Source organism: Synchiropus splendidus, chromosome 12 (genome assembly GCF_027744825.2).
Source record: "Synchiropus splendidus isolate RoL2022-P1 chromosome 12, RoL_Sspl_1.0, whole genome shotgun sequence".
Lineage (NCBI taxonomy): Eukaryota > Metazoa > Chordata > Actinopteri > Syngnathiformes > Callionymidae > Synchiropus > Synchiropus splendidus.
In genome coordinates this window covers 13,329,823-13,461,865 of record NC_071345.1, presented here as the reverse complement: position 1 = coordinate 13,461,865, position 132,043 = coordinate 13,329,823, and the positions used below count along the sequence as shown (strand labels likewise).

The 132,043-nt window shown below is 42.1% G+C and overlaps 2 protein-coding genes and 1 long non-coding RNA gene across 6 annotated transcripts; 1 reads left to right on the top strand and 2 right to left on the bottom strand.

Annotated features, from left to right (window-relative positions):
• Window positions 1-17,618: 17,618 nt before the first annotated feature.
• Window positions 17,619-68,589, bottom strand: LOC128768312 (uncharacterized). The gene is made up of 4 exons (XR_008416234.1): window positions 67,991-68,589; window positions 66,306-66,370; window positions 64,838-64,918; window positions 17,619-17,732 (listed from the first exon to the last, which is right to left on the bottom strand). It is a non-coding gene; the product is annotated as an uncharacterized LOC128768312 (long non-coding RNA).
• Window positions 55,159-60,330, top strand: cited4b (Cbp/p300-interacting transactivator, with Glu/Asp-rich carboxy-terminal domain, 4b). 2 transcript variants are annotated; one of them, XM_053881117.1, is made up of 2 exons: window positions 55,159-55,388; window positions 56,015-60,330. In XM_053881117.1, exon 2 carries the CDS (start codon window positions 56,020-56,022, stop codon window positions 56,737-56,739), a length of 720 nt encoding a protein of 239 aa, XP_053737092.1. In that variant the 5' UTR covers window positions 55,159-55,388; window positions 56,015-56,019; the 3' UTR covers window positions 56,740-60,330. The 2 variants fall into 2 exon arrangements, with proteins under 2 accessions (XP_053737092.1, XP_053737091.1); XM_053881116.1 differs by having other exon boundaries at window positions 55,160-55,388; window positions 56,011-60,294.
• Window positions 68,590-71,659: 3,070 nt separating the features above from the next.
• On the bottom strand, window positions 71,660-83,548 carry LOC128768614 (polycomb protein SCMH1-like). 3 transcript variants are annotated; one of them, XM_053881594.1, is made up of 16 exons: window positions 83,441-83,548; window positions 82,859-82,987; window positions 81,944-82,009; window positions 81,672-81,749; window positions 81,508-81,578; window positions 81,159-81,393; window positions 80,701-80,789; window positions 80,361-80,604; window positions 77,404-77,642; window positions 76,559-76,747; window positions 76,291-76,417; window positions 76,019-76,219; window positions 75,670-75,840; window positions 74,571-74,663; window positions 73,672-73,805; window positions 71,660-73,585 (listed from the first exon to the last, which is right to left on the bottom strand). In XM_053881594.1, the coding sequence occupies exons 3-16, from the start codon at window positions 81,966-81,968 to the stop codon at window positions 73,466-73,468; spliced, it is 2,016 nt and encodes a 671-aa protein (XP_053737569.1). In that variant the 5' UTR covers window positions 81,969-82,009; window positions 82,859-82,987; window positions 83,441-83,548; the 3' UTR covers window positions 71,660-73,465. The 3 variants fall into 3 exon arrangements, with proteins under 3 accessions (XP_053737569.1, XP_053737568.1, XP_053737570.1); XM_053881593.1 differs by having other exon boundaries at window positions 71,661-73,585; window positions 80,361-80,607; XM_053881595.1 differs by having other exon boundaries at window positions 71,661-73,585; window positions 80,361-80,607; window positions 81,672-81,746.
• Between the last annotated feature and the right edge of the window lie 48,495 nt (window positions 83,549-132,043).

The window sequence follows — 132,043 nt, the reverse complement described above, 5'->3', positions numbered from 1 at the left end:
TGCACGAGGGGAAAAATGCGGTCACATGTTCTTTTACGGTGGTATAGTATATTAGAAAGTGGCTCACTGTTTTGCCAATAGATGGATTATAAATCTCATTTTATTTAGGAGATTAAAAGCAATATTTGCTTCACATAAGTCTTGAACATAACTATTATATTCCAACTGTCGTTTATATATATATATATATATATATATATATGAAAGCGTGAAGTATCTTTATGAAAATGCTTTAAATACCAACCATATATATATATAAATATCCTTTCCTTCAGCTAGGTGAACGTGATGAACCCGTCGGACAGCGAAACAGGTTTTTATCGTCAAATGATGCTTTTTAATGTTCCAGATTTAGCTATGTCAATAATGGGCTGATATGCACAAGTTGTGTGTTTGAACAGCAACTGACAACACAAAACAAATATTTGAAATTATTTATCAACATTTAGAAAATGCCTATCAATTCATATAAAAGCCTGTGTGACAGCAATGACCACACAAATACAGCAGTCAGTCATGCTACATAAGGTTCGAACCAATAGGAATAGTGGGTTGGATTGATAAAGCTCACCTGGTGCCCATCAAAGTTTTGTGTTCTGAATTATTTCACCGCAAAAAATGTTTAACTAAAACCCTTTAACACATTTTTATGATATATTTTTACAGAACAATTGTTGCTGAAGCCATTCAAGTATTATATGTGTTGTATTACTAAATAAATAATATATTGTGAACTAGTAGCGTCACAACACGCAGGTCTTCACATTTATGTCACTAAGAATAAAGATGAGCTCCATAAATCTCAATTGTTGAATCAATGATTAGTTTGATGCAACTATTGATGTCCTTTTCCATCACCGTTTATACATTAAGACAGTTGTGTTTACCAAGTATTCGCTCATTGCTATTTTTATAACTAAACATTTGTCTGTGAATTTGAAATTAGGTCAAACAAACAAGCCCTTCCACGAAGGGTGACACCATTCCTCTTAATTGTGCAACTCTTTTCCATGATTCATTTATCATTTTTCAGATAGAAACAAAGCATGGAACATCAGGTGAGCCCGCCTGTCATTGATTTTTAAACAGCCCTCTGTGAGCAGCATCTGTCACATGGAACGCCACTCTATTTGTGTCTGCCTCCGACACAAAGTGGCTTAGGGATTTGTCACCTCCCACTCTGCATTGTGTAGTGGAATGACAGGATACTGGCACCAACTTGTAGGTCACACCCAGCGTGTATTTTTCTTGGATTCATGCTCAATATCCAAATGGAAGCGTGCGCCTCCAAATCCCTTCCCCCCACTTCTCACCTCATGCACCTGATCTCCAAGAGGAGAATAAGAGCAAACACAGGCCGGAATGTGCAGGACGGTAATGACAGGGAGGCGATAACTGCCGGATCAGACCCAGATGGTGAGGTACGGCCAGCTTGCGTCGATGCAAGAGGCAGATTACATAAGTGGATTTAAACCAGCGCAAAAAAGAGGGACGTGTTTCATTAACGTCATTGGTGCCAGCTCTATATTTGGCGCTTGAGCCCACTGAAACCCACATGCAGGAGTGGAAATAGCTTGTAATAGCCCAGTTTGGGAGCTTTATTACATTCCACCCTCCTGCCATAAGGGTAGTGACAGACGAAGCGCGCTCCGCAGAGAGCCGCTCATCCAATCGGCGGTCTCTCTTGGGCAGAAGAGGAAGGAGGAGTGTGGGAAAAAAGCAAAGAGGGTGGGGGCGGGGGGCGGACGAGAAGAAGGACAAGATGTGGCAACAAGAATGAGCTCGGAGCTGTGTTGTTTGAAAGGCCATTTGTCGGCCCTGCAAGCGAGATTATTGAATTACCCCCAAGTAGGAAACACAAATGTTATTCTCGCATGACATTTCTGCACCACAACATGATTAGAGCTAATGATGCAACTCATTTCCGTGAGAGGAAAATCTGCCTCATAAATAGGAACTGATGGAGGACGACATTCCGCTCATGCCGAGATGCAGGAATTCTCCTGTCCACAAGTGGTCTCCGACAGAGGGACAGACGACAAAAGACGCTAACTCAACGGCAGGGGCTGCAGGGACCTGGAGTGGGGTGGGTGGTGGTAACCCAATCTCCTCGCGATGGGTGCACATTACCTCCAGAGAGAAAGCAAGAAACAAGAGGCCCAGCTGTCCTTAACAATGGACCTGCCCCTCACCAGTCAGCTCTCAAAAGGACTCTTTCTGGCTCCTAGAGGGCTGCTTCCAGGCAGACTAGCCAGAACTTGTTCTCAGACGTGCCTGTCTCTGTTGTGGGCAAGTCTGAGTGCACGTCTGTCTGGATGCTAACATGCCTCGGTGTGCACGCTCAGGTATTATTGGAGATGAAAACCATTAAGCGTCTGGAGGTTGGAAGGGACGCAACGACGAGAAGCCGGCGAAGATCGCAAACCGCAACAACAAATCAAAGCTGCCTCGTGATAAACAAAGAAAACATCTCCGCACTCAGCTACACAATTGTTGGTACATTATGAAATAGAAAAATGTCAGAACGGAGTGGAGACTGAGGTCTATTAATGGTTCCGTATTTTTTGGACTGAAAGTTGCAAAATCACATAAGAAAAAAAACATTTTTTGTGAGTTTTTTTTTCCACAATATCCAAGACCAAGAATGAACGTTTTATGTCGAAACTAACAATATAATAAAGAACCACCGGCTGAATAGGTATGTAACCTGTAAATGGTTATTTAGGACTTAAATGGGATACCAAGTGAAAACCATGCCTTCAGAATTCAAATTACTTTTTCTTCAGCATGAAATGTAACATGAAATGTCACAACATGAACATCAAAACAAGCAGAAAACACAGCAACTATCCTGGTGGTCGACATGCTTATGATGGTTCACAGCATGGATTTTAGCATGTGTTTTTAACAGAAAAATCCTGAAAGAAACATAACTACATGACGTGGAACTTAAGTGTGGCTGCAGACTCAAATGAGATTTACTTCTCAGGACATTAAAAGCTTCTGTTTTTGTCGTTTATCAAATCCATACATGTCAACCTTCAGTAGGTCCTTAGTTAGATCACCTTCCGGACGTGGTCCTTAAGCCTCGTACACCACAGTAACATGAATACAGAAGTTGAGATCGCATAAAGAACATAACAGGGAGGGGGAATAGAAGGAAAGTCGTGAGTACAAAAAGGAAAAGAAAGCGCCCAACGACTGGAAAGGGCTTGTGGTAGAACATGAAGTTAAGGTATAGGAGATCAATGACATAGCCACTATAAGCTTAAGTCACAAGAATTCTCACATGGATTCTAGATGAGACCGGGAACCATGGCATCTGCTGTAACACAACACACGACTTATGTGGCTGTATTCACCGAGGCGTTCTGCTTCTGTCTTGAGGCTGAACCCAAAGCTAGCTTACGCAACAATGCTAAGAGTTAGATTTGTCCTCCAGTGTCTTCTGCAACTGTCATGGAGCATAACTGACTCCAGGTAATGCTGTTAACCCCACAGATCAACCTCTTTAACGGTTCCCTTCAGGCTCTGAGATACCCGGAGCAAAACCCCCTTGATAAAAACAGTTCTCCCCCTTTGCTGACGCTTTCAAAAGCCCATTGTCGTTCACTCTTTCCCTTCATTTTAAATGATCACAACTATTTTAATTCAAGGGTTCAAACCAACTATGTGCTTTCCTCTGCGAGCGGAAGACGATGCCGTCCCTGAAGTGTTTAACTTAGCAATAAAACATGCCCCAATTGAGATGAATGGCTCCTCAGCCTGTTGCTGCAGCGGCTCCCCTTCATTGTCTTCATGAAATTAACTAAACGCATTTGCTCGACAATAACAACAAAGGAGCTTAAGGTTGTCAAGCTTGACCATTTACATTCATGTCGCTGAGTCACACATCACATTTACGAGTTGTTTTGCTTAACAAAGTTTCTTCAAATGGAGCTTACACATTTTCCCATTGCGACAAAATGTGAGTGGCAACATGGCTGCCCACATTAGCTCGCCAAATACATCCATCACTGAATATATACCTCAAAAAGTGAAACATATTAAAGCTGATCTGACCACAAATACAGTACTTTGTTGAGTCATGGTACCTAAAAAGCTTAAAATAAAAATGTGCCATTCATGAACATCCATCATTCCAAAACTGGACAGGAACTTGGTCATAATGGTAGAAACTACCAAGATACGTGCAGCAATGTGTGTCATGGCTGATAAAAATGTTGGGGGATGACGTCAAATTCTCAGGGTGAGAAGTGATTTTGATACCACAGTGTAAATCTTTCACCAAGGAAGTCAAAATAGTGGGAGAGATGCTGTGTTCTTTTGCGCTCCCAAGGAGATAACACTCATCACGTCATTTGATAGTGCGGAGTTGGATCTACGCTCGCTTTTAGACTCCAACACAGACCTTTGACAAACAGAAAGTTGAGAATAAACCTTTCTTGAAAACATCGACTGAACCAAAAAAAACTGCGTAAAGGGTTGCTCAATGAGTCTTGCAAGTGTGTACGTGTCTCCGATCTCAGATATCAGCCATAAAACAATATTATTGCAAGGTGATTTCCCGTCGTGATTTCTGGAACTAAACCTTCCTTCCTTTTGGAGGTTACTCTTTAGCCCGGCATTAGTCTCAACTCTGTTTATTTGGATGGTTGGTCAGAATATAAGAAAAAAAAACCCAGCTAATTTAACATATTAATCTGTGTTGAGTGTCAAAATGGGTCGAAAAAGACACAGCTCATCAAACACCCGTCACCTCAGTTTGAAGCTTTTTTTGGATTTTCAAATGGATTTCCAAGAATTTGTCATTGGAACTATCCAAGTGACCAGGACCCTTGTAGATACACCTGTCAAAATAGCTTGTCTTCGCGGTATTGAAATGCGGTTTGGTAGTCGACTGACCTCCAAATAGTTTTAGTCTAATTCAGATGAATTATTCTGCATTTAATTTTGTTCAATTCACAGTTGTTGGATCTCAGATATTTTTTGTTTGTGTGTTATTTAATTTGATTTCTCTTTTGTTGCCACTACTTGCAATGAGTTTCTGTTCCATGTCTTTTGTTTTTATTCAACTTCAAATGGATACTTGTCAACATCGCGAGACTCAAACATCTTTGTGTGTTTGACACACACTAGTATTGAACAGCACCCTAGGCTGCAAAAAAAAAAATCACTTTGCAGGTCAGATTTGGCCCCCAGGCCATGAGTTTGGCACTGGTCATGCATATGCTCTCCTGTCGCCTGGCTCTGCTCCACCATACTTCATCTTCCTGACTAACAGTGCAAGCCACTTGTAGTGGGGTGAAGGCTCCACTCTGCTGAGCCTCTCCTGGATGACCTTGCTCCTAACCCTAATCCACAACGCAGACCCTGTTCAGGAAGCGCGCCGACCATCTTGTTCCTCTGGCCTCCGCCCAAAGCTCGCGAGCGTGAATGAGGGTATAAAAACCAAAGCTCTGTCTTGCGGCTCATCTCCTCCATCACCACGACAGATTGATAGCAGCACCCTCATTACTAAAGATGCTGCACCGATCCGTCTGTCGATTTCACGCTCCATCATTCTCTCGCTTGTGAACAAGTCGTTCCCATGGAAAATCATTATTTTACAATCATTTTACTTAATTCAGTTACCTTTCGCTCACAGTTGTTTTCCTAGCGCAACACAAAGGCTAACGTCAGTGAAGTTGAGGAAGACGTAACATAAGGGAGGCGGCCATCTTGAACACTTTTTGTCTGGGAAAAGAAGGTCTGTACTCTTGAGGAAACTCGCCACCACCAGAAAGCAAGGTCCTTTCAGCCAGTTTGAAAACACAAACTCGAATATTTGGATGCCATTTGCTTTCTTGAGTTAGCCTCCGTCTCAAAATAGGCCACTGAGGATTTTCAGATTTAAACAGAAAGTGCTTATTTGGTTGAATGTTTGTGACCAACGAGTGTGTTTTTCTCATCCAGCTAAGAGCCAAATATATGTGTAACCTGCAGCAGAGCAGTTTGAAAATATTTACTCACAAGTCCATAATAGGAGCCTAACAGCCCCTGTGCTGTCAGTGGCGGCGGGAAGTGCTCGTATGTGATTATCAGCTCATCTCTCTCTCTGCGTTTTAAATAGCACTCACACTCACTGCAGGTCCTTTTGAGAAATCCAAACTGTCCAAGTTCGGCAGTTGGTCCCACCCAACCCAACCCAGGTCTGATCGAGGCCATATGTCAGGATATTTTCTTCCCAAAAGTCACATATGCGTCTGTTTTGATGATAATGCGGAGACATAAGAGGGGGTTGAAAGAGGACGACTCGGGGCAACTTTCCGCTCTTTATTATTCTCTCGTGTGGCGGAGATCGTGCTCAAATGTGACAGTGATAAGTTTGCGGCGTGGAGTTTGATGGATGAACGAGACAAAGCGCGGACAACCTTGTGTGTGACGGTGTTTTGTGTAGGTGACGCTCCCCTGGGTTTTCCCCACGAGCGAGGCCTTTATTCCACGCGGCACAAACACAAGCTGAGCTCCACGGGGGAAAGCACCAGCCAGTCAGTTCTATAGGGCTTATAGTGACGCCGTCCCCTCCCCCCTTCACAACAATGATCCTCTCTCTCTCTCTCTCTGCCTTTCTCTCGCTCTCAGACAGGGACATGCATGCAAGCGCCACATATGCTTGAAGGCATATGAGAATGCTTCCACACACACACACAGACACAGACATGCATAGGACCAGCCCTTTTCTCCTTCACACACCCAATTGTCCTCCGTGCCCTCCCTCTGTTTATTCATGGCGACCCCGGAGCTGATACTATCTCATTCTATCTCAATTACATCAGCCAACTCCCTATCCTCCTCACCAAGAACTGTTTTTCTTCCTCCTTTACACTGGCGCTCGCACCTTCTGCCTGCTCTCCGATGTTTTCTCCTCAGTCACCATCTCACCTTTTTCTCAACATGGGCTCAAGTATAAAAAAAAAAAAATGTTTTCCACATCAGGTTTATTGACGTGGTGGGTTGTTATTGCTAAATCACCAGCCTCCACTTGACGCTAAACTTAAGCTGTTGAGACATTAAACTGAGCAGCAAACCGTGATGAGCTCAGAAGGGCGTCGCTCACTGGATAGCGACGCAGTATGTGGCGCAAAACTTTGTGGCGTTGACACTTGTGTAAGCTATGTCCACCCTTACGCAAGGTCCTGTGCTCATGGTACGTTTGAAAGCAGCTTGAAACCACTTGAAAATAGAACATTTCAATCCATGGGCTATTACTATCATCAAACTAAAATTAAGATTAACATGATGTAGACTTCTTCCTGCTTTATTTTGGTGTTTCCTGTCTCTCTTTGTCTTATTTTACAACAGCCTCCAGGGTCTTTTGACACGGGTGATCACAAGCCTGGTCGTCTGGCTTCCATTTTGGTGCTTTTCTTCTTATTTTATTTCCAACTTGACCTTGCTTCTTAGCCTTTTCCTGACCCGTAAGAGATAAAACAATATTTTTTCGTGGCCGGACCAGCACTTCCTGTTCTTATTTCTTTCAAATGGCTGGTGATTAGCTCGGTGTCTGTCATGGCCAGTCCTCCATCTCTTGGATCATTTTGGACCAATTTGATTTGGCTCCTTGGTTCTGAATTTCTCATGACAAAGTGGGGCTGTTAGATCAGACCGAAGTGAAGAGATCGTCTTGGTCTCATTTTAAAAATTGCAGATCTCACTCACCGAGGAAACTTTGTGCACACTGTGCACCGGTCATATGCTCACTCACTGTCGGAGGATAAACATAACTTGAAACGGTTTTAAAACCTATTGCTCCTCTAAGTTGATCACACACCTCCAAGGCAGAATGATGGAGTCTTTCTTGTCTGAAGACAAAGCACAGCTAACTGCTAGCATGACATTGCATTTCAAACCTTAATTTACACTTGAGAGATACCAAGGTTTACCTCTTTGAAAGAGTAGTTGGCTTCAAACTAAATACATGAATCAATAAATGTGCTCTAAAATGTAAACACACAAAGAATGACCACTGCGACGGAACAAGCTGACATCATGAATGTTAAGGATTTTTCTGGGAACATCAACATCGGAACTATTGAAAGTATAAATTCTGTTTTACACTCATAAATGGTTTCATTGCACCAAAAACACATGTAAGGTTGTGCTGAAATTATATGCTATTATAGTAAAAATAATGTTACAGTATCTTGCCATTTAAAGTAAATAGTTTTCTCATATTAAAGTCACTCAGTTTAGTTTGCGATGCAAAATCCCCATTCATTTTATGCCTCCTCCACATCTGTTCCCTTTAAATGGTGCACCACAGGGTTCGCCTCTTGGACCATTTGACATTCAAAAATAAGAGATATTAGCGTTTTGATATTTTCTCTACAAAACTCCACTCATTCATCAGCACAGATACTTCATTTTTCAGAGATAATGAAAATATTTTAACCTGAATAGCTGTTCTTTGTTTTCCAGGGAAGCTGCAGCTCGACTCAGGGTCTCCTGCTGATGCCTTCACCTTTTCTGTCCATGCAAGAGGGTCATGTTCATGCAGAGGACTCATGTAGAGGAAACACAAACCAAAGCCATTCAAAATAATGAAAGAAAAATAAAATCATACAGTTTGGCATCTTCACCGTCGCAACGCTATTCACAGTGGAAACTGATTAAGAGCCATTTCTTTGGATTGCATCACCAATTTTCGTCACGACAAGCAATAAGAAGCAGTTGTCACGTCTCATTAACTAAAAAAATTGACTGAACCAGACGCCGTTTGATTCATTGCTTCACGCTCAACAAGGCGGAATTCACACGTTAAAAACGCAGAAAACATCCGAAATATTCCCCGCCTGCTGAGATCACTCTTTTTTCGGCGGCGCAGTCGTAAAACCAAGAATTTAGGCACTTGCTGTGTCATATATCAGCGTGACAGATTAGATTCCCGCAGTCCTCTCTGCAGCAAAGGTTTCGCCATCAAAAAAGTATTTTATTAAGTCACATTTATGATTCACAGGTGTCTTGCGGCTTAGGCAGCAGCGGCACATCATCCCATCTCTTCTATTACCGACCCTTCTGTGTAGCGTTTCATCATTATTCCGGAGAGAGAGAAAAATGGATCCAGATTGCTGTATTCTCTCTGCAGCCTCTTATCATGATTCCCTAGTCAGTCTTTCGTTCTTTTCAGCCAAGTGCCTCAATTGTACGTCCAATATTTATTTATTTTTTGTTTTTTCCTACTTGACTCAATCGTCTTTTATTCAAGGTAACATCGGAGGTTTACTGCTCTGTGCTTTTTCTCTCTCTCTCTCGCTGAACATGACTGTGTTTACATTCATACAGATCACATTGTGTTTGTTTGCCCTTTGTTCTTTGATCACTCTCTCTCTGTCGGTTACCTAAACGTGTTGTAAGCCGCACACAGCTGTTGCAAAATGTGAGCACGTAGACACACATTCACTGGGTGAGAGTGTCCAAGTGGCATTGAGTTTCTACAGAAAAATAACAGGAAGTGATGAACAGGATACCAGAAACAGATACTGAGGTCAGACCCACATTTACATGGTGAGCTTTCCACTTGTCTTTGCACTGCAGTCAGTCATAATTGTTTATCGAGCATGAACACTTGTTCATCATGTTCATCGTATTTGTCCAACATGGGAGTCTAAACAATAAAACACATGGAGAGAAATCCCCACCATTTTAATTCAGTACCAGATGAATTTAATAATAAAGGTGACTGCACAAACTGACCGGTATTTTAATAAACTATCCTGTGTATTGCTTTACCAGTTTAGTGGCACATAAATAATGGGATATTTTTATGCGGAAGTGTGTAACACCAGTGCTACTGATGCTTGTTTCATGTCAAGCTGGAGCCTTCTCTTGGCAGACAAGTCTTCACGAGGCAGTTTTCACCATCTGTCCCCCAAGACCCTCTAGACCAGGGGTGGGAAACTGAATTCACAGTGCGGCCATGTTATCAATGGGACGGTCAAGAGAGGTATTTCTGTATTTGGGGAAAAAATAGGAAAAAAAATTATTTTAGTGCACAATTATTTGATGTAATTATGGAAATTAAGAAAATTGTAGACAAAAAAAGCTCAATAAAATGTTGAATTTCAATATTGTTTACTGTTTATTGTTAATATAAACCAACAAAAAAAGAAATATGAGACACACACACAAAAAAACCCCAAATAATAATACTAATACTCAAAAAGCTCTACATGGAACACACTTTTTTTTTTTGCAATATTAGATGTACTGTTTTATTAAATGTATATATAAGATTATTAAATGTTTTTATCAAAATTTGAGGATGGACAAAGTGGTCACACATATATTTTTGAAACATAAGTTAAATTAAAATAAAATTGTAGAAAGGTACATATTTTAATGGAAAATATAAAAAGGGAAAAAAAACGAATTTGTGAAATTATTTTAATATCACAAAAAAATATGGTCTCAGGTCGTTGCTTCCCAACATAAAAATGATGAGTAGCTAGAGGCTCAGAATATGAGTGCAACATCTAGAGTTTGAAAAAGGTTCATGACAGGAGGCTTCACATCCTCTCAGAAGATGAAGCGTGAGCTAGAAACCGGTCTGGTGAAGGTTTCAGAGTGTTGTAGCCTCTGGCAGGGTCAGCTTGGATATGATGCTCTGGAGTTTGTGCCCCAGCACTTTTCATCAATAAAGAGCATTTATTAAGAGGGAAAAACATGCTTCATTTCAATTCAGTTTGAGTGGCTGTGTGGCTAAATGAAATGGCTAGACACCCAGTTCCATTTGGAGATGATCCTCGAGCCCCTGACCTGCTGTAACGCCGATCACAGGGCCACGTCTGAAACCTCATGGGAGCTGGAGGAGGTGTGGCGTGGCTTCTCCGGCTGCGTCCGCCTTGATCCTGCTTGCGAGTTATTGTGGATACATGTGCTATGACAACACAAACCTGACAAAGTACATTCAGGATATTTACATAAAAAGTGACTCAGAGCAGAAAAGGAGAACAAACAGCAATTATATCGACGGGAGAAGCTCCAGAGTCATTTTAATGTTAAACCAGAACAACAGCTATTTGCAGAGCATTTAAACCTTCTGCAGGCTTCAGTTTGTGCTGTAATAGATGTTTGATTGAAGGACTAGCTTGATCGCTTGCATGGGATTTTGGGGAGAACTGGGCGAGTCGGGACAGAACTGGATTGAATTGGCAGTTTTCTATCCTCCATACAGCCACATCAGAGTGTCCAAAGGTCATGTTGTGTTGGACAAGGCGCATGACTTGTTTGGTCTGTCAGAGTTGATCCCAGAATCATTGAGGAAATCAACAGACAGGTGCGATGCAAAAAGATAAAGGTACAGTTGTGCCCTTTTTTATATGAAATATGTGAATTATTCAAACACAAATCAAATATTCTGTGACCCAAAAAAAACAGCAAACAGAAATTGTCCCCGAAAGCATGAATTAACATTATTTGAATGAATTCACAACAACCGTTGAACAGTAAATATTTAAATAATAAAAACTCCCAAGGTGTGCTGGAAATGAAAGTTTCTTGAACCTGGATTCATCTAAAAAGTGGTGTTATTTCTGTGGGAAACAGGAAGTAGTTGTTGGTTGGTTAGCTTCTTAGCTTAACCGAGCAGTTGAGGAGCCACAGATGTGAAGAGGTCACTTGCTGGCTGCTCTTTTCGGTTCAGACGTGAATCATTTGTACAGCGGAGCTGCGAGAAAGCGAAGCCAGCAAAGGGCAAAATCTGCTTCCATTAGGCTTCAAGAAATGAACAGACAAGCAAACCCAAAAAAAAAAGACCTGAGCGCAGCCGTCTGTGGAAATTGTTGCCTCCTGAGGACGGTTGTGCAGAATTAGTGGGTAATAACAATAATAATAATAATAGGAAGAAGAAGAATGTAAGTAGAATTTATAATTTCAGATGACATGCTGCACTGAATATACATATAATGGACACTGCAAAAAAAATTCAATAATTCAAGCTATTCCATATATATATATATATATATATATATATATATATATATATATATATATATATATAGCTTTAAGAAATGACATCTGTAAATAAGTCTTGTGACAAGTGTCACAAATTAAATATTCGATAAAGGGTGAAAACATAAAAAATGTTCTTAAATATGATCGTAAAACCTTGTCTATTGATAACTTATATAAAGTTGGTAGTCACATGACGATAAGGGAGGAGGCATGAATGAATGCAGAATGACTTGAAAGTTCCATTGAATGTGGATTGTAACAGCGGCACATGAACACACCTTCAGCCTGCTGTCAATATTTTGACTCACTCCTCTATGAAAAACGTCTTTCTAGACACGTTTCTCTGCCGATGAATTCTATATGCTTTTACGTGAAATGCAGTGTATTAAAGGCCAGTCTGTGATCCTCCGACGTCAGCATTCGTATGTGCAGCCACAGGAGGAATCTACCTTTTCTCCCTCCCGTTCTGTAATTAATGTTCTTTGGGGATGTGTAAATATAGTTGCTCAGTCTTTTAGCCAATTACACAGAACAAAGACGGCGGATGTCAGCAGATTCCTCAGCGCTCGGGGAGCTCCCAGCTCAACCAGCACTGACCTTCAGGCTTTCACTCCGGTGCTGTTCCTTATCAACACACACTACTTTGTTTTTGTCATCCGGGCTTCTGCCTGGCCTTCCAAGGACGGGGCGGCCATGAATCATTCTAGTGGAAAATAACAGTTTGGCTTTAATGAAGTTTTCCCAGAATTAATTACCCTGATAAAGAGAGTGTGCTAACAGCATACTTGACTCGGCTTTATTGCCAATATGTCGGGACTTGGAGGAAATCTGTACAAAGTGGTGGCTTCAGAAAAGAGGCGACTGAAGTGAACGCGAAGGCTGCTTTCTCTTCATGCAAGTCACATACTTCCTGTGGACCTGGAGTTTCAGTCTGAAAGCTTTTAAACTGCCACTTCCTGTTGCTTTGATCGATGCTGACGAATTCAATACTAAACTGAAAGTTTTATTTGACATTCCTGAAACACCAGACGATCACAGACTGTCACTGCTGGTCACATTCAAGAGTAGCTGTGGGACATTTCCTACAAAGGCGGCTTGTGAAGCTAGAAGCTAATATATATATATATATATATATATATATATATATATATATATATATATATATATATATATATTATGGGGAAATTTTAATATTGTTGTTCAGAATAATTTGATATAATTATGGAAATAAAGACAAAAAAATTTAATATTGAATTTAAATATTGACTTATTGTTTACAGTTTATTGTCAAAATAAACCAATAAATATGAAAGAAAATAAAACAAACAGACACACACAAAAAAGAATACTCTGCTCTACATGGAATGCACTTTTTTTTTTTTCAAAATTGTTTTTTTTTATTAAATATATATATCAAATTATGAAAACATTCTTACAATATTTTATCTAAATGTTAGGGATGGATAAAAACATCACACATATATATTTAAAATGAATTAAATTAAATAAAACTGTAGAAAGGTATATCTTTTAATGGAAAATACAAAACTGAAAATATATCAAATATATGTGGTATGTGTATATATATATATATATATATAGATAGATATATATATATCTATCTATATATATCCACGCTCAGATGAAAAGACCAAAGCCTTGTGTTATTATTTTAGCATTTTACTTCAGCAGTGCACAAAGACATTTGTTGAAGAACAAAGCAGATACTGAAGCTGGGCGGAGATTCGGCGTCTGTGATAAGAAACAGCGCTTTCCTTAGAAGAAAATTAAAGGTCACAAGCACATTTGAAAAGATCATGGCAAAATACAAAGAGATAATATGAGGACAAACTTCCAGTCGCCTCACAATGGTGAAATTTAAACCAAAGACATCATGGCATTTGGAAAGGGTTTTCTTTCCAAACCATCTGCTGCTGTGGAACTCCATTGTCGTAAGAGCTAGTTCCTTGTGGCCCAATGGTAGGTTGAAGATACAAGCAGTATCTTCAGTAACTACATACTTTAAAATTTGATCTATTAAAATGATGGTATGCCACTTCACGTTATCACAAGAGGCAGCAGCAACAACAGCAGTAGCTGGGAAAGCTGGATTCTAAAGCCAACACGTTGGTCTGGTCGACTGGTTCAAGGCAGCAAAAGGACAATGCGTAGAGTGTCTCAATCACAGAGACAAGGATGTAAAACCAGGAAGGCCGGCCAAACAAAGGTCTTATCTGTAACTCGGGCAGCTGCCGTCCACACACGTCCACTGGCTCCAGGGCAAGTGTGTCTCTCTCTATTCAGACAAGTCTGAACCTTCTGAAAGGAAGGTCCACAATAACAACCTTCTGATTCACATCGCTCAATGTCCCACTATTCTCCACTTGAAAATCTCCTGCAGGCAGAAAAGCTGTGGCACCAGTCCAAAATCTGATGGCCAAAACTGATCACAAATTAGCAGTGCTGCCAACAGCACTTTCTTGGGAGGTCCCTGGAGTCACCTGGGGGAGGGAGTCATCGTGTGTCAGCACATGGTGGAGGGGAACATCTGGACTGCTCCAAGCTGTTCGTCCTGCCAGAGACGGGGGCTCAACGTGGTCAGTAGCTTTCAATGTGGGGTTGGATGGCAAAAGGGAACAGATCAGAGAGACTCAATGGTCGTAACTTTCAATTGACATAATGTCAGAGTTCAGGTGGAGAAATATGTACAATTATAACTGTTAGCTTGACATTTCTTTGCCCTGAACAAAGGCAGCTACTAACAAAATGATGAGAATTTTTAGAAGAAAATAAAAGCCCTTTTTTTACCATATGTCTGTACTCTGTGATCATATTTACTGATTTATCAATTACAGGGATATTTTTTATCCAAAAATGGAAACATCTGATTTTTTTAAATCCATCGAGTGGGAGGAGAAAATGATATATTTAAAAAAAGCAGACAGTAGTAGAGATATTAAACAGCATTTTCCACCCTTTGTTTGTCGAGAGAAAAGTCTATCTACGATGGCTACCTTGCGACTGCCTGTGGCCCTTTGAAGCTCCATATGGGCCACATTGTATACCAGAAGTGACCTCAGGGGATTGGACCTTTTCAAAGAATAATAAACTTTTTTGTGTGTATTTGTAGAGAAGAAATGAGGAGTTCAAATGATTTGAAGGGATAAAAACGAATCTTATGTATTTTTGTTGCTAGTAGTGATCAGGAAAATAACCCTGAAACAATTGCCCTCAAATGAATGTGAAGAAAAATGTCAATAATATGAACGGAATTACATCATTCGTAACCAGTGGTGCCAGTAACGCATTACTCTTTTATTTCAACCTTTTTCAGTAATGAGTAACCTAACGCATTTCTATTTCAAACAAAGTAATCGAATTAAAGTTGCTTATCTAAGTCACCCCGCGTTACTATTGTTGCCATTGTCTGGAAGCAAAATATTAACATTTATTTTTGATAACTGTGTCTTTGGACAGGACGTCATGTGCGGGACACGCCAGTCATGGTTTCAACGGCCAGCTCACGTGTCAAGCTGCTGGCTACACGGCAGTAAATAACAAAGGTGGGAGGAGAGTGGTGCACGTTTCTAGCGGAAAATACAGCCACTACTTTGAATTACTGTCTGCTATAGATGACAGTATTAACCCTGCAGGGTCCACCAACATGCAGAAATCACAGGTTAAGTAGCCTTGCAAATGTGTTGAAAGTGCGGACTCAAAACTATGTACCAGTTTTTTTTATCCTCTTCATAGGCCCAGTTAAACATTTTTTTTTAGACTTTTATTGATTCTTTTTTCTTTGCATGCAGGAAGAAACGGTACTGATGTGATATACTGATGTTGCATTTTCTCTGTAGTGTGTAGAGTGTAGAGGTGAGTAACAGCAGTCACTTAAGTGCAACTACTGCCTCCGGGAGACGTGACACACTGAGACATAGCAAACGTTTAAAAAAGTACTAAAATAATAATAATGATAATAATAATGCAGCATAATGGATCATTCCCTTCATTTTATGATATAAATGGCAATATATCACTTTGTTTTGTTTTCATACTTGTTGATTTCTGTGTGTGGTTTTCGCTCCAATGGGTTGGAGTGTGTCTGTACATTCATATAACTGAAAAAAAATGACCCCAAACGTGGAAAGACACTGGACCCGAAGAACTCCAACACCCAAACTGACACAAAAGATATTGTTTAGGCAATGAGAGCTGTCGTCGGCAGCCAACTGTAACTTGACAAGTAACTTGTAATCTAACTTAGTTACTTTTAAATTCAAGTCATCAGTAAAGTAGCAATGTTACTTTTTGAGGGAGTAATAAGTAATAAGTCGTCCGATTTTCTTTTCAAAGTAGCCGTTGCAACACTGTTCGTAACACATGTATATATTGGGGGGGAACTGTGAGCAGAGACTAAAACTGACACAAAGGCACTGAAGAAGAATATTTAAAATATATACATATATTTAAATAAAGATGTAATAAAACATAAAAATACTGAATTTAAATGTTTTTCCATCACATTAAAAAGATGAAACAGAGCAAATGTGACTAGGAAATGTCACAAAAAAATATCTGTAAAATGATTTAAAACGCAAGACTGTGAAAGTGACCTGGAAAAGTCCCTCCATTTTTCAGAATCACATGCTAGTATCTCGGTAATTCCATCTTACCTGTGTGGTTAAGTGGACAAATAAAAGCAGCCTGTAAAGACATCAATCAAGCCACGCTCTTCTTGCTGAGACACAATAAGCTTATCACGAGCTTGAAAAAAAAAAAAAACCCACCCACACATCTCAGTCCGCTGCCTTCCCCGCTACCTCCGACGCCGTCCATTAAACGCGCAGCTTCAGCAGCATGTAATTTATTGAACCATCATTAAGTTGAATATAGCTTCCATACCATGTTTGTTTCTTTTTTTCCTGGCCACATCTTTTGTTGAGCAACTCCACGGAAGACTGTTCAGCAAGGGACGATGTGCTGCTGCTAACACCCACCAGCTTCATTTCGGAGATCAGAAGGCAGCAAAAAATCCTAATTAATATGCAGATCTAACCTTAAACTGGTATCAAGGAAATATAGAAACAACAATCCTCGCCCTCAGATACTAACTTCCAGAGCCGGATTCAGCTCCACACCGAGTCCATGCCGGAGGCTGGCGAAGTTTAGCGGCAATAAAAACATTATAAAAGGATGACGCATTATTTGACTGTGGTGATTTTAAATGAACAATTACGCTTTGGTCCCTCAGGCCTTATTTCCCTTTGGGGAGTGATCACACCTCTTTCACACTGCTCCACTTGTGATCTGGATGCAAGAAAAGCCAGGTCTAAAGAGCCTTTGTCAACAGGGCGGGACAAGAGGTCTCAACAGGAGCGAGACTTTATCTCTTTATCCCGAAGTACAAACGTGTGCTTGTTAATGTCGCTCACACCAGTAAACAAAACCACCATTTAAGAGGCTTTTCTTCTCCGAATGTGTGACTCCACTTATTCATGATGACGAGTCGGCGGCTTTTTTTTATCCAGTGTGTATTGTACTGTAGCAGAGGCAGTTGTACTTCAGTGGTAGGTTAGAGGAGAAGGGAGAATTGGCGACTGAAAATCTAACTTACCTCAAAAACCATAAGAATCCTGACGGTGACGACCGAACCATCACGTATCGGTTCGTCTTGACGCGAAGGAGGAAGAGTTGCTCCGAAGTGAAGACTCATCGGTGACCTTATTCTGCTCATTACCCTAGAATAGAAACCATAAACTGAAATAGAAATCATGAGTTTTATACCACAGAATTTTAAAAACTACGTGGTCAGCAAACGCATCATCAGCCCCTTTTTTAGGTCAAGACAGTGAAGGACAGCTTGTTCAATTCACAACATCCTTCCAAGCGAAAACCTTTTTGTTTCGTTGGAATTTCCACTGGACGTAAGAGCTCAAAAGTAACACTGAAACTTTGAATGCTGTTTTTTTAAGAGTGTTCAATAATGATTATGACTCGGCTCCAAAAACTCCACTTGACGCCTTTTGAGTGCGAAAGCACATGAAAGAATAACACAATATGGCTCCTGAAAACTAAATAAAGGCTGAAAACTTGAAATTATCTTTGACATATTTAGAGTAAAATAAAATCTATCCATCCATACAACCTAGAAAATCCTTTCTTTTCAGTTGCTCAGTTTTTTCTGTGAAATAATGACAACAAACTGCTTCTCTTCTGATCTTTTTCCAACAACAGAAGTGGCAAGTGCCAGTTTTCAACGGGCAATTAAAGTTATCATACACGGAGCGTCACTAGACAGCAACATTCAAATGCATTTGCCGTTCCTGTGCCATGCTGTCGCAGGTCATTTGCATTATTTACATGCCTTAATTGATTCCATTAGCATATGGAAGGGGCAGCCGCAGCGTCATTGTGCCTCTGTAGCGCAGAGGAGACTTCAAAAGACACGGCTTTATCCTTCATTCTATACCTGCGTGAGGAAAGAGCAACAACAAATCCAGCAGGAGATGAATGAAAGCATGTGAGGCAGAAAAAAAAAATAAAAGTGTGCGTTGACCCTTGTGCAGTTTTTCACAGCCATGACAATTAGTCAATGCAGTCCGCACGTGCTTCGCTCCTTAGACGTCAGATGAAGTGCTGTGACCTGTGAAGAGGCATCAGACAATGCAGCCGGAGGTGTGGCTCACTGCCTTCAGGATGTCTGAGAAATAGGTCACATATGTGGGAGGATTGATCCGCGTGTCTGACATACACAAGACAAAAGGATTCATACTTTCTAGACAGGGATGCGGCGTTCAGGAGGCAGGAAGCATCGCTGCCTGCTTCAAATTAGATTTCGCTTGTGGGGCAGGGGGGAGGTGGTGAGAGTCGATGTGCTGTGCAAACAAAGTGGACATTCATCAGCATTGCCAATCATACCGGACATGATTCGGTTACACAGCCCGTGGCCACGGCGGCACAGCTAGCGTTACGCCGCTCGCCAAGGCAAACACAAGCGCGCCACACTTGCAGGCTCAAAGGTCAGGAGGTGTTAAACTGGTTGCTTACATGAATTCCCAAAGAGGGCGCATTGACATCTGAGTTGAACATTCGGGGGAATTATCATTGGAGTGACAAGACCACATGAATGCCACGCCGAAGTGGAGCTCTTTGGCGGTTTATTTTAACTTCGCCGTCCGCCCGGAGAGCGCGTGCTTTTACTTGGCACTTGACCAAAAGCTGTGCGATATATAAAGCAGTTGGTCTGGCCTCTGGGATTCAGCCAGACCGACATCAAGACAGACTAAAATATTCATTAAAATATCGGCTATTTGATCCCCATACATGAAGTAATATGTAGTTATATATATATTTTAAAACTAATTCTTTTTGGCTAGGGAAAAGGATTGTTGCCACTTTTGGCCCACAAGCAGAAACACTGATACAGAGTAAACTTGTCAATGATAAATGCAAATACTTGTACTTATTTGCCGTCATTTAGTCATTAGAAAGTAGTCAGTCAAGTTTCCACTTCATCAGCCTCAACAGTCTCCAGTGACGCCCCAGGCTTCCACATCACTGCGAGAGGTGGAACCTTGGAATGGCCTTTATTACTGGGTGGAAGCTGGAGTCATAAGAACTGGAGGCAGAATAGTGAGCGATGCTGAAACCTTGTGTAAACCAGACTCAGGTCCTGATGTGGAAATGACAGGTCTGGCACCCAGTTATATATAGAGTGGTATCATTTATTAAGAGTAAAAGAGTCTCCCAACTGGTCCCATAATGCACTCCAACAGTTGAAACTCTTCCACCTATTAAAAAGTCAAGTGCTTATATCGAATGAGTTCCCCCAGTTTAACCAAGATGACGTTGTTTTTTATGGTCCAATTTTCTAAACACTGATGAAGTGGGATTTGTCAACTGTAGTTGGATACTTGTCTTTTAAAAGCCATTGTTCTTTTTTTTTTTTAGCTGGCTAGATCATTTCCATGAGTTCAACACTGGAGTGTCTCAAACCATTCTCCTGTGAGAGTTATTTATCTTAAATCTCCACTTTTTCAGCCACATTTGGACCTAATCTGCCGGCTTAGTTGAATTTAACAGCAATCAAACATCTCAATGGAACAGAAGCTGTGTTTTGAAGAGGTGACTTAACAGGATTTCTTAATGCTGACTACTTGTGGCGTCTGCCTTCAGGGATTTTCGAGGAGCCAAACCCAAACCAAATAGTCTGCTCTCCTTTTCTCCTTCAGTTGTCTCAAGAGTAAACAGGATGCACGTAGCGTAAGGGGGGGGAGGGACGCCAGGAGCTCAGATGTGAAGAAAGAAGGCAAACAAGGAAGAAACAGACAGACTGCAGGACAATAAACGGCCAGTTATTGTGACTTAAAGCTTTTATATTTTGACTATTTACAGGAAGGAAGAATTAATCCAGGGCCAGCCAACATTATGTGACTCAACATCTGATGCTTTAAAAATAGTACACCAAAGAGGAAGAGAAACTCCATCTGTTTTGCACAAGTCGAAGCCTCTTCCCACTTTATGTATTCAGCTTGGACTTCATTTTGGGCATCTATTAAGAGGACATAAACAATATATAACCAGTGAGGTAGCTAGCACAAATGAACATCGCAAAACAGTCAAACATCAAACAAATAAAAGAGAGGTTTTTCTGTTGACACAATACATAGAAGTGGACAGGATTATACTGTTTTTAGATGAAAAATCCTGAACACCACCACTGCTTGAGGAACTAAAATTTGCTCAAAAGCCAGTATTTTTACTGTCATCAGTGCAATAAATGTAAAAAAAAAAAAATTTCTTTACTTACTACTTTTTTCTATCCGAATCGTAGCTACGTTCCATTCCACAAGCGATGAATACAAATGACCTTACGGAGGGAAATTCGTGGGGTAATGGCTTCATGCAACAGATTTCGCACAATATATTTACCGTAAATTCTGGACTATAGAGCGCACCGAAAAATTAGCTGCACCCACAAATTTCATGAAGGAAAATAGAGCTTGTTCATACATGAGCCACAGTCTGCACTGTAGAAAGGTCGGTGACGCTTCAAATACATTAGGATCACTTCTAAACTAGTTTTGAAAACATGGTCCAGCATTGAGACTGACTCTTGAAACAAACTCAGCAATGTTCTGAACTTCTTTTATTTACATTAAAGTGCTCAAAATGTGCTGTTTTCCGACACCACAGCCAGTCTCAGCTGCTGCTTCTCATCTCCAGTCCTTCAGGAGATTGGCTGTGTTGGTGGAGCTGCGGACACGCGGGTGAAACCAGCGCATTTAGAGCGCTTTAAGGTAAATAAAGCGCCTGTGATGTCATCGGTTTGATGTGACTAGGCTCAATGTTTTGGCAGCATGACGCTCTTTAGCCTGTAAAAATCTATATCTCAGCTGTGTCGTTGTATAAGCCGCAGGGTTCAGGGACCACAAGAAAAAAGTGCCATATAGTCTGGAAATTACGGTACCCTGTAGTCCAGTGCAACTAATATGTTTTTGTCTTCTCTTTGATGCATTTCTTGACCGGAACGACTTATACTCCGGAATGATTAATAGTCACGGCAGCTAGATGTTGGGTTTAGGCGTCTCACGTAAGCATGGCTCTCAGGATATTAATATTGGAGGACTTTTTGCCGCGACTTGATGAAATACTTACGTCAGACATGATGGTTGGTTTCCACCCTATAATACTACACAGTTTGATACTGGATGATTTGAGTGAGTGGCAAACCCCGTCTGAAGAAACCAGCTTTAAACATCTCACAATAGCTAGAACAGAAAAAATACATTAAAAAACAGAGCAGCAGTTGATCTTTTACACTTTACTTTTAAGTTGAGAATTTCACTATTCCTTACGACACTTGTACTGCTGATTCCATCATCCAGTCACTCCACAACTTCAGGAAAACTGACAGTTGAATACGACACTTTAAAAGAGGAGCTGAGCAATTCTTAAAAGCAAAAGGAAGTAAAGAATGGTCTCCTTGCAGTGTTGGTCATGTGTTACGTCATGCGGCTTGTTGGCTAAGACTCGATCCATCAACAACACATGGCGCCCAAGGAACCCGCCTGCCAGCTTCTCATCACTTGGCTCACAGTCGCCATGTAAATTTCATGACCGCAGCATGTCACCGCTGCCAATTCCTTGCTTTGAGCGCGGCTCACTGGGGCGCCCACAAAAGCCGAGAACATTCATGTTTTATAATGCTGTTTTTGTCTCAGATTGACGGTCTACGCCGAAGATAAAGGGGAGATGGTTAATCCTGCGGGTCTCGTCAGGTAGACGGATATATTCCTCCTGCTGCTATTGTGGGGAGATGGAGGGAGGAAGGGTGCAGACTGACAAGCAGACAGACAACCGTGGCTGCTAATATAGCAGAGAGGGAGGTGCTGATGGCCTGTTGCCAAGGTGACACAGGCCAGCCGGTTCTGTCTCATTTGCAGATGCAAACGAGACCTCGCAGCTCCCGACGCTTGCTAAGCTTCCACTGGAGAAGCAAAACTCCAGCCCCCCCCCCACCCTCTTCCTCTCCAGAGAACAGCTCCTGCATACACCTGGGCTGTAGGGGAGAGGATGCGCAACTGTTTATTTGCTTTTCACGTTTCCCTGTGATCCGTGTCCTTTGTGCCCAGTCTGCCTCCTCTGGGAAGAAGGATTGCTTATGGGTTCTAAGTGTTCAACAACCCCCACATTGACATCTTCCCTCCTTGTCTCCGCTTCTCTCCCATTGATTCCCTGTCTTGAATTGGCTTTTTTCCGGAGAGGGGGGCCGATAGCACTGTTGAATAACAGCCCTCAGCCGACGCAGCACTCCACCCCAGCGACAACAAAAAGGCAGACTCCTTTGTTTGGCTGGAGGTAAACAGCTGGGAACAGATGATGCTGCCCAAGCTGATTTACGTGGCCGCAGCTACCGTGGTGACGGGGTTTTGTTGTGGTGGAGACCAACTGACGTGGGGAGAGGGAGGAAGACAGACAGTGTGAAGTCAAGTGAGACACAAAGATGAAGAACACAAATATTTTGCTTGATTACCAAGCGACCCATGAGACCGATTTCATTTGAGCAGAAGTGCATTAAATGTCTCTCTTAAGGAGGCACACTTTTTCTTCCACCTTGTCAGTCATTTTTCAGTCACCAGAGTCTCCAAAAAAGGCAGCCTTTTTAAGTGAATGAAGGGAGCTTGAAAATCCCCAAGCCAGAGTCGGGATGGCTTTTCTCAGTCTGTGACTTGAAAATCTTTGTCATGTCTCAGAGTCAGACCATAAGTCAGTGTTGGAGAGCTTTGGTGCCGAACAAGCGGTTTCCTAACAAGCTGAGATCATAAATGTCAACAATTAATCCATAAATGCCCATGAGAAGTGACAGCGAAGGAAGACCGTTTGCTGTCTCTGGTGTGGGAGTGCACTTTTCGCTTCGCCGCGCATCGCAAAGACAAGTATGAGAAATGTAGCCTTCAAGAAATCCCATGCTCATCCAAAATTCCAGGCTCATGTTGCGTTTCAAAATCTACTAGAACTTTGCCAGTCATCGACCGCTGCGTGAACATTAAGTCTGCTGACAACTAGGGCAGAAAACTAAATTTTCCACCTTAGTGCAGAGTCTGACCTTAGATGGATTGACCATCTCAGGTAAGAACAGATTTTATGAGTCAAGCTCATTGCAACCCTCTGAGCACATTTCTGATGTCATGATAAATTCATGGCAGATCGTGGTGTTACTGGCTCAGTTGAAGAACGTATTGCTGAAACAACAGCAGGACAATAAAAACCCTAACTAAACCCTGGCTTTTTTTTTTGTAGTTTCTCCCCTTGGAAATACACTCTACATGTTCAGTAGCGAGTGCATGAGCTCCAGTGACACACAGCTTCGAACATATCGCAAAATTCTTAAAACCAAACCATTTTCACATCACACCAGTTAATAAAAAATTATATGTTGTGATGGTTAAATTCCGTTTTTTTTTTAAAGTGCTTGTATTATTATTTATGTTTGTTTAGTTTTGGATTTTCAGTCTGTAACAACTGTAGAAAAACCATCCCGATTTAAAAATGAGAGCAAGACCCAACTGACAAGTAATTACAAAACAGAATATAAGCTCTCTGACATTTGCTGGCGACGGAATACACAAACAACAGCAATCGAACTGCCATGAACACACTCTTATGAGAAACGCCACATATGCCGCGCCGACCAAATCCTGAATGGTTAAATGGTCATGAATAATTAGGGCATTCTCTTACTGAGCAGATGTCTCTTTCTGCTGAATGCTGCTTCCTTGCAAGAGTGAGCGGCCAGATAAGCCTGGTGGAGAAGAAGAGTGCGGGGGGGGGCTCAATTGATAGGAATATGAAAAGAGAAATGACGCTGCCAGTGGGACAATGTAGCATGCGTGCGCACTCACAATTACCTTCATAATGCCAAGACTTGCAATGTGAATGGATCAATGCCTCCAGCCTCTTGACCTTCCACCAAAACACAGCAGCTCCGCGCAGCAGCATTATTTACAGGCAATATCACTTTAACCCCTTGAAATCTGAAGAGACTCATGTGGCACTCTGCTACATCATCATTGTGTCACTGGAGCCATAAATTTCTTACTTTGCCGCTCAATTATTGATAAGGCACTCGTGGACTCGGCGGCTCAGACAGGAGACCTCCTCCTGTAATAATATCTGAAAGGCTGCAGCTCGTCCTGCATGAATAGCTCTATTTATCTTCGACTGGTTTGCTTTATCTGTTTGCTCCGCTCCTTCTCCTTAGATGTGTGTCGGCCGAGGAAAGGTCGACCATTGGCCTAATGTCACTCTGGTATTGGATTTGCTTGTTTATGTGTCTCTAAATCAATCAATATGAGCCGGCTCAGCGCCATAAAGAGACAACCTGCAATTTTGACCCGCTAGCTTAACGCCTGGTTTCTGAAGACCTTAACACGTCACATGGTTTAAACATACGCAACATTTAAAGGCCAGGAGACGGTTGTTTGTGGGGGGAAGAGACAGTGAAGCCTATTCCAAGGCAAGTAGTTGGAAGTGGTAGAGATGAAGATACTTTGGAGGACAGGTGGAGACGTTTTCAAGACAAAGTTAGGAAGACCATATGGTTTGGACACGTGGAGTGGAGAGAAGTGTTGGACAAAGAATGTTAGAAATGGAGGTAGCACGTAAATGGAGAGGAGGAGGACACCCAATGAAGCTAATGGTAGTGATAAAGTACAACTTAACTGTGGCTACCTCTTATGGGAAAGTCAAAGAAGACCAGCGGTTTTACCCAAAGAATCACAATAAAGACAGCAAAGAAGCTGGCAGGTGTTGGAACATTACCAACCAAAGAAACAGGAAATTACCTGAAAAAAAGGAACCATAACACAAACTCCAAAAAATGATGACCATAACTGAACTGTAAATTGGCGTACTTCAATATGGACAATGAGAAAATGAAAGGGCATGTAGCTACGCAGGATTATCATGTTAAAGGACACAAAACACAACATATTTATGTTTTATCACTGACTGATAAACAAACATTAACTGGGGACGGGACGAAAGTATTTAACGTGAAGTTCAACAGCTGAAGTGAGGCATGCTTTAAGGAGAAATCACACTGAAACAGGCGCAGTCAGGTTATAATAGTTTCATTGTCAGGCGAAGCAGTTAATTACTTTGTGGTGCTGCTTCCACGCTGCACGATAATGCCACGCAATTAAACTAAAGTGCTGCTAGATTCAAATGCATCAGCTTTTTTGGGGGAAGAAGTTCCATCACCTTCAAGAGATGCATGGTCTTCTCTGTGTGAAGGTGGGGTTGAGACATTCTCTTAGCCAGCGCAGTAGTGAATTGATGAACCAGAGCAGTGGTTGTCAATAGTTTTGTTGGAGTCCAGAGACGTCCACGATGGAGACAAGACCAAGACTTTAAAGGGGGGAAAAGACCCAGCTGAATACATGAGTCTATTAGCCATTTTAAATCCCACGGAGCACCACAAAAATAAAAAGAAAAACATTCTAAATGAGTTCATCCCAACCAAACCTGAAAGCTTTGTCAAAATATGTTCGTATGTTTCAGTGATTCTGTTTACAAATGGAACAGCGGGAGACCCCTGATACATAACCTCTATGATTGGCAGGAGATATTATTGATTACATTAATATTACAATCGATTACAAGAGCAAGACCTTGAAAATGTGGTCTAGAGACCAAGATCGGTCTCAAGAGCTACAGCACACAATGCAACAGTACAGTATATATATATATATATATATATATATATAATACTTGATAAACACTGTTACCCAGACAAAACATAAACATGATATTTCCGTTCACAGTTTCCAATTTTGGGTCAGATGTCTCCATTTTGATCTTATCTCACATGCAACGCAGTTTAAATGGAACAACCAAGTGCAGTTGCACAGATGTTTTTCTCTGGTTACATGGCAGATTTAACAAATAGATTCACATCTTCTGCCAGGGCAGTGTGGAGATCCAACCCTCAATAGAAACTCGACAGACATTTGCAGATACATTAGAAAATGGCTCTCAAGCATTGTGAAATTTTAACTTGCCTATGACAAGAACAAAGCCCCCAGTTGTTCATACTATATGCACTTTAAAGTTTAGGATGATACTTTTATTTAAGCCAATATAAGTGCGTGGAAACAAAAGACGTTTCAAGTTCAACTGACAAACACTTCCCTATTTGAATTGCTAATCATCCTGGCGCTCGAGCTGGCTACCTTCTCGTTCCCTTACGAGAGCTGTAAGTTGCCATGGCGACGTAGATATTTGATAGGAGGGGTGATCATTGACAGGCTTGGGACCACACGATGAGTTACAGGGGCACTTATCTGGACGAAGCGCTTGTCTAGTCAGTGTCTGAGCACGCGGCTGAAGTCACACCTGCGACACTAGAAAGTAGGTTAAGTCCAAAAGAATGAGTCTTGCGTAGGAACTATTAAGCCACGTCGGCGTGGATGCAAGAGTCAACACGTTGATCCATGACTCACTTACGACAGGAGGCCAATAATGTGTTTGTTTTTTCCATTTTTAAAAAAAATTAATATCTCAGTCCCTGCTGTTCGCTGTAAAACATCACAGCTGACAAGTGTCGCCTATCCTCAAGCTATTTTTTATGTCACTCACCGCAGCATATCTGATGGTATTCTAGCCTACACACTGATTCACTAACTTCTAAACCTTTTTTTGTTGATTCTATTGAGGCGATTTTACATAACCCAACTATTGTCACTCATGTCCCTCCATCATTGGGGTGTAGGAGTCCAGGATTTGTCTTCTGCACCCTGTGCCTTGAAGTTTGAACAAATAAGTCCCTGACTCACCAGTGTCTGTCATTCTGTGATAGGTAATCTGTATAACCAGCCCCAAACACACGTGATACATGATTCTGTTTCAGTCCAAGCATGAAAGAAATGAAGACTATTTCACCAGGGAATTAGGAAATGGACCGATGAAGGGATGTGTTGTCAGTAGTGTGTGGTGGTTAGTTGCAGCATACAGGAAGTCGACTACTAAAATAACAAGAAGCAACCTCCGAAAATAAATCACAACTTAAAAAAAATACATTTTGGGGAAATTATTGCGCAAACATGGACAATAGGGAGATAGCAACATTGCCTAGGTTGTTTTTCAATATGTTGAGACCCCTCTCATGGATTCACGGTTCCCTTTGTAGTCGTAGACTCTATTTTACATTTTAATTAGAACCTCCCAACTGAACTGAGCTCCAGCTCTAAAATCTGTGCTGAATGTGTCTTCTCTTCCAGAAGTCACGGGCCAGTGAGTTTATCGCAGATAAATGCAATGAAAATCTCTAAAGGTCAAGTCTTGCCAGACTGATGGTGTATTCAGCAACACACACCAGTGATTTGAAGTGACGCTTGTAAATAATCCCTGTCAGCTTCCTGGAACCTGCCTTTGATAGTTAGCGATTGTGTTATGTCGCAGAAGAAATCACACGTTTATATATCCGACCTGGACCGTGAAAAGGTCGACGGAGGAAAACAAGGAAACGTCAATACATGGATTTCTTTCTTCGGCAAAAGAACAAAATATCGCACTTGGGGACATGAACTCTGGGATTTGAATCAGGGGAAACAATAATTGGTTCTTATTAGCTGGATTGAATTACGCAGATGTAGGTTTAACAAAAATCAATGGTCAGCAAACATCACTGCGCTGGAATAGTATTGATTTCCACAGATTCCCATTCAGCCTGAAGGGATTCCGAAAAAAAAGCCTTTAAGGCTTGCGGTAGAACTTTCATTCAGACGGCGAACAAAGAAACAAGACAGAAGGAGATTCCTCCACTCTGCTGTGAAGACTTGTCATTCAACCTGCAATTCAGCTCAAGAAAAACAAGCTTGGGAGAAGAAAACTGGATGCTAGTTGGGTTACAAAAATGAGGAGCCACTTCAGAAACTGCTGCCCTTTTGAGCCTCCACAGAAGATGTGACGCTAGTCCATATGTTGGATGGAAAGGTAATAGAGCAAACTGAATAGTAGTTGGGCAATGCTGACCTCTCGGTGGTCACAATGTTACGTGTTCTTGCCATACATACGTAGGCCATTACTACACAGGTAATACACACAATCTGGGGCCTCTGCTGCATCATAATGGTGAGAGGATGGACAGTGAGAGGATCAGCTCTTTACAGACGTCACAGAATGGTTTGCCCTTTCCAGACTGAAAATGAGCTCCTTTCCCATCAACAGATAGGTGCAACATGAAGAGTGGATCAGTCGGCACTCTGAAGAAAGAGCTGAGCCAAAAGGCAAAGCTCAAATGTATAGATTTGTTCTCTGTCCCTCACCAATGCTCTCAGTAGTGCTTGAGAGATACGGGATCAAATCAGCCAATGCCTGATCGGATCAACGCTCACCAGAGAAATCTGTTCACTCATCTTCCTGGTTCCATGTTCTGTGCATGTCCAACTCAAAGGAGCACCCCCAGGACATGCTGGAGAGGATATGCCTTCCCCTGTCCTGGGAAATCCGGGGTATTCTCCAATTCTTCATGGTCAAAAGTGGATTTTGTCGGAAGCTTTCAGAGAGGAGTCGTGCATAACCTGTACCACCACTACCATTACTGGAATGTCAAAGAGGATTCAGCAAAGACTACAGACAGCAACATCCACAGCAGATAAAAGGCCTGTTAGAATACAGCATCAGATCTGTTCGCTCGAGGTGATTACGGCTGTAACTCGTGGCATTGAAGGAGAACCTCCTGACAGAGCCAGTAATCCGTGCTTATGTCAATACATTAACAAGAAATGAAGATGAAGAAAGACCTCATTCCCCAGCTGCGTCTCGATCATTCACAAAAGCTCGATGTCTGAATGAGACAATGTTTCCTGGAGGCAGACAGTTATGACTATTTCTGGGATTTCTTTGTCGTCATGTGAATTGGTGATGAGTCAGACATCACCAGTCAAACTGTGTGCGTTCATGCTCTGACGTTTGCTTGCAGGGGGAGTTGTGGTTTGTCAGCCGCGGAAGGAAGATAGAAGTCCGTCAAGACCGATCAAGAAGGCAGTGAGGAACGTGTGTGTGTGTGTGTGTGTGTGTGTGTGTCCTAATCACCACTTGTCCTGGAAATACCCACAGGAGGTGACACTTCATTCTATTTCACTGATAATGCCACCTTGGTCCTTTTTGGGTGGAAGAACCCGAGAGAAAAGAAGATTTTTGAGTCAGTGTCTTTCAAGAAAACACACAGAATTCTGTCACACTAATACCAAGAACTAGATATGCATATTTTTGTTTGTGAAAGTTGCTGTCAGGCTGTATTGCCACGCTTGAAACTAGTCAGAGACAATGGCTTAATCGACATTGACATTGAGGGCTGCTCTTTGTGCGTTACCCTCGAGACATCCTAAATGCTACAGTGCGCAGGGTGGGAAGATTTAATACAGTGGATAAAATGTCTCAAAAAATTTAGAAGGGTCAATTTCATCTTGAATTTGAGTCTCTCCCTGGTGCAAACCACGAGGTGCGAAAACTCTGATTTAAATAGCCATAGTTTTATCTGTAAATCATGGTATTTTGTGTGCTGTTCTCTGAATGAATCTTTCTGTTCCGTAAGGACACAGACATACTTTTCCATCAAGTGGAAAATTATTATTTAGCATCACCCACTCCAAACCAAACCACAGAGGAAACCCTTTTCTACCAAGTTATTGCCTCCTGTCATTGACAGACATGACCTGCAACACCACCCAATTTGCACACTTTCAAATTGTAATGTTGCACTAAGTCGTAGAACGTGTATAGCTTGACAATAGCCATCATTGAATGGCAGCTGAGTTCTTGCCTTAATCTGAAAAACCTTTGTCCAACTATGATACTGTATTTTGTCATTGTTGTACGAATTAGAATCAGAATCAGAATTGAATTTATTGCCATGGTCAGTGTGGAGCCCACCAACTAGGAAAGTGTTTTGCAATAAAGTGCTGACAGAATAAAATAAAATAAAATAAAATAAAATAAAATAAAGAAGTAACCTATAGCTACAGATAATCCAGTTATCATCATGCTGCATGAAAGTGTTTGGACGGGCAGATGCGCGCTTATGCAAACCTCAACAAACGATACAAAGAATTTATTCTCAAACTATCGCAATGATAAATATTCCACATATACACCAACAATAAGGTTTATCCACTTCAATGGAAATAACCAGAAAACAATTTGTTTCAGCCGCTACTGTACAGAACTGAACCATTAATCTATATGACGTTTTTTTTTTCTTCAAACTAGAAACCTGACTCAGCTGTAGTTTTTATTTCGACCGTCTTCACTTACTTCTACTTCTACAGCTTTTACAGGGGACGATGCGCCACATCATAACACAGTCATTTGATTCACTATGTCGGCAGCTGCTGGACAAAGGTCTCAGTCTGACTCGTCTCTGCATGTAAACGTGGTCATGAATATGACGTGAGGTAAAGGATTCACTCCACCCTTAAATGTTTAAGATACATGGATGAGTGCTGATGAATATTTTATGATTTAAATCTTTCTAGAAAGCCAACCCACAGCTCTGTATCAGCTTCTTGCTTGCGATTCGCCTCAAATGACGAGATCCGACATTGGATGAAATAGTCTTCAGCCTGTTGGTTTCACGACAAGATCAGCCATGTCTCCAGGTCGGCCGTGCCCTGCAGTCTTATAGCAGCAGATTTCTTTTCCCATACAAATTCCGCACATATGTGCTTGCATGTGACATGAAAAGAGACGTGACTGACTTTAAAACAACCAAGTGCTTGTGATGCACCCGTTGGCCTTTTCAGTTTTCTAGAATGAGTTAATCCCGCTTTCAGACTTCTCCGTCTCTCTCTAACACCCTTCTCAGATTTGGTTGCTTGGCTGTACGCCACTAGATTCCAAAATGTGACTAGAATACACGAAATTCTAATCCACATTATTGCTGAAATAGTGAGAGGAACAAAGATCAGTGAAATATATGAAGGGTGTGCAGCAGTTAAACAAATGAATTATGAATTCAATCAGCCAGCACTTGCGTATGATCTTGAATAACAGACAGATTGTTACCAGATTTGAACCCGCATGACACAGAGAGCATACCAACGCTGTAATGAAGCATGCTATTTCACATTGTTTTATCTGAGAGTCAGTGATGATTTAGCAACCACTCCGTTGTCAAACATCATGCCATGCCCTTGGAAAACAGTGCAGTGGCTCATGGGATTTGTTGATTTTAAACTGAGAGCTGCTGCTTACGCAATGCCCCACAAATATCCTTCACAAGCTTCTCAGAAAAGAATGACGAAGATAAACATATCAACAAATAATTCACAATTTGCTTGCGCTAGTCTTTCAGGATCCAATCCTTGCTCGATGATGACGTCAAATGGCGCGGTCGCTGAGAGAGCTGGGAATCAATTTCATATTCAGCTGATGTTTTCATGTAGAACAGCTCACTATTGTGAGGAGGGGGGGGCAACCACCACACTAGCTAGCTTGTGTAGAGAGGCACCGTTGCACATGAGACGTAGAGGTGTACCATGTGACAGTCATGGAAGTCTACAGCTGCTTCTGTATGCAGATGCACATTTACCAACCTGATCTTTCTCTGTCAATAAGTACCTGATCGTCTGGGGCCAACTGTCGATTATCATGTCACCCTATTGGCTTGGCTGGTCCGGTCCACTCGGGTCGAGCACTGATGATGATGTCAAACTACTACTATATAAATATGTTTACACATATATATTAATCAACTTGCAAAACATTCAAAATGTCACGTCCTCAGAGGGGCATCTTGGTCCGCACTACATGCATGCAAAAATACAACTCAAAATCGGAGAATTTTGCACATGGTCTGTTGGGCTTTTGGACTGGAGGATGATTTATCGACAATCCAGGTCAGTAGCAATGGACCCGAATGTCTTCCTGATGTCTGTGATGACAGCAAAATAGCAGCGTAAACAACTATTTTACTGTCATCACCGACATGATGAACAGTAATGTCAGCAATATTGTAATGAACATAAGTAAGCAGGCTGGAAATATTGTATGTCACGCAGTATATATGTTATAAAAACTAACAGGTACATAAGAAAACTACACCGGTTTCAAAAAACGGAGACATTTCAGGGGTCCACACAAATCCATTGAAAATGACTAAATAGTATGAAGTACATATGCCAGACCTATGGGCACAGTGCTGGCACTTGTGGGCATTGGTACTATTACATGAAATGCTTCTCTCTGTATAGCCTCAGTGTATAAGCATTAACGTCTATATGTTAATGCTTTCTGAAATTAACCTGTGATAGCGCTGGTATTAAGTATTGGGTTTGCCAAGGAACCGAATTACACTGGCAACATGGCTTGGAATAGCTTCTGGTGTCTGAATGTTGCGTCAGCATTTCCTCTTAAAAAAGACCTGAGGATGCTTCGAAAACAAAAATTTGGATTCACGTGTTTTTTTTTTTTTTTGAGTTTGCCAAACCAACCCTGTCAAGTGTCTCTCCCCTTCTGCCAACCCTTGATCTGGCCTTCCGAACCATTAACAAATTGCTAACTCAGTGTTATTTCCTCTCACGGTGATTTCCCGTTGACACCCGGACCAAATGATTATGAAAAGGTGTTTTACTGACGCCGTAGCGAGGAGATATACATGATAGTATCGTCTTGATTCAATTTCCTTTTTTTGTTTCCTGCTGGCTGAAATGGCAAACTGACCTTCTTTCACCAATTTGAATCAACTTCACACCTCCTGTTCTGCAGCCGCAAGTGTGAAATCCCTTCATCTACTGCTGAAAATGGTTTGTAGAGCCAGCTGGAATCAAAACTGAAGCTGGAAAGTTATTTAGTGGGAAGTAGCCACTCGCTTATTGGTTGGCTGGTCCAAGCAGCAAACTTCTTAAAATAGTCCTTCAAACACGGCTCTTGGTGTGTGTTTTCTGTCTTCTCTTAAAGTCCACTCGGAAACGTTCACAGGTTAAACTGAATTCGTTCATCATTTTGTATTGTCTGAGATATTTTTTTTTTCATCTTAATGATTCAAAAAACGGCAACTATTTCATGACGAAAGAGCTTTGCCAACTGAGCACAAATGCCAGCAGTTGGCATGAGCAAGATGTAGACTATCATGTGCCTCTCAGGCCCCTCGCCAGGATTCATTTTTAATTGAGGACCACCAGCAGCCCACGGGGCTTTTGTAGAGAGGAGGCATTGTTCTTTCTGTTAACAGTTTCTCTTCACAGCTTTGTCTTAGTGACTAACTCAACTCATGTCTATTGACCTTTACAACCAATGCTGGTCACAGCATGATAACATTGATTCATACATCCTCAGCTTCACATCTATGCGACTGCAGGAGTCAGCTGTGTTCACTGGACCGGATGTTCCAGGAAACTGAAATGCCTCACATGAACGTGGTCAGAAGACAAACCAAACGTTGGATGCACCACAGACTGGGCATCTCATGGTCACAGGAGACCGCACGCTCAGTCTTTTAAGACTCAAACCGTTTCTTTAGGGCTGTCAATAGACTAACATTTTTAATCTTGTTAAATCACACAGTGGAGTTACCTTACGATTCATCACAGTTTTTATCTGCTCAAAATGTAATTTAAAGGGAGATTTTTTTTTCATCTATGCCAGAGTTTAGTTAGTGATTGCTCTGCTTTAGTGCGCTTAATCGAGATTAAAACTCTCAAACTCATGGGTTTATAAAGCGGTGCCTAATCTGTACATTATATGTGACACAATCCTGGTTCTCAAAGGGATGATTCAGGTTTTCAGTGGAACAGATTTCAGTCCCTTAGTTGAGGTACTACTGGAAGCACTACAAGTCTCACACTGCACTGCAACAGTTGAAGCCCCCATTATCACTCAGCTACGCATGGATTTAGGCTTCTTTTTATGTCCCCTTACTGAACGCCTTCGCTCAGTTCCTGCACTCATTTCTGCAGCGTTGACACGCTCACTACCGGGAGAAGCTCCGTTCTTATTGGAGCTGCAGAGAGGATCCTCCAGGGGGCTAATTGCCACTCGCTGCTCTCACCGAACAATACACGTTAAGCCCTTACTCTTTCTTCCTGTGCTGTTGGGGTGAGTTTCTTCCTCATCTGCTGACCTTGGCCACCTCTTGTATTGGGCCTTGTCATGTCAGGTAACCACACTGAAGAGCTGGCTTCCACCTGATTAACCCTCCTAATTGGCCTGTCATTCCGGGTCACCCTTGGCTAGTTAAACACAATCCTCACCTCAACTGCCGGGGGTTCGAATTGAAACGACTAATTCTGCTCTGTTTTGCATGTCTGTGACGCGGATGCAGTTTGTTTTCAAGCAGGCAACACTTCATACGGACTCTGCTGATTCTTATGTTTAACTACTCTCCGTCTCGTGGTTGAGGGTTCAACTCTTGTTGAATGGACAGCGTCCATGTCAATTCTAAAATGGAGGTTTTTGAATTTATTTAACTTCAGCTTTTTCAATGGGGAATCCTCGACTGACTGGCTGTGGCACCTGAAAATGCCTGCGGTGGAATGTAACCGGATGAGATTCTTTCGATCATTTCACAGCCTAAAAGGACCAGATCTGACAGTTTTGGCTCATGTTTATATACATTAATATGTTGTCCTTTCTCCAGTGAATTCATTGAGAAGCTTTTCATTTAATAATTTTGCTAAATTGTACGTGTCTCACCGTGACCAAGACCTGACTGATCTTCAGCAGGTTCCCATGGTTCACCCAAATGCTGCCATTCCCTTTCTTGAGTAATCGCTGACTGCTCCGAGCCAAACGCCTCGCCAAAGGGCCGACCTCACTCCTCTCACGGATTAAAACCCCAGAGTTTCTGAGGCACAGACAGTGAGCTAACCTTCTGTATGAGTCAGTATCTCAGAAAAGTTTGTAATATTTTAAATGAAACCTCCAAATCTATTCCTCTTGGATTCGAACAAGCTTAAGAATAGTTTTCTGGCTGTAATATTTGGAACATTAAAGTGAGAACACCTAATACAGGAGCAATCAATCCAATATTTTATCGGCCAGAAAAACTCAGGCTGCGACCCACAGAGCCAAAGTAATTCATCTAAACCAATTGCGTAGTTGGATTTTTCCGGATTCGCAACATGCAGAAACGCCTTTTCAACAGCCTGGGGCGATATTTGGTCTCAGTAATACCGGCAGTGTCTTGATGAATCATGTCCTGTGTGACAACTCAACCGGTTTGCGTTTGTTTATCTGGGTGACAGGCAGATATCTGGTGCTGCGGAACAGAAGCACGTTGTGCACGTGTGACAGGTGGAGGACACGTCGGGAGAGTCAACTCATCTGCCGCTCATCTCTCTCATGACCTATTGGTCACAATAGGCGCACAAAAGCCATGATGTCATTTGGATATTGGATTTCACTCGACTACTTCTTCGACATAAAGATACTGTCGAAACAAGAGCTCATCAATACATATCTTCCTCTCACACGTAATGAAGTAATGTTGCAAAAACTCAGTGTAGAATTCATTTACCCATGGAACCATGTGAAAACTTGTGACCCTGGGTTGGACAATACTTGGTATTTTAGTCATGCTCTTGAGCAAAGTTTAAAAATGCGTAAACACAAGCAACTTAATGGGAGAAATGCGTTCCACAAAACGGGCATATTGTAAAAGAAGAATTATATTGGAAGGAAAGAAGAGAACAGTAAATTGAGGGATATAAATTCAACCAGAAAAACCACTAAACCTTTTGAGACGGACGTCTGACTGTGAAACAACTGTGTCATGAAAAGCGACAGGTTCATCAGATCTGACCTAAACTTGAGCTGTGTATTCTTTATCATCGCTCACGTCATGCTGTCCACAATCCTGCCGTCACAAACACACACGCACGTACACCATGGCTGATGGACTGAATAAGAGCTGAAACTGTGATGAGTCAGGTGGATCCCATAATACACCATAAATTCCAAACTGTTGAGAGCACCTGAATATAAGCCACACCCACAACATTTTAAAAGAAAAAAAATCGGTACGGACACAAGCTGGACTTATAAGTCAACAGTATATATCATTTTATTAGTCAGGTTTCCATACCACTGCCTCTACATTTTTTAGTGAAAATGCACAAGAAGAAGATGCAACTTCCTGCCTGTTTCAGTTTGTTAATGTTTTGCGATAAATCAGAGGACAGTGCGCCATGAGATGACATCATCAGAGCGCGTCTCCCTGCCACAAAACAATACACTCAACTGATGTTTCTTTGATATGCTCCACTAAGAAGAGCATTAATGTTTGTTTGTTCAATCAACTCCAGAAAATCTTCATCCCCCTAAGCATGGACCACAGCATATACGTCTGACGCGATATCCGGTCCAGTTACCATTTATGAGAGTAAATATATTGGCGGCATGACGCTTGTAGCCTATGTTGAGCAGCATTGTTGTTCATGTCATGGGGTTCAAAACATGAGAAAGAAGTAACGTTGTGTCGTCTGGAAACCACATTCAATCAAACATTTTTACGCAGAAGCAAAATCGTCTGCTGACAGAAGAGAGACACAATCTCTCTGCATTATTTAACAAATATCGCCAGGAGACGGTGAGTGGAGGAAGTGACTCTTCACAAATTAACATGCCTTTAAATGCATAATGGTAAATGGAGCCTTGTGAACGGATCCGCTATATCTCTGTCAGGAGGCAACAAAAAGGCAGCAACTGCATCAGGATGATACAAAATACTATCAAACCTCGATTTGGAATTATGGTTTATTGTTGCAAAACTCATGGTTGTGCAGCAGTGAACAGAGTGTGACGGAGCCGCTCCTCTCAGAGTTGGAAATAGCGGTGACATAACAGAAACACTGAGCGTTTTGTAGTCACAGGTTGTGTCTCATAACAACAGCGATGCTTTGTTTCGTTGACTAATCCTGAAGACCATTTCATGAAATAAAAAATTCAAATTATGCATCATAACAAAACAAGTGCTTGTTAGTTGCGTAATGAATAAAAAGAGCGTTTAATAGAAGTAACAACAGGGAACTCCGTAACCGCTAAAATGCTGGGGTTATCAAACCGGAGCTTTTCTTCACTCATAAACCCGACATTTTTGCTGCCACTTTCAATCTATTGCCACCATTGTGATTGTGTATTGAGGCTGAAACGCCACTATAATCCAAGATTAATAGCCACCACTTCTCTGAAAAATGGACGTCACATTCTATGTGTTATTTTGACGGACTGTCAAGAGAATGCGGATCCATTCATTTCAGGCATTGCATCGTAACTGAATAGGAATATTTTTGGCACTAACAGCCATTGTTCTCTTCTAGCGGTAGCATGCCAAGAGAGCTGCCTATTATGCAACAGGCTGATAGCGCTTTTCAATCCCAGACCAGAAGCAAGTCATTATGAGTTTTACGTTAACCAGAAAGCTCTTTAGTAATATTCACTTTTACTTCAGCCACTTTTCCGCCCCCACCACTAAGCACTCGAGCAACAGGGTGGAGGTCGGAACGGAGCGACAGATAAGAAGGAGAGAGGGGGAGAGGAGGGCGTATTCTCTGGCCACAGAGAGCAGCGTCTTATCTTGTCCTCTGTCCTCCCGGTTGTTATCTGCAGCACATGGATGTGGCAAACACACGCAGCTGTTAGTTGTTCACCAAAATGAGCACAGCCGAAGCTTGTGACACCAAAATATTTCAGATCAGTCAAGTACACAAACTTTCATTATACAAAAAAGGATGATGAATGTAATTCAGATGATTTTATCAGCTAGAGATTTCTCCTTTAGGATCCTTCATAATCTGCAAAGAAATGAAAATAATCTATAGAATAATAAAATATTGATCCATTTATGATACATGAAAAAAGGTCCGGTGCCACAGAATGAATCAGACAAACCAATTTTCCAATTATTTGCGAGTTAAGAAACATGCTTTTGTGCTGTTAGACCCGAAGAATCTGGTGGCCTCAGAGATCCCAGATGGATTAAACCCACGACCCTCGTATTATAAGTCATCAACGGTAGTCACTCATCCACCATGCTGCCCTTTCGCCAGCACAGTGAAATTGAACTTAAGCAGTGTGATTCTTTTAAAGGTCAATGCTGTCAAGGTGGTTTTCAGCTGGTCTTCAGTTTGGAAACAAAGTTTCAGTAATAAAAATGGTGTTGTAACATAGATCTTGAACTTAAATTTCAGCTGATCTATTTCCCAATGAAAAGTGAAACATTTAGTACTCTTTTTAACTCAAATATGCAAGAGGGCCACATTTTTCAAATCGTGAGCCAAACTATATTCAGATTTATTGAAGAGAAAGGCAGTTGTTAATGAGGGAAATGTTTCTACTTGAGACTCAAAACAATCATTTGCCTTTCTAGCTTTCATTAAATTTTCTTCAGTCAAATGAAAAACCTGAAACATTGCAACATCGGTGAGTCACGACACCGAAAATAAACAAGTTTCTCATTCGTATTGAATATTATTTTGATCTCTTAGAGACTACAGAAAATGATTAGGTAGGTTGGATTTCGCCCACGAGCCTCGAGTTTGACCCCAGTTCAAGTTCTCTGTTTGATGCAAAATGGTGTCTGCTATTTTGGAGTGGTTCTACAGAGGTCTTCTTGTTACTTCATCCGATGACAAAACCTAAAAGAGGCTGTTCATTTACTAGGTGAGTATTCCCGCGGCCTCCCGCCGAGAACCATGGCCTCTGCCTTTTGAGGTGCCTATCCAAATGGTGGTGGCTTCCCATTGAGATGCAAACCAATCAATCAAAAGGTGCCGGATCCGACAGTCTGAGAGCCAAAAGACGCAACATCAAGTTAAGCAGCAGAATTTGGACGGGAAAACGGAGAGGCTGTGTGTAAGGCTGATTTCAATAGCTGCAAGTGGATTTATGTGGCCTGTGGGAGCTTGAAATCTACAGGGTAGAATCGAAACTTCATTCAGTGGAAGTCAAGTGCATATTGTGATCCAAGAATTGTACAGTATTTCCACACTGAACATGCTGAATTATCTTGTCTCTGAGTTCCAGTTAAGTGCAGGGAAGCAGCATTAAAATTTAAGTCATTTCAGGTACAATAAAGAGCACTGGAGGCAACCGAAGCGGAGAGACACAGCACTGTGGAAACTGATGAGCAAAACCGCCGGAGTATTCTGGTGAGGTTTAAGTGGAGGTGGTGATTTCAGGATTGGCTTGAGCTGTGCCTCTTTGCACTCAGTAAGCTGGGAGAGGGACGCCTACCACAAAATACCTGCATGGTGGAAAACTAATGGCCAAAATAAAGACCATGCTAGAACCCGCAGCATCATCAGGTTTTTGACTACCTGTGATGTTCGGGACAATAAACTCCGAATCCTCCCTCCAGTTCCAGAAAGGCCCGGTCATAATATGTACAAAAAAAAAGATCCAAGACAGGTGAAACACAAAGCAAGGACTTCTTAAATCACCCTTCAGGTATCATATGGGATGAAATAAAACTATTTTATTCCATAAAAATCAAGGTAAACCTCGAAGTTGGGCAAAAGTACATATTCTCAAGTGAACATACTCAGAAAAAAGTGCAACATATCAAAGGGGAAAAAGATGATTGAACGACTTTTTTCTTTTAAATCTGCATCTTCTGTTCTCAATTCCTGGTTTCAAACAGCAATATCCAGGGATGAGCCCAGAGTGGATCTTGGATAAGCCTCTAGCCTTTGGCTTAGGTCCCCACCCCCATCTCTCTAGTGCTCGCTTCTTCCTTCTCTTCCTCTTTCCTCTCTCTCTCCCTCTCTCACACACACACAAACATGGACTCTGAAAGCACTACAGTCACTCTTTGCCAATTTAATAAAGACAGACTTTGTCATGCGTATCTTTCCTACAGCTTCCCGGCCTGACAACAGTGTGGGCTCGTGGAAAAACAGGAAGAGAAGAGGCAGACCAAAAGCCTGCTCGAGTGGTCAGTGGATATGTGTGTGTGTGTGTGTGTGTGTAGGCAGCATATGTCCTCACAAGGACATTGCTCAACATGTAGAAGAGATGGTGGTGAAACACATTAGCATCCTGGTCAGGAAGGAGAACTAGCGGCTTCCTGTCAGGGACGCCCAACTGTCAGGGGGCGGGGGGGGGAGATTGTGGCTCTGACAATTAACTGACTTCATGATATGAACACCAATGGACAGTGGCCGCCAGGGACCTTTCGCCGAGCACTGAGCTTTTGGGGAAATTCAATAATGGATGATTTGTGTTTTCTTGTGAGAACAGCATGATTGCCTTCCCAAATATCTCTTTGGAGAATGAACGTCTCTGGAAAAGTACAGGCCCCTGCAGGTGTTATTATATTTAGGAGTGAAAAACATTACGGTGTTCTGCAATTTCTCTGGACGTTACACGCTTGAGCAAACACTACACCGTCCACATGTTGTGATTGAGGATTGAAACACACTATATTGCTTCTCCTTTTTTCAGCACTAAGGCTCGACAACATTGGTCTGCAGTGCACTGAAAGCTATCCCTTGTGGATAGCAGATAACTGCAGCCCCAGCTGACAATAGCCTAAAAAGTGACACCAATTTTAGATATTGATGAAACACTTACACATACAAGCAGTAGCACAGTTCATACATCATGGAAAATATTTCATGGATTTAACGTTTGAATTTCGATTGTCAGATTCCGTTGGAGCTAGAGTACAACAAAGTAAATTCTGTTATCAGTTTTACAGGACTTGGTATTAAACTGTTGTTATTACAGGAGGGAGTCGCTAGTCTATAAGAGACTTGAGTTCAAGACCACAGAATCCAAGACGACAACTTGACTGGGTGCTTATCAAAAACTCTGGCCAGAGTGAACATCTAACAAAAGTGCAAATAGCATGGATTCCTTCGGAGTAGCAGCAGAATGTATGTACGTGGGGAAAGTGGAGTTTTGCCTCCCATGCTAATGCCGAAGTTAGCTTCTATCATTGCATGCTGATGCATTCGGCTTTGGCCCAATTGGCCTGCCAACCACACATATTTTGCATTTTCTGTCTCCATATTTTCTCAAAACAGAATCCAAAAAGAACACACCAACTGGTTCCACCATGTGAATGTTTTGCTAATATAGGACTGTTATGAAGCATCTTCATACAGGCACAGTGCTGTCTTATTTGCTAGGTGCTAGTGCTGTACCACAGAAGAAACATTCAGAACAACAGACACAAGTTCGACAATCTCTATTGAGCTTTGACATGACACCGATAAATTCAATTGAATGACTTCGTTTCTTTGATTTTTCCATTGCCCATCCAGTCGTCCGTTTCATGCCAGTTCAAAACGCTGCTGCTAGCATTGTAATTAGCGTATCAAGACGGACACACCACCCCAGTACTTCACGGACTCCCAGGATTGATTTTGAATACTTCTCCTTAAAAATGCTCCATGGCCTTGAGTTTCTCCATCTTTCTCAGATTTCAAAAGATCAGGATTCTCCACTGGAAAACTTCTCTTGTAAGTCCACAGGTCCTGATACAAACAGTGGGGTGGCCATTTTTTGGCAGTCATTTTGTGAAGCAACTTACCAATTGATTTTGGGATTTTTAAATGGGAAATTAAGAAGCAGTACTTGAGAAAGGCTTTAAACTTGCAATGCTTTCCACTGACAGTTTCTTAATGGTGTATCTGCATTTTATTTCCTGCTCATCACGTCTTCCTAAAACTCATGGTTATACTTCTATTGGTGTCTGAGAAATGACTCAAATTATTATGAAAAAAAAAGTCTGTTTTACAAAGTGCATCATTGGCTGAAGTCAAGTTTGACAAAACAGTTGAGCTGAGATGATGTAAATGATCATTATTGCTGTATGATGAGGCGGTGCTAAATAGCAATATGCTGTTTTCACAGGATGTTTTTTTTTTTTTTTTGCTCTAAACAGTTCCATAGCAATATAAGAAGGGTATTTCCTAAATATTCAATTGTCTGCATCAAAAATCATTAGCAGCTATTACAAACATAACAACATAAAATTTTCATTTTCAGAAACATCTCGCCACCAAGACAGACATAAAACAGTCTTTTCCGCACTCTAATTCAATTATTCTGCTGCTGTCAGAGACGTCATAACTGACTGTGTGAACACTGACTGTGTCCAAACACATTTCTGCTGTGAGTGAGTCATTTGGTAAATATAGGGAATGGCAGCCAGAGCTGACTTTCAATTTGGGCTCAGCTGTTTAGCAGTCTAGATGGTGCACGCAAACAGTGTGACAGATGTGCGTGCACATACACAGCTGTCGGTGGTTGTCGGGCACGCTGGGAAGGCATTTGAGTTCCGTAAAGGCGTACGTGTAAAAGAGGAGCATTCAAGTTGTGATACAGAAGCTCCACAATACGTTCAATCACTGAGCGTTTGAACAGCCTTGCCAATAGATGGAACCAAGAAGGATTCATGCGGCTGCAGATGTATCTATATTTACATTTTTGAACGAAAGAATATCGCAACTTTTGATGAGCCATCACTCTTGGCATAAAGGTGACCAAATAAACACCGCTTGCTATCACCAAGAATCAGCAGCGACTGATGTTTGAATGACAAGAATCTTCATAATCTCTAACAATTTCCCCCCTTTTCTGCTGCGCTGGCCAACAAATAACTTCCTATTGGCGGCGTACACAAACTCATTATGATACCTAAAAGTAAATTGTGCTCTTATTTAAAGGAATTTGAGGAGGATAAAGGAGAGTCGCACCATTATTTCCTTGATGGGGTTTGTCACAAGGTGTGTGCTAAGTTTCGAATCAGGAGGCTGAAGCATGTGACACCATGTTCCCACAGCTTTCACAGCACACAGTGCAACAATGAATTAATTATTTAACCACTACGTGCACATTCCCAAAAGGAATTAGGTAAACAAACGCAATTGAAACAAAATCACATGCCACATGGTACAACGGTGTACCTGGAGTGCCGTCTTTAAATGTCATACAACATGATGGCTCACATTATCCTTATCTTTCCTTCAACTTCAACCCCTGCACCAGTGCGATTCATGATCATGGAGGGCAACTGAAACTTTATACATGACCTTTAAATTATCGCAGGAATCTTCAGCTGTGACCACAAAAGTGTGTTTCTCCTGAAAATGAATTTTATTTAAAGTCACTGAGACTCACCTTTAAGGAAGAGTAAAACCAATGACAGGACCAAAGCAGGAATTGTGCAAAATATAAAATGGGACTGTTCCACCAACAACAGTCACCATGTTCGTTTTTGACAGTTTTTGGCTGCAGGATCAGAGTCGCCACTAAAATCCATTCCCAATTTTTATTAAGTAATTTTTCGGGACTTTAAAACAGGGAAACTCTGGCCACAGGTGCATGTGGCCATTTGTAGCTGTGCCACCTTTCCATGAGCCTCTGTAGGTGCAATGTTTGTTTGTGTCGCCGGGCGCTTTAGGCAGCTCTGCAACACTCAGCTTCTCCTGACATCTGTGAGTCAATTAGCTGACTGAAGAGAAAACATCCCTGCCCCCCGCTCCCTGACACCCTCCCTTCCTCCTTCAGCAAACAGCTCATACCAGCCAGTCGGTTAGGTAGCGCAGCACAGCGTCTGCCCAGGCTGGTGTGAGGCTTTTCGCGGGGGAGGGGCCAGGCCTGGGAGGGTAGTGGGGGTGATGAGGTTGGATGTCAAGAATGTGGCTCATGGTCTGCTCTTTTGTGTGTTTTGTGCAAGATGAATAGGCCCATGGCAGGCTGGGGTGCTAGCCAGTTCCCTGTTGACTTGTGAGCGAGAAAAGCCTGAAGGCCCTGGCCTGCCCCTCTTCAAATGAGACAGACGGATAATGAAGGCTGCTGGGTGAAGAACTTAAACGCCCACTATGTCTTGACATAACTTTCAACGTGCTATTTCCATCATGTAGTCTCAGTATTGCACAGGACTCTGTTGTCCAACCTCCATCCAGATTAGGAAAGTCGTTGTTTTGCCGGGCTGCTTTTGGTGCCATCCATATTCCCAGTCGTCCCCAACGCCCTCCACTTCCTCGGGCTACTGCGATGGAAATATGCTTCAGTCACGTTGCTAATTATTTAAGAGTCGTCACCTCATTAACAGCGCGAGAAGATAATGAATGATTAATAGGTCACGTCACATCGCGGTCTCCCACTCTCTTCCGCACTTCCATAAGAACGACTTGTTTGACAGGTTCGGCCGGCTGTTGTCCATTCTGTTGCACTCGATGTGCGGATTCCGAAAGGTGAGCCGGAATCATTATCAGTGGCTAAGAGGCAGGAAGTGCAGTGAGGGGGACATGATTAGTGTTTGTGTCGACAAAGATGCCTGGGGCAAGAAAGCGTTGGGGAATGGTGTTACCTGGAAACACAAGTCGGAGAGCTCGTCGCCGGAGAAAGTAACGGCCAGCGTAGTTTAATGAAAAGTTAGGAAACATATGTCGCCTGCTGCTTGAAGTCACCATAGGAATGTGTACGCACCTGCAGGGGCGATTACGACTTATCGAGACATTGAAATCAAGATAAGTGGGCCACAAGTTCCACGCTGCGTCTGGAACGCCGCTTCAGTGTTTATCTGGCCTCTCAGAACTCCCCTCATGGCCACGCTCAAGAAAAGGACCTTGGCATTTAGCTGCACAACACTAGAAGTAACACTTGAGAAAAATACACATTCTATAAGGCTTCGATATCCTCCGTGCTTAATACGAAGCCATTATTGCAGATCATTCCTTGGCCTTTTTGACAGACACTGTTTGCAAAACTGACACTCATGAATGGTTGGAAAAGGTGAGCAGGAGAAAATGTTTAGCTGGTGCTCAATGCTGCACTAATGGCTACATTCTAGATCAAATTGGGGCCAGTGTTGGTGTTTGGCAGAAGAAACAAACATGGCGTCTTCAGTCTGGCTGCATATTTGGAGAGAAAACAACGCATGACTAGTACATCCCAATGTGTCTTACAGTGCTGCACTTCTGAGAATGCATTGTCTAAATGGTGGGTTGAGGTTCTGGTCATGTCTGAAAAGAGGATATAATGCACTCATGTGCTTCTCTAAAAGCCACAGCTGAAAAAAATTGTCATCTTTAGTATCCAAATAGTATCCAAGTAGCTAGGGAATCGGAGACTGTGTCAATAGAACCGTGTTGCCTTCAAAAAGGATATGGGTTCTGTCATACTACACAACCAAAGGAATTGCTGACTACAGCAAAGCAACAAGCATTTGCATGTGCACCAAGTATTTCGACACATGAAGTGTCAAAGCAGATAAGAGATGTTTAACATTCCAATGGAGCATCGCTGAATTCCACGAGCGCATTTGAAAGCATCTGTAGAGAAATCATGCAGCTGAATGAAAATCTAAACAAAATATTGTTTTATTTCATGTTGCCAAGATACTGCAGTGTTGAAGAATCCGTTGAGACGTGCCAGGTTTGGTTTTCTAAGCAAAATCACCACAAGTTTCTGGTCTTGGTTTCACTTGCATGCCTTAGATTCGGAATTGCTGTTATGGTATTTCCCAGGACTCATTTTGCCATATTTTCTTCTGGATTACTGATGGGTTCCAAATTTACAGTTACACCGTGATGTGCTTTAAGTTGGGGCTTGTCCTACATGCAAAATGGGATTCATGCAAAACAACTAAACCAACAAACGGTCAAAATATGATCTCTATTATGGGTGGAATGTTGAATAACCAGGTCATAATGATTAACATAAGATGCTTGTCGCAATCCTTTAGCAAACATTGCAGTCTTACTGACCGCGGTTACACGCAGAGAGTAGCCAGACTATGGCCCTGACTCCATTATGCCGCCCAGTCCGATCGCGTCACATTCTCTCTGTTTACATGAAGAGGAGCGCGAAGCCAACTATCAATGACAGTGAGGTGGCGCTGTGCGCTCGCTCGTCCTTCATGTTCCACTGTCAGCAGAGGAAGAACCGTTTCAGACTGTTACATTCATTTTTGTACACAGTGATCGACTGAACAACTAGTCTTAACCTTAACCAGAATCAGCACTTAAGCGCGCGGGTTCAGCGGCGCTACACACCGATGGAGCTGTCGCCATCATCACACACTTCCATCAGAAGATTTCTGGGTTCAAACTTGGAGACTGTGTACTTGACAATAGATGTCAAGTACCGAAAGCACTCGATCACTGGCGTGACCGGACTAGCTTAGCAACTATGCTAACAGCTGCTAATGTAGTGGTATTGTCATATCCTCAAACCAGACCGAGGAAGTTACACACACAGTCACACTTCTCTATGGTGTTTTAGAGACCATCTTCACGTTTGTTTACTTCCGTTATGTAGCTGAAACTCACCCAGGCTGATCACAGTCAAGCTACATGCTAGCTTAGTCATGCTATTGACCACATTATCCAGGAAAAGAAATTCTAATTTCTCTCCCTGGACTATGGTGTTTATGTGTATTTTAAAAGTCAGAACGTAGACAGGCTAAAGCAATGATTTGGTTTTCTGGGCCGTCATGTGACCGTTTTGACTGTTGTGAACATGGCATATTGCTGACAGACCTTTTGGGGTTTGTCCTATGTTAGCGTCTTCCTTGGATCTAAAGGGGAAATAGATCACAACACTAGAGACTAGTGTTGTGAAAGAGGTGGATTAAATGGTAAATTCTGGATGTCCTCGAGAAAGGGGGAGGAGTTCTGTGGTCTGTCATTGGCTCAAAGTTAAGCTAGTGGCTCAAGTCGTACAAGACAGTGGTTTGGTTAGATTTTGCGGTTTGCATAAATGGAGAGTTCCTTGTCATCCAACTGACAGGAATCCACAGGAAGACACAGAGGGTCTGTATTCCAAGATAATCTGTCCTTGGGACACCTCAGTTAAAGCATGAAGTGGTAAAACTGTTGAGGATTTCAAAGAGATCAGATCGGCAAAGTACGATACAAGTGTGATTCTACTGTGTTTATTTTAGGATCATGCTCATACTTAATAAATTTAGTCAGTTCGAGTGTTGATTCACGATGCTGGCGATGCAAACGAATAGAAGAAAAATAGAGCAACCTTCTACTTAAGCGAACACCAACACCAACCGCACAAGTGACATTACACAACACCAACGAAACCAAACAGAAATAGAGGAGCCAGATGCCCTATTTACAACTCAGCAAAAACCCAAATCACAAAATGTCATTGTTTGGTCTGCCAACTTGACACCACTGACCTGATTCCTTCAAAATACATAGCTTGTGCCGTGCCTCCGAAATGATGAATCACTCTTATGAAAACAATGGAGTCAGTCGCGCTCAATGTGCGTCCCCAAACATGTCGAACGCCAAGCGTTACACCATCTTTTTTCAATGCCAAGCTGCGTGGAGTGCAGCCATGTTGTTATCGATGGTGCTCGCTGATCTTTAGCAAGAGATTTTGCGTAAATATTTCTCATATGCTAACAGCTTTGACGTATGGCTACTACTGTCTGATGATTTTGGGGTGAAAGACCGGAGCCTCTCAAGTTTTTACGACCATTGCTTCGGGACCCAGTTACACGTCTACACAAGGTTGACAGAATTGGAAGCAAATGCCTCTTTCATTCTAGTTCTCATCATTTACATAAAAGTGGTTACATAAATCAAGGTGAAAGCAATTAGCCAAAATATAGTTTCATAACACATGCAAACAGACTCATTTAACTGCACCGCTCTTAGGGGATCAAATTCACATTTCCCTGGTGGTTAAATGACCATTACTGCTCCAGTACCTACTGTAGTACTTACCAGGGAAATTACCATTATTTAGTCAACAACTCAGCATTCAGCAAAGCTCAGCCTGTCCCCAGCCACCAACTGTTACCAAAACAGTTGCAACACCTTCACCCAGTGCTGCACTACCCAAATGTCTTGGCAAACGAAGGCTGTCATGTTCGACATGTATCTGACCCAATTGAGGGCACCTACCCAAAGCCCTTCACCAACATGATGACAGCATATGTGAAGTGCAAACCCATCTATTTTTGCAGTCGGCGCCTTGTCCCTTTAAGGCAGTAGTTTTTGCAGCATTATAGGGGGGACGGACCAAATTTAGAAACTCTTTGTTTGCCTGTAAACAAACATGCATTCCACTGAATCCAACCCTGTTTCGGGACTTGTTATTCAAGTAGGGCAAATACCTGATTGCGGGTTCATTTTTGGTGAAATGCAGCGCCGTTACACTTGGCTGGGGAGGTTTATTGAAAGAGCAAGACTATTGTTGGACTTAGTATGCCTATTGGGTTTGTGCTTTGAGATTCATTTCTTTGTCGCAGAAGAAAAACCTCGCCAATTCTTGTTTTTATGCCAGAAAGATAAGGCCTTCTCTATATGTACGGTTTTTAATCTGTATTCTAAACTGAGGGAAAGCGGCCCAGGAGTATTTTTCATCCCTTCACAAAAGTCCATTTCTACATTTTGTGTATGAGAGGTTGTCTGTTGATGCCTGTATATACAGCATCTATCACCTGGGCATCTCTCCAGCAGCCCCTTTTAGAGGAATAAGACAATGAATGTTCGATTGCCGTGGCATTTTAAAATAAAACTCCAGAGTGTTTCTTGGAAATATGCTTGAAAATATTTTGTGTCACAACACGGTTTGATGACTTTGAGAAATATATTTGAATCTGCTGAGTCACTTCCTGGGATCAAAGTTCACTCAAAGACATGTTTACAAGTCTTTTTCTTTTCTCAACACAAAGGTTGTTGGAATGCTGCTTTATTGAGGTCCGATCCCGACAACTCCCCCCCCCCCCCGTCGCACCACATCACGACTTTCACTATGGGCCTCAGCCCCCCACCCCCCACCAGTCATGGCCTTCCAAAGTCCCTCCGCTGCTTCTTCATCGTGGCATGTTTGAGTCGGACCCTCCCCCACTAATCCCTCCCTCGCTAGCCTTGACTCAGGCTTATTGCCCTCTCTCAGCTACTCAGCTGAGCAGCGACTGTTGATTGGTGGCCGAGACGAGAAGGAAGCCTTCTGAGTATTTATAGAGACTCTCATTTAGCAGAACAATAACAACCCTCCCCCACACGCTCAGCAGAAGAGACACAAACCTGACTTTTGGTTTCACATGTTGACATGACACATCGCATGAATGCTTTTACAGCCAATGATGACAGCTTGTTTTTTAGTCATGAATTGAAATGTCAAACTTCATTATGTTTAATTCACCATTCTGAACACCCTTATTTCCTCCCACAGTTGATAATGGAATCTAATGAAATAGAATCTATTCTAACAGAAGACATCTTATTTGAGGTAAAGGCTGATATCTGTGAGAATGTTTTGAACTAGAATAGCGCTCACTTTTGGCTGAAACTCTTGCCAGGTGTTTCATGCATGACCACACAGCGGTGAGTTTCCAAAGAAGAGCAAAATTACCACACATGGGGAAATAAGCGTTCAAGTGTCTTGCTTGACGGCGTGAGAATCACTCACTGGAGGTAAAGGCAGCATCTGCCTGAAAGAGGAAACACACTAATCTCAGGAGGATAGCGTTCCATTTCTCTTCAGTCGGATTCCCAATTCAAGTCACCAGGTACATGATGACGAAAGCGCAGCAGTCATGAGGCCTCATGCCAACTCCGGCCCTGCCAGTCTGCATTACTGTCTGCGGCAGCGTTGGTGGGATTAGTCAGGTATCTGGGATTGAGTCAGCTGATCTCATGGCCGGTTAAGAAGACGCGACGACAGCCTGCAGTAAGAGTTCAGACGCCAGCTTCCTGTCCTACATTGGTTGTGTGAACTCATTGTGTGTCTCAAACATTATGACAAATTGTTTACACATCGGTTACGCTGAACTGAACATGTTTGTTACGCTACTAGAATCATCCGGATATGATCAAACTTGGAATGTGACTTTTGTTAAACGCTCTTTTTAAATTATGGGCTCGACCTTTTGTTCGATATGTGGACACTTTTATCCAAAGCAATTTATGAAAAAAAAAAGGTTGGTCTGCATTATTAAGCACACCAGAATTTGGTTTAACAAGAAATAAAACCAAAACAAGAGCATTTCTCCAATAAATCCCATTCAGTCTACTTAGAAAAGAAGAGCCATGTGAAGTGTAATGACAGCATTTCCTGTTGAATGGTTCTGTTAGCTGTAGCGAAACGATCTTAGAGCTCAGGAGCTATGTGCTGACAAATAACTCTCCTGTCCCCAGAAGTAGCGGTGAAGCAGCTGAACCAAAGTTCTGTGTCACAACCCCCGACCCAACCCCCCTAGTTTTTCCTCTCACACATGGCAGTCAGGTGTTCATATTAATCTCGATCTATCTCTATCTACAAAACATTTCCAAATATTTGTTTCATTTCAGAAACAGCATCCATTTGTTTTTGCTTTGAGGACGCCATTGTGCTGTTGAATTGGCATGTAAAACCGTGCCCGTCGCCTCTTACACACATGCAAATCCAGGTTGAATTCCTTATTTGCATTCAGACGCTGGCTAATTCTAGTTCTATTGTTTATACAGCCGTGTTTCAAGCAGAAACAGGAGAAAGGTGAGGCATAGTTTCAGAGTGCAGAGTGACCTGGGAGAGGTTCTATCAAATCCGTATTTCACTTTGAGAAACCAAAGAGTTTTGATTTGAGTCATCACTCTGCATCTGCAGGTGTCAGGAGCAAGTGTGAATGCAGAGATAAAATTATTAGTCAGTTCTTTTAATGGAGAATTTGCTCCCTATTCTTTTAATTTTCCACAAGATTCAATTAGAGAGATACTTTAAAACATGTTAACAGCATAATGGACTTCCTATGTCTTTGTATTGATGAACACTAAATGTATTTTTAAATATAATGTGGACAGTAACATGATGATTAACTCCAAAACCAAAGACGGAAGTTAGTTTCATATGAAAATATCGGACCAGACCGCTCAGTTTTGGAAAGTCAAATTATTGAATTTAGTTGATGGGAAGTAAAAAAGACAGGTGGCCATAATGTTTTGACTGATTGATATGTCAAGAAATACAAAAAGGCCGGGGCTGTTAATCCCTCCACCATTTAAGCGACTGGAAAACAAACAAACTCGTCCGCCACGGAGTTGAGCAACAACCTTCACTTTGTCTCGGCTGCTGCCAGATGCCGCCGGAGAACAATGAACTTTGGCCTCTCGAGAATGTCTGTGGAGGGTTGACTGGAAACAATGATGTGCCCTCATCCACGGGGGCATCTCACTATAGGATTCATAGCCAGATGATTCACAAATAAAGGAGTCCGTGTCAATCAGAGTCTTGAAAAGGCAACAAAAATGTATTTAAAATACTGTTGACTTTCAAGTCGGAAGGGAGGATGAGAACGAATGAATGAACTCTCCACTTAATCTGAAGAGAAATCCCACCCAGCCAATTTAGGGACCTCAAAACAAGCCACTGGTATTCATGACCTTATTGAAACACCTGTGTGGAATTAACTTTTCATTGGGAGTGTAACTGTGTGGAGCTGAGGGGAGCAAAGAAACATTTGCCCCCTCCAACTCCTCAACAGAAGCCTACATAAAATGTAGACAAATTGGGAGGTCTGCCTGACTAGTGGGCATAAGACGCAGCGCTCAGAGATTATGAGGAAAAACCCTGCTGGGCAATTTAAGCGTTAACCTCAGAGAATCATGATGTCACGTCCAAAGGGTTCGGAAATGAGCGAGACTTGTTTCTAAAGAAGGCGTCTAAACCATGGGAAAGTGGTGTTTCACATTTAGGTATCTCTTAATTTGCCAGGGTTGAGTATTATTTCAAAATAATCCAAAACATTTTGAGTGATCGTTTAATTGATCCCCTGAAAAAGCTTTTTTCCCCTTTCTTTTTTTTTTTTTTTTTTTGTAAAAGCCCATTTCCTCGTAACATGGTGCTTCCCTCTATATAAAGGTACTGCCCTGAAAGTACTGAGCCTCGTGATGAATCAGAGACGATTCTGTACTTTCTTGTTTCAGAAACTGAAACGACTTGTTCCATTTAATACCACACATAAGCGACTCCTTTTCTTTTGACATTACGAGAATTGAAAGTGTTTTGCAACATCAAAGTGAGTTTGTCCAGTTTTCAGTTCAAATGCTAAACAATGAATCGACTGTGGAGCTGATTTCTTCGAATAACTTTCTGTCTTAAGTCAGTGGACTGAACAAATCTATGCTTGAGGAGCTCACACTACGTGGTGGTAGCAGCATTATTATGGGTTTAGGTCCCATTGACTTTGCTTTTTAATCTTGACTCCGGATTGATGCGGAAAATAACTTCAATTGTAGCGTCGCTCTGTGTGTCCAGCTGCTATAACAGAGCGTGTCTGGCAACACAAACACTCTCACATGAAACCGAATCAATAAAGTGCTTGAGGCGAGGTGTACAGGCTCCGCCCCCAGTGACAGACAAACGTCTGAGAGGAGAGCCATCGCACACTCCAGCACAGTCATCCGCCTTGTCTTTGTAATTACAACATTATGTTCCGTGGTCACGTGATTAAGAAAACACACAGATATCTCACTAATGATCATTGCCGAGCGAGAGCTCATGCAAATGGATGTCTGCACTGAGATCTAATTGGAGAGCCCAGAAGGTTTGGGCACGTTGCCTGCGCTCTGCGATACAAATAGTGCCATTAAGGGCATTTGGATGTAAATAAACGGTTTTAGGGCGTTCACTGTGGCTATGTTTAATGGAGCGGCAATAACTCTCTGATCTTAAATCTGGGTTTGCGTGACTGTTTTGGAGCTCACACTTGTATTTTGAGTTGGATTGAATTGAGTTTGTCTGAGGACTGGTCCATGGCTGACCTCGCCGTTTTAGACCGGGCCACTGCTCGTTTTGAAGAGGGAGAACAGAACACTCTAGAAAACGTGTGTGCTGTGTTGTCAACCAGGCTCCATCTTTTCTCATGGAACAATTTAATTCGCTCAACAATAAGGACATAAATAACTTGTCTGCTGCCGATGTTTCACGTATCTACTCAGCGTCACCAGACACTGACAGACACACATTCTTTGAGGCAGTTTAAATAACCCAAATATGACAGCTCATTTCCACACCAAATTCAAGTTTGTGGGTGAGCCAGTCTCTCTATGCTCAATAGGGACAGATGTGTCTTGGTGATATTTGGTTGTTTTGGTTGCACTGTGAGCATTAGTTGTCATGAGCAACACATTTTGATGCAGTTTTGGTTTGTCAGAAACTAATAGTCGAGACACTAATACTTTGTTTTTTCCTAGTTTGAAAAAAAGGACCCCAATTTACAAATTAATTATACATGTAAACTGAAATGATATTCACATTCACATAATTCCTCCATCAGCGTCATATTTCCCTGAAGTAATTCACTCTCGGTTCCATTTTGACCTTTATTCAGTGTAAATTTAGGGGCTGCTTCATAGAGAGAGAGAGAGAGAGAGAGAGAACCGACTAAGCTGTTTATGTAACAGAGCATTCTTGGTATTGTGCTCTACAATTATTATCTAATTATTGACAGAGCTATTCGGCAAACACTGGTGGCCATTAAAACAATTCCCATCGCTGTCTCTTCTGTTTCCCTAGACTGGTTGAGTGACTTTTTTTTTTTTCAACAACACCTGGGAGTGGCAAATTAGCACTTGCTTTAAGTGGCCGGACAATGTCAAACAATACTGGCCTCTGGTTGCACCATTCAAAGACAAATTTTAAGAACAATGGAAGTGGTGCCCTCTCTCTCCGAGTGGCTCCATTCATTTGCAACCGGAGGTCGTCGCTCTGAAGTGGGCAATCACTTACATGTGCTGAGTCGAACACATGCGCTCACTGAGAATCCATACTCCCGTCCACGGTCCAGACGTGTAAATGGAACAATCAAGCTCAGCGGCGGTGGTTACTTTCAGGCAGGGAGGCTGAGAATAGCACACAAGCCACATTCCTCTGGCCTCTCTCTTGCACAAACTCTCAGCTGGGTCACATGGCGCTGCAGTGATCCAGCAGATGAAGTGTAACATGCACATACCAGGGCGGCACTCTTGCTACATACAGGTCAAATATGTTATTAGGTGTAGACAAGCGACAAACGCAATTGTTTGAACTTCAGGAAAACTAGGAGGCTACAATACATGAGCTGCCCTTTCACACTGTAATATATATATATATATATTTATATATATTTGCCATCAATTCCATCTGACTATTGACCCAAGTAACTAACCATTATTCTACTACTTACTGATACTGCACTGACTCTCTTTAGAAGTGGAGGCAAACCCAGCCACATCGGGCGTCGCAAAATACAAATACTCAAGACAATCTATCTATCTATTTATCCATCTATCTGTCTGTCTTTCTGTCTGCCTGTCTACCTATCTATCTATCTATCTATCTATCTATCTATCTATCTATCTATCTATCTATCTGTCTGTCTATCTATCTATCTATCTATCTATCTATCTATCTATCTGTCTGTCTATCTATCTATCTATCTGTCTATCTATCTATCTATCTATCTATCTATCTATCTATCTATCTATCTATCTATCCATCTATCTCACAAGCATCATATCTATACAACATGGGGAGTGACTTGGGAAGACAAACAAGATGTTCCTTTCCTCTCAAACAAAAACAGTAGGGGGGGCAGGCTCGGGTGTCACGGCCCTCGACAAGCCTTTTCCTCGCTACGCCCCTGGACAATTACAGTCACGGCCAATCGGAGGGACGAGGAGGCGGGCCGCAAGCCCCGCCCCTCCCCGACTGCCTTCCTCTGAGCTCTTTACATGTACATAATCCCAGAGTTGACCCAGAAAATAGGCAGTCGTTTCAAGATCTGACGCGGCTTCTTTGTGCACACCGTCCCTGCCCGAGCATGAAGCGTAACCCCCTGGAATATTTACTGTAACACGGACCGTCTTTTGCTCGTCGCCCGGGAACACGGCTCTGGAACGCACGGAGAGGACGCGGAGTAACGCAAGTTCGCGAAAACGGAGCGGATAAGGGTGAGTTTTAAGATCAGCACGGGGTTTATTTGTTGGATAACATGAGGGCATGTTTCCTTGGTGGGCTGCTGCTGCGGCTTCCCATCCATTGTTTGCATGCCCTTGGTCGAAACTCGCGACTAACAGCCGAAATCATCGGATCCTACACGCGATGCAAACACAAAGAGAGGTCGCATCGGGCTGTTTAATTCACAAAATGAATGAATCGCGGAGCGGAGACGCGTTGCAGGTTGTCAGCTTTCTTTGTTGCAAATAAACGAACAGATCTGAGGCAGCTGACCAGCAACATGAAGGGAATGAAAGAGGCATATTTTTCTTCCTCCTGGTTCTTTGTCGAGGCGTTCGTGCGTGACTGATCTGGACGGAAAGATCCAAAACAATGTTAACCTGTAGTTGCAACCTGGGCGTCTGTTGAAAGGAAATGGAACATGCGGCGCAGAAGGAGGCAAAATAGCAAGTCTCGCGAATGATTTCGCTCCAGAAGCGTCATGAACTTGACGGGGTGATATAACAGAGTGCAAATGTGTTGGTGATTCACCGAACTGTGTAACAAAGCAAATGGAGACACATGTGCCGTGTGGTATCCGGCGTGTTGTTAACGCCGAGTTCTCCTCTCTCTCAGACAGGAGGCATGGCTGACCATCTCATGATGCCCATGAATCACGGATCAGCGGGTGCCAGCCTTCACGGCTACAGGATGGGCATGAACGGCCTGCAGGCAGGTCACCAGCAGCATCCCAACCAACAGGGCATGCGTTCCATGCCCGGCGGTCAGATGATGCATTACGGAGGACCCCCGGCCAACATGGAGATGAGGCAGCGGCAAGGAATGGTCGGCGGACATATGAACGGACAGCCCCAGATGGGCCACCACCAGATGACCACCGGCAACATGATGTACAACGGTCAGCCCCAGCAGCACCACCACCCTCAGCAGCACCACATGCACCCACAGCAGCACCAGCAACAGGCCCAGCACCCTCAGCAACAACAGTTCATGAACGGAGGGCTAACGTCGCAGCAGCTGATGGCCAGCATGCAGTTACAGAAACTCAACACGCAGTATCACGGACATCCACTGGGACCCATGGGCGGGAACCACATGGGGGCGGCCGCGCAGTACCGCATGAACCCGGCGCAGTTGGCCAACATGCAGCACATGGCCGGACCTGCCTTAGCCCTCAACGGTATGGACGCCGATATGATCGACGAGGAGGTTCTGACCTCGCTGGTCATGGAGCTGGGCTTAGACCGGGTCCAGGAGTTGCCGGAACTCTTCCTGGGCCAGAACGAGTTTGACTTTATCTCGGACTTTGTGAGCAAACAGCAGCCCAGTACTGTCAGCTGCTGAGAGGACCTGATCTATCAAGCCAATGGAAACAAGAGAGAGTTGTCCGGGACAAAGAGCGCTCTTCTCTTTATCGTTTTTGGGCACCTTTTTTTGGGACCACCACGTCGAGCAGCGTTGCTGGAGGATGGCTATCGGGGACGGGTCTCGCATGTGCTAGCGGTGGTTTGGAGGCTTTAAGGCCTTGTTTCCTGGACATGAATGTAACAAAGCTGAAATTGTCAAAAGCCACTCTGAACAATGCTATGACACTGTGTCTCTTCAAAGTCTGGACTCTACGAGTAGAAAGTGTATTTATTTATCCCGATCTGAGACGATTGCTTTAAAGGAAGAGGTCTAGAAATCGACCGAGGTTCAAAAATTGGTCACACCAAACGTTGAGGCGCCAACTTTTGTTCTAATTTGTGTATTTTATTCCCCGCTTTTCTAAGGATTCACATAAATGAAATCACAATTTAGGCACACCCGAGATGGTTTAAAAATATCCTTCAGAGTATCCAAAATCCCAAAATGGCTGAATTACATCTTTTTTTTTATTGCCAATTTTTTGGGCCTCAACAGAAGTATTTAACAACACAGACCAAACAAGCCACGCTTTCCAAGTGGTTCTCATAATTACGTTTTTTTTCCCCCCACCAAGTCTTGGGAGAGATCATTTGAAAGCCCAGGACTTTTATCATGTTTGGCCTGCTGTTGAAATTAAAAATAATAATCTGAATTTGCTGCCACATTTGTCAGATTACAGGAAAAACAGTTTTTATTTGATTATTTTTAGATGTGATGTTCTCAAAGATGTACTGCTTGTACTGTATGAAGCTGTTTAACTCCAACACTGTTGTGTTCTATTGGAGACGTAGAACCGCCTTAATCACGCAGATTCTTATTTATTGGTTGTTTATATTGTCTCTCCTCCTTTTTTTGTGGTCAAGAATGGAGAGGGAGGGCAGATGATGGTCTTTGTGAAAGGTTTTTTTTTTTGAGGATCAATAAAGATGGCCTGGATAGAAATGTGGCCTGCTTTTCCATTCATTGCACTGCTCCGCCCTCGGGCGACGCAGCGCCGGCTAGGTGCTGAGGTTAACCTATGGGTGAAGGGACGACTGAAGTTTTATAAATATTTAAGCACGTTTCGACGATCTAAATGGCTTCGACTGAATTTATGTGTGATCAATGTACAGCGGCGACAACTTGCTTTATGATGTATAACGTTGCCGGTCTGGTTAATGAAGGTTAGTCTGTGTATTTAAAGCCATTTCAGGCCGCATTGTCTTCTCTACTGAAGCCAGACCAAAACTGTATGGTGACCTTTATGACAAAGAAGACTAATAGGCAATTTTAAAAAATGGCGATTAGCAAGAATCGACATTGAAAACAGGGTGTGTAACTTAAAATCACATAATTTACATGCCTTAAATGTGTGTTTGGAGAGCCACGCTGAGAACTATTTCAAATATGTTGAAAACTTAAGGCCCGTCGGTCAAATCTGGCCCGCGAAGTTATTGTTATATGGGCCACTTAAAATACATGTATATTTAATAGAGCACCTAAAACCCCAGATCTTTTTTTGGATCGCAGAGACTGTAAATGACAATAAGTTATCTGGAAAACGTTGGAAAAGTAGTGGAGGTGGGAAGGAATTTGATGATCGTGGATGTGTGTTTGTTCCTCAAGGAGAGAAACTGAAGGGCATCTTGTGTTTTAAGTCGCAGTGCATTTTCAAAACTAGCCATGGAGGGGTTTCATGCTACATTTTTGACAGGCCTCACACACCAGTGTTCATCTAAACAGCGCTCTCTCAGTGCTTTTTGCCTGACGTCAACATGTACTTCTGTTTTCAGAAGTTATGACGAACAAAATTCAGATATAGTGGTGAAAAAAAAAAAAGAGTTTGATTTACATGTGGTTGTTGAAATTGAGGATGTTGGCATTTTAATCTGATAATTGAGGAATCGAATTCACCAGAGATATGTCAAAGGTGCCATCATTTCATGAAAGTCCAGTATGAATGATCAAACATTCACTTGCGATGACTCCAAAGAATTAATGGCAACATCGTAAAGCTTTGATCCAAGAAAACTAGCTTGTTGCATTGTTGGGATTGATGTTTAAATATCCCCAAAACATCCATTATCTTCCACTTATGCGAAGTTGGTTGCGGTGCAGAGGCTAAATAAACTTTCCAAGTACCTCTGTTGCTACTATTTGAGTGTTAATTTTGACAATCTGGTCATTTGCTGATCATGTGACAGTAGGCAGTGTCAGACTGGGGAGGTGCTCTAGGGAGTAAGCAAACATTTAGAGCCTCTGGGTAACTCACGTGACAAGCATCATCATTAAAACGTGATAAGAGTCGAGATAATGAAGGCCATGATATAAAGGTGTGTTGACTTTAAATCTAACCGTTACAATGTGTAATGGAGGAAAGCAACAACCCTGAGAATCCATGTGACACGCTGAAGTCAAGGTGACCGACTTGTGTGACTAAAGACGTCTGGATCACTGAGTGAGTGATTCTGGAATGTATGGAAACGGAGAAGATACTTTCATGTTGAGATACTGTAAAGAAATTTCCAGTGTGTGGAGGATGACCAACCTACGCCGATGAGGCGTTGCTCATGTGTGTGGCTGGAACTCTGGTATTTGAGGCAGCATTATCTAAATGGAGCCCAAAAAATGGCATGTGGCGATGAGTGATTAGATAATGGAAATTGTGGCTTCTAAATGACAGCGTTTTTAAGTATCTGAATGTGGCGGTGGAGCTAGCTGAGAGCCCAGATAAGAGCGTTTTATGAGGGCTCGTCCAAACAAGGATCCCTTCTATGCAGAAGATCCACTTGTTTGTGACTGTAAATGTAGGAGATGAGAGGACAGATTATGCAGCACACATTTAGGGAGTAAACATAAGGAGGTGACTACTGTCATCTACTGTTACGGATAACCTCAGGTCAATTGAATACAAGGTGATCGCTACGGACACATCTCTGTTTTGATGTGCTGATGCGATGACAAAAAGTGATGGGGTTTGTCGCCGCCCTTGGGGGCATCTTGGGAGTTTCATTCACAGGAAGGAAGGAGCCCTAGATCAACAGATGCAGCTTGAGGAAAGTGAGGAATGAGCTGAGCCAGGGCTTTCGATCTTCATTCTCACCCTAAGACTCTGACATTTTTGTCAGGTTTCTGGGAAGTCTGCATCTCAACATCGGCTGCCTGACCTCGGATCGGTACACGAAAATGAGTGGTCTGCCGCAGTAAATGACAAGAGTTTGAGCGATAGCACTTTCTTTGTTTGTGAGGCTAAAATATAGGTAAATTGATTCCCCTTTAAAATATAATCGGGAGACATTTAGAGCGAATCAATCACCGTCAGGACATCACCGGTTTAACAATGACGCGTGTCAAATGAGTGTAAGACTAAATTCGATACGACGCCAAATCAAATGGCAACGCACGCGAAGAGCGTTGTGTGGACAATGACTACAACCTTTTAAAGGGAAGGTGGCATTTAGATGAAGTGTAAACATTTATGAGTGTGCGCTTCAGAGTCATACGGACCTCTATGCTTGAGACAACTTCAGACTCTGTCAGAGTGTGATCATTTCTGTTGATGAGGAAACACTGTTTTATCTCGGTTTGTTTGCCTGTACTTCTGACCTTTTAAAGTTGCATCTTCAAGTCCTGTTAATGGGACATGTTTATAGTTGAAATTACAGTTTAAAAATTACAGATTACAATACAGATTGGACCTCCGCGATTCTGAGAAACTCTCAGTCAACGCAGTAAGTTTAAGTATGACAGGAAATTGCAGGGAAAATCCCAGTGCTAGCTAATGCTAATGGTGACAAATAAAATGCTAACTGAAGCTGCATGGTCCTTAATAAACAAATGCAATAGTGTGTGTTTGCTTACTGAAGACGGGCGCTGAAAGAGCATTGCTATTTAAATGACCCGGCTTTTGCTTGCAAACATTTGTTTCTGTGGGGGTGGGAGACCAAAGAATGCTTCACCTTGATGGGGGGTTTAAGACTCTTAAGACTTGTAAGCTGCAACTCAAAGGGAGGTTGCTGCCTTTTTCTCAGCTCCACGCAGCAGAGGAACACTGCGTTTTAAAAGACCTTCAAATTAAAAATGGTCGGTGTTGCTCGCAGCCAGAAGGAGCAAAGCTGTTTCCCTCTTTATAATTGTGTTGATTATGAAATGAGGGTGAAGTGATTCTCCGCAGTGGCTGAGTTGGTTGGATTGTTTTGTGCCTGCAGGCTGTGAAAACGCTTGATTGGGGTCATGTTGGGAATATCGTTTCCACATTTAGCTTCTTCACACTGTCAACACATGCATCTTCGGTGGCGTGGTTGCTAACCAGGGGAAAATGAGAGCGCCGTTGTTGTTAGCGACCAGCGTTGTCGCCGCCGCCGATTGCTCAATTTCCGAGTTTTTCTTTTTTTTATTTGTGTTTATCCACTTCACATCACACCGAGGAGAGTTTCAACCGAGCTTCATCATTTCTCAATTTCTGCAATGCTGAAATACAGCATAAAGACGAGTTTAAAATGCTGCAAATTCTACACACAAAAAAAAATATGTCGGAGATGAAATGACTACATTTGTGAAAGGCCCTTTTACGAACATAAATATATTAAAAGTGCTACACAATTGCAGGTACTTTTTCACCACTGCTGACGACAGAAATTAGGTTTGATCTTATCCCAGTTACCTGGGGTGAGAGGCTGGGGACAAGCATGTGGGCAACCACTCACACTCCTCAGTTGAGCTCTTGATTTTTCACAATTGTGATGGATAATTTGTTCAATTATAACTCTCTGCAGGTGTAAAACAGAACAGACTTGTTTTTTAAAATTGATTTTCATAACAACAAACTTTTCACGTCTGCTTAAGTTGACCATCAGACTTCTTTGCATGTCCTTGTCTGGTAATAGCTATTTCACAACCAAATGTACAAGCCCAAAATAGCAGCTACACAGCGGACTTTCGACTCTTCCTCATCAGACTCCTTCCAAACGTACCACTCTACAAAAGAGAGGGTAAAGTACATCACAGCGCCACAGCCTCCTCTCTACACCAAGTCATTTGAAAGTGGAATTTAGAAACATTCCATCGATGCATGACGTCAGCTGAATAAGATGACCATAGGAAGCGCTTGGATAACTGGAGCGACTCATGAGAGCTGTGTGTGACGCCGAGCTGACGTCATCTTGGCGTGGTCAGCCCAATATCTGACCGAAACAGACTCAACAAAATTATTAAAAGTCTGCTTCAGTCCTGGAATGCTGGCTCGACACAGCCAAGCAGGGGGGAGGTGGATTTTAGCTCTCGTTCATGGTGGAGGACATACCTCCCTCCCCCCCGCGCCTTCCCTCTGCGTGGGACTTTAGCATCACCCATCTACAAGAGAAGGAGAGATACTGACGGTCCATTTCCCAACAGCTACCACATCTATTACTCCACTACCTGAAGCACAGTCTTTGTTTAATAAGACTAATGGCGGATCGGCTTACCCTAAACAGGGCGCAGTAAAATGGTGAAGTCGTGTCTCTTCTGCGCAGCTTACATAACACTGGAGTTGACTTAAAAAGGGGTCAGCAGTCATGTAATTGTCACAGAACATAGCCATTAAGACAAATAGGCCAGTGAGCCCGGCACACTGTTGGCAGCTCTCAAGCTACTGTGACTTCTGCTGGAGAGTTCACACCCTCAGAACTCTGTCTCCTTATATATCTCATAATTGCACGCTGCACTGCGAGTGCCCTGTTTAGCCCCAATTAAATGCCGAGCGCTATTTTTCTTCTTCCTGATTGTGACTAACTAGTCCAAACAGCCATGTTTTCGCTCCCAATCCCCTGTTATGACTGCCACCTGCCTCGCGCAGGCCAGTCTAGACGCAGGCTAAGCAGGGTGGGACGCGGAGACAGTTAGTTGTTTTTCTTAATTTCAGCCCACCCACAGCAACCGCTTCAACGACGTCCTTCCTGCGGCGGCTCTCGCTCTAAGTCAGCAGGCGAAAGCCACAAGAGCAAAAGGAGTGAAAAGATGCTAAATTGACAAATCTTTACGGTTCACAATGAGCAAATGAAATGGAGGGATTTTTTCTTTTCTTTCTCGTTGTCGTCGGGGATTTCATGGTCGGGTTTTCCCACAATATCTATTTGTATGATCCCACCGAGGAGCCCACAGCGATTCACTTCATACGGCTTTCTGCCGGCTCAGATTTGCGCGCCAGCATGTACGCGTTCCTAATTCCAAATCTGTAATTTCAAGCTTCGGCTGCTGAGCCTGAACTAAAAGGTAGTCCGCGCACTCGTGGTTGTCATGCAGGGGTCAGGTCTTCGCACGCGCACTGAGCACACATCCTGATCAAACAGACTAACAAGGGATGATATTAAGGCTTTAATTTGACATCATCGCGCCTGATCCTCCTCTCGCCCTCACTTAGCGTCTGACGCGCTGAGGCACTGGTGACGTCGCTGAGAACCAGTTGCACGGATACAGCAGGCCAATCTTCAATTTGTACTCAAACATTGTGAACCTCAAAACAAAATAACAAACAATAGACCTCTAAGACACGGGTGATGAATGCATCTGGCTTTCTCGGTGCCAAAATGAAACTGTAACAGCCACAAAATACATCACCCCTGCCACTGCTTCTTTGGGGAACAGGCTTGACAAAGGTGTGATACAGCCAGACCCTGCCTTGCCGTGGTGCCATTAAAACGTATCAGGAAAAGAAATGAGCCCAGCAAGATGAGCAGCCCAGCGCTGTCTATCTAAAGTTATGTTAATGTGGCTATATGTAACTGCAGCCCGGGCCACACGTGGTGGCAGCATGGAAATAAGCTGAATGTTCTGCATAAAGAAATGGAGATTCCAGTGTGTTAATCACAAGCCAAGCTACCGTGGTTCAAAATGTCAATCTGAAGTTAAAAAGGGCCAATGCAGTGCTGTCAAAATATTGCTGCTATGAAATATAATTCATTATTCTTGACATCTTAAACTGTTTAGGCAAAAGGAAACGACATGCCGTCTCACTGAGCTCAGAAACGTCCATCAGTAGTAGTTTGTCAAGCTGTGACTTTACATTTGAGACGTTTTCATGATATGCTTTAGAGACAAAACAGGTCTTTGAATTTTATCTCCATTACTGTGCTTCTTCAAGAGTTTATTGATGCATGAGTGGGGAAACCTGATTTATCCACCATGCAGCTTGAGTGATTTTTCTTATGTACTGTTGTTCCCACACTCGTGTCTGCTTCTAAATCACTTCTAAATCTTCTGACTCAGCTCTGTCGCCAGCTTCTGAAACCGAGTGCGAGTGTGAGGCTGCGCTTTCACATGTCGATGAAAGTACACAACATGAGATACAAAAATGATGTGACGCTATGCGGTTTCACGTCGGACGTTCTCATGAAAACACTTCATAAAACACTTGTTTTTAAAGTAGGGTAACAACAGAATGAAAATATTTACCAAGAAACAAAATTTATATTTAAAATTCATTTGTACTAGTTCAGCATTTTATTATTCAATTAAATTTGAAATAAACTTCTCAATAATATTTTGGAAGTGAACAGAATAAAGAATGATGCGATTCCAGCTCGAGGAGAAACACAGTCTGAACTGTTCTAATGCTGAATTGCAAAATGTATTTATTTTAGCAGCATGCCCACGGGTTTGGTTTGAAGTGAATTTAAAGTGTCATTTAATAACTAAAAAAGAATCCATGACATCATCAACATGTGTCAGCAAAATCAGGTTTTGCAGGCTGGATTCAATCACAAGGTCAGTGTTGTTGATATAAATGTTTCATGTGCAGGGACAGTTGCCTTTAAAGTATCAATTTAAAGTAAGCTGGTGACCTCTCCCACCCAGGGCCCTGCTCTCAGAAGCAGTTAGATTTGGGTGTTAGTGATGCCACTGCTGCGTAAATGATAGTAGCCGATTGTGGAATATAGTCGTTTCCAAAACACAATTGCAGAAGAATGTAGAGGGCGGGCTTGAGAGAAGAATGTCCGAAAACATACAGCAGTCAGTTGAGTTTGGGGCTAACACTAACCTGAATGTAAAGGAGCATGGAAGCCCTCTGGACACTCACCTGAGGTGCAAGGGCTTGGGAAATGTCCAAAACAACAGTGTCCAAATCTGTTTTTTTCCCCACAGGCTGTCTAGACTGCTCCTTGAAGTGAAAGAGAGAGAGAGGTCACATGGGAAAGGCTGTACTGATATAGGGTCGAGGTGTCTTTTTCAGGATGCCTCTCTGGTGAGGTGTGCAACTGGGAAGATGCCCCAGGCCACACTGAGGAGATTACGTCTCTTGGTTGCCATCAGTTCTCCCTTTAGAAGCACTTGAGCACGGTGGTTTCTAGGTGGTAGTCTGGGTCTTGCTAAACTGAATTTAATTTCCGTTGGGTTCTTTGTGCAGCTGCCAAACCAGAACAACACTGAACAAAGTTTTGATGTCTTTTTAAATAATGACTTTCTTAAACTTGAAATTAATATTCACACCCTCGCGTCTTGGACCATGTCTGCACAGCTTGAGTTTTGCACGCGGCCTGGACATGCAAGGTCTTGAATCCCCTCAGAGTGAAAACATGGTGCGAACTAAAGTGTGAACAAGCGAGTCTCCCGGTTGTTATCGTGTGAAGAGACCCCATGCAGGAACTCGTCTCCTCCAACAAGAGAGTTTAAAGGTTTTGCACTTGTGCAGTTGCTGGTTCGTGAGTGCGCACAGATGGAGGGGGGCACAGGAACAGCAGATCCCAGGGGGCAGGGTTCACTCTCTGGACATGTTGCTCAAGCAGGACTTCCTGATATTCAAACAACAGCCAGCTTCTTAACACGTGATCTTATCATGCAGTGTTCCTCGCTTATTCCGCTTCAGCTCACTCTGATTTACCACCCAAAAGTATTTTATGACACCAGCTAAGTCATGTGTTGACACACAAGACAGAAACCTGCACTGTAGGCAAATAAACCACTTTGTACTTCCTTACTTGCGGCTTTCAAAAGCTCTGCCCTGATTGGACTGAGCTCTGTCATGTGATCTGCAGCAGGAAGTAAACAAACTTGGCCACATTAGTCTTTCTCAGACTTGTCTGGCCCTAGCTGCAAGCGTTTAGTGATACATTAAGTGAAGGTTTATTGACTAGAGTTAAACAATTTACTTTCATAATGTAATAATATAATATTATTTCAAGGATTGTTTGTAGTTAATGCGGACAGAAAATGGGGTCAACCAGTTTGGAACCCAAATCTACTGTGTGGCGCCATCAAACTTTTTAATTGCTATCGAGTTACTTCATTTATTCACTTATTTGTGAAAAGAGAGAATGAAAGAACAAAATGATGTGAAAGCAACACGACTATTATGAACATAAATGGTAAATCAAAGACATTGATCGTGCATTAAATTATCACATGGCTTTGGGGAGAAATACTTGCAAATGAGAAGGAAAATATATTACGTATATGCATTTACAAATATATTTGAAACTCAATATATTTAAAATCAATAACAGAACAGTTGGATCACAAAGTTATTCATTTCAATGTTCCAGACTCACCTTGTTACAACTGAATCGATGCAGACAAAGGGCCCCAAGTGGCCCCTACACCGCAGTCTTGCTGACTAGAAAGAGGAAAGAAAAACAGCAAATAGATTCCTGTTAACTGACAGAAGAATTTCTGACTCTGAAAACAAGAATCAGACCATAAACAAAAAAATAAATATGATGTACAGTTTGTTTCTGTCAAGTATGACATTAGAAGTAAACTGCCTTCAGTGACATGTGTAATCATAGGGTGCATTTTTCAGACCGCAAGATGATGGACAACTACAGACAGACACGGTAATATAAGAGGGGGATCTACACGATGTTAGGGAGGTGACTTTCACGCTCTCATACTGGAAATATGCTTTGATATGATGCGATGAAACCCCCGACTGCTTCACGAGGGGGGAAAAAGATATAAACCTGCCTCATTCCAAACTTTTCCAGAGCGCTAGTTTTGTTTTCCAAAGCTCATGTCGTGCACCTCGCATGCACGCACCCTCGAGAGGTGTAGCATCTGATTTTGGCATGTTTGGGCAGGTGACATCGAGGTTGCCTAGTGACGAGCGACTCCTCCTTCATCCCCACCTCTTCCCCAAATCTGAGGTTGAATGGTTTGCCAGGTCTTTGAAGTAAAGCGAGTTGGGGTGGTGTGGGAGCAAGGCGGGGAGGGGGGTTGTATAAATAATTTATTTTTCAGCACGCAGCTGACACTTCTCCGTCGAATCGGCTCAAACACATCAAGGCGTCCTAACAATGTCTGAAGGTGGTAAATATTTAAGGCCTGTGTGATTTACACTCTGCAGCCAAACCTGAGGCCGATGGCGGTTTTCTCAACAACAAACCCCCGAGTCAGCACTTATCCTGTCTTTTTTTTTTTTTGTTGTTGTTTTTCAGAAAATAACTGACTTAAAATAGACAAGGAAAAACAAGCTAGAGTGATCCTGATTGGCCCGACATGGTCAATATTTATTCAATGTTTCAAAAGTGCGTTTAAAATAAGCCTGTTTTACGTGACAGTTTTTATCTAACAGATTAATATTCAACAGGGTGTTGAGGGGTGGGGAGCAAAGGGTGACCTGTGTGCTCCAGCACAACAGCTACTGCAGCTGGAAATGCCTGAATACAGAGAGCACCACAGTACGTGCACACACACAAATGTCATCTTCACATTTTCCTTCTTATGTCTAAATAGTTAGAATCATATCTAATACAAAGCCTCTTTCTGTAAGAGCAAAACATGAAATAATATTCTGAAGACATCTCATCTCATAATATTCGCTATGCTTTTGCTACCAATGTAGCAAATATTTCATTATCAAGAGATATTTTTGTGAAAATTAATTTTAAACTACACCCTCCCGGTCTCTAAAGTATCTCAAGTTAACAGCTCTCCAAGCATTAACGCCTAAAACTGTCCGCGTGGATTAAACACAGGCAACCTGCCCCTTTTCAATAAGACCTGAATCCAAATTATGCAGGATTCTTTCATCCGTTTGAAGCTCTAAAGTGTCTGTTTCGGCTCATTTCTGTGTCAGCAAAGTGTTAATTGCACAGCCGAGCTCCTGTTATCACACTGTATAATAGAACTGCAGGTTAAATCAAAACATGACAGCTTCAATAGCTGCAGAAACTCGCCACCAGGGCTTTTTACTCTGAATTACATTACAGTGTGGAGCTGATATTATTGTGTTTACCTGATGCACTTGTTGTTTTATCTGACCCAGGTCTGCTTTTATGGAGGGCTGGGGAATTACTGGAGAGTTGGAGGCTTGCAGGTTAGAACAGAGGGAAGCAGTATTAGCACAGGCTGTGTTCTGTACACACTGTCTTTGTGAGCCGGGCTTTGAACCGACGTGCTAATCTGGTGACAGTGGCGAGCACATGCTACTAAAGACAGAGTCGCAGGCCATAGGCTGGCGGAGAGCAGGGAGGGGGAGGAATTAATAGAAGGCAGCCGTTCTTGTTAGCCCCCGACGTGTGAAGCTCTCAACAGATCTCCATCAACAGCACAAAACGGGCATGATTCAAGTGAGATGTTCTGCTTGAAGGTTTGATCCGGGCCAGGTTCTAAAATAGACACACAAAACAGCACTCTTGTCACAAGAGAACAGCAGGAGGAGGACTTGAAGTTCATTTGTTCATTCATCGGCGACCACTTATCCTGAACAGGGTCACATGTCACATGGCGCTGCAGTCAATCCCAGCTGACATTGAGTGAGGAGCTCCTCGTGGACGGGCTGCTTGTGAAAACACAGACGCACTACCTCCAGCCATGATAGATAAGAGAGAGAGAGAGAGATAGTGCTAAAAATATAAAGACATAGCCCGTCCTGATGCATGTGTTGGTTCCAAAAACACAGCGCTTGTGGTGCACCACAGGGTTCAGCGTTAGGCCCAATTTGATTAGGCATTTTCTGCTCCCCCTCAGTCAGCCTGTGGTCATCGCAGTGACTCGTGCTACACAAACAACACACCTCCAAAACCCTCTTTCACACCTATAACAGTGAGTTCATTTCCTGTTTACACAACCACTAACACACGGACACTTTTCAATTGCCAAAAAATGAAACTGAGACATTGAGTAGCCAGAATCAAGAGAAGATCTCCAAGGGAACACGTTGTTAGGGAACTTGATAGTGACTGTTTTGGCATGGTGTATGTAATATATGGATAGTATTTGGAGGCAACACAGTCACTGTTTGTGTGATGCCAACAACATATTTATGACTTATTTATTGACAAAGGCAATGCTGAGTTTGAGACGCTAGAACTCCCGCTGTGATGATCGCTCATTTCACATCTCCTGCATGTGATATCATGTGACAGCAGCGATCTATGAAAATCGCCGTCTCATCCTAAAACTACCAGACTACGTACAACGAAGAAAATGTCAGCTCATAGGCAAAGATGGCGGAGTTAGTCATGGGCTTAAGAGGCTTCGTGAAACAATGTTGTCTTTTTCAGTGGCCTCTTGATGGAGCTCCTTCCATGAACATTTTTGGATTTGAACAACCATTCCATAGAACCCTCCAACCATTTAAAAACCGAGAGCGCCATCTACTCTATTCTTAGAAGTCCGAAGTTTTGATATTTCTTTTGATACCAAACTGCATATTTTTTCTGAGGGGTGCTTTCACACTACGGATTCTGTCTCAGGTCAAAGTCTGTTTGCTCAAAGTCCGAGAATGAACACAAACAAACTGTGCCCTGGCCCCGGACTGCTTGGAGGGGCAGTAACCACAACAACAACAACATATGTCTTGTGCTCCGTCTGACTTCCCTCAGATCAATTTCTCCTCAGCACAGAGAATTGAACTAAAAAGTCGATCCAAATTTTTGTGCGACTAAAAAAACAACATTAAAGGTCGGACATCCCTGATAAACAGCGATAGAATGTTACGCTGAAACCCATGTAAAAGCCAACTTGCGAAAGAAATTCAAATACTGTACACTTGAAGTTCAACTAAAACTTCCACTCTGTGGGAAACCACTCCGACTGACAGCCCAAAGCCCTGCTGGGAATTACGCAGAGACGAGGCAACAGTAGAATCACTTTATTTCTTTTGTCTTCCTCTTTAAAACTGTGCCCACACTGTGCCAGGAAGCTACTGCAGAGAGAAAGTAGCTCATCACTGCTACCTGCAACTAATCTCTCTCAGATCTGCAGGATCCCACAAGACTTCCTTCCACAATGAAACTGCCTCTCGAATGTGAGAAAAGAAAACACACACTAAACAGCATTGTTAGCGAAGGCTTTCCCCTGATGTCAAATGCCACCATGTCATAAAGAATAATGCGCACATCTATCCCGAGATAATGGAGTCAGTCTTGTCGGATATTCACTTTAAGACCTCCTCCGCCTGCTGTCCTATCAGCTCAACCCGAATGGCACCTCATAAAATAAATTCACACGGTCGCGTTAGGAGCTAAAGTGAAAACAATATGCAGCACAGGGAGCTGTTACTTCTATAAATAGCTTTGGTTTCACGCACACAACACTTTGGCTACTATCACACATCAACAAGCATCAGCCATGAGCTCTGAGCTTGTCACATGCGCCTGACACACAAACACAGAGCAGATTGTGTGCGTGTGTCATATGCTCGCACACAGAGACGTGCAGTCATACTCATCCACATCGGTAAGAATCAGCAGGGTCAGGCCTCTGTTGTCAACCTTACATGGTGTGTTTTCCTGTTTCCAGTGGGAGGGTGCCGTTTGATTTTCTGTCTTACGCTGAACCGTTATTTTCGCCCACAGGCCTAATGGCCCACTCATGTACTGACAGAAATAATGACAGCAACATTTACCAGAAGCTGCACGGACAATTGGTTTAGATATAAACAGGCCGGTGAGGAGGGTCATTAAATACAGGATGATGAACGAGTATGTGGTGACGCAGCACAAATACCACAGCCACGAACACAGCCCTCGTCCTCCCGAAGTGTAAAAATAACACCGCTATTATCATGCTGAGTCGACCAGATGGAGATATGGCCACCCATGGCACAACATGTCAGTGACTCCCAAGGAGAAACAGCAAGGAGAGCGACTGCTACGGATAAATGGAGCGGAGCTGCCCCCTGCTGGTGAGTCTCAGTCCATGCGCTCTGCCGCTTTGCTCGCAGGCAACTCAGTGGAATCTATCTTCGAAGGACTAAAAATGACCTAATTATCAATAAATGAATACACAACTAAATATATAAATAAATGTGAAATGTGTATTATATAATATATATATATATATATATATATATATATATATATATATATATATATATATATATATATATATATATATATATATATATATATTTCACAATTATGCAAGTATGCTGGGAATAGGGAATATGTTATGTTTACATTTTCCTACAGTCATAACGGTTGGATATATTTTAGAGAAAGAAACTGTCAAAACACCACCAATCTTAAAGGTGTGTAACTCATTGACAACATTTAAATAAAAAAGCAATTTTAGAAATATATTGCCTTGATAAACTTTGATTTTGTGCAGCTCCCAAAATAAAATTATTTATGTATTATTTAATTTCAAACACACAAGAAGTGACTTTAATCTCATGAGAAAAAAAACAAAAACAAAAAAACTTCAGGCATCACGATGGTGGTCCAATTTTCAGAGTCCACTAGATAGCACTTTCTGCTCTAAACTATATTGTTTCAAACAACCATTTCATTGAATCCCTTTCAAACCAAGAGCGCCACCTACTGAGCCCTGAAAATGATGACATGTTTCACAAAGCCTCATTGGCCCATCACTCAATTTATCTGGACAGAAATCTGAATAAAACACAGGACACTCACAAATATGCCAGTTCATAATTCACTATGGACTATGGGAGGAAACTGGGGTGGCTAGGAAGGAAGTGGCAGGAAGAAAATTAAACATCAAATCACACAATGTTGTATAATTATATATTTATTGGACAATATGAAGAATAGGACTCTAATAATATAGTATAAAAATAAAAAAAGTACAAATAACAAATACCAGACCATGTAAACAACACGGAAAAAACGTTTCTTGCTTGCAGAATAAACATTATTTTCTATTACAAAATTGATGCCTCAAAAACAGGCGTTCATTTAGAAATGATCCCAACAATTGAGACGAATGTTATTCATCTTTTATTTTAAGTTTAGGGTTCTTTCGGTCGAACCATGAAAAACACAAGTCCATCGGGATTCGAAAGACGTATAAAATGTATATAAGAAATAAGTCATGTTTAATGGCTGTGTGCCACGGAGAACTCTGCCTCGGGGGTGCTACACGAGGCACCGTTCTCATTGGATGAGGTGAATAAGAAGCTAACTGAAATGTCAAACCCTGTCATATACAGGTCACATTTACACAAAAGAATTCAACGACCGACAACTTCTTCTAGTTACTGACCTGTCACGCTAGTCCACCTCCTGATCAATCACTGATCCTGTTGACCCTCACATTGGTGACCTCATGACTCAACACTGAACTGACTGAAGAGTCTTTCAAACTCTGCCTATAGGAAACATCCAGAGACAGCATTTTAGGGGTCAATCACGAAGACACACTGAAGACAGCAGAAGAATATATCGATATTTCTGAAACTGATTATGTTTAAACAGGAATATAAACCTCAGATTGTTTAAGCAGGAGTAAAGGACTCGATTGTTGCAGTGCATTATGGGACCAGTAGCATGAGTGGAGGGAAATGAATATGACAAGTCTGCCCTATGTTCTGCCTCAGTTGAATGAAGTAATTGTGATTTGTATGCGTGTGCTTGTTGGTCGGTTTATGGCCTAGTGTGATGCAGGGAAAGAGAGGATCTTTCCTACTAAGCTGCTCTATTTTTATCACAACTGTAAGTTGCACATCCGCCTGTCACTCAATGATTCACCTCCCTTATTGACACAGTACGTCTGTTTAAGCGCTAATGAAGAGGGGGAAAAAAATTACTTAAAATCATTAAGCATATGTAAAACAACATTGTCTCACGCTTCCTGTAGAACCACAAATATCCAGCTTCAGTTTTGTCATGGCACAAGAAAGAAATTCCAGTTTTGCTAACACTAAACAGAGGCATGATTTGTCTTTGCACGAGTGCTGCTCTGATCTGAAGCAGATGCATGGAGGGACACTGCAAGCATCTGTAATTAGGTTAAGCAGCGCGACAGTAACCATGGCGACCAATGCGACACAAACTTGGCACACTTTACATTTGCCCTATTAAGATCTTGATGAACAATCCTGAAAAAACAACAGCTTTAGAGCACATTCAACTCAACAGGAAACAAGACACCCAGATTCATGAAAATGTGGGGCACAAAATGAAGCAGATCATGGTGCAGAACCAGCGCTGCCGACCTCTGTGTGATTGTTTCTGTTTAGCTGCTGGTTGTAAAAACACCCCATGAAAAAACAGTCATGCAGCTTTTAACCCATTGTTCTCAACGATACGTTCATTTTTTTGTGTTGAAAATATAGTATGGTTTAGAACAAAACATGCAGGAGTGACTGATTCATTCCTTCTTAAACCCAATTTACAGTCTTACTGCAGAATTGGGAGTCAGTCAAACCTCATCAAGTAGCCTATGTGGAGTAAATAAACAGTTAGCACACACACACTTAAAAAAATAAAATATAGAACTGCGACTCTGCCACTGGACGGACTCAAACCCGTTTGAGCTTGTCGATGTGAAATGTGAGCTTGAGTGCTGGTCCGAGTTTTAAACCCATATACTTCATCATCACGTCGCTTCGCAGCAATAACAGTGCTTTTCCGTCGATCTCCTGTACAGGAAGGCAAAAAAAGACGCATTGAAAGATTTCTGAATTCAATTTAAACCAGAGGGTTTTAACATAGTGAATGTCCGTACATGTTTTCTGAAAAGGTCAGCGTGTGGTGCCAGCACTGGGTCAATGTCCCTGATGTACTGCATGACTTCCTCCACTGTCCACACGTTTGGGTCCTGGCTGCTGGGCTTGGAGCTGTTCCGAAAATTTCCAGAGCCTTAAAACAAACAAGCAGAAATAGCGATATAGTAATAGTTATTTCAGTAAGTAACTGCTCTAGTGTGCACGCACTCATGTATGCGAGAATGAACTATATAAATAAATAAAAAGTTGAAAAACACACTGAGAGCATGGTTCCAAATTTTTAGCTTGTCCAACTTCCCCTCTGTGGGAAACGACACGGATGCTCTCAGAAATAAGCTGCCGTCCATCCTGGAATTGACTCCAACTAAAGCCCCTCACTGTGCACAGATCACCTCAAGGGACCCAAAATTATTTTCACCAAATTGAACTTTTGAGGACGTGCTAGCTTGTCGGAGATGCAGCATCCATGCAGACCAGCTCAGATAAGTGAGGACTTATTCTTCTGAAACAAACATATTTTCTTTTTGAAATTAGAACTTCATTGCTCACTACATCGGGTACTAGTGATGGGCGTCATGAAACTGTCTTACTTCTCAGAGGCCTCTAGGTGGCACTGTCTACATGAGAATCATTAGATTATAATAACCAATTACCAAAAACAACCAATCACCCTCATATCTTATTTACACCGCCATCTACAGAACTCTAAAAAAGAGGACACTATTTCATGAAACTTCAACCGTCCATAACTACAACATACAAGAGTTGGCTGGTCGTCGGTTATCAAATGTTGCTTTCTCAATATAAATAATCACATGTACAAACTAAGAAAAGACAGCAAACAAGGACAGTGAGTGTCATATTTATAAGTGGTGCGAATCTTGAACATGCCACTTACCCATGGCATTATGATGCAGCAGGTTTGCTGGAGAAATGGAGTTTGGACTCCTCTTTAAGTGCTCGGATATGCAGATGTCTTCCGCAGACTTCCCTGTGAACAGCCCATAGAGCAGGAACATGATGATGAGCGCACAATTGCTCATGATGCATTGTGGAGCTTTGGCACAACCTGATGATAAAATCGGTGTTTGTGCGACAGACATGATCAAAAACTGGATTTAATTTCCTTCATTATTAACTCTTAAGGCAGGGGTCACCAACGCAAGCCTGTCCGTAAAGTATTTTCACATTATCATTTATCAATTTAATTTAAAATGATCAATTTCATTTCATGTTTCGTTGAAAGAACAAGTTATGACAACCTGATTATCAGAGATGGGACTAGGTGGTAACATTTTTTTGGCTGGCATACTGACTAGTATTTGACTTAAACATAGAAAACGGGAGCAAAACAGCGTCACAGACAGAACTTCGGGTTGCTTGAGTCATGAATTCAATCGAATGAATGAATGAGCAACTAAAATAGATAAATAACATAGACTCTATAAATTCATGCTAAATGTTTTAATTGTAAGAAACAAAACGTGATGCATGCGATTCATAAATAATTTAAAACACAAAATAGCATCTGCAGTAGGACAAGGACCTTTAGTTAAATTAGGCAAATGAGGATCAGGAGTAATTTAACACACTATGTTGGTTGTAAGAGTAAAACCTACAACTGCATGGTAAGGAGACAGTGTGGATCGTATTTGAATGTGCCGTGCCGGGAAAAAACCACCTGAAGTAGCTCAGAAGAAACTTGGAACAACAATAAGGTTTCAGATTGTGTGCGTCTATGTGTGAGTGAATTTGTTTATCTGTCATTCTGGTCCCCACATGTTAAGCCTCAATTTGAGGATGAAGATGTCAAAACAACTGTGTCATGATAATTGGCTTTAAGTTTGGTTAAGAATCCTGGTTAATGTTAGCCATCTGTTTTGATGGTTTTGAGGGTTCTAGGGTGAGAGGCAGGGGTAAGCATTATGGCAATGAGCGGTCACCCCATGGATAGAGTGTGTGTGTGTGTGTGTGTGTGTGTCACAACCACCACTAACCTGTGGAGTACATATGACCTTCATGGTATTGCCCACCTCTAGCCACTGGCTGGCTACCGAACAAAGGGTCGCAGTGAAGGTTGTGGCAAAGCTTTTCCAGAAATCGGAGGACGTAGGTGACGCTGCTGACCGTCGGCAGGGTCAGTGTGTGTTGCTGCTGGTCAAAAAAGGCTAAAAGACACACATGGAACGGGGGATTAAGCTGTTGCTGAGAAAAGAAGAAAATGAATAAGTAGCTGGAAAATGGAGCACTCATGTCATTTTATAATGACAAGAAATATTGTGAAGGAAAAGAGACAAGTTTAACATGTGGATTCTGCAGTATATATCACACGCTCATAACCGTCACCTGAGATAACTTCGCCCCCTTGACCAGACTTGAGGCAGGTAAAGACCGAGCTCTGGTCATGCGCAGAGTCCACACAGGCCTGGACACACTGTTGAAGGACGGAGGCGGCCCGACCTGGCCCAAAGTGGTCCGGCAACCTCTGGACACGATGCTGGTCTAAATGTGGTCCTACCTTGCCGTACTTGTTTAGATACACGCAAACTAAGATGAACAAAGAGAGTGATTATCCACTTCATAAAGTAACCAAGCAATAACTTTTTTTTAAAGCTCACCTGTCGGAGCCTGCAGGGCAGAGGAGGGGATTGTTGCATTGTCCATGGGGACAGTGCTTGTGTCAGGCTCAGGTGTGCTGCTGGTGGGTGATGTGGGGACTGGATTCGGTGGCACCCGTGGTTTCCTCTGAATACATACATGTATCATTGTATTATCATCTCACACCTCACTGTTTAATGTAACTCATTTCAAGAATGAAAGAAATGTCACAAAGGCAGCTGCAACAGGATTCTGTTTCAGAGTTTAAGGGATTCAAAATGAGTTCACCTTGCTCCCAGGTTTGGGCCCTCTTTTCTTTGGAATTTTGATTGGTTGGTTTCCCTTATTTTCAGCACCCTGGAGAACTAGATTCTTCGCCCAGTTGTTTGGCAACCGGCCCCTGGGGCGCCCTATGGGAGGCCGCCCAGGCCCGGTCATGGTTGCTTCCAGCCAGCCGGCTCTCTTTGCCCAGCCCAACTGAAAACAAGTGAAGGAAGTCATCGAGAAACATTCCATGAGAAAAAAGAACTGTGGTCATCACCAATATTCAATGCTACAGAGGTGTACAAGAGACATCCGCACGGCTTTAAAATGAGTTTTCTATATACATATATATTATATGAGACACACATAAGTGTCAGGCGTCAGTGACGGATGAATCTGCCACAGAGTTCAGAGATGAGCTCATGATGCACGCAGAAGGAACGTTTTGTTTGGACCTCGCAAAAGACTTCCTGTCTTCAAATTACATATTGCATCACTGATCTCATTTGCCGGTGTGTGTTCTTGCGCTGCTTGTGTAGCAAGCCTTGCCCTGAGTTGGGCGTACTGAACTATAAATAGAAGCAGTTCATGAATCAGCGGAGCCTTATCAGTTTCCACCAATAGGTGGTGCTCTTTACGTGTATTTGCACACTGTAGTGAAAACTACAGGGAGATGCCAAGCCAAAAAAACAAATAAATCATAATTATATGCCAGTATAGGAAAATGAACTCTTTCAACATTCACTTTGCACCCTTTTGATCGATTGCTCACCAAAACAAACAAGATCCAAACAAACGTTTCAGTCATGGCAGTGTGTCGAATGAGAATAAATCACAGATGTTACCATCTTCAGTATTGGATAACACACCTTACTTCCAGGTTTGGGACCACGCTTCTTGTGTATTTTGATGGGCCCAGCATCTTTGCTTGAGGGGATCCCTTCCTCTGAGGCCTTTTGATTCCATGACGCAGTTTTTTTGGTTTTCCTGCGGCCTGGTTTTCGTCCTCTTTGACCTGCAGGTCGACCCACGGTGCCCGGTACTCGGTGCATTGCTGGGTTCTCCACACTACCCTCTGTCAATAGTCCAATGTTCTTTGGTAACACAACTGCGAGAAAAGGAAAAAAAAATGTTTATTTTTATTGTTATATTAATACAGAGTGCATTTGTTCTAGAACAATTTCAAAGTTCAGCATAAAAAACACTCAGCGAATGTTGGCATAAAGGTAGAGCTTTGAATAAATCAAACCCGGGCCGTGAGGAACAACCAAACCACTTGACCACCCTGCCAGCGAAGAATCCAACAAAAAGCTTCTGGAGCCAGACAACACTCTAGAACAAGCCCAAAATGTAATCTGTTCTTCATGTGGTTATAAGAATATCCAGAAAATTTCACTGAAAAAAAATGTTTGTAACAAGCCATCACCACAGACAAAGATATAAAGACTGTCTACTTTACTTCACCAGGACAACAAGAACCACTCAACCGTTGTTGTCCTGTCACCCGTTAAGATTCCTCAATGACCTTCCGGATCCAGGAAACTGTCCAAATGGTATCATCTGTTCCATGTCCCATTCACAACATTTCCTAGAAATGTCATCGTAACATTTTTGCGAACAGATATATGCAAACGATGATGCTATCTATGAATCAAGAGCGTTTAATCAATGTGATGAACACAAGCTGGAACTGAACTGATGAGAGAATGATGAATGAGACGATGAAGCACACGTGTGAAGGGCCAGCAGCTTGGAATACAGATGTAGCTAAGGATATTTTTGTAAGGGCTATGATTATAATTTGTGTACTGGCAAGTTATTAATCAGTGTTGTCGGTTTGTTTGTGATCTCCAAGTATCAGAGTCAGTTTGGCTGTAACCAATGGATCATGTACCAGAGGAACACAAGTGTGAGCATGATAGAACAACACGTTCATTCTCAGACATTGACAGACTGTGAGAAGCCTTGCTGACTGAGAGGGTGCTCAGACAGGACAGTCCGTTCGCTCTTTCTTTAGCGTGTCATCCAAATGAAAACACAATGTCACAGGCAGAAACGTATTAATGTGAATGAATCCCTCAATGAACCTCTAAAGCTAGCACACATGCAATATTTGACTTAAAAAGGAATGGTATTTATGAAGCAACGACCCTGAACAGAAGCTGCTGCTAATGTTTACAAAACGTCTTGACCTGCGCAGCTGTATTTATTAAACACTGACAAGAAGACTCCAGAAAATGCAGGGCTCAGTCTCAAAAGCTGCTGGATTCTTGCTACAGAATCATGTTTATTGCAGAAGCAGTTGAGTGTATTTAACGGTTAAATAATCAAATAATCGAAATACAGTGTGAGCACTAGGTGTTGCTTTTCCTCTCTTTATCCCGCGGGTGCATCCGAGTTCATTCAGTTTACGAAGCCACCGTTGCCAGCACAGCTCTACGGGACGATAACTTCACAGCAGCTTTTATGAAAGTGCTCAAAATGCAATCTCCCCATCTCATTCATCTTCACTCACCTCTCTTGTCCAAAGAAAAGTCAAAAGGGTTGCCCGTCTATCCTCAAACACACAGCTGTACACTTCTCTTCCTTAGCTTTGCTCCTCCTTTTTCCCTTGTTCCTTCTTTTCTCACTGTTCTCCTCCCACCATCTGCTGACTATGTAAACAATCAAAAGGCAAGGTCTGTCGTTTCTCTTTGTGGATCAGCCATCATTTAATTTGCTTCTCTCCCCCTCTAATGTGTCTAATTATGTTCCAGGGTGCCAAAAAAAAGAGGCCACCGAAGGGGCATCCCGGCTTGTTTCTGCAACGTCACAGATGCTTCTGCCAACTGTGTGAATTCCAGAGCCTCCTTTAACACTGTAGAGTCCTACAACATCATTCTGTTCATAATTTTTCACTTTTTCATTGAACTTTTTTTTCACTTTTCCAACAGACCTTTAGAAACAACCATTAGAGGGACACCGCAGTTTCAAATGCTGGGATAAAGCAGGCAGTTAAAGATTTGGAAACACTTTGTTTCCTGTCTGAGAAGCATACAAATTCAGTTTTGGAAATCAAACAGGAAACTTGCAAAACAGCCACTGGTGGAGTCAAACTGTACAAGTCTCTGTTTTCTTAAGACAGCGATAAGAATCAGGTAACGGTAATGCAGCTTAACAGACGTGCAAGTCACCAATTAAAAACACAAAGATGGAAACAGAATGACCTATATATATATATATATATATATATATATACAGAGAGCGAGAGAGAGAAAATAATATGTCACAAGACTTTAAAATGATTTAACTCGCGCTCTCTCCTGACACCTAGTGTGTATGGTAACCTACTGCATATATATATAGAGGTCAGCTACCACCAGTTTGCCTTTGTGTTGACTAGTGTGCTAAATATTAATTGTATTATAGTTATACAAGTACAGTATGCATACATTTCACCTGAAAAACCTGCATGCACAGGGCCAATTTCACACAACTAAATCGACTGTGCTTTTTTTTTTAAATCTCAAGATTTTTGTCATCCAAAATTAATACATACTTTTTTGCCCCTGGGTCACATGATTTCTTTCATCCAAACACACAAGGAAAACATGGTGAAACCCAATGGTGCATACAGTTATAACAGTCACTGTAAAAGAAAAATCTCATTGCAAGCCTTTAGATTTTTGTGTTCAGTGACACCAGCGACGGCAAAACAAGACAAAGTCACAAGTCGTTTTTTTAAAGTTTCGATTATACATCTTGATTAAAGTGTAATTGTGTTAAAGTGCAATGTAACTGAAGAACTAGTCAAAACTCCTGAAAAAGAAGTCTTTTCTGCTCTGACCTTTGGTGCCAGGAGGCTGCAGGTTGTCCCCTGTGAGGGCACACCAGCCCACTGGGAAGATGTCGCGCGAGTCATAGCGACAATAGTAGTCGAAAGCGCCTTGCCACCCATCAAAGGTGACCAGCACCTCAACTCCTCGCAGTGCACCCACAGTAGCTGGGCAGATGTAGTGCGGGTTTTTACGATCCACGGCCTCCAGTTTCATGCCCACTTCGAATGTGTTGTGCTCCGGGGCAGGAGGCTCCTGCTGGAAAAATTGATGCGGCTTACAGTCAGGCTTCACCCTCAATTCATCATAAAATCAAAAGTTAAACGGCATTTTTCAGAAACATTGAGGTACCTTGTGAAAGATGCGAGACGGTGCCATCTCAGCTCCATTGAGTGTTTTTAACAAAAACATGGGCCAAGAGGACGCATTGAGGCGAAAACCTGAAACAGACACCCACAGTGATCATCGCAGGTACAGCCTGTGTTTGAGGAGACCATATGTAGAGTGAAGATTTTAAGTGATGGTGTTGTCATGTATTAAGCTACAGGATTTTTGTGATGGACCGACAAGAAATAACTTCCAGGTTGCTTTTGCATGTTTCCAGCTCCTACCCATCTTTAACTGACAACATTAACAAAAACAATCTCAACGTCAACACAGCAATCAGAAAAATGCAACAGTGTTGCTGTGAAGTTCAACAATATCCGAAATCACTTTTTCAAAAATCATCCCATTGAGAACAAAACATTTCCAAATGAATGTGTAGTTGTTATTCTCCATACTCTTGTAATCCATATGCATTTCTTTACCTAGTGGCGGCTGCAACATCCCCCCATTCTTCTCGCAGCTGCCGATAGGCTGGATCTCTGAAGAGTCCACCAGACGCCAGAAGTCGTTCTTGTTGTCAGAGCCGTCCAAGCGAAGCCGCAGCCGTGATCCTGTCAGTCCCACAACTGTGGCGATGCAGGTGGATGTGATGTTTCGAGGGTCCTGAGCCTCCAGCTTCATGCCTGCCTTAAACTCATTGACAGGCGGGGTGAGGCTCTGGATGGGAAAGGTTACAGTGTGAAGAAGAGGAAAAGAAGAGAAAGAAAAAAAGATGAGACACCTCTTTCTAGTTAAAAAAAAAAGAGAAAGAAAGGCTTCAACTCAGTTCACCTGTTTGAAGCATGAAGCCGGTGCCCCGTTGGCCCCCGTTTCTTTAAGGTATTTATCCCAACTGAAATGTGCTAACAAAGAAACACAAAACTCTCATTACTATTTCAATTAGTAAACCTCAACAAACTGGAATCCATCAGTGGAATTACAACTTTAATATTCACCTTGACTCTGAGAAGGGGGCCGGGGGGGACGTCCACCACGCGAATGCTTGAATCTCCTGCCATCTTTCCACTCAACTGCTAAAGGAGCAGGCACAGCTAATTGTACATCGCCTCTACTTACTTACGTAATGCTCATCACATTTAAAGATTGTGACACTGAGACAAGACAATAATAAGCTGATCCATTACCAGTTTCTCATTTTCTACCACTAGATCCAGAACCATTTGAAATTTAATCAACAAGCCACACAATTCTTAACAGAACAACAAACCTTTCTGTGGCACAGGTTTCCTCATGATCCAATGTGACAAGGCACAAAACAACACTGGCCTCCACTCTGCAAGGACACAATAATCAGGTAAGGCATATTAGAATCATGACAGGAACAGTGGTAAGAAAATGAATATCATATCGATATCCAAAACTATAATTACCGGTACAAGTGAAGTAACATTAAAATAATGAATAAAGAAACACACGCTCAGCTGAATAAGCACAGCAGTGATAGAAGACGACTTCATTGGAAGGCTAAAAGGGACACAAAACCACACAACACAAAATGCATATTTTATCGGCTAAACCATATTCACAGTATCCAAACATTATATTTCTGATGGTTTACATAGTAAAGCAGATGATGAGTGAAAACTTTTGCATTCGAAATGTGCAGGGCAAAAGACAAAATGTGGCTTATAGAATTCTTTAAAAAACAAAATCAAGAACATGTTTGACTTCTATTGAAGTGTTCCCTCAAGCAAAATGAGAACGCAGAACAATGGGTCAAGAGTAATTATGGTGATGCTTAAAGAACATGGATCATCCCAAAGAAGGTAGTTCTTTTCTCTGTTACTAACATGCCAGACACAACAACAGGGTCATGAGGTCAGACGTAGTTATCAAGCACAAACAAAGCAAGCGTCTGTAATGTCAAAACGGGAATATGACGAGAAAAATAAAAGCACGCAGGGTGTGGTGAATCAAATAGTAAACCCCTTGTAGTTAAAATGAATTTAAACTTGCGAGTGTTTAACTTTATTTTAACTACAAGGGTGTTACTATTTGATAATACCTTTCGTGTAATAATGTAAAAGGCATTACACATTACCACGGTGCCTATCCGGAAAACATACGTCAGGCAAATGTGCTACAACACATTTGTAAGTCTAAGAGTGGGTGAAAAACGTACCTTAAAACTCCATCCCCACGTCCAAAGTTTTCCTCAACAGGCCGCTTTTTCAATAAAAGTGCGCCTTTTTTTCTGCCGCCAACGAAGGACGGCGCTCCAGTTAAAGGGACCAGCTGCCCGATTATCCGTCTGGGAGAAGTGACAGGAGACTTAAGATGGGTTTCCGCTACTACTTCGGCCGCAAACATAACGGAATACGAACTTGGAACACCTCGCGTCATGCTGTAAATACAGTGTTTGGCGTCCAAGTGTGAGATTTGTTGACACCAGAACTGGAGGGAACCGATCAAAACACAGCGCCCTGAGAACAAACTGCTACACTATTGAGCCAGTTACTCCAATAACGACCACGTGTAGCGAAGCGCATGAAAGAAGTACTGCGTAGCTCGAGCAGCACGACAGTACACACGCTAGTACACACACAGTGACATGTTGTCTGCTGAGCATGCTAAATGACGGCGCTACGTTAGCATTCGAACCACTCGTTAGCTCAGCCAAACCGCGGATAAAAGCATCGCTGTGAGGCAGTGGTGAACACAAGCATGGGCGGTGGCGTGACTCGCTCTTGCTGGGAAGCTTTACCTTGTTTAGCAAAAATGATATTTGTAACTGGTGGAGACTCAGTGTTTGTCCGCCATTTTTCCCCTCGTCAGACTGAGGAGGGGGAGTTTGACAACAGTTCTGTTCAGTGACCGAGTTTAATCTGGGGAGGGAGAAAAGGAGAGAAACGACGACGCCTAGGTACCAGAGCTGGAATTACACCAACATGTCACTCAATAACGATGGAACTGTAGTAGTACTATCATTACCACTGCTTGTTGCTGCAATTCAAAGTGCTTAATCGGAGTTTTAATATAAATTTGAGTTATTCAATGTCAATATTCACATTCAAATTATATCTCATTATATTATATATTATTAGTCATTATACTATACTACTGCTTTATTGTGTTTTAATTCGTCTTCATTTCCAATTGATTCTGTGTACATCATGTTTTTACTTACTTAAAACATTATTCGTCACAATCAAGCTGTCCAATAATAGTTTAAGTATGAATATCATGTATTTGTGTGACATAAGCTTTCAACCAAAACATCAGGCTTTTGAGAGAATCGTAAATTTTGTGTGTGTTGTCTCTTATGTGTGGTAACTTCTCAGGGGACCAGCTTGGCTTGGTACATTCCCCTCTGACCTCAAGGTCTTCTACGCAATATCTCGGAGATGGGAGATAAGGTGATCTGAGTTTAAATTGTAGATTGGCATAGCTCTGTTAGATGTGCCTCTAGTTTCCAAAGCCCAACCAATAGCGTATGAATTAACCAAATGAAAACAACACCATATGCAGTTATATAAATGTTAGTAAATAACATTCCTTCAATAATGCTCTGTGCCTGTGTCTTTAACTGTTTACTTGCTTTGACCTTGGAAACAATCCAAAACTCAACCCCATACAGTATATAGTTTATCCTCCTGCTTTATTTATTTTACAAAGATTGTCACAATGTTCGGACGTATTATTAAAATACATTTTGTCGAGAGAGAGGGAGAGGAGAAGCTCTGGAAAATATGAGTAAAAGTCGGTGGAAGCAAGACAGAATACTTTTGAGTGAATGAGAGGGAGGTAGAAGGACTGGGCTTGAGTATTTGGGGTCAATGGGAGTGACGGACAGAGATGATGGTAGGTGAAGAGTGCAGGCAGGATGGCCTGGGTTGGGACAACTGATATGAATGATCTGTGATAGAAGAGTGGCTGCTAGAGTACAACGGAAGCTCTCAAGGACTGCCATCACTTCTTGTGATCTATGGTATTGTGACAAAGTTGTGAAGTTGGAAGACGCAGAATTGAGGAATCAATTGAGGTGAGGCCCTGATGAACCAGCACCATATTCAAATGCTGGTAAGACATGTAACCGTGTGTCTACATTTTCAAATACAACTGAGAAACTCAACTAAAAGAAATGATGAAATGCTTTTTGTAAAACCGCATCACGTCCTGAGTTTAAACATGAATCATCCCGACTGAACTGACTCTCCATTATTCATCTCTAAAGCAAGTAATTCCATCTCTTATTAATCATGATGAATTATTTTGAGCTATTATCAACCACTATTATTAATTCATCGCAGGAGCACTGATAGACAAATGAAATAAAGATGGAAATCATTGTTTTATGAATCGCTATAATTACTGCATTGCATCAGTGAAGCAGTGATGCTCTGTTTAATCTCAAACTGTGCTCTGGTTTAGGGCTGTTTGACTAAAAATGAGGCTTTTGCCTTGAGCGTTACATTAATAAAAAGTGATGATCAAAACACGCAGTTTGACTCAGTAAGTGCTATTTGTTCCAACAAAGATTGCCGGCACGTTCGGAGGAACACTCATAATGTAGCTGTAAATACTTGGAAGAGCAAAGATGTGAGTGCAGCTGGACATAATGTCAAAATCTGAGCTCAGTTAGGGATAAACATTCGGAGTCGGAGAAGCAAAAGAGTTCGACTGGTCGACACGATTCACTGACACTGTGTTGTTGTAACTTCTTGGCATGCTAGATCTTCATTGGCACTATTTCATAGGTTGGATGGCACAACAACTCCCTTTGCTTCATAAGTAAAATGCTTTTTGCCTTGTGTTTTTGTTGCATATGATCTATAAAATAAAGTGCTGACGCATCTTTATCATTCTGCTTTCAGAAATCATTCAATGTAATTGTCAAATGAGCGGCTCGCCTGCGGCAACACAGCAGATGCGTCTCACTTTTCTCAGTCTAACTCAAAAGGATCATCATAATACATTTTAATTATAGGTGCCTTTCAAGGCTCTCAAGGTGACCTTACATGGCAACATAGCAAACAGGACAAAGGGATAGAATGACACTGAACTAAGCAGATAAATTCAAATAAAAGGAAAATATAATTCAAAAAAGTGTTTTTGAGTGTTTATAAAGACACCTAAAGAGGATAAAAGGGACATAACAAACCAGGCTTCAGTATACAATCTGCTGAATTTATGAAAATATCTCAAATAATATCCCCGATAAGTTGTGTAGGTGTGAAAATGAGAAATAGGGGCCATTTGGAAATGCCATGCCAATTATGCCCGGGTAGCAACTGTAACTATGTGATTTGGAGCAACACCCAGCAGTTCAATTGTGTGTAATGGTCACCTGGCAGCAGTGCTAATGCCCATTTCAGCCTACGCTGGGCAGGCCATGGCCCAGTGGCCCCCTGCACCCCAGGCAATTATGTTTGGTTTCACACAGTGAAAAGGGTTAATTGGCAGTGCCCACGCGCCTGATTGGACCTGTTTCACGCCTGTCGGCCTTCATTGCATCAAAGGAAGCCCCACTCCGCTAGACACCATTAATAGAACACACATACACACCTTGTGGACATGCTGTTCTTAAATTTAATGTGAACACGAGTCCCAGGGAGAATAAACTCTCAAGCACACAGCTGACACAAACCTTGACAAAAGGCCTAGAACGTGACCAAAGCACAGCAACTAAAACGGAGTTTCCACCTACATATCTGGTGCTCTGAATCATCCAGTATTTATTAAAAAAAAAAAACCAAGCCATGTTGGGTCTGGCACGCTAAACCTGATGCTCACTAGTGTCACTAGGGGTCAGTGTTGTTATGTGCAAAGCAGGGTCAAGAGCGACGCCATCCCATCATCTCCACTCATGTCATCATGATGTGTTCGTGATTTCCTCTGAGGACGACACAATTGTGCCCATGAGCCATCACCGCTTCAAAGTCAATTAGTTCAAAAATCCGCATTCATTTCTAATAATGTCTCCTCCGACCCATTATTTGTTGTATTGGTTCTGATTTCAGGCAGTCCGCATCTATCTATCTATCTGTCTATCTATCTATCTATCTATCTATCTGTCTATCTATCTATCTATCTATCTATCTATCTATCTATCTATCTATCTATCTATCTATCTATCTATCTATCTATCTATCTATCTATCTATCTATCTATCTATCTATCTATCTATCTATCTATCTATCTAACTGTCTGTCTGTCTATCTACCTATCTATCTATCTATCTATCTGTCTATCTGTCTGTCTGTCTGTCTGTCTGTCTGTCTATCTATCTATCTATCTATCTGTCTGTCTGTCTGTCTGTCTGTCTGTCTGTCTGTCTATCTATCTATCTATCTATCTATCTGTCTGTCTGTCTGTCTGTCTGTCTGTCTGTCTGTCTGTCTGTCTGTCTATCTATCTATCTATCTGTCTGTCTGTCTGTCTGTCTGTCTGTCTATCTATCTATGTATGTATGTATGTATGTATGTATCTATCTATTTATCTATCTGTCTGTCTGTCTGTCTGTCTATCTGTATGTCCATCTATCTATCTATCTATCTATCTATCTATCTATCTATCTATCTATCTGTCTGCCTGTCTGTCTGTCTGTCTGTCTATCTGTATGTCCATCTATCTATCTATCTATCTATCTATTTATCTATCTGTCTGTCTGTCTGTCTGTCTATCTGTATGTCCATCTATCTATCTATCTATCTATCTATCTATTTATCTATCTGTCTGTCTGTCTGTCTGTCTATCTGTATGTCCATCTATCTATCTGTCTATCTATCTATCTATCTATCTATCTATCTATCTGTCTGTCTGTCTGTCTGTCTGTCTATCTATCTATCTGTCTGTCTGTCTGTCTGTCTGTCTGTCTGTCTGTCTATCTATCTATCTATCTATCTATCTATCTATCTGTCTGTCTGTCTGTCTGTCTGTCTATCTATCTATCTATCTATCTATCTATCTACAAAAGGCAAAAAAATGTTATTCAAACCGACTCAGAGTGAAGCTCTTTTTGAACTTCACACACATTTCAAATGCATTATGAACCACGTCTTGTTGTCATAATGATTCTTAAGACCTGTATTTTATTTTGACCAATGGATTTGGGCCTGAATTTGTGTCAAAATATACAGGAGGAGTAAGGTCACATGGTGATGTTGGGCCATAACTCAGGAGTTCCCGTATGGTTGAAAGACAGTTAGTTCATTAGATTATATTTTCAGACATTTTACCGATGAATTTAGTGAATACCCACATGAGGATGTTTAGGTTTTGGTTGGAAGGATACAGATAAATACATGAATACAGAACATGAAATAAACATTTTAATATCTTGAGACGGAAGCTTACATCTGGTGCATATTTCTAATGTTCCAATTGTTGTTGTTAGTAGGCACAATTACCAAACTTCTTCACTTATTACTTAGCTATTACTACTTTTACTGGTGTGTCTAACTTGGCCTACGAAAATAGATTTGATTGTTCTTACAAAGACAGGATTCTTCCTGTACTTTGGAGAGAATGTAATAAGTAAGTTCAAATTTGTCCAGTAACTGCTTTAGAACTCTTTTTTTTTTTTTTTTCAAAATACATGTGGTCTTGCTCTCACTGACAGGTGGGTGTTATGCTCTTATCTCACTCCAAGATAGTGCATGGAGTGTCAGCAATTCAATGATTCCTTGTAGCACTTCTTTGCAGGATGATTGCAAGCAAAAAGAGGAAAAAAAAAACCCAATATGATGCAAATGGCTACCTATCACAGGAGCATCCAGGGTGGCAGTGGGTTGAGTGTCTCTTAGATGTGGAGAAAGAGTGAGAGGTAAGTAGTTTTAATCTAATCTCAGGGAAAAAGAGTGATATTATTAACCATCGGACAGTGCTATACTCAGGAACACATGGTAAATATCATTGTTTTTATTTCGAATCATACTTTGCTCCATACAATAGTTTTATCAAATTATATATGAAGAATCTTTTACGCCATTCATCTGTTTTCCACTGTTCATCCAAGGTCAGATCGTGGGGGCAGCAACCAGTGCAAAGAGGCCCAGGTTTTCCTCCCCTTGGAAACCTTGTTTAAATGTTGTTGGAGTGGTGCTCTGATGCTTCCTCCCATTTGGACACGTCTTATGCAACAGCATTCTTTATGACAGTTCAGGTCAACTTTCTGTCGTGTTCAGTTTTCTTATGAGGTGCGTGATGACATGATTTCATTCTTGCAATTGCTGTCAACCTGATTAATTTATGAAGATTGACCACACTTTATGAATAAATCATCAGTTCCATTCTACCCCAGACTTGGTTACATGAAGATGACTAAAATATGACTTGTAGTTAAAAAAAAAAAGACATTGCATACCGTTCTGTTCTTTGGTCAGTTAACTCAGTGTTGCCGGCAGATCACTGCCTGTGTAAGAAATTTGTCTTCATCGAGTTAACATGAAAACGCTGCCGTCCGTATAAACCAAACCAGTGTCTTGATGTGGATCTTTCAGTTTATAAGGTTTTAAAAGCAGAGCCACCAGCAGTTCATGAAACTCCATCAGCCGTTATACGAGCCATTTGAGTGGCAAGTGATGACGTGGATGGAGTCCCATCCAAGAGTCCTGTCTCCCATAAATTCCAGTTTTACTGCATGATTCACCCAACAATTTCAAGATATTCAGGGTGATGACAAAGCTTTATACAAAACAGAGCAACTTGTAGTCATGTTCTCTAAATTATGAGTAAAAAAACAATTGTATAAAGAATATTTCTCATAGCTCATCTATTGAGGTAAAGTCAAGGCTTGTGGGCCGTATAAACGATTACATCCTCAGTATTGCTTGCGATGTCTTGCTTGCACTTTTCATCTTATTGCTCTAATTGATTCTGGCTTTATTCACTGGCAATGCCTTTCTTCTGATTCCCAAACATGTTGCCGGCGGTGTCCACCAGCCAATGGCATGGCTCCATCAGCGTGATCTGTTTCATATAGACAGTAACACCAACGATCTTTTCCCACTGAGCCTCCTTGTCACTTTCAGCGCTCTGGCACGCAGCAACAAAGTCACCCCTCTCACACATGCACCAATCTCCAGACTCTTTTTCCTCACACGCATACATACACACTGTGAGACTCGAAATGTGTGTGTTCCTTCCCAACAGTGCCTCAAAGGACCGTGAGCTTGTTTCACAGAGAGAACATGCACACACACACACAGACACAGACACACACAAACATGCGAGTCCTGATACACACTTCCCATCTCTGCTGGCATCCTGGGAGGGACATGCGAGAGAGAGGGAGAGAGAGCAAGAGCATATGTTGGATAGACTTTGGGGGGTGCGGGGGGTTCTCTTTGGATGTTGTCTCATAAGCTTTGACGGCGTGGCGGAGAAAGAAGGCATTTTTTCGTCCAATTTATTAATCCTTTTAGGCAATGTTCTCTGTTCAGAAATGCAAATTGAATCAATCTGAGGCTGACTTTAAGACTTTTCAAGTGGGATTTAATTAGAAGCCAGGGCCTGCAGTTTTTAATGAGAGAGGGGGTGGAGAAGGAGAGAAAGATAGAGGCATGGGGAGGGAGAGTGGGTTGCGGTTTTGATCTGGGGGTCCTGCTGGAGAAAGGATACACAAACACCCCCCCCACACACACACACACACAAAGTTACACACGTGCATGCATGCGTGTGCGCACACACAAACGCATCCTGTGTTTGGTTTTTCTTCCTTAACTTTATCTTTTGAGAGTTCAACCAGAGATCTTGTTACTTCGGTGTTTCTAAACTCCAGCAGGCTCCTGGATATCGACATAGATGGAGATGAGCTTCACTCTGCTCCTCAGAGTTGAAGATGCACAGTGCCCTAGAGTCAATATCAGGCTTGGATAAAGTTATATTGCTGGATAGGTGAAAGGTAAAAAAAAAAAAAAGTTAATGTTTACAATAGCTGCTTCTACCAGAGCCAACGATGACGGTCCAAATAGCAGTGCTAAGAAAGTCTTTCACATCACATCTTTGGAGAGACCATATATGAAAAACCAAAAACAGGACTGATGTGTTGAGGTAACGTTGGAAACCTTGAAAGGACCAAACACAGGACCAAGTTCCAGCTCAGAAACATCCCAAATCCTCACTCACAGCCCATGAAGAGAAGTGCAGATAATATGTCACATCCGTTCTTAACGCGAATCAGACTTGAAGAGGTGGTAACTTTCGGCTGGGACTTTTTGGTATCAGACTAAAAAGAGCCACTTTGCAGATGAAAATATTATATATATCTGGGATTCGCCAGCCACAGTAACGCTCTCAAGTGACCACGGGTGCAATCGACACTTGCATTATTCAGAACAGGAAAAAAGAGATTTTTGCCTCAGTGAATCCTTAAAATTGGGATGAAACAACTGTATAATCGATGCAGAAGTTAAGCAGATCAAACAAAGTCTTTGCAGCTGCCCAGATGGTTCCATGCGAGTCATTTGGATGATTTATTGCGGTAAACCATACTCTCAAATTCATCTGGTTATTACGCGAGCTAAAAATAGCCTTAACCTTAACTCTTGTTTCACGTTTTGAATTCCATGTATTTATGTCTTTGGTGCGCAAGCCAACACATGAAGTTATTTTTAGTGTTTCTTCAAACCACGTCGATCGCCTCATCCCTCCCCGACAAATGACTCTAACAGACGAGAAACTGGTGCTGAACAGATCAGAGATTCCTCCACCATTTGGCGATCATGTGCTACATCTGAAACATTTCGGGGGAAATACGGCGCTGTTAAAAAGGGTGAAGTTGGCTTGTGGTGTTGGGATGCGGTTTGAGGGCTCACGCTCTCTTCTCTGCATGAACTCCACCACTCCTTTCATGCGATTCCCCTTCTATTCCGAGTCGCTTCTTCAGCCGGGGCCGAGCGCTGAGAGCGTTTTGCGTTGTAGATTTGTGACGCGTCCGCGTCACACTTCCTTTCACGTCTCATGATGAAAAGGACGTTTCGAGTCATTAGCGGGGGTCACTTTGCACGAAAATTTGTTGGACCATTTAAGGACTGAAATGAACGACATGTCAGGAATACCATTTCAAGCTTTGCAAACTAAATTTGGTCAGGAATAAACATGGAATTATGTGTAGCAAAACAACAATTTCGGATGCCAGCGGAGTCGGTTTAGAATATTGAAGGAGGAGGGGAGAGATGACTTTCAGTCTGACGTGGAGACACATGAATTTAGCATCTAAAGTGGGAACTCCAGTGTGTGCCTTACAAAACGCATGACAACTAGTTGATACTGTCAATGTTTAAATAATACTAATTAATCTCCATTATGGAAACATGTCATTAATCTGTCTGTCACCCTCTATGCCTGTCTCCGTCTCTGTCCTTTTCACAATTTAATGGAACATGAAAGAGAAACCTAAAGAGCAACTGCTGCGCTCCGGTCCTGGTGGGAAGCACATTGAGGGACTCACATCAGAGGAGAAGACAGGCAACGAGACAGACGGCTGGACGTGTTTTGACAAACAGAGAGTTGGTCCAGAACTCCTCCCCGTCTTAGCGCTCTGTGCCACCTCTCCCTCTCTGTCTGTCTTTGAACTGAGGCCTTCATTAACAATCTGCTGATTAACAGGCTCGGGAACACAGGGGGTGGAAGGATCAGAGGCAGAGAGATAGAGGCGGCCGAGGGAACCCAAAGACAGACATGGAGGGAAATAATAAAAGCAGATCAAAATTTTGTGGCCATTCAAAGTTGAATATCGCACTTTCAAGCCATATTTTAATTAACCAATTAGCCGGTTATAATTGGCCGATGAAATATGCCCAGGCAAGTATCCATTCGGATTCCATTGTGCTATGAACTGCCTTGGAAATTGGCATGTTTTTTTTTTTTTTTTTGATGGGTACAAATGAGTATGAATGAAATATGCGTCAACAAACTGTTGAGGTGACCATAGAGGCGTCCAAAACCTCCCAAAAGAATCCAGGTGACTGATAGATAGATAGATAGATAGATAGATAAATACTTTATTAATCTCCGAAGAGAAATTCCCATACTGCATCCCCATCCTCCCTCACAGTCTTAGATCAAGACCAATGTAGACATGTATAAAGTCAGACCACCATGGATTTTCGAATGTTCCAAAAGGACCTGTAAATATGTGGTGTGTATGAGGGTATGCACATGTGTCTTTCTGTTATTACGCTCTTTTTACTGCTGCTACTTGTGTATATATTATTTATTAGTACCCACTTGTTGTTTTTTGATTATGTTTGATTGTTTTTCATATATTCTCTTTTACATTTTTGCACCGAGGGAGTAGGGCTCAAATTTTGTTGTACACTGTACAAGGACAATAAAGGCTATTCTATTCTATTCTATTCTATTCTATGTGACTGTTTCAGCATGGTAGTCGTCTCTTTCGTGACGCGTTGTGATAGTTTTTTTCTTATATTTCTTATTTATTTTAAAGTGTAAATCAGGTGTGTGCTATACATAACCTACAATATTATTACATGAGGCCGATGACATGTTTTTTTTATGACTCTTACCAATGGTCTGTCTGAACAAGGCCTCCGCCCCATGTACTGCAGCAGTTGAAAGTGATATAAGATGGCAAGATAATTCCCCATGTTATGCCTAAAACCACCCTGAACAAAAGTATTATTTATTTAGCATAACACAACTCTGTGGTTCGTAACAAAATCCACCAATGATACTTCATTAACTCATCACACAAAAGAGCCCAAACGCTCATCCATTTTCCCATTTTCCGTACAGTTTTCTTCCATCTGCATCGACCATTCATTTTTTGGAATTTGAATTTCCTACATCAAAAATCGCTGTTGTCTCTCAAACAACTCAGTGGAAGGCAAAGTTTGGCTGGATTTAGCCCATGTGCCTCAAACTTGCCACGTCTGGTGTAAGAAAATTTGGTGTCTTCCCCTTGAAGAAAGGCTGTCAGTGAAGAGGCTCCTTTATCCAGAACGTTTCCAAGCTCTACTCAAAGCATCACTATGGACTGAATCCATCCATTCTCAAGGACACACCAAGTCAGACACCCATGTTGGCTTGGTGTATGAGAGGCGTGTCTACTGACATCGGAACACTGCAAAAACCCAGTCATAATGCCATCAAGTAGGTTGTCGAAAGATGGACAAATCATTTCCCTCAAGAAAAAGTGTTCTTTCTGGTTAGTGGTGAGTAGAGTTCTCGAGCCTTTGGGTGACACATCATGAACATCAATGTTTGCTCTTAAATTTAAGTTGCCACATAAAATGGCACAGAGGCGTTTATTGAAAGATGCGCTGAAAATTTCATGTTGCAGTATCATCTGGCATTTTATCTCTTCGGATAATTACAAAGAGGCTGCAATTACTTTCTACGACAGTTAAAAATCCCCTTCAGCTCGTCTCTAGCATGCATCAGCGGCATAATGAATTTCCACTTGCATTTCATGTATGCATTCTTTTGCCACGATTCTTCATTCGCATTGATTTTAAAAAAGGTTTCAGCCTTAGTTTTTGGATCATCCATCTGTATCTTTTCAAACTGCATCATATTTAAAGCAGGCACTCAAGAGCTTCCCTTCAACTGCCCATACAGGTTGGTCAATATTCATTTATTAAGCGTTCAGGGATCATAATATGGGTTCTCTGGGTTTGAGCAGAGTGCGGGTAAATTTCGTTAGTGTATCCATTCCCTTCACCAGCTTTTCAGAATCAAATTGAAGCATCATGCTTCTGTTTAAAAGCAACACTTCCCCTTCATTTTGGTGTAAAAGAGTGAAACAGTGAATTCATACTTAGAGTGTCAGAATTATTGGCTGTTTTAAAGCTCCTTTAATAACCATTTATGACTCTGAACAGGTCTCATGAAGGCTCACAGTAACTGGGAATATACTGTGCCACTCACGGCCAAAAACAAGCTATAATTCAAGTAATTACATATTCCTCGGGTGAAGAATTTGTTGGAATCAAAAAGTTTTTCTGAAATTAAAATGAATTTACATTGGAAATACATTCCAATATTAGACAAAAACAGCTGAAAAAAAATAATTCTGAAAGTGCATTCTAATCATGGCCTGGTTCTTTTGTTGAAAAACAAAACTTACCTGACATAGATAAACATAGTCATGCGTTCATATTCCCTCTCTTGGATTATTATTAAATCCTCCCAGACATTAACAAGAACTCACACCTCTAACTAGTTCAGAAGCTTCCCTGCATTGGCTCCATGTCCAGAATTGATTTTCATCTCTAACTTTTAACACTGGTCGTGGAATGGCTTCCGCATGCCAACCCTCTACGAACCAACAATGACCCTTAGATTCTAGGTTGGGACCCTGTTAGTTGTCCCGATGTTAAATCTCGCCTCAGCTCTGTATCCAGTCCATCCTCACTCCCATGGCATAATACAGTGGTACCTCGGTTCTCAACCTCAATCCGTTCCAGACGGCCGTTCGAGAAGCGATTTGTTCGAAATCTGAATCGATTTTTCCCATTACAATGAATGGAAAAAGAAATAATGCATTCCAAGCCTTAAAATAGGCTTTTGTAGGAGTGAATGTAGAGTGTCTGCTGCAGGTGCGCTGTTCCTCTATGTGTGTGGCCGCTGCATGTGGGAGGGGTTGCCGAGTGAGTGACGTCTCTCCAGAAGGGAAGAGGTGCCCGGTGCGTGTCCAGCTCTGAATGTGCGCTTCTGTGCAGTTTGGCTGTGACAAAGTCATAAACCAAGTAACGCTCTGTCCCAGACTCGCCTCATCCCTGTCCCAGCTCCAGCCGACAACAGGACATCAAACCCTGGAGTGAGCGCTCCAGCACCTCTCCTGTGACACTCTACCACGGTCCAGTGCGGAGACAGGAAAGGTTTTACACCTCAATATGAAGAAAAAACAGTCAGTAAATGCAGCGGGACACGTCTGCACACAGAGGCTGCGTTATACACAATAACAAAGCGCGTCGTGGGTCAGCTGATCGGTCTGTGCGCGTTGTGTTTTTTCTGGCTTTGTTCGGGGGCGTTCGAGTTCTGGATTTTCGTTCGAAATCCGAAGCAGAAAAATATCATAATTTTTGTTCGAACTCGGGACGGGACGTTCGAAAACCGAGGTACCACTGTATATTGATGTTGGGAAAGTGGACTTCTGCATCCGATTCTGACGACAAAGGCAGCCTCTGGCTTGGCATGTTGACGCATAGGCGTTAAAATGGATTAAAAGCATTCCTGGCAGTGGGTGTGGATCAGGTTTCACCCTGGAGGTGGGGAAAAGCGAGATGCAGGGGAGAGAAAAAACACAGTTTACTTCTGAAAGTCGCACAGCTGTTTGACTGGCTTTAAATGGCAATTGGCACATCGTAACATGTAGAACGAATGGAGTGCCATCCCATGCCTTACCTATTGCCAACCTTTTTTTTTTTTTTTTTTTTTTTTTCTTACACTTACACTACCCTATAAAGAACACTTTATAGGCATGGATTAGCAAAGCAGTGAGCCAATGAGGCTTCATGAAACAGTGTCCTCCTTTTCAGAGGCCTCTAGATGGTGTATTAAAATCTTTGGATTTGAATAACCCTCATATCATTTTAAAACCGAGAGAGAAGTCTGAAAAAGGGGGCACTGTTTCTTGAAGCCTCATCAGCCCACTAAATTTATCATCACTCACCAGATTTATACAACACTGTCCTGTTTTTCTACTGACTTCTAGTTAACTAGTTTGGAATATATTAATGACAAGCAGTTCCCAATTAAACACAAACCAACAAACTAAAACAACACTGCTAGAGTATGTGTATTCAATTGTCACAGATCATTCATGAAACTACTACATTGTGCCTTAGAAAAAGACAAAAACACTTGTAGCGAGTAGTCAGTGCATGTTTCATTGAGCCTGCAATGGACACAGTTTAAAATTTTATGGACAAGAAGTGTTTTGGGAAACGTCACCGGAGACAGAGATGTTGGATATGAGTAAGGGAGACGGAAAAACCCAGAGAAAGAGAGACAGACAGACACACAGGGAGAGACAGAAATGCAGGCTGATGGGCAGAGACAGAGAGCAAGCTTGTCTGATGGACGCAGAGAAAAAGACAGACTGACAGTGGGAGAGGGAGGGATCGGCCTGTTCTGCATTAATGACTGCTCTCATCAGAAGATGAATGTTCTCCCGCTCTCCCCTCGGAACCCAGCTCACACATAAAAAGAAAGTCAGTCCAAGGAATAATGAATACACAAATAAATAAATAAGCCAATAAATAAATGAATAGACGTGAAAGAACTCCAGAAAGACTGATTATGATTGATGTACAGTCTGTTGTGCGCAGTTGAGTTTTTGCCCGTGCACTTTTACTTTTGTGTTTTATTATGCACGGTTGACAACATGTGGTTTTGTTGAATGTTAGTTGGAGGCTGTAAACTTGCATGTTTTATCACATGTCCGCATATATGTAATTGCAGCTCTTCCTGAGCGCGAGCGCGTGAGATGGGTCAGCGCTTCGTTCTTATGTCTGTGGCGCTAAGTTTTCTTGGTGCGTGTGTGCGAGTTGTTATTTACTTGCATGTGGCTTTGTGATGGTGTGTGCATACATCCATTTTATTAGTGCGTTTGTGTGTGCGTGCGTGTGTGTATTGGGATCTCTGGTGAGTCTCCTTAACATCAAACAGCTGGAAGTAATAAAATATTTAGGAAGCGCTGGGAGTCTGTGAATATTAATACTGCCTTTTCCTTCTGTCTCTCCAATCTTCCTCTCCTTTTCTACATCTTTCTGTTTCTTTTTCCTCTTCCAATTCGCTCGTCTTATGTCTCTCTTTTTCTGCCGCTACATCCGTCTTTCCCCCCCTCCGTTTTTTTTTTTTTTTTTTTGAGCCTTTGGTCCAAACTCTCTCTCGCTCCAACTCCCTGAATGAAGCCTCTTCGACATTATTTAACAGAGAATCACAGTTGTAATTGGGAGTCTGTTTTGCCCGCTGGCACTGAATATTTGTGAGGTAGTTAAGGCTAGTTGACCTGAGATGAGATAAGGCACGGCAAGGAATCTTTTTGGAAAGAACTAACGTGATGATATATATTTACCTAAACAGCTATCCCTGCTCTGAAATGACACACACTACAAAGTAAGAAAACATCTGGATTTCTCCAGGATTTCATTCAAAATACATCCCTGACAATGCACAAGTTCAATGTACTGGTACTGCTGGGACACCTTGACAGTAAACATTGATCAGTGATCTTTTCTGCACAAAATGACATTTGCTTCCTTTCAATCTTTTCCCAAACGGAAATTTCTCTGTCCACACGAAATCACTGAAAACGATGCGGTACTCATGCCAAGCCTCTACGTAAAGTCAAAGTAAATTGAATAAACTGACATGTGCCTCTATGGGAGCAGAGGATGTGACACATTTGGGATTTCTTGCAGCGCGTTGCAGGTCACCGTCACGAGCAGCCCACACTGAAGATTAAAAATCAGCTGACAATACATGGCATATTGACCCATCAGTGCGCAGGTTCTATCCGGGTAACACGTCACATAGCGTGTCTTCTCTTTTTGCGTCCTACGAAGAAGTCAGTTTTCAACGTTGCTTAGTGACGGGTGATCAGTAACTCATGTTCCAACTTCCACAGCATATCCTGATGCTGTGGGTAGTGTCGCGATATATATATGGCTTTGGGTTAGCCATGGGAGGGTGCTATTTCCACTGTATATTACAATGTATCACATGTAAAGTACCTCAGACGACTGCAACAAATAAGGTGCTATATAGTGTAAACTTAGCTTACGACCAACCCGCTTGGATAGACAACCTTTTTACTCCATTGAGACACTTATGTGTCAACATGTAGCGTGGAAGGATGGCAACGTCAATATAGCAAGCAAGAGTCACTTGGAAAGACTCCTCCTGCATATGAAAGTGTTATTGTGGCTACAGCTACTGAGTCCATCTCTGTTGATGATTATTTGGCTCAGATGTTTTATAAAAAGTTCTTTATTTTTTTTACAACTAGATTTTTTTTTTAATCATGTTAAGTCAGTTGTTGACATGGTGTCGAGAGGTGAATTTCAAAATCCTATCTGACAGCCTGCTTGTGAGTGAGAATCGGTTGCCGAAGAGGATCTTTGGCGAAACAGTGGGCGTACCAAGTATAGTCAATACATCCTTTTAACAGGACCTACTTTTCCCATGTCCAAGGCAAGAAATACCGACTATCAACGGCGAAGTCGCATGTTGGCGCGTCAGGTGTTCAATGGAAACACATCTATGGGCTTCAGCAGTGCTTCGTGACACCACAGACACCATGCCATGTGAAAGAAAAACGTCGTGGATGGACACATTTATAATTCTATTGAAACACCTATGCATTAACACACAAAGGAGTACCACACATTGCATATAGTCTGCAGGAGAACATGTCCCTGGCAAGAAAAAAAAAAAGAATCCCAGACATTCGTGTGGACTGAAGGGCACAGCTGTGACGTACACCATTGTTGTGAAGTGACAGATTTCACACGGTTTCAAATCCAGCCACCGGAAATCACGAGCAGGTGAAAAACCTTTGAGTTGTGGTCCAACAAAAAAGAGGACGAGTTCACTTTCACAAACAGAATAAACGTTTTAACAGTGATTCGAGGCTGTGAAGTCAAGGTTTAGGGGTACCACTGAGGAATGGGCTGTGGCAAAACAGGACCCCAAAACTGATAAATAAATGATGCTATATGTTTGAGGGAGTCTGATGTTAAGTGAGGCTGCTGAGTTGTCCCACTGAAGGCGCCGATTTAGATGCACAAGGTCAGTTATTAGAACAGACAGGACATTAATATACATAAGGTAAGAAAGAGAAACAAACATCTCAACGAGTTAAGACAGTGATAAAAAAAAGAGAAACGTATCAGGGTCATTTGTCTCGAGTTGTCATTCAAACTCCGTCTCGCTCTTTGTCCCCTGAATGAGACAGTCTTTGTCGGAGAAATAAACAAAAATACACAACACAAGGCCAGATCTGACTTGCTACAGACAGGTTCACATGAAGCAATGAGAGAGCGTGTGAGACAGGATTTGGGCAGTGAGACAAAGAGATATAGTCATGGTGAAGGACAGGCAGACAGGAGAGCTCGCTGCTGTCAGCGTCAGTGACAACAGCAGCAATGCAATTATAGGCTCTCTGATTAAAATCAATCTCATTTCTGCCACGCACAACACATTTTGCCTGCTGAACAGATCCCCGCCTCCCCGACACCTTGGCTGCTAAGAGAAATGGCAGGAAGTTGAGCTGGACAGATGGGCAGAAATATTAACACGGTGGCCATGGCAGCCAGATTTAAAGCTGAAAACATTTTTTTTGTGGTGAATGAAGACTCCTTTTTCTGTCCTTTCTTACTGTCGTCTGTGACCAAAAGCTTTGATTCGCCTCTCCAATGGGTGGGAGGACTCTCCCTCAGAGGATGAGGACATCGGCCGTCCAGAATAGGCTCTTGTTCTCCACATCAAAACAAACCAGTTGAGGTAGCCTGGGCATCTGTTAAGGATGGCCACTGCATGTCTCTATTGATGTACCCAAGGCATGTCACCGGGAGGAGGCCTGGGGACAGACCCAGGGTTCTGTCTCTCAGTTAGCCTGGGAACACTAGGGTTAGAGGAGGTTTCTGAGGAAGGAGAAGTCTGGGCCTCTTTTCTACGACTGCTGCCATCTTGAGTGGGCGATATGGATGTTATAATTTTCTTTATTAAGCTTCATCTATTTATTTATGAAAGCCTGGAATTACTGTCTAGTGTTGCTCTGCAACAGCTAGGAAATCTATCAAGGGTGTCCCCAACCTGTCGCCAGGGTTGACCCTTTCTTTAACCCCGGGGAACTGGAAGTCAGCAGCAGGGAATTGATGGGTGGAAAAGTGAATCATTAAATGGTCTCCAGATGTATTGTGCTGATTTAGTTTTGTTTTCGTCTCATCATTGTCAATGCTTAAGCCAAAAGAAAGAAAGAAAACAATGGTTAAAAACAGCTTGAAGATGCTTTAAGTTGACGGTAAATATCCCAAATATTCTTGTGTATAAATCATGAGGTGTCTTGCATAGTTGCATACTTGCAACAAAACAAGACTGTACAGTGTAGAAAAGCAGTCTAAATTATAATAAATAAATGTATCAATAAATAGAGTAAAATAGTGGAATGTTGAATGGTAAGTACATCAGGCAGTTACTCTCATCATTATCATACCTTACCATCATGTGAAAAGTAAACATGGCACTTCTTAGGACTATGCCCTCGTCGTTTACCTCAACTGGGAGCTTACCATTTTTTTGTCAGACGTTAAGAGCTCCCATGTGATCGGACTGCTTAACGCTGAGCAATGGTGTACTGACACATGCTAAATAAATTACATGTCTCCAGAGGGGGGTTAAGAGGCTGCCTGGAGGCTTTCTGGCCACTTATTAAGTTTATCTGAGGTTATGTTGTTGTGGTTAACATTTGTAGAATAAAATTGGATGTATGAAAGTTGCTTTGTTTTCTTTAGCTTCTTACCATAGCGAGAGGCGAGGACCTTGCCTTTTCAATTCCCCCTTCAGTTTTTTTTCCCAGCATGATGCTCATAAATGCTCAAACTAACTACTAGAAATGACATAAAACCAAAGGTGTGATTCTTTTACTCCGACTGTTGATGTACCACCTCTTTTCTTGCGTCTTCTCCTGGTATCTGTCTCCTGTCTGAAGCTGAAGAAAGTAGTTCATGTCATATTTCCTTATTGGATCGGACTACTGGTTGCCAAATAAATGGGTAACACAAGCCGGGTTCCAATTTGTTCATATTATGCAAGGGTTGCTATTAAATATTCCACAAGTGAAACTCCCAAGCAAGAAGGCATGTTGAGTTTGAAAGACAAAATGGGCTAATACGCACACACACACACACACACACACACACACAGAGGTTGTGACAGAGAAGGGAGACAGAGATGGAGGGGAAAGGCGTCAGTGTGGAGAGGATTTATGAGTGGGGCCTGTCTGTTGGCTGTCGGCCTGGACCCACTGTGGTCCACTCCTCTGTAATATTCACCGCTGCTGAGGCTCCCATGTGTCTGCCTGTGGCTGCAATGTACACTCATGCACGCACACAGACACAAGCCTGATGTGTGCGCACACATTCAGACGGCTCCAGAAGTCTCCAGTCACAGTGCAATTACCACACTGCTGTGTCATTGGGCAGTTAACGTCTTTTTTCTTTTGCGCGTTTCCTGATAATACCACCTGATTTACACAAAAATACACTGAGTCTACCACAGCTTTTCTGCCCCTGACGTACTAACACTAGATCACTTGGGCGGTTGGTCGTGTTGGGAAATGGTTTCTGCTGAATCAAAATAATATGGTCGATGATTTCACATTCAGATTATCTGAAGCCTTTAACCTACTTACTTAACATGCGTTGTGTGCGCTTGTGTGTTGGTATTTGTGTGTCTCTAATAAAGAATGAACTGTGCAACACATGTGAAGTTTTATCGATCCTTTTCATTGATTAAGCCTTGAGAACTTCGATTGTTGCAGTCCTCATTTCTCTGCACTTGTCCGCTGAGAAATGAGCATTTATTGTTCCTCCATTAAAACTGGACATGGCAAAATGATGTCACAGCCCACAACTTCTAGGCTGTACACCAAGTCAGTATAAAGGCCCATTTATGCCCAACGTTCCATACGGATCCAGATACGGACGGAGCCCTCTGTCCGTGCTCTGCGTTAATTTCATCCACATTTCCTCAAAGCTTATGGATACAGGCCAAATGGTGCCACCGGAAACTGTGGAGTAGTGTTGCTGTTACTACCTGATATGCAGCTCCAATGAGACACGGAGAAGACGACAACACTCGGTCCTCCAGTTGCAATATGTTTAACGGCCTCACCGACCACCGCCTCCTACAACACTGCCTCTATTTTGTCTTATGTGCAAGAGGTTTGTCGTCATAGACTTTTGACTCTGGGCTGCTCCCCCTGGTGGTTATCTTGGTGAACAGCAATACAAATGAAAAGAATGCATGGAAATATGTGACCAGTGCGACAATTTCGTAGATTACGGGAGAATAACTTTGCATTTGACTGGTCAGAAAAAAATCTAAATGTGCGTAAGTGAAGAAAGAAATGGCGCTGATGAAGAAAACAACCCTGCATCAAATATGTTGATATTCTCGAGTCGAAGGGTGACGCGGAAGTCAACTGTCTGTGTTGCATGTTGACGCGTAAGGTGTTCAGTTGAAGCCGATCCTGTTGCTTAACTTTTAACTCTATCGTCTCCCTTTCAGTGTCATGCAGGAGGCGGAAAGATTTGATTCCATTGAACCACCTAGGCGTCAGTACAAGATGCAAAAGTCCACTTGAAAGTAGTCGATATGTGACATGCTATGTGTGAGAATGTGTCAACCGAACCCCAGCAGCAGGACTGAACAGTAGCTATGTCATTCCCACAAACTTGAAACATGAAATGTGAGCACTAATACTCTCCCACACAGCCTTTCTCTCTTTTATATTCCATATCCTCTGGGATAACAGATGTTGCGAACAACAGAACGTTTCAAGATGGAGAATCTTGAAAAGAAAAGTGTCAAAAAAAGGGCATAAATCTGCACCTTTTAATCGCTATCATTTAAGACATAATAATGCTTACGGGAAACGTGATGCATTTCTGAATGGAAAGTTTATGCATTAGAAGACACTGAAATAAATAGAGACAAAGTCCATTACATACTAATTCAAAGTGCACCAAAACCAAAATCACTTCTGATCAGTTCGATGGAGTATTTTGTCGGCTGTTTTCTTGAAGGCGGACATTATAAATGTCAACAATTAATCAGGAGTTAGGTGACAGAAGGGATGTAAGTCTGTGCTTCTAGGAGGAAAAGCATGGTGTTATGAAGTGGACACAATTCTGTCCACTTTCGAGTTTGCAGATCAGAAGTTTGATTTGAAGTCCACATGAGCTTTTCATCTGTGGTGTCGGTGCGTTGTTGATGCACGTGCGCCTTCCTGTGCAGATATCCGTTGGTCATGGCACGGCTATGTTTGGATGAGTCATATTTCAGCATCCCATTCGACGTGCGAGATGAAAGAAGAGTTTTCATCTCTCTCGTTCGGCAGCACCAAATCACAGGAAGAAGTAGCAGCCAGTTGTGATGGTGAATACTTCAGTATCACCCAGCAAAAAAAATAAATGAAGAAAATAAAAAACCTGGCATCGAGGTTTGTCCTGATATTGATATTGAAAGTCAGCGAGTAGCCAAGTCGCTCATGAATCAGACACTCGTGATTAAACCGGCATGGAGACGCTGATGCCACTCAGCGCCTGCACCTGTCTTTCCATCCTTAATTTTAATTCTCACATTGGACTTTTTTTTTTTTTTTCTTATTCAATTCAATGCGGAATTATAGTTTTGGAAAGATCCACATAAACAGCTCTGCAGGTTTATGTAGATCAGGTTGTTATGGGTCACAGAGGAGCTGATGCAAACTCTTCCAATTAGCTGCTCAGGTGCATTAAGCTGCATGTAAACATACCTGAAAATGTCAGTTTGGTCCCATTAGAGCTGGAGTGGTCATCCCTCTTCAGATTTGCTGCCTCTGCCAGCTATATTATCCACTGGACCCCAGTTTATTTTGCCTTCCTCTGTTATCAACAGTCCAGCATGCGGTCAATAAAAACACAAAATAAAAGTAAACGCTCACAGATTTGCCTTTTGTGTCAAACAGGAACTCATTCAGTCCATTCACTTGGAGCGTAGGGTCAGTGTTAGTAAAGGTCAAGAGACCAACAGAAGATTGGGAAAATAAATGAATACTATAATGAGCCGTCAAAAAAAAACAATAAAAATACACTTTTTAAATGTGTTAATTATTATTTTATGAAGGCCAAAGAGGAGATTGATGGAGGTGGTGAAGGAGGACATGAAGTTTGTAGGTTTGAGAGAAGAGGAAGCCGAAGACAGGGTGAGATGGAGGATGGTGAAGGGAGAAGTCGAAAGAAATAGAAGAACTAGTATTATTTTATAGTAGCAATTTCAAGACTAACACTTTTGTTTTTGCTATGATGGAAGATTCTGATTATATATTTCATCATGATTCACTCAGAATATATTCATTATTGGGTGCAGTGGTAGTGGTGAGAAAAAGACATACTAATATTTTTTCATCAGCTTAGTCCACCGTTCTTTTGTTGACACAAAGCTTTGATTGACTCACATGGCCCTATTATTATCATCTCTTTCGGCACGGCGCCGGCGATCCACGGCACAGAGGCATCTTCCTCTTTGATCCCACTCCAAAGATGCATTTTCAATTCCTGATCTGTCCATCAATGGTTTGCCATATGAAGTGCTTGGACTCACTCTGAGCTTTTGCTTTTACGGATGTATTGTCCCAGTGATAAATGTCATACTGCAGATGGATGATTGATCAACATCTGTTGCTAAACATCATACAAATAAGCTGGCCATAAGTCCGGAAAACTTCTGGTTAAACTAGTAGTTGTCCCAAAGTGTCTGAGCTCTGTTTTCCAGCTGTCTTTGGTTCCAGTTTTTTACAGGAAGCATGAGCCTGGGACTCTCCAAGCACACAAGCCTTCACTGAAAGAGGTGGAGCTCTGATGCTTTGCTTCTGTTTTAGATTGTTCACACAGTCTTTGTGAATTGGATGCACACCATCATTCCGACATGGCCACTATCTCTGGCGTATGGTCCTTCTATTTTCTAAGATGTGGTGTTGAACCACCCAACTTTTAACAACCCGAACACCTTTTCTTCTCACCCGTAGAGGTTCAGTAAACCTTAACTTGTTAAACCGGTTTCTCCCTTGTGCATGCAGCGTTGCTGAAAGTGAAAAATGTTCCAATGAATCAAAATTTCAACACCATCTTGAACGCAGCTGCATCAGCCTCATTGGAAGTTACACAACAGTGAGACAATGCAACTGGACACATATGTCAGGATTAGAACAAAGTAAGTGCCAAGATCTGATAGAATTCTATGTTTGACTCGTTCATTTCTTTATCAAAATGGGTTGTTCCTGCTCATCACTACCTGTGCAACTCATGACACCACTTACTAAATCTCAAGCGCTACAGGAGGCGGCATATAAACCGAAACTGACAAGCACTCGCACTGTGGCGGCGTACAATTTTGGCATGCTGAAAGGCCCGCAGCTGCCACATGACAGCAGGTGGTACGCTTTTATATACACATGAAAAAGTGTTCTTGTAATATTGTCATGTAACTGACCACAGACGTGGCAGCGGAACCTGACAGAAAATCTTTTTATTTATTTATTTCAGCATAATTTGGTTACAAGACGGAACGGCTGTAACGGAGCCAAGAAATGGAATTACAAAAGATTTATTTGGTCCAACACGTCGTCCAATTCACCATTGCTTTCCTGGGTTTACGACTTGTTTCTGTGGGTTTGCCCATTAAATCAATAGATACGCTGTTTATGCACGGATCCAGGCATTCTTATGCAATGAAATCCTTGGTTGCAAAATTCATACTTCACTTATAACTGGTATAGAAGCATGATGTTTTTTTTTTTTATTTGTTTTTTTTTTTACATGTTTCCAAAATTGCAAAATCGAATATTATATCAATGAGAGGTGCATGACACACTCAGTAGATGCACAGTCGGTCATTCATTATTTGTTAAATATGACAATGTTATCAAAAAAATTTAATGATTAACATTGAAAGGTTTGAAATAAAAAACATTCTGGAAAGAGAAAAAGTGTGTTAAATAAAGAGGGAAAAAAAAACGAAGTGAAGTTTTTGTCTTTTCTGCGAAGGCCATTGTGAGTTGGCCCCAGGCCGATATTTGAATTCTCCTGCCTTCAAATTTCAGGGCTTCGAGCTAATTTAAATTAAAGCATATTAATTTTAATAATGTGCTGGTTTGTAAATGTAGTCAATAACTAGTACTTCGCTCCAGCTTTGTTTTTATACATCATTAACAAAGCACAATTACATAGCAAAAGCGGGAACCAAATGTTATTTTAGCTCATACTCTGATAATTGTTCTTGTGATATTATTAGTTATCTTTTTTTTTTTTTTTTTTTAAATAGAATGATTTCAAGAGTTTGTGTGTGTCTCTGGGTGGGACTTTTTGAAACCTGGCTGGCTCCACCAAAACTGAATCTAACTTACAAGTGCAAGGCTTTATTTTACATCAACCCTCAAACCAGATGAAGCTTTTTGTTACAATGGATCAATACAATGAAGAAAAGATGTGTTAAAGTGTCAACCGCGCGTATGAATACAGAGGGGAGGAAAAACGTCTGTGATCGTTTGTTGTGTCAGTGAATTTGTCCACATGTTCACAGAGAGTGCATGAGGATTCAACAGTATAAAGACAAGTTGGAGAGAGAGTGAATACATCAGACGCATCAACACAATAAAAGCTGGGGAAAAAAAGAGTGGGACAAGAAAGACTAGGCTTGTATCTGTCTGCCATTTGTGACCTTGTTACCTCTGTTCATTTCAGCTCACTGCACGCAATATATCAGGCATTGAACTAAAATGATCATGAGAGAAAAATAACTCTCTAAATATGAGTCAGTTTCTTTTTTTTAAACAAGTAAGAATTACGGCCCAGACTAACAAATTCTTCCACATAAAACACGGTTTAATAGGATTTTGTCTCCACACAAGTAAAAAGCCAGTGTGATAATCACAAATCCATAACTATTGGTGATTCTTTTTAGCAGCGACTACAGTTATTATTGCAGCTGATAAGTGGAGAGTGTGTCGATGAGCTGTGTGTGTGTGTGTGTGTGTGAGAGAGAGAGAGAGAGAGAGGGATGTTGGGTTCACTTATGTAACAATCACAAGTCAAAGACGATGGCGAGTTGAAACAAGGACTTCAAATCACAGGGGGAATGAAGATCCCACAGATTTTTTTTATTTTTTTTTGGTTGAGCCAATATTGAACTAGAAAATCTCTCAGAGAACACGGACCTCCCAATATTACTGTCCTACATTTAAAGGTCATTCTTCACTTGCTGGTCTTCAATGGTGTTGTCTGTTGCAACGCTGATGCATTCAAGTTGCGTCAGAGCATTCGTACTCCAGAGTCGGCTGCCCTAAAAATGAGCAGCTCCCCAGCCACATGCAGGTGTTTTATTATTGATCTGATTCTACAGTGAACTTTATAAAGTTTCCTTTCCACCAAAATGTAATAAACAGTTCCGTGCCCCATTATTGACAACAGGTTTAATAAAATAAATAAATAAATAAATAAGCAGCGGATCATCATCATCTGCAACGTGTATTTTAAATACATGAATAAAGCTAAATAACATGAATAATGCAACTGAGATAAACGTTGAACTACTCTACATTTGAAGTATAACAAACTTTCAGTTTTATGCGAGAATTGAGGACAAATGTGTGCTATTAACTGGCCTGGATGGCAATGAGCAGCCTAGTGGTCTCTCTCACTGTCAGTGACAGTCGCTGCATAGGTTTGAGTGGGACTCACGCAAAATAAAGAGACAACACACAACACAACACACTCAAACTAGTTGTCCAACTAAAATAAAATCATTCTCCCACACATTTTCTCAGACAGCAAACCAGTGCTGAAACACCGCTCTTCTCGTGTCAGTCCTTCTTAGGACACTAATCGCAGAATTTTTTTAAACTCTCAACACGTGCATGTGCTGCACCAGTGGAAAGCTCATTTTAATAAGCCACCCATTGGGGACCACTGGGCCATCCTATTGTTGTGGGACGTTCTCTGCATTTGACACTGGATTACCACATTTTTGTAGTCTCATCCTTTTGGTGGAAACAGTTATCAGTCACACCCTCAAGCCCGGCTCTTATATTCTTTCCAAGGATGCAACTTTATCAACGATGACCAAGGGATGTTCCCTTGTCTCCTGAGAGTTTCCCTGACATACTTTAAATTCTGCTGTGTTTTTGTTGCAGCCTTTAATCCTGTCTCATAACCGTCAATACTTTGATGATTCAAGAAAGTCTTGACTATAAGAGTTGTATGGGTTTATCACTCATTCCCTTTTTGGGCTTCATGTTGATTCAAATTGCGTGGTAACTTTCCATGATCTTAGCATGATTCTGACAGTTTCCTTAAGTCTTTGGGGTCCCAACACTGAAGGTCATGAATCTTTCCACAAAAAAATTTGGAGCGATGCGAACTGTTCTAGTTAAGAGGGGCGAGCCAATGCATAATGCAACTGAAACTAATTTAAAAGTGAAATTAAAAAATGTGCCAATTAATCTAATTACTTTGCACGGTACGCAGGAACTTTTCGGGTTCAGGTTTTCCTCATCAACATAGTGATTTCCCGGTGTTGCGTGTGATGAGGAGCTGAAATGCACATTTATTCCACAGACAGACAGACAGACAGGAAGCCCTTGCAGAATGCCTGAGCTCAGAAGTGGCCTTCTGTGATCCCTGCCACTTCCAAACAGCATCAGGAAATAGTGTTGCTCTGGCCGCCAGCCGGGCTGTCGCCATAGGGACCCAATTCAAAGAACCCCCAGCCAAAGCATGTGAAAGATGTGGACGAGGGGGAGGATTTGAGGATGCGAAGACCCAGCAAGAGCGAGGATTTCGCCTCTTATGCGCACAACGTACTGCCATCACTCTGACCACCAATAAAAATAAAGCCTCTTCCTCATCACGCCGCTCTATATGGCAGTGTTTTTATTATCTTCATTTATTTCCTCCAACTTTGAAGCTGCCGAGGAGAATCCAAAATTCTCCGTCTGAGTTGACGTCTGGCCCTCTCTCCCTCTCTGTCTTGCTTGTTTCTCCCTTTAGCTAAGAGAGAAGAGTTCAAAGTGTATTCTTAATAGCTTACATGTGTTTCGATTAAGAAGCTGGCATGCGCTTCCCATTTTAATGGGCTTTCTCTGCGCTTGCTTCAGTGCTGGGCTCGGTTCTGTGGCGGGGATTTGGAGGTAAAGGTTCTTAATTGCCAGGCTATGGCAGGAATGTGGTCGGTCAGATGGCAGGAATGTGGCACAGCAGAGACACAGATATTTCGGGCTTTGAGGCACATATGTGGGCACAGATGCTTGAACGATATGGCCATGAAAAAAAAAAACGCCTGACGAAAACATCTGAGGGAACAGGTTAAGCAAGAGCCCAGTGAATTTGCGGGCAATTTTGAGATGGTCCCAGTCTTCACATAAGTGCCTCATAATTCTCCACATTTCAGTTACAAAGATTGCATCCTAAAAATATTCATATTCAAAACAGACTAAAAGCATTGTAATTATAGGGATGAGAATTTATGGTTCTGTTCTCTGACATGTCTGAGAATGTTGAGAAAATCCGGCCTTTGAATTGAAGCACCAGGACCAGTAAAATGGTCACTGCAGTGTGAGGTGTTCTGTGTGTGGGTCAGGTTTATCTAACTCAATCAAAGGGCTAAATATTAAATGAATTATTTCTGGATTAATAAAATAAAATACATAAAAAAATCTATCTTAATTTCATGACAATCTAATGTTTTTTCTTCAAAATAAACAAATAATAATACTAATAGCCGGCGACATAATATGGGATTAAAATGAAATAAAACACTGAATAATAATAATAAAAAAAAATAATAATAATAATTCACCTCCTTTTGCATAATTTGCGTACAGATTTTAGGTTAATTGTTGTGCTCATGTGGGAAAAAGAGGTCAGCGTTAAATCAAGCAATGCAGTGCTACTTGTAGCAGGTAGTCTCACTGGTCACAGTGTGGGAAATGTTGCGTTTCTACAACATACATTTTGAATGACTGTGGTATTTTATGTCAGGACAACTCATATTAAGATCAAGATTTGGCCCCCAAGCCTAGGGTCCATATCTTTACCTGGGTGTATCTCACACTCATTTAAAGAGTTCCATAAAATATATATATATTCTGAAAACACACCGACCAATCTCATGATTTACCATATACACATCATACAAAACCTAACTTCAACATTTTACACATCTCCTCAAGTTTGAAAAGCTAAATAGTGCACCTCCTCTTTTTTTCTTGTCACATGGTCAGTGCTGTAGAAGGTAGTAGATAAGGATTTAAATCAAATGACAGGTAGCGTTTAAATCGAGCCTTTCATAATATATATATTTTATTTATTACATAAGCATTTGACAACATTTTTGAATTCATCCACAACTTCCGTATAATCTTACAGAATAAGCTCTATCCTGACTCGATGATGCTTGTTTTTCGACTGTGTTTTATTTATTATTTTCATTTACGCAACAATGCACTGAGAAAGAAGGCCTTTTTCCTCTAGCTCCTCATTTTTTTCTATTAATTCTTTGCTTCATTGCCAGGCCAAAACCACCCTGTGGTTAAGAAGAGGAGGGGGAAAAAAACAGGGTGCAAAATGAGCCAGCCATGTAAAATTAGAAAAGTGGAGGAAGAGGAATGAGCGCAGCCAAAGTTGCTAATGATGGGTTGGTGGGGTGGTGTGTTTTGGGTGGAAAATTGAGCCGGCCAGTGATGTAAGCATCAGTTTACGTCCACTGTGTGGTCAAAGTGGGTACAGTTCGGGCAGTTAGAGGTGTAACCACAACATGATGCGATGCCAGGGCGTTTGAGTTGCTGCCCGGACAATGGAGGCAGGACATGGCAGACATAGGCTCGGTCGGAAGTCAGTGCAGAGGTGAGTACAAGTACAGAAAACGCCGGATAAATCAGCAGAGGAAATGAGGCGCCATAATTCAGACTAGGAAATTAGATGATAAATAATTAAAAGATTAGCTTGAAGACAGTGTTTTAATAAAATAGCTTTCAGCCCAGACAGTTTAAGGAGTACCCTAATAAATGTATTAAATCTTAAATGGTTTGTATTGATCAATTATACTTCACAGGGAGTCAGTAAAGGGGGACTCTTGTCCAAGACTTAACAAAGACAGCTTCTGTGCCGCTTCACAACTGCTTCTTTGTCTTTGGGCATTTCCTGTCAACGGTTGCCACAGCAAGTCAGACTTCCCCACCTTCGTGGGTCTTGATCGCCCTCGCTGGTCACTCACTCGCCCCCTCTCCATTGCCACATGCATGAACCTTATTGGTTGCCTCACTTCTTTTTATATATATATATATATATATATATACCTCTGTTTTGCAACATTCTTCATCCAGCCTGGCCATTTTCTCTTCTCTCCACATTCTTTCTCATCTGATGTCGCATCACACTTTATGTAGTATCTGTGTGTGTGTGTGTGTGAATGTATTTTTAGATTTATAGAGACATGTCAAATTGTTTACTCTCACCTCAGTCTATCAAATACTGTCAAACTGTTGACATCCACCAGCATTATGTCATCCTCACGTCTTCAGACAAGCTGCAGTGAAGTGTAATTCAACAATGCATCGGTTTTTCTACCAATACTGAATGCCATGTTGATGCATACATTCAGCTAGCAGGTGCAAATCACCAGCATTTGTTTTACCGCATTTTAGTTACACAAAGCTGTGTATGATCCCTAGATACAAACAAACAAAAAAACAGTATGATCTGTATTTGTGATTTAATTCTTGTTTTTAATTATATTAAATGAAATTTAACCTTCATATGCGAGACAATGTAAAGCACTACTCGGTACGTCCACCTCAAGCATTCTTCCTACAATCTTTACTCTTTCTCCCCTCCTTATGTGCCCAAGCCAAGTTTTATATCCCAAATGTCTCAGAACCTTTCCAAATGAGCCGTCCCCCCCAATATATTCATCTACGATCTTGACCCTCCTTGGTACTGGCAATAACTTTGCCAAACCTTTAAATACAGTTAAAAAAAGGAAGTCATTTCAAATGTCCATGGCAGGAAACATGAGATAAGTTGAGGCTTCATGAAACAGCGTCTTCAATTTCAAAGCTCAGTAGGTGGCGCTCTCTCTTTTAAAATGATACGAGGGTTTTAATGTAATGTGCCAAAGATTTTAATGTGCTGCAAGAAGGTTGCGGGTTCGATGCCCAGGTTGGACCACCTTTCTGCATGGAGTTTACATGTTCTCTCCGTGTGTGAGTGGGTGTTCTCCGGGTTCTCTGGTTTCCTCCCACAGCCATGCTCACTTAACTGACTATGTAAGTATGTTTCATGAAGTAGTCCATGACTACTTGTGATATAAGTCACTACTTTCGTTTCCTGGAAGCAAATTGTAGGAATTTCTGTGGTTCATCATCCACTCTGCCTCAAAACACTGGACACTCTGACTTTTCCCTCAGAAAGACAAATTTGGATGTGTCTTCTTATCTTTCATCAAGTTGCAGAAATCGCCATGCATTCATACGTTCAGCGTGTTTTCAATTGAATCCCATTTTGAGGTGAATTTCTTGCGAGTCACAAACATGCCGAGTTTGGCCCCTGCTCTAAAACATAACTTAAAATAGGTCCCACCATGAAGCCTCCCTTTTGCTCTCCTTTTTCTCCTGGAATGTGAGGAAGTCCAAATACACAATATGACTGGGTTTTCCTTTGTATTGTGTCTCTCAGAAAGTTTAGCCAACTGAACAGACACTGCTACATTGTAAAATTTCAGTGTTGTATGGTGACTGGTTTCCTACTCCGGAGGGGTTTCAAAGCGGCCCTAAGAGCGGAGGATCGATCATGGCATGGCAACAAATGACAACAAATCAAAAAGTGGCACAGCAATATCTGTCCAAGTATTGATTTCAGATTATTATCCATAATTTTCCAAATGAGAATTACCATCTTGACCCCTTCAATGAATGCACCGTGGATGGGTGTTGTAACTTGACTTGAATGGTTCACAGGCAGCTCTGTTTCACCAAGATTGTGCGAGTCCTGAAATGCCCACAGGATCGGTGGCTGTGACAAGTCCGGTCTCATAAACAGACACACACCGACAACCACTCCAAGTCACCCTATTATTATCATTATGCAAGTGTGACTGCAAATGGTCCCTCTGAGCAACAACGCCACTGAGCAATGAGCCCGTAAACAGATATGTGTGGCGGCGTTGGCATTTTTGATGAGGCAGCACACACATTCGCGCGCACACAAATAGAGACTCGCATTTTTCACTCGACCTCTGCTCTCTAAGGGAAAGCAGTGCAAGCACACATCCTGCCGTGGGGACTGTGCGACAGTGTGCCCAGCTGCATGCCAACTGCGCCCGCGGGCTGCCCTAACCCATGCACCCAAGGGAGGGAACGGCCTCTGCGTTCACCGCATCCCTCTCTTCTCCTCCCTGCGCTGTCCTTCTCAGTTTCCCAATTGTTCTTAATACATCATCTTTCTCCCGCTGTGCTGTCTCTTTCACGCTCTTTCATTCTTTCCAGCATCCATCTCTCCACCTCACTCTTGCTGCCAGTTTCTAGAGAGTGACTGACAGGCTGTGAATTGCTCTGAGGCTATACCCAGATAAAAGGCAAGGAATGCACATAAGTACACCCACATGTGCTCATCCTCTCCCTCTCCTCCTTTCCTCGCTTTCACAGGGAATCACACTGTCACATACATAGACAGAAGCCTTGCAATTGGGGTGAGAGGCAGACAGGATGTGGAGTGACAATCTCTTTGTCCAGTCTCCATGTCCTCTTACTGATGTGCTTGGTCACCTGCCCTAGAACCAACTGGGATTTAAACAGCCAATCCACTTCTAATGTTGCAACCGATAGAATCTATTAAACTGGAATTATTATTGTTATTATTAATAGAAGATCTGTGAAGAAAAGTAGTCTTGTCTTCAGCTAAATAGCTGATTGTAGCTTGTATTAAAAAAAATTAAAATCTGGGTATGGAAAACTACTAAAGAATTATGACCAGGTCATTTCTCTCTGAGGAGACAACCTCCCGCCAAGTGCTTATCTTGGTGAAAAGGAAGTGGTTTGGTCAGTTTTGATCTGGCTCCCTTGACATCGGTTCATGTGGTTACATGCAGTGAAGTGAAAATCCAGCTATGAGTGGTTCGCCTCCATGACGAAGGGTGGCGTTGTAAGTTCTTCAATTGTTCTGGTTCCTATAACCTTAGAGCAGTGGTTCCCAAACCCTTTTCTGCAGCGCCAGAAATGAAATTATTCTCACACAGTTGTTCGGCTTCATGTTGTCAGCGGTCACTATTTTGAGACACAGTACACACTGTGGTCTCTTGTCGTTACCTATTGTTGTATAGGTGACAGCTTATTTTTGTGTCTTTGTTTTGGTCAGCTATGAAACTCGTCCATGCTCGCGGTGATTTTTATTTTTTTTTAAACAGACCTCTTGTGATGGTGTCTTTAAGATGCTCTATAGTAGAATTTGCTCCATTTGTTTGGTGTGAATTTTCATTGAAACCCTGTTCATGGTAGATTTTGAGTAACTCAAGCACAGAGTTGCGCTTCTGATCACCAACATGAGGCTCATCTAACTTAGCGGCTGTGCTAACAGTTGCTAACATGGAGATGTTGTCTCCTTAAACCAACAAATCATCTCCTCTCATCTTCATGTGAAAACAAACTATCAAAACGCCCAGTGTGAATGCGGCTGAAGAAAAATCTACACACTTCGCAGATCATCTGACATCAGGTTTGTTATGTGTTCGCCACAGCTAAGGCATCCGGTTACACACATGGTCTCTTCATTGTATACAATAGGGGTGACCAACCAGTCAGAGCCTCGCAGCCGCATTGTTTTATTGTGTTGCTGAAAAGAGCCACACATAAAATTCATACATTTTATCGTAATCCTACTCGAAATATCCAGCGGCGTTGATAGACGTGTGCGCCATTTATTTTACTTTATATATGTGTGTGTGTGTATATATATATATATATATATATATATATATATATATATATATATATATATATATATATATATTTATTTATTTTTTCATTTTTTCTTTTTACGTGGCTCTTGCCACCACTGGAGCGTCTCATCTTCACTCCACAGAATTAAACAGACTTGGAGCATGCGCGGCAAGGTTTATTGTTTATGTTTCAAAAGTTAAACGCCAGCTAAACATCAAAGTCTTTGAACAATATTTTGACATTCCGACGGAATGGCTCTTACTTCATCGTCCTATTTCCAGTATCAACGATCATCTCAACAGTTCATTTGGTGAAGAGCTGCATGAAACTGGGGAAAGAGTGGTGGGTTTGCCAGGCCCAGTATATAAGGTTATTTGACATCATTTGACCAGGACTAGTGACAGGAGTTTGTTTTCTTGCATTTTAAAAGCCTCAACTTATCCAGACTAAGGCAATAATTTGCTTTACTTGTAAGCGAGCTGAACGTGGCAACGCAGTGTGTGGGGTTACCAAGAGGTGGCAAGAGAACAAAAACATTTGCTTAATATTTGAGCAGCGGAGGCAAGAAACTCTCCATAATCAGGACGTAATAGCAGCTTTCAGGGCCACTCTTGCTATTCTTAAACACAGCGGAATTGCATTCGAAATCTACCTTAGTTTCATCAGTCATGAATGGCTTGATTTGTACAGTCCTTGAAGAATAGTTTGGTCAAAATAATACATGTCTGTTGCCACTGATTTTTTCTCTCATGTTATAGAACTCCAAAAATGCCAACTGCGAAAATGTTTTTTTTTTTGTTAATTTTGTGGATGAAATTTGTAAATCTTAGTAGGTGCGCGGGTGAGGTCTTCGGATGAACCAAGGCAGCACAACTGTGAGGCGAAACATATTGAGAAAAAGTGTGTTTTCGTGTGTGCAATTATGTGGCTGTGCCTGCATGTGTGTGAGAAAGAGCGAGAGACATTGCGTTGCTCGGTGTGTGGTGTCAGGTCTGGCTGCGTGAGCTGACACTGATTATAGTCTTCACAGCTCACTCCCATCACAGGCAACTACAGCCTCGGCCAAAGCCCAATATTTAGAAAAAAAAAGTTGCGACACTGTGCCGGAACCAGGATTGCTTTCACGCCCGCAGCCATTGGCTTTCTGGATTCCAGATTTAAGTCGCACTAGCCGACAGAAACTAGTCTCCAGAGATAATCTGGTTGAATTACAAGGGTAAATGACAGGGGTTTAATTTTAGTAGTATATTTTCATCGAACACATTCCCTTGGCATTGACCAAAAGTGGTGGCGAACACAGGATGTTACATGCAGAGGTCAGGTTATATCGGACTCCCCACAGGATGCGTAAAAGGAACAGCCTTCTTGCTTGCATTTATTGTGGTGGTGGCATGGTCTTATTTTGGTTTCAGACAGCCGCGGGGGTTGTGCTGCTATAGACAAAGTCGAGCTGAGGGAAATTATGAAAATCGAAGCAAGGAGTGGAGGCTGTTATAAATCACTCGCCACGGCCATTAATCACCGCGCAAAATTGTAATTAACGCTTTACGCTGACCAATTAGAGTCGCAAAGAACAATCCTGATTTCAAGAAATTTGGGCCCATCAAACCAGTCAGAGTCGGATGCTGATGGATGGACGGTTAAAGCAGGCCACAATTTACTGGTCGCTTTGATGAATCGCTCGACCCCTGGAAACGCGCGAGACCATAACTTTGTTTGACTGATAACAAAAGATCGTGAACTTTACCGTACATGACTATCAGTTGTCGTCCTGCGTGACAGCAGGAAAACATGGCCGTGCATTAACTTTTCAGATTTGGCTATATGATCTACACGGACAGCTTATAATTATCTATCTAGCCGCAGACACATTTTGAAATAGCCGATGCTCCTCTTTTGTTGGGACACATGCTTCTTTCTTTTGTGCTAAATGACAGGTCACACTGTGAAGTGTGTAATTACTGAAACAAGCCGTCTTTCTAACCCCGAATATGCGGATGATGAGGAAGCACTGGGAAACACAAACATTAACACTGATGACTGATGCCCGGCTCTTAGATGCTCACAATTCCAGCGACCGAACCGCGAGGCTTCTTTCAGCCGCCGCGGATTTTTTTCCAAGTGCTCTCTCTTTTCAGTGTCATTGACTGCTTTATGCCAGATATAAAAAGTGATGCATGGCCAATGAAGCACATAATGGGCACATTCGAGTAACGTGTCTGTGTGGAGGGGTGAAAATGTGAGCGGATGGGGTAGAGGAGGGGGTGCAGGTGAGAGAGACACATTGGCGGAAGAAGGGCGGAAGGATCAAGATCGACCGGTTTTGACCGTACATTTATCTAAAGGATATAGGCATTTAATAGAAGTCGAAAAAAGGAGTTATGTTGACAGTCGAACGAACACATTGTGTGCAAGTTTTTGTCCAATTCTGAATGAAAGGTGTGGCAAGTTCTTACTCAATCTATCCGGGGAGTTGAGAGACATCTTTCGTAAATGTGAATTGTCCCGAGGTAACTCTTGCAGTTTGTATGATGCCTCTGTGCTTGTACATTTCCTCCGGGCATTCCGGTTTCCTGCCGCGTTCCAAAGACATATCAAAAATAATTGGTGATGCTCACGTAAGTGTGCGCGTGCATGTGAAGTGTTTGCCTTCTGCACCGCCTTGGACGGGGCAAAAAGACTCGGCTCTTCAAAAAGACGGGACATTCGCAAGTCCCTTGCAATCCAATGCATTGTCACTCAATCCCACAGTCTTAAGTAGAGTGAATGCAAATGTAAATGTATAGATCCTTTGAATACTGACTCACCCACGCACATCTACAGTCATCAATTCATCAATCTATGTTTTTGGACTCTAGTGCCCCATTCATGCTCCCTTTACGTACAGAATTGTACTAGTCTGTTTCAAACAACTGCCACTGAGCACATGTTCTTTGCTTGGAATTGAACCAATATATCCAGCAGGGGGAGCCGCCCAGAGGCAAAGACAAATTCCAAAACCAACTGTGGAAGAAGTATTGATAATGCACCTCTTGCACAAAAGACGAAACAGAATATCCACCATTGTTATGTCTTCTTCGAGTCTCAATAGAATTTTTTAACTACAGTAACCAGTTGCAAGCCATGGGAAGGAAAGATTCCTCTCCAGTGAGAACAAAGAGGAAGAGAGAATATGAACAGAAAGAGGCCAAAAAAATACCCAACAGGTCAAAACATACATAAACATCTGAGCTGCCTATTTGAAATGGAGAGAACTTTAGGATTCTCTCCGTCTGAAACGGGTTGGCTAACAATTAATAATACATCCACATTTGTTCAGTTTGTTATGCGGTTATATATATGTGATAAGCAGGCAACTTGGTTCTACCAATTGGTTAACTGACACTGAATAGCTTTCTGCTAACTGTGGCTTCAGGCTTTCAAGAATGCAGTTTTGAAATTTTGGTTTCTCAAACGCAGTATTGCCGTCTTTGAATCAGTCCGGACAATAACCTGCTACTTTATTCGTGTGGTCTGACCCTGCGGCTTATACAACAACGCAGCTGTTATATGGATTATTACAGGCTAAAGAGCGTCATGCTGCCAAAATAAATCTAATAAATCAAACCGATGAAATCAGAAAGTCAGGTGTTTTATTTTCCTGAAAGCGCTCCAAATGCACTGTACAACAGAGCCGATCTTGTGGAGGACCGGAGACGAGAAGCAGCAGCTGAGACCGGCTGTGGAGTTGGAACTTCGGACCTGCGGGCGAAAATAGCGAATTAGCACATTCGCCTTTGAATTGAGGCTCATGCTCTGGGATGCAGTGGGATGCGCATCACGTAAGAGAAAGAGCTTGGGGTTGGGTTTAAGCCATGGGGTGGCACTCCTTTCACTCTGGTTAAATAAATGCTGTTACCCACAGAATGTCTCATGGTAGGGAAAATATTTTACGCCATGAAAACACCTATGCGACATGAAAGGTGGATGGCTGACTTGCAGTGAGTGCACTAGGCAGAAGTGACAGTTTCAAAGTGAGGACTGGTTCTGAAGTGTCTGGTGGGAGGGCCTCTGAAAGGATATCACCCCAGTTCAGATGAGAACTGTTTGGAGTCAATCGTCTTTTCCCATCCACTACCCTACAATATAGCAACATATGACGGTTTATGGCAAGAATATTATAATACCCATCATTAATGCAGATGATAATCCTTCATGATCGGCAGCTCCAACCAAGAACAGTCGACGTGCTGCGTAACTTGAGTTGGAACTCAAGCTGAACGGACCTGTGTATTCATGCAGAGTTTCGATGGCAAGAGTCCACTGTCAGGTGACGTGACTGCCCGTCAAATAAAAGAGATGGTGACCTGAGTGGACAGTATGATCCAGTCTGAATCACAACTCAAGCAAACTATCAGCCAAATCTTGGCAGGCGATGGGGTCTGCCTTAAATCCCGCGCAGGCTGCAGTCAAGATCGAACAGGATCAGTATTGAGAGTCCGACCATGCATCACCTTCTCACCCACCTTACTCACCCTGACTCGATTGATTCTGACGTGACCGATGTTGCGAACCCATTGAGAATCTTCGCTGTGAGCCCAATTCGCCACTCTGTCATGTGAATCACGTACACCATGAGCATAGCTGACTCTAGCTGATGTGTGCTGACATGCAAGTGCCCATAGTGTGAATGTTAAATCCAGCATCATCCATGTGTCAACTCCATGCTGGGAACGTGGACTCCGCATGAATCCGTACTGGAGATGACGTCACTGGAAATGAACAGAGGTCAAGCGTTGTCCAGCGCTAACTACTAGCCTCAGCCCCACGTAATGAACACATTAGTTAGATGGCGACGTCAGTTTCCATCATGTCTCCAAAAGCTCAACATACTGTAAAGGCCTCAGGCTTACATTAGTGAGTGTACGGAGATGCTACAGCAGCATATGTTAGCAATGACTAATTCAAAATTTATATGGTCATTTGGCATTGACTGCCATCACAGATCATTTTTATTGCATCTTCCTATCGCCCGCTCCAGAAATATTCATGAGGGCTCGACGTGGCGGAGCTGAAACGCATCTCAAAACCTTAATAAACCTTTATTTTTTTTACTTAGACAGATGGAGGCAAACTCATTAAGAGAAAGCGGACAGTGAATCATTCCTATCAACAGATGTTTGGAAGGTGCTGCGAGAAGTTGGTCACCGAACAAGTGGTTGTAAATAAAGGTTAGGACAACGATCGCGTCGTGCCACCTCAGACGGCGAAGATTATATTTCACATGTAGACGCTAAAGAAACGTGATGGAAAATATTCAAGTGCGTTGCAAGGTGAAAGACAAGAGCAACTTTTTATTTATAAAGATGAGGAGGCGACTTGAATCCAGGCTCGGGGGTAATTCATGTGTGCTGTCAGGTGAAACACTGTGATAATCTCATTATCATGGGGCACTATGATGGAAGACAGTTTGAAATTACCTCGCGAAAATGTAACATCGATCACATTTCCAGGGTCACATGTTAAATAATGTCTAAGAATTGAAGGAGAAGGCTGCCTGTTGACCAAATATGTCTTGGACGCTCAGGCCCCACCATTTGTGTTGAATAACCACACATGTAAACAAACCAAAACCTTGTAAATTGACATGAAACCATGTGATCAGCGTCAAGATATTTGTCATCAAAAATTCCAACCAGCAGCAGAACCAGGTGCAAGTCATGTTCATCAGATTTACGAAAGAAAAAAAAGAAGAGAAAAATACACTTGATGCAAACTGTTGAGAAAACTGGAAATATTATTCATGACGTATGGCGTCATCAATAACATTCTGAATAAAATAAAAATAAAACGTCTAAATATCAGTGGGTTGTGACAACTATTGCAATGCGCCATGGGGCCTACAGAAGAAGCTATGGAAGGAAACCGTTCTTTCAGTCCTTTGAAACACCTATGCGTAACATTTTACACTGATAGCTGCCTTTCACATCAGCATTGTACGCAAAAGTCCACTTTCCCAACGTCATATTACGCCATGGGAGTGAGGAATATAGATATCCCTGTTCAGTAAGTCCGTGCACTATATCCCTCCAGACAAGACTGCTAAACTAGTAACTGTTCATGATTGGAAAATAAGAGCGCTAGACGGCCCGGATGGTTGTAAACTCTGGGCTTTAGAGATCTCCAGGAATTCAGCACACCCTCAGAGGGGGAAGCGTATCACAGTATTTAACTTTCTTTTAACACAGTGGGGAGAGTCCATGGGCGTTTCAATCTTAATCACATAAAAGCACGCACGCATTGTCAGTATTCAAAACATTTGTAAGTGATCGTATATGACAGAGGCTTGAGCAAAGCAGACACCTGCCAGCACTTTGGTTTTAGTGCCCAAACAAAAAAAGGGAAAACATTGCAGTAATTCAAATGAACGTCCACTCAATGTATCGTATGTATTTTTTAAGACTTGTTTTGCGGCATCCAGGTGCGACGCGTCGACTGGTTAGTGTTTATCACAGATGCCACAGGTTGATCACAAATATAAGGCGCCTCCAAAATAGCTTTCCAATGACGAGAACTTCAGTGGGACTTAATCCCCTGTCCTGCTGCTTTCCTTCACCTCTCAGTTATCTTTCAAAGGTGTTGGACACGTGCCCGTTTTCACACACTCGCACATGTCCAATTACACCAGTCTGGAGGTCGTGAATACCCAACTGTCAGTTCTCAAGGGCTACAAACCAAAGAAGATGATAGAACCACTTCAAAAGTGGTTAAAGCTGCCTGACAGGAGATCTATCACCATTTCAATTTCAGGAAACTTGCTAGCTATATACCGCTATGTTACAATAACCGCCGGATTAATACTTCAAAATTTTACAGAATGGTGTTTATATGAGCAGTTACCGTCATTTAAATAATTCTTCTTTCATCCAAATATAAACTTTTTTTCCCCCATACTTTAATATCACACCAAGGATGACTACATTTCTTCCCGGGACCACTGGGTGGCCAGTGCACTGTGTTCAAAACTGTGGGAAAGGAGCAGGTGAATGCTGCTGCGGTATCCTTCCCGCAAACCGTCTGCTGTTTAATGACCGTGGTACAAGCCCTCGACTGTGGCTTCCCATCACCCCTCGTGACTTTCTCAGCTTTTGAAATCTACCAGCCAGATGTTTGGGGATCACACCTGTAGGAGAGTCTTTGACATGATCCTGGCGGAGCTGTGCTGAACAGACACACATATGCATAAGGTGATGAGCATGAGTCTTCTGGTGAAGGTCCATATGTTTTGATAAAATGCCAGGTCAGTACACATATATGCTAGATCAGGGTGGTGTGGCAGCTGTCCCCATGTGGCATCAAGGTCAATGGGAAATTTCCCCTTCCAAATAGTTTTTCCAATTTCATTATAATGTGAATTGTTTGTATTGTTTTTTTCAGTCAAACCATTTTTGTTCACTTTTTTCACTCATGCTTTTCTCAGGATTTATATACAGTAATCCCACAACAACTATAAAAAAAAGCCGGATAATTAATAAATCACAATTAAAAATATATTTTTCTTTGAAAATTGAAAATGAGTGTTTATTCCCAGAACAACAAATCCATAATGTAGATGTAGAAAATAACTTGTCCTTTATTATCATTTTGAGGATATAATTATTTGAGACTTTTTATTTATTATTATTATAAGTAGTAGTAGTAGTAGAAGTAAAGCTAGTAGAAGTAAAGTAGAAGAAAACTTTGGTGAACAGATCATTTTTTAAATATATTTCACCCCTGGCACCAGTCAGGTTTTATGGGCTGACTTGAAAGAACACAACTACCCCAAATAAACCTCAAACAAATGAGGAACATTGGATTAGAAATCTGACATGTTGGACCTGAATCCTTGCCTATGGTCATGCGAAGTGCTGTTGAAAGAGTCAGTATTTGTGAAGAAGAACATGGCGGTCATTTGAGGGATGTTGTGTCTCGCATATAATACTGAAAAAAAAATCAATTTCCAAAAACAAAACGTTAATGGCATTCGAATTTCATATCCTTTCAGTGGCCAACCTTCAGTCAAAATGCAAGATATTTCAGCACCTGAAGAAGTGTCACTGTAGCGGTCATGTGTATTTACACAGCTTAATCTTTGAGACAAAACATATTTTATTTACCAGGTAGCTGCAGGTTTTTTCCCTCCAAAATCCTACTATTGTTTGACAGACAACAAGGAGAGTTGGCGAGTGAGCACGCCTCTCAGCTGTGTTTAACATGAGTTTTATTTATTTGATGTAACAAAAAACTGTCACTGAAAGGAGTTGTTTAAGAACTGTTCTAAATGTGTCCAGTGTTAGTAGTATCAGCTTCATAAATGTATCCCGGATTGCTTTAAAATTTCAAGAATTTAATACTAAAATGTAATACATTGCATGCAAGTCAATAAATAAAATATCAGGAATATATACAGAATTATTCTGGCATCTACAAAAGCAGTAGTTACAAATGCAGGGGAAAATTGACTTGGACTGATGGGTGCCAACAGACAGTTCACCAGACGTTTGCCGACACTTCAGGAGACGGTATCTCTGTTTAATCCTACACTTTGGCTCCAACTTGAATTCAAGGCTCCACGCCACCCTGGTGTGATGGACCTCTATTCCTCACCGGGGCCCTCTCTGCCTCTCATTTTCCCTTTCGATATTGTGTGCCATTACGCTTTAGCATTTTGTAAGTGGAGACTGAAAGTCTGGCTGTTGGAGGCTAATGGAGAAGAGCAAGTGTATATGGGGAGGCTACAGGAGAGACAGTCTTCTTTCCTCGCATGCTGCTGTCAGAAGGCATACAGGCCTGATTAACGACAACAGCCACAATAGCTCTTTATGCATTCTCTCCTCACCACTGGCCTGCTGCCAACTCACCCTGGGGGAAGGTGTGTGTGTGTGTGCCTTTGTGAAGGAAGGAGTGAGAAAGATGGAGGGAGGAAGGTGAAGTATGAAATATGGTCTAAATTGCTGTGTGTGAAAGGACGGGTCCAAAAAGTGCCGCAGATCCCCCCACGACTCTTCAAACTGGGATCAGGAGACATTAATAGTCACAAGATTCTAATACATTTGTGAGTCAAACACAGTATAATCGGGCAATAAATTAATAACTAATTTATATTTTTAAGCTGCATGACACAAAAAAGAGCAAGAGTCAGGGTGGCACTACAGACTCTGAACTGTGTTAAAAGGTGGATAAAAAATGGAATGAGAGAATTCTCCGCACTTTCCTCCAAACTAAAGCTGAGCTAAAGAGGGAAATAAATAGCCTCTGAAGTGTGTAAGCCAAGCAAGCCTGTGCCCAACTTTGTTAAATTAATCATTTCTTTTTATCCATACTGGTTATACATTATTGATAGACATGGTTTTTTTTTTCCAAACCAGTGCTACAGCTTGAATTTCTTCTCCAACATATGAAGTGATCAGTCAGGCCGCAGTACTAACCATCCATTGATATGGTGACCCAAGGGCCACATGCTGACCTTGACTGGAAGTCTTCAACTCAGAATCCTGTTTTGAAGCGGAACGTTCTGCCTTCCATGGAACGTGATGGATGCTCTCTGGCAACTTTTTGAATCGCTTGAAGAGCAAATTAAAGACGGATGTTTATATATTAATCCAAGAAATGATATTGTTGAATCACATGATTCATTGTAGCTGTCGAGAACTATGTATCCGTGCAGGTTTTAAATCCGTCACCCTGGTCGTATTCAGCATATTTTAAATTAGAGCCAAACAAAACTTCAGTCATTCATCTCCTAGTGAAATCCAACGGGTTTGGCTTCATAAAGAGCCATGGAGAACATCTAACGCCGCCGAATCTCCTGATTCCGAAAAATACGGAGTCGCTTCAATACAATTCGGGGATGTGTCAATAGGGATCTGATCTGGACATCAACACTCCAGCTGCTGCGATCAAATCTAGGAGTCGATGGAAAACCGGATTCATTTACATCTCTCAGCTCTGGTTTGTGTTTTGGGTTGGAATTCTCCACAGATGCCGGATTCTTGTGGGCTTGTGTTTGCTCGCGCGCGCGCGTGTATGTGTGTGTGCATGTTTGTGTGGCTAGCTAGCAGCTATCTCCCCTCGCTCCTAACACAGAAAGGTTGAGAAGAGCCATCTTTCATCTCCTCTGCATCATCACAGCGCCTGCATTATTAATGGCCCTGATTACTGTAATCAAAAATTCTTATTTATTTGCAGGAGTCGGAGGAGGAGGAGGGAGGGGAGGGAGGACGCGGCAAGGCCTGGGCTTCTCTCTCCAGACAAAAAACCTTTGGTCTCCAGCTTTAATTTTTCAGAAATAGAGCTGCCGCAGTGCCCTATCTTCCCCAAGTTCGGAGCTAAGCTAGTTAGGAGCACATAAACATGCAAATGCTGTGGCGTTGAAACTTTTCCTCTCTTTGAGCATCGCATTACGCTTGCTCACGTGCAGCCTGCCGCACGCACACACACACACAGGAAGATGAGTGTCAATAATAGCATCTTAACAAAGACAATCATGGAGACCTTCAGACAGCCAGACAAATAAAAAAGCCCTCATCCCTGCCTTTCATCTGGTTTTCAGCTTCGATTCCATGTCTATTCTCTCCTTCAACAAAGTCTGTTTCCTTGCCTTTCCTTTTTCCTCCTCCTCCCTTGCTTCCTTCAACATCCACTCCACCCTGTCTAATCTTTCCAGGCACTGCCATTTGCATGCAAATAGTCCATTACCCAGTGGCAGGGAGACACAGCCAGGAGCTCACTACTAGGTAATCAAGGACAAAAGAAGTGCAGAGGAGATGTGAGAAAAGACGCGGATAAGAGAGCAAAGAGAGAGGGAGCAGTGGAAGATCACAGGTGAATTAACGGGGAGAAAGAAAAGCACAAGACGGCTTGGCAGGATGAAGGGGAGAATAGAAGAGGAGAGAGGGAGGTGAGGTGTGGAGAGATTCTGTGGCACCGGTGGCGGGATGACGTGTTTGAAGAGGTGATTGGAGGCAAGAATCTTTGTAATGTAAAAGTTACACGTTAAGTTGAAGACGTGAATGAGCCGAGCCGCTTTCTGTGCGGAAAAAAAAAAAAAAAAGGATCAAAGAGGACTTTATTGCAGCTTGTCAGCCTGTCAATCTGCCGCAGGTTTATGAAATAAAAAGACCCCGACACGAGCACCAGGAGGGAAGGCTTCACCCTACATGTTTTGTCTGTATTTTTAAAGGAGAAAAGCTGAAACAAAGACTTTCCAGAGGAGGGCGAGTGGTTGAAGGGTAAAAGGAGCGACGCAATACTTTAATTTTAAAAGACGCATTAAGAATTCTCAAAGTTGTTCAGATAAGCCGTGAAATACATAAAATGTACCTGAGGGCAGCTAGCAGAAGATGATCAAGGCAGATGTGGGGTGCCAGGTGAGCGGTTTGGTGCTGGGGAAGGCGGAATGTGCGGCAGCTAAATATGATCTTGGTGCTGTCCTTTTTATTGGTCTGCTGCTCTGTTACAAATTTTCATTCTGATGATGACGGGACGTCTTTGTTTACCATGAAGAGATATCTGCCATAAACTGTACTTCAGATTTCCATTGCAGAACTTTGTATTTGTGATCTCTTATTGCAAGAAATTGTAGACATATTACAATGTCCAATGTCACTGGCTTTGAGGCAGAACCTTGAATACCTAGTGAAAACTCATGACCCTTGTTGGTCTTAAAACCGGACCACATTTTATAGGTCTTCTTTACGGAAACAACAGCAGTTCAGCACGTCTCATCCCGGCCATGCTGCCTCCCAATTTTTTTTAATGTATTTTTTTATATGTCAAGATGAGCCAAAGTGTTCAATTCCCAAGTTTTTTTTGTTTTTGAAAAAACACCACCTACCTTACTTCAGAGATGAGGAGCAATAGAGAGCTTTGCGAGTGTCAAGCTACCTTGAAAAGCTACGCTAATGTAGTCTATAATTACCTCTGCCATTCATGGAGGTTATGTATTGCAAACCGAATAACTCCAAAATGAATGAACATATTTCGATAAAACATTTACAGTTGGTCAGAAATGGGCGAACTTAAAAGGGATTTGTTTGCGGTGGTGTTCTGTAGGTACATAGGTGCTCTGTTTTCAGTCGTTTCAGAAGTTTCCCCATCTTCATTTTGTACAAAGTCTTAAATAAAATAAAAAAATAAAATGATCTTTCTTGATTCAACTGCCTTCACTGGGGTCCAGTTCTAAGTGGCAATTTCCTACAAGAAGATCAGAGGGTGTGATATATTGTTTGGAGCTCGCTCTCTCGACAATAGGAAGCGCGGCTCAGTTGTTTGAACATTATTTGCAATACAATATTAAAACTTACTGAGCTCCTGATTTTTTCTTTTTTCTCAGAACTCCCATGTGACAGTCAGAGTTCATGTATCGAGCATCAATCTTTAACCCCATGGAGGATGGATGTATTTTTGTTTGATACAGAGACACCAGAGAGGAAAAAGTGATGTTCACATCTGCCAAGAATATTGACAAATTTTCCCAAAACATGTTCCTATAAGACGGTTCATATACTGACATAAGGAATCAAGAACCCACAGCGCCACCTCGGCCCATGTAAAACAGAATAAATCACAGAAACTGTACTCAGCAGCCTAATCTAGCTTTGCCTTAGTCCATCGAGTCTCTGCATGAAAACATGGTCATTCTATTCCACATACTCCCTATTGAGGTTATACGGGGCAGAAGCCAAAACCAGCTACTTTGGGCGAGAGCCGGGGGACACCCTGAACAGGTCGCCACCTTAATGCAGGTCACACACCTACGGTCAGTCCAGAGTCATCAATTATGTATGGTTTTGGACTATGTGGGAGGAAACTGGAGTGCCCGCAGAAAATCATGGCATGGGGAGAACATAAAAACTCCACACAGAAAGGTTCCCAGGTTCACACCAACAGTGGCCTGCAGCTGGAATCGATCCACGACCAGCTTGCTGTGAGGCTGTGGTGCCTACTGTCAACCAGGAAAATAAAAATGAAACTGGAAACTAACATCGCGACTGCGGACCAAAATGATGCATGAACAAAAGTGAACCCCTTATCGGAATTCTAACTGTAAGAAAAGCTACCAAGTGAACAAGATGGCTGTCCTTGTTGTGAAAGCACGACAGATGATGACACTGAAATGAAACGTATTTAAAGTTGCGGATTGCACCCTGCCCGCCGCGCAACCTTTTGCATAACCTCTCCAGGCCCCGGTTCCGCTAACAAACTCATCTCGCGAAACCATGTCCCACATTCGGCGCATCTCTCTTTCTCCTGCGATACATGCTTGAAGAAGCTCAACTTCTTATGGGAAAAGAAGAAGCGCGTCAAAGGAAATGAGCCCCCACCACCATCGCCACCTCGAAGCCCCTCCTGTCTCCCCCGCCTTCTCTCTGCGAAGCGCTTGATTGCGGCCCGTTTGATGTCCTAAACGCGGCGTGCTAAGATTTGCTCTCTGTTCCTCGCCGAGCCCGTTTGAAGCTCTGCGTGAGCGACACACATTTTCGACGTTACACTCTGCTAAAACGGGCAATTATTTTTTCCCCCCCTTTTTTTATGTTCGGCTTTGGAATTGCGGCGCATATGGAGGTGGTAGAGGAGCGATGACTTGCACCCACACGTTCCTCTAACTAAGATGTAAATATGCATGGTGCAAAGACCTCACTTCTAAGACAGGCGCTGTACTGTTTCCTAAACTTTTTTTCCCTCCGTTTTTCTGTCACAAGGATTACTGAAATTACACCTCCCGCAGATATCGCCAGCATGCACCTATTAAGACTCATATATTACTGTCAGTAGTGCTTGGTTGAACCTGCATCAACCACTTCTCAGCATCTCTAAGCACTTTCAAAAGCTCTCCCTGTCAGTCGTGGGAATATAGAAAAGTCTATGATACAAGGTGATATAAAGGGGTTTATTCATTGAGCCAAAGCTGCCCCAGGCTTGCTTCTGTCTACACCCACAACAAGGGCTTCGAAAGGCGGCCTTGGAAGAAACAGTCTAACCTCGGACCTGCTCTTCACCCACCCATCTCATCCCTATAAGAAGCAAGGTCACCACTTGTGTAGCTCCATCATTTTACAGACTTGTATCTGACACGCATTTGACCCGCCAGCGCGGATCTTTCTCAGACCATTGGCTGCAAGTTCAGCTGGGTGTGCAGTGGCACGCTGGTAACATATGCAAACACACACTTGGCGCACAGGCACACTGAGGCACACCACTCTTAGAGCTTGGCTTGTACCCAGGATTGCACTCCCCTTTTATGACCCTTGCTTTATGGTTTATTTAAAAAGTAACAGTCCCTTTATAGGTCATTAAAGTAGAAATAAAAGACAGCAGACAGCCTGCAGTGAAGAGAAGAGTGAGCAGACGCCAGCCAGATTGGATTTAAACGCAGATGCATACACGCACACACTGCCGCACGCAGGAATACTAGCGTTTGGCAGGGTGCAGTCGAGGCCAGGGGTTGCGACCCGACTCACCAGACGGTCGGTTGCACATCATCACATTACACGTCATTACCCAGGGTACGTATCGCCTCACCATGGGAACACGGACGGCGTGGATAAATGTTCAGACAGCGCACTGTGTGGCAATTAATTCCGCAATATCTGAATAATAAGCTTTATAATGCATGCACTCATGCAAATGCACATACACACCTGTGACTGTCGTGAGAAAAAAAAATGCCCAAAATAAATAAATAAACGCACTCTGGCGTGAACAAGGCGCCTCCCACTTTCTCTCTCACACACTTACCCTCTCCACGTTCTCGCACCCTTTGACCTGCACGTGGTGGTAAAATGGGTGTGATTAACTTTACAGAAATGTCAGCTGAGAATAATGGCTGGAATGTAATTACCAACTGGATGGGGAAGTGGATAAGGCTGGCAAGAGACAAGAGGGTGAAGGAGGCGGGTTCCGATGTGGCGGAGTCCGTTTAGGTGAGCAGGAACTAGCTATAGAAGTAAAACTGGGGATCAGATCCAGCCTCCTTACTCCGGAAAAACTGTCTCAGACAAAGCTACATGGCCCTCACTGGTGGCCTTCGTATCCAAGGTATCTGCCTTGAAGATTAGATCAGGAGTACTGTCACACAGCAGAGACTCGAGCGAGAGTCACCGCGTCTATGTTGAACGAAGCTATATAATTTACTTTTGGCATATCATCAGAATCTCATCTACTTTTTAAGAGGTTTTCACGGCATATTGAGCTGGGAGGAGGCTGCGGGGCAGAGGAAGGCGCCAGCGACAGTTTCACATTATTTCAGCTGTTGTCACTCACAACTGTCCAAAGATTCCGTCGACAGTGGAAATCTGAAAGTCAATGGGAAAACTTTCTTCTCATGTTGTCAAATAAAAATCGGAATTACAGCGGCGTTACTATGTAATACACCAAAGTTTCTCCTCTTCATTAAACGCCACAATGTTTTGTCACCGCTGATCTTCATGGTTAAATTCGGTGTGGATGCATGTATAATAAACAGATCTTGGGCTGAGATTAGATACTGCCGTGGATTAGTTTCAATGGGAAGCAAGCATAATTGAATGTTGGTTTCTGTGTAACAAGTTAGTTCTGCTCCAGAAGTCTTACTGAGTACAAATCCATTTTTATCTTATCTGGCGTAATGTCCTTGGCCTTAAGTGTGAAGACTGGTTTAATTGTGTCTGCGACAAAGAGGGAATAAATGAGTGCACGTGTTATTGTGGTATTTGCACCTGTCAAACGCAGAAGTATTTGAACATGAAGATGGGGAAATGTGCTATTAATGGAATCTTCTTTTGGGTCGCATTTACACATCATTAGTTTAGCAAGTAAGAGTTCAGAGCAGAAAGTTGAACAGTTGAACACAGCGGTAACTCAGTGAAGATATGTATTAACAACTTAGCCTCCACTGTACGCATTTTCTTTCCAAAAAATGCCATACAGTTTCATAGTTTTCAGTCAGTTGGGATAGAAAACAATAATTTGGAGGAGTGATAACAAGCATGGTCATATTCAAACTTGACATTACATTTTAAAGGACACTTTTTGAAGCTCGTATGGCGTCATCAATGTTCATTGTGACATTAGTTACAGGGACAAAACATCATGGTCCTACTGTGAATTTGCTTCGAGTCAAACAAATTAACACAGATTTTTCCTCACAGTGGATGAAAAATGTCAACAAATACTAAAAAACGACTCAAGAACCAACTTAAAAACTACTGTCTTCTGAATGTTTGACTGCTTTCAGCACAACAGAAACAGAATATCTGCCCCACAAAATGTGCTTAAAAAGGATAAGCAGAATATTATTGACTGTAAAAAAGTAGAAAGTAGAAATTAACTGAACTAGAATAGGCTTGTTAATGTACTGTCGTGTTAAATGTCAACAAACTTTGTCTCACACAACAGTTATAGAGGACAAATCCATCAAAAGAGTTATCATTATTGAATGTATAATGTAATGTAACTTCTAACTTGGCTCTTCCCACATTTCATCTCGGAGATTGCTTTCACTCCACGGTACCACGATTGTTTCTCTTCTCACTCTTTTTACTCAGATATAATGGCTATTTTTAAGATATCAGAAAAGTAGTTATGAAACAACAAATATTATAAAGATGCTGTAGCAAATCAAAAAAATGTTATTATTGATGT

Coding starts and splice junctions, on each gene's coding strand:
- cited4b (XM_053881117.1), top strand. CDS start 56,020: ATGGCTGACCATCTCATGATGCCCATGAATCACGGATCAGCGGGTGCC.
- LOC128768614 (XM_053881593.1), bottom strand. CDS start 81,968: ATGAGGAAACCTGTGCCACAGAAAG. Junction 80,790..81,158: donor GATGTTGCAGCCGCCACTAG/GTAAAGAAATGC, acceptor TGTCTGTTTCAG/GTTTTCGCCTCAATGCGTCC. Junction 73,806..74,570: donor GCTGCATCATAATGCCATGG/GTAAGTGGCATG, acceptor GTTTGTTTTAAG/GCTCTGGAAATTTTCGGAAC.